This window comes from Amphiura filiformis, chromosome 5 (genome assembly GCF_039555335.1).
Source record: "Amphiura filiformis chromosome 5, Afil_fr2py, whole genome shotgun sequence".
NCBI classification, from domain to species: Eukaryota; Metazoa; Echinodermata; class Ophiuroidea; order Amphilepidida; family Amphiuridae; genus Amphiura; species Amphiura filiformis.
The window spans coordinates 41098337-41242515 of record NC_092632.1 but is presented as its reverse complement, the minus strand read 5'-3'; the positions used below and the strand labels follow the sequence as shown (position 1 = coordinate 41242515).

Here is a 144179-nt window from a genome sequence, read left to right as displayed (position 1 = left end):
TTATCTCATTTTGTCAAAAATGGCTGATACGCCACTATGTCTTGGGAGCGACGAACTATTTTGGTGCCAACCCATCAGCGCTATCATACTGATAGCAGCTGTTTAAGCCTTGCATAGTTCAGACATAAAAAATAAATAAATAAATAAATGTGTGAAAATTTATTAGCCTCCATATCGACAAAATGGTCCCCCTTTTTGACTCCAGCACATAGTCATCGCATAGTTCTTAAGTTTTGAGAGTACAGTCTTCTAGCCAGCTTTAATGAGAGCAAATGGAGAACATTCTGTTGTGTGAAATATTAAGATTACTTGTCGTTTTCAATATTTAGCATAATATTATTGTAAATAGCCTTTGCTCATGTCCACTGTTTTTTTCTAACCGGTCAATTTTGAAAAGTGCTTTGATAAGGAATATTTATTCTCGGATTTATCAGTTGGGCCCGTCCGACAGTCTCGTGTATCTGTCTCGAGTAAATCATTCATGACATATACTCTCATAGTAAGAGACAGACTACCCGAGAATGTATACTTTCCACCAGGTTTTACCAATGTAGCACTTTTCTGGAATTCCTTGACCTTTCTCTGAATCTCTGCAGCTTCAGCCTGCGTGACACCCAGAGCTGTAGACACAGTGGAGATGCTAGAGGTTGTGACTAAAGCAGCAGTAGTACCAACAGCACCAACAGCGAGGATACTCATTCCTCCAGAAACTAGGCCCCCTAGGCCCCCTAAGGCACCGAGCGTGGCCGTTAGAACCGTCCAGTTGACACCATGACAGATCCATGCATCATGACTTGTATCATTCTTGACCGAAAAGCTTGAACCCATGTTGAAAGATGGCGTTCGTGAGTGAAGTTGGATAACGGCATCTGGATAACGGCTTGTCAATATGTAACAACTGCGTAGGCTGTGAGTCTGCAGAGGTTTACCTGTTCAGAATATGAAAGAGTATGTAAAACAATTAATAAGCAATTCTACTTGTTCAATGTTGAAATAATAGGCCAATAATATTTTAAATATTGTTTTAGGTAAACATTAAACAAATTGCGACATACTTTTTCGACAACAGTGCATTTGTTTCAGGTCCGATCCCTAGAATGACATACTAAAATAAAAAAATAAAAAAGATTCCCAGTCGTGGAAATATCCCTCTCCATCTAAGGAATTTTATTATTATTATAATTTATTGTAAGAGATAATATTTTGGGTACTTGTAAATGCCTAAAATGCATACATGGCTAAACTTTGTTTTCTTCGTATGTTTGCCATTTATGGTTTGATTGATAATTTGCATAAATCCAAAATGGCCGGCAACTTGGCTTGGCCTATCACATTGATTTCATCATAACTCATTGCCCTATATAGATAACTTTAGGTTTACTTCCAATGCCAAAGATTATTCAGATTTTAAGAGACACTAGTAGAGTTGCACTTATATTATATGTTTCATAAATTCCAGATGGCTTGGTATGCGTGCTAATTTGCATAAAACACAACAATTTTGTTTAAATTAAGAATTTTTCTAAATGATTTGATAATACTCATAGTACTAGTTTCGTTTGAGTGGCGTTTGTAATATTTTTTGTAAAATAGTCTAGTGGGGGTACTTACTTTTTCGACTAATAATATTCTACCATCTTGCATGGCAGTCATCTATTAAATACACTAGTATTGTACGTGGCTGGTCCGAAATGTCCAGCAAAAGTGAATTAACTCACCTCTGGTTATATTCTGATCCAGTATTAAAAGTGGAAGTGATTGCAGGGACACATGTAGATATCTGCAAAATAAATGATATATGCAACTTTACATAATAGCCTATTTGGCAAAGTCCTTTAGCGGTGTCCGACTGCTCTTCCTGATTATCGCGTAAAAAGAACTATAAGTCACGCGTTGCTACACTTGATCGGCGAATGAGGAGCCGATTATAATCATCTGACATGGGCAAAAGCTAGACTACCCCACCCTTTACATTTTACATGACCCATCTGGGGTTAAACGTCACGCATGAGTCATTTTGGCTAGGGCCTTTGGGTTAAAAACAGATTTGGGATCAAAAGAACATAGGGTGTATTTCCGGCACATAACCAAATACCTTCAGAATCCTCTTTTTTCTCTACAGATTAAATGGTACAGAGATGCGACTATTAGCTGGTGTCTATGGGGTAAACACAGATTTTGAGTCATGCACTTTTCAAACATGGATGATTATTTCAATGGTAAGGTGAATTCTTTCAACAGTACTCTGGACTTCTAAAAGGGACACATGACTTATTTAGTTTGATCACCTTACCTTTGAAATAGAAAGTAAACAGGTAAACGTTTATGTAAAGGCAATCCCAAAATGAGAATATTTCCGGGAACAGGAGATGATAGCGCTTCATTTTATGTCGATAATATGGAGAATAATATAGCGATTAAAATCATAATTTCTAGTTGAAAGGGGGGTCAAGACCCGGGTAAATATGCCTATTTTAAGTTTCAAAATATCAAGAAGGTATGACACCCCACGTGCCCCAAGTGGTGTCAAATGAAAGAAAATAAGTAAGGAAATATAATAATATCCTCACAGGGGTGACACTCCTCATAAGACCTGGGTCAATATTCTACTGTGGTTCCTTTTCATATCTTGAAATGCTAAGAAGGTCTGACCCTCTCCACCATGCGGGTAACAGTGGTATACCACAATATACTGCCGAGTCCAACAATTGATGAACATGATGAATACTCCTCCAAGTTTAACTAAATACTGTACTTACCTCTGGGACCATGAGACTTAAACTTATGTTCTTCTGTATCGCTATGGGTTTAGGTATTAAAATCACTGGATACCTGTTTCAGTATTATGCCTAAATTTCAAACTGATATTCTGAACATCAACTGGTAGGTTACATTATACAAGCTGGTATATATACACGTTGGACCTATTTTACCTGTTCAAGCTGCTTTAGCCACGCCCTATAATAGAACACTACCAATCAAAAAGATTGACCATTGAGTATTGTGATGAAATGGTAATCTTGATATAAGATCAAGATTACCATTTCATCTCAATTGCTCTTAAGTTGATAAGCGCTATCATTTCCTGTTCCCGTAAATTTTATCATTTTCCAAATATGACTGGGATTGCCTTTACATAAACGTTTACCTGTTTACTTTCTATTTCAAAGGTAAGGTAATCAAACTAAATAAGTCATGTGTCCCTTTTTAACATTATTATTTATCATCGACAATATGCTGGAACCGGTTAGATCTCGGGCTATAACTAATGATTGTTAGGATGTGACAATTGCTCATATCGAATTATAACAGTTAGATTTGTACAAACCACGATTTATCAGTATTTATAATAATAATTGATCAAGATAAGCAATTGCGTATACGAATGACAATAAACTACATGTAAACCAGTACGAGTCTTAAAATGCTGTCGTACGTCACTTCCCGGGAATTCCGGATTCCCGGTCACGTCACTGTAACCTGTGACCTACTAAAGGTGTGTACTGATAGATACATCTTATATCATTTGTGAAATGTATTTAACATTTTAGTCTTATTCAATATAACAAGCAGGGGTAGCAACTTATTTGAAAGGAGTATTTCGTGATCCTACTATCCTCTTTTTATAACGTTTTTCAGTAGATATCCATGAAAAAAGCCTATTCCCAAATTTCAGTTGATTCCGATTTTGCGTGTGCGAGTTATGCATAATTTTGTGTATTACACTGCTCCATAGACAATTGTTGAATTCAAATTTCACGATATTTTTGCGAAACGAATGAATCTATAAGAAATATTTTGTACATAGGCTACACATTATGTAGCTAGAGGTTTTCATTCAGTGATATAAAAATCTATTAATATATTTATTAATTGGGGTGTGTGGAGAAATGGTGTAAAATATTTGATTGATAGAAATTGTTTGTGCTTTTCATGAGTTCACATTATGGTGCTAATATTAGTGAATTTGCATAAAATGCATTTAGGGAGTCTGAATTTGAGCTTTGCTGGGGACACAAATTTGGACTTTATGCAACATTATTCTGTTATTATCAAATTTATTGGGGTTTGAGGTCATTATTTCCTAAACTTTGTCAGCATTAGCATTCGTAATAGCTGAAATACACTTGCAATGTACCAATTTTGTTGAAAATGGGAGGAGTTTAAAAATATGGTTTTTAAGGGCGGTAAGTACTAAGAAAGTTTGAATGGTTTTTGGGCTTAAAGGAAGTGTCCGGCAATCACAACATTATGTCTTATATGTTAGAAAAATAATTATTAAGCATGAATCACATGGTTTTATTTAAGGGATCTGGAATTAGCGTTTTGAGCGTTTCGACAGTATTTTTGTAGGACATGAGAGCACATCAGACATATCGAATTGCATTCTGAATACGAAGAATGTCTTTCTGATATCAAATAATTTCCATTTTTTGAAATTCACGATATAATACAAATTTTATGACAAATTATTAAAATTTGATATTTTCACATTTTTGATATATAACAGTCCTCGAAGAAAATTTTATAAATCTAATGGCATATTCTTAAAGTGTATGTAGCTGGGAGGAAAAGCCGACGATCAATTGAAAATTTTGACCTTTCATATTGAAGATATGGATTTTTGTTTCCCCAAAAGACCTAATTTTTTTGGTGTTTTGGGGAAAAAATCCATATCTTCAATACGAAAGGTCTAAAATTTCAATTGATCGTCGGCTTTTCATCCCACCTACATACACTTTATTAAGTAAAAATCAGATTTATAAAGTTAAATTCGAGTACTGTTAAATATCAAAAATAACAATTTTAATGATTTGCCATAAAATGTGTATTACATTGCGAATTTCAAAAATCAAAATTATTTGATATCAGAAGGACATTCTTCGTATTCAGAATGCAATTCGATATGTCTGATGTGCTCTAATGTCCCACGATAAATACTGTCCAAACGTTCATACCCGACCCCTTAAGTAATTTGTGAATGTCATAAATGGTCAAAGTATTAAAATGCTTAAATAAAGGAGGAGTGTGAGTAAATCAGTGGGAGTTTGAACCAAGTTTGATAATTCTTTTCTGCTTGAGATGTATGGACTGGAGCTTGGTATTATTTGAATCAGCCCAGGCTAGATTCCAGTACATTAAATGAGGTAGGACTAAAGTATTGTACAAAGAAAATAATGTATTACCTGGAAGAATATCTTTGAGACGAAACAGAATACCGGAGTATTTGGAAATAATATTCAATGCAAGAAATTTGGTAAAGGTAACCTTGGAAATTTTGATACCATCAATGCATATATTCAAATCATTATAAACACGGTTACTATGACGATTTTTTAAAATCATGTAATTAGTCTTATCAATATTTAAAGACAGCTTATTGACTTTAAACCAGGTAGATATATTATACAATTCATTGTTAATATTGGTAATAAGATCATTCAAATTGGGATTGGAGAGAATGATATTTGTATCATCAGCATAAGTGAAATAGGTGAAGGTGTTGGAGGAAACGAGATATCATTTAAAAATAAAATAAAAAGTAACGGACCTAAAACCGATCCTTGCGGAACACCACCTCATGTATGTGAAGGAGGACATTCTTCGTAATCAGAATGCAATTCGATATGTCTGATGTGCTCTAATGTCCCAAAATAAATACTGTCCAAACGTTCATACCCCACCCCTTAAAACAAAATCATATTAACCGTAAAAACGAATAAAAACAGCCATCTCTCAACGCGCGATATTCAAAATTCCCGCGCCGAAATTGTCTAGAGCAATGACGTCCTAAAAATTCAATGAAGTCTGACGACAAATGAGCACAAATAACCATGACGTCATTGCTCTAGAAAATTTAGGCGCAGGAATTTTGATTATCGTGTGTTAAGAGATTGCTGTTTTTATTCCTTTTTATGATTAATATGAGTTTGTTTTAAATAAAACCACGTGATTCGTGCTTGATAATTATTTTTCCAACATATAAGACATAATCTTGTCATTGCCGGACGCTTCCTTTAACTTACGGTACAAAAACAACTGCGAGGATGCCTGATTGTCCAATGAACTCCCGCTGTTTCTTTGTGTATATTTGGCTCCAAGGGGCCATTCAAACTTTCTGAGTGCGTACCACTTTTACATGTTTTAAGAGACATACTTTTTTAAACTCCCCCACTTTCAAAACTGATACATTACAAGTACATTTCTGTTCTGACGAACACTTATTGGTAATACGGTTCAGTAAATATCACCTCAAACATCAATAGATTTGATAATATCAGAATAATGTTGCTCATATTCAGAAATTTTACCCCCACAAAAGTCAAATTTAGTCCCCTTAAATCCGACATTTTACACTGATTCACTACATTATGAGAGCCGTAAGGTAAACTCATGTTATGGCACTATTTTCATTATATTAATCAATTATTTACATATATCGCTCCGTGGCCTTTCTCTCATCGATTCTGAATGACGTCAAATCTTGGTATTCAAAGGCCAGCTATCGAAGGAACAACATCGCATCAGCGTCAATCCAGTATCTATGTTGTGATACTTTGTTGATATTTGATGATGCGGAATTAAATATTATAGTGAAGTTATGTCTTGTTGTCTGTCTATTTCATTTCGGGTATTCAGAGAGTTTTCCCCGCGAAAATTTGAGATCCATCGGCCATCTATTATGGTGTGAAATCTACCTTTCACCAGAATAACTGATTGATGGATCTCGTGTAAGTTTCGATTTATAACAGAAAGCACATTTTCTATCAAACAATCATTTTAAACCAATTTTCTCAATGCTACTTATTGTTTGACGGAATTTCCAGTATTTTGTCGATAATAAAAAGGGACACATGACTTTTTTAGTTTAATAACCTTACCTTTGAAATAGAAAGTAAACCGATAAATGTTTATGTAAAGACAATCCCAGTCATATTTGCAAAATGATAATATTTACGAGAACAGGAAATGATGGCGCTTATCAACTTGTGAGCAATTATCTATCTATCTATCTTGCGGACGCATCCGAGAATGAGTTTACAATTCTTTTCCAGGAATCTCTATCAGCCATCAGATTTGGGAGGTCATTAATTTCTTGATTGACGTCCCTTGCCACACAGTCGATGTAGTTGAATGGTCTTCTTCCTCTACATGTTCGTGGAAGCCTCATACAGATGACATCTGAAATTATTTGGTCTTTTGCACGGTAGCAGTGGCCTGCAAATCTGGCTCGCCGTTGAGCAACGATGGAGGACACCTCACACCGACATCGCCTGGCTAATAATTATTTGGTGCAGCAGGGACATTAAAATGAATACACGGGATCGATACACGTGAATTGCTATGCACGATTTTGATATCAGACGAAAATCTTCGGATAGTGGGTTAGAAAATGATGAATATCTCCCGTAAATGAATTTTTCTCAAGAAACCAGATGTGGTCTCATACACTTGAAAATACGTGCTGAACAGATATTATAGTCGTTAGCGTGCGCTTTGAAAATTGGCCGTGCGCTTTGAACACAAAATTTGACCAAAACTCTCAATTTTATATTGCGTTGGTCCTGTAGGCCTATGGACTACTAAATAAACAGCGCGCAGCAGGCTATAGCGGCACTCACTCAAGTGGAGACAGTATATTAACCATTGACCGCAATGTCGTATACAAGCTTGCTTACACAGCGAGAAATCAATTACCCCGTCTATTGTCATAGCCTTAGTCAGGTCACTTCGCTAATAATATGCATCTCATAAGGTCCGAATAAAATAGCCATGTGTGGCTGTGGATTCAACCTACCATGGCGCTTTCTACTATGAAGATATCGGGGCGATGTCACTGTGCACCTGTGGAACACCATCATAGATCTCTGCTTTGGTTTTATGTTCACGCCAGGATATATTTCGAACCCTCATCAACAGCCGGGTGTAGGTACCATCAAGACGGTCCTGAAGATCTTTCTTCATTGTCCAGGTCTCACTTCCATATAAGAGGATACTCTCTATGCAGGCTCTAAAGAAGGCAAGCTTGGTATTTCTTGATATGTTGGACTGCCAAATGGTGTGCAGCTTGTTGCAAGCTTTCCATGCTTGAGCTTTGCGAGTCAGAAAGTCTTTCTTGCTGTCGGCAACAAATGAACCAAGATATTTAAAGTCCGACACCTCCTTGAGTTGTGTGCCATCCCGAGAAAGGATTGGAGTTGGGTTCTTATCTCCATTAATACACATATATTCTGTCTTCTTGGAATTGAGAAAAAGGCCAACTTTGGCGGAAGCATCTTCTAAAGATGACAGAAGATCTTGGGCATCTTGTGATAATGTTAAAGCTATGTCGTCTGCGTAGTCAAGATCGGTTAGATACTTGTTCTTCTCTCTGCTCGTCTTATTGGGCATGATGTCAATCCCTTTGGACTTGTCAGTGTCTATCGACTGTCTGAGGAGATAGTCTACCACTAACACAAAAAGGTAAGGGGCCAAAGTGTCGCCCTGCAGGATTCCAGCAGTAGAGAGAAACTCTTCAGTTGGTCCATCACCTGTTTGTACAAAACTTGAAGGATTATCATACATTATTGCAATTATGATCAAATGGTAATCTTGATCAAATGGTAATCTTGATCTTAGATCATGATAACCATTTAATCACTTGTTTTAATTTAATTAATGTGTATTAATAGAAATATGAACAATCTTACTATAAATAGGGAAATATTGCGTGTGTGACGTGTGGGGTGGGGGTGGGTTGTTTGTGTGTTTGCCGTTAAACGTGGACGATATTTGAAATTTGACATTTCAACCGTGGACGTTACTGCAACCAGGGACCGTCCTCGAATATAAAAGATATGCAATTAACTGCAAACGGCCTAAATATTGTTGACATAAACATCGGTCCTTTTCCATTACAGCACAGGGTCCCCTTTTCCCGATTCACAATTAAGGTTTGCAACTATTTTGAACTGTTGCGATATGGTAGTTCACAGCATCTTGCGAATGGTAGTGAGCTTTGGTAAAATTGCATTGATCATTTGATAGCGAGTGTGTACGTAGAAGAATTAAAATATCAATGAAATTTACATTGATCATTATTTTGATAGCGAGTGTGCAGAAGAATTAAAATATCACAGATATACTTTATTAGGTCCTGTGGTTCTTGAGTTATGTTGTAAAGAGGGCTGAAACAACAACACTTTTGTAAAACGTACATACCTCATTAACAACAATAAAGTTTTCAAAGTATACGATTTTTTTCAATGAACTTTTGCAAAACATCAAAGTGTTGTTTTTCAATAATATATAATGAAAATAGATTTTTTGCTGCAATTGAGAATGTTCAGGAGTCACTGCAACACTTGTGTGATGTGGAGACATTGTGGATTATTACAAGCGTGAGACATGCTGCAGATGAATCAACTGAAGTATGATTTTGACTCACCAAATAGACTATGTTCTGCCGGTCCACTTCTATCAACCCATATGATCAGTGTTCTCAACAAAGCAAACGCGACAGTGTATACAAAAACCAATTAAATTAATGTAATGTAATGTAATGTAATGTAATGTAATGTAATGTAATGTAATGTAATGTAATGTAATGTAATTAATGTAATGTAATTGTAATGTAATGTAATGTAATGTAATGTAATGCAATGTAATGTGATGGGATGGGATGTGATGTGATGTGATGTGATGTGATGTGATGTGATGTGATGTGATGTGATTTAATGTAATGTAATTCAATACAATGTAATGTAATGTAATTTAATGCAATGCAATGCAATGCAATGCAATGCAATGCAAAATGCAATTTATAATGTAATGTAATGTAATATAATGTAATGTAATACTCATGCAAGAAATCTTGACATTGTACATGTCCAGTAAACACACAACGTTTTAAAAGGTTTGTTGGGTTATATATATAAAACGTTTTAATAACATACATAAAACATTTTTTGAAAACGTGATGCAAAACGGAATGATATTTAACAGTTGACGAAATAGTTTTGCCCAAAATATTTGACAGTAACGTTTTAAAAATGTATTCACGATCTTTATATAACCCGACATTTAAATGTTATTAAAACGTTAAAATCGTTTTAAGCACATTTTTGTATTTGCTGGGCTTATTGTTATTGAAAAAATGTAGAGAAATTTTGGCCTTTAGAGCAGTTTTTCAAAAAGACCTTTTTCAAAAGTCCTGAAAACCTGACATACAATCCTATTTAGGTATAAAGCATTTCAACAACCTCAATAAAATAAATTATTTGAATGCAAACTAAAGGTATCATAAGTTATTGGACTGGACATTGGACCATTCGCCTATATGATTTCCGTATCTAAGCATATTTGGTTTAGTAAAAGGTGGTAAACTGAAATATGTGTTTTATTGCTGGTTTTCTAAATTCGATCATGAAATTGATACGCTTTAGTCGATGCCGTCGATTTTTTTAGTTGATGTTTGTTTGTTTAAAGTAATTGAATGTATGAAGCCTGTCGGCTATGTACAGCTTTTGTTACCAATAGTACAGTAATATATCCCACAACTACCATGTCTAAAGGATCTAAGAAAACACATTACTCAAGAAGAAAGTGACAAATTTCGATTCTTTTTCCAAAATTGTAATACAACCAAGCAAAACAAGTCGGATATCGAGTATTCGATGTTCAACTTTGGTATACACAATATAAATACACTTTGCTCAAAATGTTTTCTAATTTGAATTAAAAGGTTCTGTAAATATGCATAGTTACATAATATATTCCCATAAAACAGAAATCAAGTTATCCTTTAGATCACATGCTAAATAGTTTCAGAAATGTACGTGCTAAGAGATAATATTACCCTCCTTCACATCCTTGATCCTCAGCTTCACCACTAAGAGATAATATTACCCTCCTTCACATCCTTGATCCTCAGCTTCACCACTAAGAGATAATATTAGCCTCCTTCACATCCTTGATCCTTAGCTTCACCACTAAGAGATAATATTACCCTCCTTCACATCCTTGATCCTCAGCTTCACCACTAAGAGATAATATTACCCTCCTTCACATCCTTGATCCTCAGCTTCACCACTAAGAGATAATATTACCCTCCTTCACATCCTTGATCCTCAGCTTCACCACTAAGAGATAATATTACCCGCCTTCACATCCTTGATCCTCAGCTTCACCACTAAGAGATAATATTACCCTCCTTCACATCCTTGATCCTTAGCTGCACCACTAAGAGATAATATTACCCGCCTTCACATCCTTGATCCTCAGCTCAAAACGATTTCTAATTTGAAAAAACAAATGGTTTCTGAAAATATGCATACTTACATAATATTTTCCCATAAAACAGAAATCAAGTTATCCTTTAGATCACATGCTAAATAGTTTCAGAAAAGTACGTGCTAATTACCCTCCTTCACATCCTTGATCCTCAGCTGCGCAAGACCTTCGCCTCCGCCGTTCAGTTAGATCTCACGACCTTGCAGTTCAAATTCCAAGATCTAACCTTGTTAGTCATGAGCGGTCTTTCATTCCATCTACAGCCCGCACATGGAATGCACTCCCGCCTCACATTCCTGGAATTGCGAAACGGAACAGCTTCAATAAAGGAGGTTAATAGCTATCTAGGCGCCAACCCGTCAGCTTTATCGCAACGATAACAGCTGTTAATGCCTTGATATGTCTTGAAACATTAAAAAAAAAAGAGATAATATTACCCGCCTTCACATCCTTGATCCTTAGCTTCACCACTAAGAGATAATATTTACATCCTTGATCCTTAGCTTCACCACTAAGAGATAATATTACCCTTCTTCACATCCTTGATCCTCAGCTTCACCACTAAGAGATAATATTACCCTTCTTCACATCCTTGATCCTCAGCTTCACCACTAAAGAGATAATATTACCCTCCTTCACATCCTTGATCATCAGCTTCACCACTAAGAGATAATATTACCCTCCTTCATATCCTTGATCCTTAGCTGCACCACTAAGAGATAATATTACCCGCCATCACATCCTTGATCCTCAGCTTCACCACTAAGAGATAATATTACCCTCCTTCACATCCTTGATCCTTAGCTACACCACTAAGATATAATATTACCCGCCTTCACATCCTTGATCCTTAGCTACACCACTAAGAGATAATATTACCCGCCTTCACATTCTTGATCCTCAGCTTCACCAATAAGAGAAAATATTACCCTCCTTCATATCCTTGATCCTTAGCTACACCACTAAGAGATAATATTACCCGCCTTCACATCCTTGATCCTCAGCTTCACCACTAAGAGATAATATTACCCTCCTTCAAATCCTTGATCCTTAGCTACACCACTAAGATATAATATTACCCTCCTTCACATCCTTGATCCTTAGCTACACCAATAAGAGATAATATTACCGTCTTTCACATCCTTGATCCTCAGCTTCACCATTAAAAGATAATATTACCCTCCTTCACATCCTTGATCCTTAGCTTCACCACTAAGAAATAATATTACCCTTCTTCACATCCTTGATCCTTACTTTTACTTTTTACTTTTTCAGCCATTATCAATCCACTGCAGGATGAAGGTCACACCATGATGTCTCCATGTGTCTCTGTTTTGTGCTTGTTGGTACCAGTTCACTTCTCCCCAGTAGTTTTGCAGCTCGTCCCTCCATCGCTTCCGTTGGCGTCCTCTATTTCGCTTCCTCCCATAAGGTGTCCAATGTGTGAGTGTTGAGCTCCAACGATTGTCTTGTCTGCGGCTGATATGGCCGGCCCAGGTCCATTTTCTGCTTTTGATGGTTTCCAAGATGTCTTGCACTTGCGTCTGCTCCCTGATCCATTTGTTGGTTTTCCTGTCCTTGTAGGTGATGTCTAATATACTTCTTTCCATGTTGTGCTGGGCTGCTGCTAGTTTCCTTTCCATTTTTGATGTTAAAGTCCATGATTCTGCCCCATATGAAATAGCTGGGAGGATGCATTGGTTGTAGACCTTTCGTTTAAGGCATATTGGAAGATTGCCTTTCATGATGGTGCTGTATCTTCCAAAAGCTTGCCACCCGGCTTTAATTCTCCTTCGAATTTCAGAGTCTTGGTTTTTGTCTCGAAGAGAGAAACGTTGAGAAAATATTAGCCTCCTTCACATCCTTGATCCTTAGCTACACCACTAAGAGATAATATTACCCGCCTTCACATCCTTGATCCTTAGCTACACCTCTTAGAGATAATATTACCGTCTTTCACATCCTTGACCCTCTTCTTCACCACTAAGAGATAATATTACCCTCCTTCACATCCTTGATCCTTAGCTACACCACTAAGAGATAATATTACCCGCCTTCACATCCTTGATCCTTAGCTTCACCACTAAGAGATAATATTACCCTCCTTCACATCCTTGATCCCCAGCTACACCACTTAGAGATAATATTACCCTCCTTCACATCCTTGATCCTCAGCTACACCACTAAGAGATAATATTACCCTCCTTCACATCCTTGATCCTCAGCTTCACCACTAAGAGAAAATATTAGCCTCCTTCACATCCTTGATCCTTAGCTACACCACTAAGAGATAATATTACCGTCTTTCACATTCTTGATCCTCAGCTTCACCACTAAAAGATAATATTACCCTCCTTCACATCCTTGATCCTTAGCTTCACCACTAAGAGATAATATTACCCTTCTTCACATCCTTGATCCTTAGCTTCACCACTGAGAGATAATATTACCCGCCTTCACATCCTTGATACTTAGCTTCACCACTAAGAGATAATATTACCCGCCGTCACATCCTTGAACCTCAGCTTCACCACTAAAAGATAATATTACCCTTCTTCACATCCTTGATCCTTAGCTTCACCACTAAGAGAAAATATTAGCCTCCTTCACATCCTTGATCCTTAGCTACACCACTAAGAGATAATATTACCGTCTTTCACATCCTTGATCCTCAGCTTCACCACTAAAAGATAATATTACCCTCCTTCACATCCTTGAACCTTAGCTTCACCACTAAGAGATAATATTACCCTTCTTCACATCCTTGATCCTTAGCTTCACCACTAAGAGATAATATTACCCGCCTTCACATCCTTGATCCTCAGCTTCACCGCTAAGAGATAATATTCACATCCTTGATCCTCAGCTACACCACTAAGAGATAATATTACCCTTCTTCACATCCTTGATCCTCAGATTCACCACTAAGAGATAATATTACCCTTCTTCACATCCTTGATCCTTAGCTTCACCACTAAGAGATAATATTACCCTCCTTCACATCCTTGATCCTTAGCTTCACCACTAAGAGATAATATTACCGTCTTTCACATCCTTGATCCTCAGCTTCACCACTAAAAGATAATATTACCCGCCTTCACATCCTTGATCCTCAGCTTCACCACTAAGAGATAATATTCACATCCTTGATCCTCAGCTACACCAGTGAGAGATAATATTACCCTTCTTCACATCCTTGATCCTCAGATTCACCACTAAGGGATAATATTACCCTTCTTCACATCCTTGATCCTTAGCTTCACCACTAAGAGATAATATTACCCTCCTTCACATCCTTGATCCTTAGCTTCACCACTAAGGGATAATATTACCCTTCTTCACATCCTTGATCCTCAGCTTCACCACTAAAAGATAATATTACCCTTCTTCACATCCTTGATCCTTAGCTTCACCACTAAGAGAAAATATTAGCCTCCTTCACATCCTTGATCCTTAGCTACACCACTAAGAGATAATATTACCGTCTTTCACATCCTTGATCCTCAGCTTCACCACTAAAAGATAATATTACCCTCCTTCACATCCTTGATCTTTAGCTTCACCACTAAGAGATAATATTACCCGCCTTCACATCCTTGATCCTCAGCTTCACCGCTAAGAGATAATATTCGCATCCTTGATCCTCAGCTACACCACTAAGAGATAATATTACCCTTCTTCACATCCTTGATCCTCAGATTCACCACTAAGAGATAATATTACCCTTCTTCACATCCTTGATCCTTAGCTTCACCACTAAGAGATAATATTACCCTCCTTCACATCCTTGATCCTTAGCTTCACCACTAAGAGATAATATTACCGTCTTTCACATCCTTGATCCTCAGCTTCACCACTAAAAGATAATATTACCCGCCTTCACATCCTTGATCCTCAGCTTCACCACTAAGAGATAATATTCACATCCTTGATCCTCAGCTACACCAGTGAGAGATAATATTACCCTTCTTCACATCCTTGATCCTCAGATTCACCACTAAGGGATAATATTACCCTTCTTCACATCCTTGATCCTTAGCTTCACCACTAAGAGATAATATTACCCTCCTTCACATCCTTGATCCTTAGCTTCACCACTAAGGGATAATATTACCCTTCTTCACATCCTTGATCCTTAGCTTCACCACTAAGAGAAAATATTAGCCTCCTTCACATCCTTGATCCTTAGCTACACCACTAAGAGATAATATTACCGTCTTTCACATCCTTGATCCTCAGCTTCACCACTAAAAGATAATATTACCCTCCTTCACATCCTTGATCCTTAGCTTCACCACTAAGAGATAATATTACCCTTCTTCACATCCTTGATCCTTAGCTTCACCACTAAGAGATAATATTACCCGCCTTCACATCCTTGATCATCAGCTTCACCGCTAAGAGATAATATTCACATCCTTGATCCTCAGCTACACCACTAAGAGATAATATTACCCTTCTTCACATCCTTGATCCTCAGATTCACCACTAAGAGATAATATTACCCTTCTTCACATCCTTGATCCTTAGCTTCACCACTAAGAGATAATATTACCCTCCTTCACATCCTTGATCCTTAGCTTCACCACTAAGAGATAATATTACCGTCTTTCACATCCTTGATCCTCAGCTTCACCACTAAAAGATAATATTACCCTCCTTCACATCCTTGATCCTTAGCTTCACCACTAAGAGATAATATTACCCGCATTCACATCCTTGATCCTCAGCTTCACCACTAAGAGATAATATTCACATCATTGATCCTCAGCTACACCAGTGAGAGATAATATTACCCTTCTTCACATCCTTGATCCTCAGATTCACCACTAAGAGATAATATTACCCTTCTTCACATCCTTGATCCTTAGCTTCACCACTAAGAGATGATGGTGCTGTATCTTCCAAAAGCTTGCCACCCGGCTTTAATTCTCCTTCGAATTTCAGAGTCTTGGTTTTTGTCTCGAAGAGAGAAGCGTTGATCCTTAGCTTCACAACTAAGAGATAATATTACCCTCCTTCACATCCTTGATCCTCAGCTACACCACTTAGAGATAATATTACCCTCCTTCACATCCTTGATCCTCAGCTACACCACTAAGAGATAATATTACCCTCCTTCACATCCTTGATCCTCAGCTTCACCACTAAGAGAAAATATTAGCCTCCTTCACATCCTTGATCCTTAGCTACACCACTAAGAGATAATATTACCGTCTTTCACATTCTTGATCCTCAGCTTCACCTCTAAAAGATAATATTACCCTCCTTCACATCCTTGATCCTTAACTTCACCACTAAGAGATAATATTACCCTTCTTCACATCCTTGATCCTTAGCTTCACCACTGAGAGATAATATTACCCGCCTTCACATCCTTGATCCTTAGCTTCACCACTAAGAGATAATATTACCCGCCGTCACATCCTTGATCCTTAGCTACACCACTAAGAGATAATATTACCCTTCTTCACATCCTTGATCCTCAGCTTCACCACTAAAAGATAATATTACCCTTCTTCACATCCTTGATCCTTAGCTTCACCACTAAGAGAAAATATTAGCCTCCTTCACATCCTTGATCCTTAGCTACACCACTAAGAGATAATATTACCGTCTTTCACATCCTTGATCCTCAGCTTCACCACTAAAAGATAATATTACCCTCCTTCACATCCTTGATCCTTAGCTTCACCACTAAGAGATAATATTACCCTTCTTCACATCCGTGATCCTTAGCTTCACCACTAAGAGATAATATTACCCGCCTTCACATCCTTGATCCTCAGCTTCACCGCTAAGAGATAATATTCACATCCTTGATCCTCAGCTACACCACTAAGAGATAATATTACCCTTCTTCACATCCTTGATCCTCAGATTCACCACTAAGAGATAATATTACCCTTCTTCACATCCTTGATCCTTAGCTTCACCACTAAGAGATAATATTACCCTCCTTCACATCCTTGATCCTTAGCTTCACCACTAAGAGATAATATTACCGTCTTTCACATCCTTGATCCTCAGCTTCACCACTAAAAGATAATATTACCCTCCTTCACATCCTTGATCCTTAGCTTCACCACTAAGAGATAATATTACCCGCCTTCACATCCTTGATCCTCAGCTTCACCACTAAGAGATAATATTCACATCATTGATCCTCAGCTACACCAGTGAGAGATAATATTACCCTTCTTCACATCCTTGATCCTCAGATTCACCACTAAGAGATAATATTACCCTTCTTCACATCCTTGATCCTTAGCTTCACCACTAAGAGATAATATTACCCTCCTTCACATCCTTGATCCTTAGCTTCACCACTAAGAGATAATATTAGCCTCCTTCAGATCCTTGATCCTTAGCTACACCACTAAGAGATAATATTACCGTCTTTCACATCCTTGATCCTCAGCTTCACCACTAAAAGATAACATTACCCTCCTTCACATCCTTGATCCTTAGCTTCACCACTAAGAGATAATATTACCCTTCTACACATCCTTGATCCTTAGCTTCACCACTAAGAGATAATATTACTCGCCTTCACATCCTTGATCCTTAACTTCACCACTAAGAGATAATATTACCCGCCTTCACATCCTTGATCCTCAGCTTCACCACTAAGAGATAATATTCACATCCTTGATCCTCAGCTACACCACTCAGAGATAATAATACCCTTCTTCACATCCTTGATCCTTAGCTTCACCACTAAGAGATAATATTACCCTCCTTCACATCCTTGATCCTTAGCTTCACCACTAATAGATAATATTACCCGCCTTCACATCCTTGATCCTTAGCTATACCACTAAGAGATAATATTACCCTCCTTCACATCCTTGATCCTTAGCTATACCACTAAGATATAATATTACCGTCTTTCACATCCTTGATCCTCAGCTTCACCACTAAGAGATAATATACTCGCCTTTACATCCTTGATCCTTAGATTCACCACTAAGAGATAATATTACCCGCCTTCACATCCTTGATCCTCAGATTCACCACTAAGAGATAATATTACCCTTCTTCACATCCTTGATCCTTAGCTCCACCACTAAGAGATAATATTACCCTCCTTCACATCCTTGATCCTTAGCTACACCACTAAGAGATAATATTACCGTCTTTCACATCCTTGATCCTCAGCTTCACCACTAAAAGATAATATTACCCTCCTTCACATCCTTGATCCTTAGCTTCACCACTAAGAGATAATATTACCCTTCTTCACATCCTTGATCCTTAGCTTCACCACTAAGAGATAATATTACCCGCCTTCACATCCTTGATCCTTAACTTCACCACTAAGAGATAATATTACCCGCCTTCACATCCTTGATCCTCAGCTTCACCACTAAGAGATAATATTCACATCCTTGATCCTCAGCTACACCACTAAGAGATAATATTACCCTTCTTCACATCCTTGATCCTTAGCTTCACCACTAAGAGATAATATTACCCTCCTTCACATCCTTGATCCTTAGCTTCACCACTAATAGATAATATTACCCGCCTTCACATCCTTGATCCTTAGCTATACCACTAAGAGATAATATTACCCTCCTTCACATCCTTGATCCTTAGCTATACCACTAAGAGATAATATTACCGTCTTTCACATCCTTGATCCTCAGCTTCACCACTAAGAGATAATATACTCGCCTTTACATCCTTGATCCTTAGCTTCACCACTAAGAGATAATATTACCCGCCTTCACATCCTTGATCCTTAGCTACACCACTAAGAGATAATATTACCCGCCTTCACATCCTTGATCCTCAGCTTCACCACTAAGAGATAATATTACCCTCCTTCACATCCTTGATCCTTAGCTTCACCACTAAGAGATAATATTACCCTTCTTCACATCCTTGATCCTTAGCTTCACCACTAAGAGATAATATTACCCTACTTCACATCCTTGATCCTTAGCTTTACCACTAAGAGATAATATTACCCGCCTTCACATCCTTGATCCTTAGCTACACCACTAAGAGATAATATTACCCGCCTTCACATCCTTGATCCTTAGCTATACCACTAAGAGATAATATTACCCGCCTTCACATCCTTGATCCTTAGCTACACCTCTAAGAGATAATATTACCGTCTTTCACATCCTTGACCCTCTTCTTCACCACTAAGAGATAATTTTACCCTCCCTCACATCCTTGATCCTTAGCTACACCACTAAGAGATAATATTCACATCCTTGATCCTTAGCTTCACCTCTAAGAGATAATATTACCTTTCTTCACATCCTTGATCCTCAGCTTCACCACTAAAAGATAATATTAGCTAATATTACCCTTCTTCACATCCTTGATCCTCAGCTTCACCACTAAGAGATAATATTACCCTCCTTCACATCCTTGATCCTCAGCTACACCACTAAGAGATAATATTACCCTCCTTTACATCCTTGATCCTCAGCTTCACCACTAAGAGATAATATTACCCTCCTTCAAATCCTTGATACTTAGCTACACCACTAAGAGATAATATTACCCTCCTTTACATCCTTGATCCTCAGCTTCACCACTAAGAGATAATATTACCCTCCTTCACATCCTTGATCCTTAGCTTCACCACTAATAGATAATATTACCCTCCTTCACATCCTTGATCCTCAGCTACATCACTAAGAGATAATATTACCCTCCTTCACATCCTTGATCCTCAGCTACATCACTAAGAGATAATATTACCCTCCTTCACATCCTTGATCCTTAGCTTCACCACTAATAGATAATATTACCCTCCTTCACATCCTTGATCCTTAGCTTCACCACTAAGAGATAATATTACCCTACTTCACATCCTTGATCCTTAGCTTCACCACTAATAGATAATATTAGCTTCACCATCCTTAGCTTCACCACTAATAGATAATATTACCCTCCTTCACATCCTTGATCCTTAGCTACACCACTAAGAGATAATATTACCCTCCTTCACATCCTTGATCCTTAGCTTCACCACTAAGAGATAATATTACCCTCCTTCACATCCTTGATCCTTAGCTACACCACTAATAGATAATATTACCCTCCTTCACATCCTTGATCCTCAGCTACATCACTAAGAGATAATATTAGCCTCCTTCACATCCTTGATCCTTAGCTACACCACTAAGAGATAATATTACCGTCTTTTACATCCTTGATCCTCAGCTTCACCACTAAAAGATAATATTACCCTTCTTCACATCCTTGATCCTTAGCTTCACCACTAAGAGATAATATTCACATCCTTGATCCTCAGCTACACCACTCAGAGATAATAATACCCTTCTTCACATCATTGATCCTTAGCTTCACCACTAAGAGATAATATTACCCTCCTTCACATCCTTGATCCTTAGCTTCACCACTAATAGATAATATTACCCGCCTTCACATCCTTGATCCTTAGCTATACCACTAAGAGATAATATTACCCTCCTTCACATCCTTGATCCTTAGCTATACCACTAAGATATAATATTACCGTCTTTCACATCCTTGATCCTCAGCTTCACCACTAAGAGATAATATACTCGCCTTTACATCCTTGATCCTTAGCTTCACCACTAAGAGATAATATTACCCGCCTTCACATCCTTGATCCTCAGATTCACCACTAAGAGATAATATTACCCTTCTTCACATCCTTGATCCTTAGCTCCACCACTAAGAGATAATATTACCCTCCTTCACATCCTTGATCCTTAGCTACACCACTAAGAGATAATATTACCGTCTTTCACATCCTTGATCCTCAGCTTCACCATTAAAAGATAATATTACCCTCCTTCACATCCTTGATCCTTAGCTTCACCACTAAGAGATAATATTACCCTTCTTCACATCCTTGATCCTTAGCTTCACCACTAAGAGATAATATTACCCGCCTTCACATCCTTGATCCTTAACTTCACCACTAAGAGATAATATTACCCGCCTTCACATCCTTGATCCTCAGCTTCACCACTAAGAGATAATATTCACATCCTTGATCCTCAGCTACACCAGTGAGAGATAATATTACCCTTCTTCACATCCTTGATCCTCAGATTCACCACTAAGAGATAATATTACCCTTCTTCACATCCTTGACCCTCTTCTTCACCACTAAGAGATAATTTTACCCTCCCTCACATCCTTGATCCTTAGCTACACCACTAAGAGATAATATTCACATCCTTGATCCTTAGCTTCACCACTAAGAGATAATATTACCTTTCTTCACATCCTTGATCCTCAGCTTCACCACTAAAAGATAATATTAGCTAATATTACCCTTCTTCACATCCTTGATCCTCAGCTTCACCACTAAGAGATAATATTACCCTCCTTCACATCCTTGATCCTCAGCTACACCACTAAGAGATAATATTACCCTCCTTCACATCCTTGATCCTCAGCTTCACCACTAAGAGATAATATTACCCTCCTTCAAATCCTTGATACTTAGCTACACCACTAAGAGATAATATTACCCTCCTTTACATCCTTGATCCTCAGCTTCACCACTAAGAGATAATATTACCCTCCTTCACATCCTTGATCCTTAGCTTCACCACTAATAGATAATATTACCCTCCTTCACATCCTTGATCCTCAGCTACATCACTAAGAGATAATATTAGCCTCCTTCACATCCTTGATCCTTAGCTACACCACTAAGAGATAATATTACCCTTCTTCACATCCTTGATCCTTAGCTTCACCACTAAGAGATAATATTCACATCCTTGATCCTCAGCTACACCACTCAGAGATAATAATACCCTTCTTCACATCCTTGATCCTTAGCTTCACCACTAAGAGATAATATTACCCTCCTTCACATCCTTGATCCTTAGCTTCACCACTAATAGATAATATTACCCGCCTTCACATCCTTGATCCTTAGCTATACCACTAAGAGATAATATTACCCTCCTTCACATCCTTGATCCTTAGCTATACCACTAAGATATAATATTACCGTCTTTCACATCCTTGATCCTCAGCTTCACCACTAAGAGATAATATACTCGCCTTTACATCCTTGATCCTTAGCTTCACCACTAAGAGATAATATTACCCGCCTTCACATCCTTGATCCTCAGATTCACCACTAAGAGATAATATTACCCTTCTTCACATCCTTGATCCTTAGCTCCACCACTAAGAGATAATATTACCCTCCTTCAGATCCTTGATCCTTAGCTACACCACTAAGAGATAATATTACCGTCTTTCACATCCTTGATCCTCAGCTTCACCACTAAAAGATAATATTACCCTCCTTCACGTCCTTGATCCTTAGCTTCACCACTAAGAGATAATATTACCCTTCTTCACATCCTTGATCCTTAGCTTCACCACTAAGAGATAATATTACCCGCCTTCACATCCTTGATCCTTAACTTCACCACTAAGAGATAATATTACCCGCCTTCACATCCTTGATCCTCAGCTTCACCACTAAGAGATAATATTCACATCCTTGATCCTCAGCTACACCAGTGAGAGATAATATTACCCTTCTTCACATCCTTGATCCTCAGATTCACCACTAAGAGATAATATTACCCTTCTTCACATCCTTGATCCTTAGCTTCACCACTAAGAGATAATATTACCCTCCTTCACATCCTTGATCCTTAGCTTCACCACTAAGAGAAAATATTAGCCTCCTTCACATCCTTGATCCTTAGCTACACCACTAAGAGATAATATTACCGTCTTTCACATCCTTGATCCTCAGCTTCACCACTAAAAGATAACATTACCCTCCTTCACATCCTTGATCCTTAGCTTCACCACTAAGAGATAATATTACCCTTCTACACATCCTTGATCCTTAGCTTCACCACTAAGAGATAATATTACCCGCCTTCACATCCTTGATCCTTAACTTCACCACTAAGAGATAATATTACCCGCCTTCACATCCTTGATCCTCAGCTTCACCACTAAGAGATAATATTCACATCCTTGATCCTCAGCTACACCACTAAGAGATAATATTACCCTTCTTCACATCCTTGATCCTTAGCTTCACCACTAAGAGATAATATTACCCTCCTTCACATCCTTGATCCTTAGCTTCACCACTAATAGATAATATTACCTTTCTTCACATCCTTGATCCTCAGCTTCACCACTAAAAGATAATATTAGCTAATATTACCCTTCTTCACATCCTTGATCCTCAGCTTCACCACCACTAAGAGATAATATTACCCTCCTTCACATCCTTGATCCTCAGCTACACCACTAAGAGATAATATTACCCTCCTTTACATCCTTGATCCTCAGCTTCACCACTAAGAGATAATATTACCCTCCTTCAAATCCTTGAAACTTAGCTACACCACTAAGAGATAATATTACCCTCCTTTACATCCTTGATCCTCAGCTTCACCACTAAGAGATAATATTACCCTCCTTCACATCCTTGATCCTTAACTTCACCACTAATAGATAATATTACCCTCCTTCACATCCTTGATGCTCAGCTACATCACTAAGAGATAATATTAGCCTCCTTCACATCCTTGATCCTTAGCTACACCACTAAGATATAATATTACCGTCTTTTACATCCTTGATCCTCAGCTTCACCACTAAAAGATAATATTACCCTTCTTCACATCCTTGATCCTTAGCTTCACCACTGAGAGATAATATTACCCGCCTTCACATCCTTGATACTTAGCTTCACCACTAAGAGATAATATTACCCGCCGTCACATCCTTGAACCTCAGCTTCACCACTAAAAGATAATATTACCCTTCTTCACATCCTTGATCCTTAGCTTCACCACTAAGAGAAAATATTAGCCTCCTTCACATCCTTGATCCTTAGCTACACCACTAAGAGATAATATTACCGTCTTTCACATCCTTGATCCTCAGCTTCACCACTAAAAGATAATATTACCCTCCTTCACATCCTTGAACCTTAGCTTCACCACTAAGAGATAATATTACCCTTCTTCACATCCTTGATCCTTAGCTTCACCACTAAGAGATAATATTACCCGCCTTCACATCCTTGATCCTCAGCTTCACCGCTAAGAGATAATATTCACATCCTTGATCCTCAGCTACACCACTAAGAGATAATATTACCCTTCTTCACATCCTTGATCCTCAGATTCACCACTAAGAGATAATATTACCCTTCTTCACATCCTTGATCCTTAGCTTCACCACTAAGAGATAATATTACCCTCCTTCACATCCTTGATCCTTAGCTTCACCACTAAGAGATAATATTACCGTCTTTCACATCCTTGATCCTCAGCTTCACCACTAAAAGATAATATTACCCGCCTTCACATCCTTGATCCTCAGCTTCACCACTAAGAGATAATATTCACATCCTTGATCCTCAGCTACACCAGTGAGAGATAATATTACCCTTCTTCACATCCTTGATCCTCAGATTCACCACTAAGGGATAATATTACCCTTCTTCACATCCTTGATCCTTAGCTTCACCACTAAGAGATAATATTACCCTCCTTCACATCCTTGATCCTTAGCTTCACCACTAAGGGATAATATTACCCTTCTTCACATCCTTGATCCTCAGCTTCACCACTAAAAGATAATATTACCCTTCTTCACATCCTTGATCCTTAGCTTCACCACTAAGAGAAAATATTAGCCTCCTTCACATCCTTGATCCTTAGCTACACCACTAAGAGATAATATTACCGTCTTTCACATCCTTGATCCTCAGCTTCACCACTAAAAGATAATATTACCCTCCTTCACATCCTTGATCTTTAGCTTCACCACTAAGAGATAATATTACCCGCCTTCACATCCTTGATCCTCAGCTTCACCGCTAAGAGATAATATTCGCATCCTTGATCCTCAGCTACACCACTAAGAGATAATATTACCCTTCTTCACATCCTTGATCCTCAGATTCACCACTAAGAGATAATATTACCCTTCTTCACATCCTTGATCCTTAGCTTCACCACTAAGAGATAATATTACCCTCCTTCACATCCTTGATCCTTAGCTTCACCACTAAGAGATAATATTACCGTCTTTCACATCCTTGATCCTCAGCTTCACCACTAAAAGATAATATTACCCGCCTTCACATCCTTGATCCTCAGCTTCACCACTAAGAGATAATATTCACATCCTTGATCCTCAGCTACACCAGTGAGAGATAATATTACCCTTCTTCACATCCTTGATCCTCAGATTCACCACTAAGGGATAATATTACCCTTCTTCACATCCTTGATCCTTAGCTTCACCACTAAGAGATAATATTACCCTCCTTCACATCCTTGATCCTTAGCTTCACCACTAAGGGATAATATTACCCTTCTTCACATCCTTGATCCTTAGCTTCACCACTAAGAGAAAATATTAGCCTCCTTCACATCCTTGATCCTTAGCTACACCACTAAGAGATAATATTACCGTCTTTCACATCCTTGATCCTCAGCTTCACCACTAAAAGATAATATTACCCTCCTTCACATCCTTGATCCTTAGCTTCACCACTAAGAGATAATATTACCCTTCTTCACATCCTTGATCCTTAGCTTCACCACTAAGAGATAATATTACCCGCCTTCACATCCTTGATCATCAGCTTCACCGCTAAGAGATAATATTCACATCCTTGATCCTCAGCTACACCACTAAGAGATAATATTACCCTTCTTCACATCCTTGATCCTCAGATTCACCACTAAGAGATAATATTACCCTTCTTCACATCCTTGATCCTTAGCTTCACCACTAAGAGATAATATTACCCTCCTTCACATCCTTGATCCTTAGCTTCACCACTAAGAGATAATATTACCGTCTTTCACATCCTTGATCCTCAGCTTCACCACTAAAAGATAATATTACCCTCCTTCACATCCTTGATCCTTAGCTTCACCACTAAGAGATAATATTACCCGCATTCACATCCTTGATCCTCAGCTTCACCACTAAGAGATAATATTCACATCATTGATCCTCAGCTACACCAGTGAGAGATAATATTACCCTTCTTCACATCCTTGATCCTCAGATTCACCACTAAGAGATAATATTACCCTTCTTCACATCCTTGATCCTTAGCTTCACCACTAAGAGATGATGGTGCTGTATCTTCCAAAAGCTTGCCACCCGGCTTTAATTCTCCTTCGAATTTCAGAGTCTTGGTTTTTGTCTCGAAGAGAGAAGCGTTGATCCTTAGCTTCACAACTAAGAGATAATATTACCCTCCTTCACATCCTTGATCCTCAGCTACACCACTTAGAGATAATATTACCCTCCTTCACATCCTTGATCCTCAGCTACACCACTAAGAGATAATATTACCCTCCTTCACATCCTTGATCCTCAGCTTCACCACTAAGAGATAGTATTACCCTCCTTCACATCCTTGATCCTTAGCTACACCACTAAGAGATAATATTACCGTCTCACATTCTTGATCCTCAGCTTCACCACTAAGAGATAATATTACCCTCCTTCACATCCTTGATCCTTAACTTCACCACTAAGAGATAATATTACCCTTCTTCACATCCTTGATCCTTAGCTTCACCACTGAGAGATAATATTACCCGCCTTCACATCCTTGATCCTTAGCTTCACCACTAAGAGATAATATTACCCGCCGTCACATCCTTGATCCTTAGCTACACCACTAAGAGATAATATTACCCTTCTTCACATCCTTGATCCTCAGCTTCACCATAAAGATAATATTACCCTTCTTCACATCCTTGATCCTTAGCTTCACCACTAAGAGAAAATATTAGCCTCCTTCACATCCTTGATCCTTAGCTACACCACTAAGAGATAATATTACCGTCTTTCACATCCTTGATCCTCAGCTTCACCACTAAAAGATAATATTACCCTCCTTCACATCCTTGATCCTTAGCTTCACCACTAAGAGATAATATTACCCTTCTTCACATCCGTGATCCTTAGCTTCACCACTAAGAGATAATATTACCCGCCTTCACATCCTTGATCCTCAGCTTCACCGCTAAGAGATAATATTCACATCCTTGATCCTCAGCTACACCACTAAGAGATAATATTACCCTTCTTCACATCCTTGATCCTCAGATTCACCACTAAGAGATAATATTACCCTTCTTCACATCCTTGATCCTTAGCTTCACCACTAAGAGATAATATTACCCTCCTTCACATCCTTGATCCTTAGCTTCACCACTAAGAGATAATATTACCGTCTTTCACATCCTTGATCCTCAGCTTCACCACTAAAAGATAATATTACCCTCCTTCACATCCTTGATCCTTAGCTTCACCACTAAGAGATAATATTACCCGCCTTCACATCCTTGATCCTCAGCTTCACCACTAAGAGATAATATTCACATCATTGATCCTCAGCTACACCAGTGAGAGATAATATTACCCTTCTTCACATCCTTGATCCTCAGATTCACCACTAAGAGATAATATTACCCTTCTTCACATCCTTGATCCTTAGCTTCACCACTAAGAGATAATATTACCCTCCTTCACATCCTTGATCCTTAGCTTCACCACTAAGAGAAAATATTAGCCTCCTTCACATCCTTGATCCTTAGCTACACCACTAAGAGATAATATTACCGTCTTTCACATCCTTGATCCTCAGCTTCACCACTAAAAGATAACATTACCCTCCTTCACATCCTTGATCCTTAGCTTCACCACTAAGAGATAATATTACCCTTCTACACATCCTTGATCCTTAGCTTCACCACTAAGAGATAATATTACTCGCCTTCACATCCTTGATCCTTAACTTCACCACTAAGAGATAATATTACCCGCCTTCACATCCTTGATCCTCAGCTTCACCACTAAGAGATAATATTCACATCCTTGATCCTCAGCTACACCACTCAGAGATAATAATACCCTTCTTCACATCCTTGATCCTTAGCTTCACCACTAAGAGATAATATTACCCTCCTTCACATCCTTGATCCTTAGCTTCACCACTAATAGATAATATTACCCGCCTTCACATCCTTGATCCTTAGCTATACCACTAAGAGATAATATTACCCTCCTTCACATCCTTGATCCTTAGCTATACCACTAAGATATAATATTACCGTCTTTCACATCCTTGATCCTCAGCTTCACCACTAAGAGATAATATACTCGCCTTTACATCCTTGATCCTTAGATTCACCACTAAGAGATAATATTACCCGCCTTCACATCCTTGATCCTCAGATTCACCACTAAGAGATAATATTACCCTTCTTCACATCCTTGATCCTTAGCTCCACCACTAAGAGATAATATTACCCTCCTTCACATCCTTGATCCTTAGCTACACCACTAAGAGATAATATTACCGTCTTTCACATCCTTGATCCTCAGCTTCACCACTAAAAGATAATATTACCCTCCTTCACATCCTTGATCCTTAGCTTCACCACTAAGAGATAATATTACCCTTCTTCACATCCTTGATCCTTAGCTTCACCACTAAGAGATAATATTACCCGCCTTCACATCCTTGATCCTTAACTTCACCACTAAGAGATAATATTACCCGCCTTCACATCCTTGATCCTCAGCTTCACCACTAAGAGATAATATTCACATCCTTGATCCTCAGCTACACCACTAAGAGATAATATTACCCTTCTTCACACCTTGATCCTTAGCTTCACCACTAAGAGATAATATTACCCTCCTTCACATCCTTGATCCTTAGCTTCACCACTAATAGATAATATTACCCGCCTTCACATCCTTGATCCTTAGCTATACCACTAAGAGATAATATTACCCTCCTTCACATCCTTGATCCTTAGCTATACCACTAAGAGATAATATTACCGTCTTTCACATCCTTGATCCTCAGCTTCACCACTAAGAGATAATATACTCGCCTTTACATCCTTGATCCTTAGCTTCACCACTAAGAGATAATATTACCCGCCTTCACATCCTTGATCCTTAGCTACACCACTAAGAGATAATATTACCCGCCTTCACATCCTTGATCCTCAGCTTCACCACTAAGAGATAATATTACCCTCCTTCACATCCTTGATCCTTAGCTTCACCACTAAGAGATAATATTACCCTTCTTCACATCCTTGATCCTTAGCTTCACCACTAAGAGATAATATTACCCTACTTCACATCCTTGATCCTTAGCTTTACCACTAAGAGATAATATTACCCGCCTTCACATCCTTGATCCTTAGCTACACCACTAAGAGATAATATTACCCGCCTTCACATCCTTGATCCTTAGCTATACCACTAAGAGATAATATTACCCGCCTTCACATCCTTGATCCTTAGCTACACCTCTAAGAGATAATATTACCGTCTTTCACATCCTTGACCCTCTTCTTCACCACTAAGAGATAATTTTACCCTCCCTCACATCCTTGATCCTTAGCTACACCACTAAGAGATAATATTCACATCCTTGATCCTTAGCTTCACCTCTAAGAGATAATATTACCTTTCTTCACATCCTTGATCCTCAGCTTCACCACTAAAAGATAATATTAGCTAATATTACCCTTCTTCACATCCTTGATCCTCAGCTTCACCACTAAGAGATAATATTACCCTCCTTCACATCCTTGATCCTCAGCTACACCACTAAGAGATAATATTACCCTCCTTTACATCCTTGATCCTCAGCTTCACCACTAAGAGATAATATTACCCTCCTTCAAATCCTTGATACTTAGCTACACCACTAAGAGATAATATTACCCTCCTTTACATCCTTGATCCTCAGCTTCACCACTAAGAGATAATATTACCCTCCTTCACATCCTTGATCCTTAGCTTCACCACTAATAGATAATATTACCCTCCTTCACATCCTTGATCCTCAGCTACATCACTAAGAGATAATATTAGCCTCCTTCACATCCTTGATCCTTAGCTACACCACTAAGAGATAATATTACCGTCTTTTACATCCTTGATCCTCAGCTTCACCACTAAAGACAATATTACCCTTCTTCACATCCTTGATCCTTAGCTTCACCACTAAGAGATAATATTCACATCCTTGATCCTCAGCTACACCACTCAGAATAATAATACCCTTCTTCACATCATTGATCCTTAGCTTCACCACTAAGAGATAATATTACCCTCCTTCACATCCTTGATCCTTAGCTTCACCACTAATAGATAATATTACCCGCCTTCACATCCTTGATCCTTAGCTATACCACTAAGAGATAATATTACCCTCCTTCACATCCTTGATCCTTAGCTATACCACTAAGATATAATATTACCGTCTTTCACATCCTTGATCCTCAGCTTCACCACTAAGAGATAATATACTCGCCTTTACATCCTTGATCCTTAGCTTCACCACTAAGAGATAATATTACCCGCCTTCACATCCTTGATCCTCAGATTCACCACTAAGAGATAATATTACCCTTCTTCACATCCTTGATCCTTAGCTCCACCACTAAGAGATAATATTACCCTCCTTCACATCCTTGATCCTTAGCTACACCACTAAGAGATAATATTACCGTCTTTCACATCCTTGATCCTCAGCTTCACCATTAAAAGATAATATTACCTCCTTCACATCCTTGATCCTTAGCTTCACCACTAAGAGATAATATTACCCTTCTTCACATCCTTGATCCTTAGCTTCACCACTAAGAGATAATATTACCCGCCTTCACATCCTTGATCCTTAACTTCACCACTAAGAGATAATATTACCCGCCTTCACATCCTTGATCCTCAGCTTCACCACTAAGAGATAATATTCACATCCTTGATCCTCAGCTACACCAGTGAGAGATAATATTACCCTTCTTCACATCCTTGATCCTCAGATTCACCACTAAGAGATAATATTACCCTTCTTCACATCCTTGACCCTCTTCTTCACCACTAAGAGATAATTTTACCCTCCCTCACATCCTTGATCCTTAGCTACACCACTAAGAGATAATATTCACATCCTTGATCCTTAGCTTCACCACTAAGAGATAATATTACCTTTCTTCACATCCTTGATCCTCAGCTTCACCACTAAAGATAATATTAGCTAATATTACCCTTCTTCACATCCTTGATCCTCAGCTTCACCACTAAGAGATAATATTACCCTCCTTCACATCCTTGATCCTCAGCTACACCACTAAGAGATAATATTACCCTCCTTTACATCCTTGATCCTCAGCTTCACCACTAAGAGATAATATTACCCTCCTTCAAATCCTTGATACTTAGCTACACCACTAAGAGATAATATTACCCTCCTTTACATCCTTGATCCTCAGCTTCACCACTAAGAGATAATATTACCCTCCTTCACATCCTTGATCCTTAGCTTCACCACTAATAGATAATATTACCCTCCTTCACATCCTTGATCCTCAGCTACATCACTAAGAGATAATATTAGCCTCCTTCACATCCTTGATCCTCAGCTTCACCACTAAGAGATAATATTACCCTTCTTCACATCCTTGATCCTTAGCTTCACCACTAAGAGATAATATTCACATCCTTGATCCTCAGCTTCACCACTAAGAGATAATAATACCCTTCTTCACATCCTTGATCCTTAGCTTCACCACTAAGAGATAATATTACCCTCCTTCACATCCTTGATCCTTAGCTTCACCACTAATAGATAATATTACCCGCCTTCACATCCTTGATCCTTAGCTGTACCACTAAGAGATAATATTACCCTCCTTCACATCCTTGATCCTTAGCTATACCACTAAGATATAATATTACCGTCTTTCACATCCTTGATCCTCAGCTTCACCACTAAGAGATAATATACTCGATAATATAAGAGATAATATTACCCGCCTTCACATCCTTGATCCTCAGATTCACCACTAAGAGATAATATTACCCTTCTTCACATCCTTGATCCTTAGCTCCACCACTAAGAGATAATATTACCCTCCTTCAGATCCTTGATCCTTAGCTACACCACTAAGAGATAATATTACCGTCTTTCACATCCTTGATCCTCAGCTTCACCACTAAAAGATAATATTACCCTCCTTCACGTCCTTGATCCTTAGCTTCACCACTAAGAGATAATATTACCCTTCTTCACATCCTTGATCCTTAGCTTCACCACTAAGAGATAATATTACCCGCCTTCACATCCTTGATCCTTAACTTCACCACTAAGAGATAATATTACCCGCCTTCACATCCTTGATCCTCAGCTTCACCACTAAGAGATAATATTCACATCCTTGATCCTCAGCTACACCAGTGAGAGATAATATTACCCTTCTTCACATCCTTGATCCTCAGATTCACCACTAAGAGATAATATTACCCTTCTTCACATCCTTGATCCTTAGCTTCACCACTAAGAGATAATATTACCCTCCTTCACATCCTTGATCCTTAGCTTCACCACTAAGAGAAAATATTAGCCTCCTTCACATCCTTGATCCTTAGCTACACCACTAAGAGATAATATTACCGTCTTTCACATCCTTGATCCTCAGCTTCACCACTAAAAGATAACATTACCCTCCTTCACATCCTTGATCCTTAGCTTCACCACTAAGAGATAATATTACCCTTCTACACATCCTTGATCCTTAGCTTCACCACTAATAGATAATATTACCTGCCTTCACATCCTTGATCCTTAACTTCACCACTAAGAGATAATATTACCCGCCTTCACATCCTTGATCCTCAGCTTCACCACTAAGAGATAATATTCACATCCTTGATCCTCAGCTACACCACTAAGAGATAATATTACCCTTCTTCACATCCTTGATCCTTAGCTTCACCACTAAGAGATAATATTACCCTCCTTCACATCCTTGATCCTTAGCTTCACCACTAATAGATAATATTACCTTTCTTCACATCCTTGATCCTCAGCTTCACCACTAAAAGATAATATTAGCTAATATTACCTTCTTCACATCCTTGATCCTCAGCTTCACCACCACTAAGAGATAATATTACCCTCCTTCACATCCTTGATCCTCAGCTACACCACTAAGAGATAATATTACCCTCCTTTACATCCTTGATCCTCAGCTTCACCACTAAGAGATAATATTACCCTCCTTCAAATCCTTGAAACTTAGCTACACCACTAAGAGATAATATTACCCTCCTTTACATCCTTGATCCTCAGCTTCACCACTAAGAGATAATATTACCCTTCTTCACATCCTTGATCCTTAACTTCACCACTAATAGATAATATTACCCTCCTTCACATCCTTGATGCTCAGCTACATCACTAAGAGATAATATTAGCCTCCTTCACATCCTTGATCCTTAGCTACACCACTAAGATATAATATTACAGTCTTTTACATCCTTGATCCTCAGCTTCACCACTAAAAGATAATATTATAATATTACCCTTCTTCACATCCTTGATCCTTAGCTTCACCACTGAGAGATAATATTACCCTCCTTCACATCCTTGATACTTAGCTTCACCACTAAGAGATAATATTACCGCCGTCACATCCTTGAACCTCAGCTTCACCACTAAAAGATAATATTACCCTTCTTCACATCCTTGATCCTTAGCTTCACCACTAAGAGAAAATATTAGCCTCCTTCACATCCTTGATCCTTAGCTACACCACTAAGAGATAATATTACCGTCTTTCACATCCTTGATCCTCAGCTTCACCACTAAAAGATAATATTACCCTCCTTCACATCCTTGAACCTTAGCTTCACCACTAAGAGATAATATTACCCTTCTTCACATCCTTGATCCTTAGCTTCACCACTAAGAGATAATATTACCCGCCTTCACATCCTTGATCCTCAGCTTCACCGCTAAGAGATAATATTCACATCCTTGATCCTCAGCTACACCACTAAGAGATAATATTACCCTTCTTCACATCCTTGATCCTCAGATTCACCACTAAGAGATAATATTACCCTTCTTCACATCCTTGATCCTTAGCTTCACCACTAAGAGATAATATTACCCTCCTTCACATCCTTGATCCTTAGCTTCACCACTAAGAGATAATATTACCGTCTTTCACATCCTTGATCCTCAGCTTCACCACTAAAAGATAATATTACCTTGATCCTCAGCTTCACCACTAAGAGATAATATTCACATCCTTGATCCTCAGCTACACCAGTGAGAGATAATATTACCCTTCTTCACATCCTTGATCCTCAGATTCACCACTAAGGGATAATATTACCCTTCTTCACATCCTTGATCCTTAGCTTCACCACTAAGAGATAATATTACCCTCCTTCACATCCTTGATCCTTAGCTTCACCACTAAGAGATAATATTACCCTTCTTCACATCCTTGATCCTCAGCTTCACCACTAAAAGATAATATTACCCTTCTTCACATCCTTGATCCTTAGCTTCACCACTAAGAGAAAATATTAGCCTCCTTCACATCCTTGATCCTTAGCTACACCACTAAGAGATAATATTACCGTCTTTCACATCCTTGATCCTCAGCTTCACCACTAAAAGATAATATTACCCTCCTTCACATCCTTGATCTTTAGCTTCACCACTAAGAGATAATATTACCCGCCTTCACATCCTTGATCCTCAGCTTCACCGCTAAGAGATAATATTCGCATCCTTGATCCTCAGCTACACCACTAAGAGATAATATTACCCTTCTTCACATCCTTGATCCTCAGATTCACCACTAAGAGATAATATTACCCTTCTTCACATCCTTGATCCTTAGCTTCACCACTAAGAGATAATATTACCCTCCTTCACATCCTTGATCCTTAGCTTCACCACTAAGAGATAATATTACCGTCTTTCACATCCTTGATCCTCAGCTTCACCACTAAGAGATAATATTACCCGCCTTCACATCCTTGATCCTCAGCTTCACCACTAAGAGATAATATTCACATCCTTGATCCTCAGCTACACCAGTGAGAGATAATATTACCCTTCTTCACATCCTTGATCCTCAGATTCACCACTAAGGGATAATATTACCCTTCTTCACATCCTTGATCCTTAGCTTCACCACTAAGAGATAATATTACCCTCCTTCACATCCTTGATCCTTAGCTTCACCACTAAGAGATAATATTACCCTTCTTCACATCCTTGATCCTTAGCTTCACCACTAAGAGAAAATATTAGCCTCCTTCACATCCTTGATCCTTAGCTACACCACTAAGAGATAATATTACCGTCTTTCACATCCTTGATCCTCAGCTTCACCACTAAAAGATAATATTACCCTCCTTCACATCCTTGATCCTTAGCTTCACCACTAAGAGATAATATTACCCTTCTTCACATCCTTGATCCTTAGCTTCACCACTAAGAGATAATATTACCCTCCTTCACATCCTTGATCATCAGCTTCACCGCTAAGAGATAATATTCACATCCTTGATCCTCAGCTACACCACTAAGAGATAATATTACCCTTCTTCACATCCTTGATCCTCAGATTCACCACTAAGAGATAATATTACCCTTCTTCACATCCTTGATCCTTAGCTTCACCACTAAGAGATAATATTACCCTCCTTCACATCCTTGATCCTTAGCTTCACCACTAAGAGATAATATTACCGTCTTTCACATCCTTGATCCTCAGCTTCACCACTAAGATCCTTAGCTTCACCACTAAGAGATAATATTACCCGCATTCACATCCTTGATCCTCAGCTTCACCACTAAGAGATAATATTCACATCATTGATCCTCAGCTACACCAGTGAGAGATAATATTACCCTTCTTCACATCCTTGATCCTCAGATTCACCACTAAGAGATAATATTACCCTTCTTCACATCCTTGATCCTTAGCTTCACCACTAAGAGATGATGGTGCTGTATCTTCCAAAAGCTTGCCACCCGGCTTTAATTCTCCTTCGAATTTCAGAGTCTTGGTTTTTTGTCTCGAAGAGAGAGCGTTGATCCTTAGCTTCACAACTAAGAGATAATATTACCCTCCTTCACATCCTTGATCCTCAGCTACACCACTTAGAGATAATATTACCCTCCTTCACATTCTTGATCCTCAGCTACACCACTAAGAGATAATATTACCCTCCTTCACATCCTTGATCCTCAGCTTCACCACTAAGAGAAAATATTAGCCTCCTTCACATCCTTGATCCTTAGCTACACCACTAAGAGATAATATTACCGTCTTTCACATTCTTGATCCTCAGCTTCACCTCTAAAAGATAATATTACCTCCTTCACATCCTTGATCCTTAACTTCACCACTAAGAGATAATATTACCCTTCTTCACATCCTTGATCCTTAGCTTCACCACTGAGAGATAATATTACCCGCCTTCACATCCTTGATCCTTAGCTTCACCACTAAGAGATAATATTACCCGCCGTCACATCCTTGATCCTTAGCTACACCACTAAGAGATAATATTACCCTTCTTCACATCCTTGATCCTCAGCTTCACCACTAAAAGATAATATTACCCTTCTTCACATCCTTGATCCTTAGCTTCACCACTAAGAGAAAATATTAGCCTCCTTCACATCCTTGATCCTTAGCTACACCACTAAGAGATAATATTACCGTCTTTCACATCCTTGATCCTCAGCTTCACCACTAAAGATAATATTACCCTCCTTCACATCCTTGATCCTTAGCTTCACCACTAAGAGATAATATTACCCTTCTTCACATCCGTGATCCTTAGCTTCACCACTAAGAGATAATATTACCCGCCTTCACATCCTTGATCCTCAGCTTCACCGCTAAGAGATAATATTCACATCCTTGATCCTCAGCTACACCACTAAGAGATAATATTACCCTTCTTCACATCCTTGATCCTCAGATTCACCACTAAGAGATAATATTACCCTTCTTCACATCCTTGATCCTTAGCTTCACCACTAAGAGATAATATTACCATCCTTCACATCCTTGATCCTTAGCTTCACCACTAAGAGATAATATTACCGTCTTTCACATCCTTGATCCTCAGCTTCACCACTAAAAGATAATATTACCCTCCTTCACATCCTTGATCCTTAGCTTCACCACTAAGAGATAATATTACCCGCCTTCACATCCTTGATCCTCAGCTTCACCACTAAGAGATAATATTCACATCATTGATCCTCAGCTACACCAGTGAGAGATAATATTACCCTTCTTCACATCCTTGATCCTCAGATTCACCACTAAGAGATAATATTACCCTTCTTCACATCCTTGATCCTTAGCTTCACCACTAAGAGATAATATTACCCTCCTTCACATCCTTGATCCTTAGCTTCACCACTAAGAGAAAATATTAGCCTCCTTCACATCCTTGATCCTTAGCTACACCACTAAGAGATAATATTACCCTCCTTCACATCCTTGATCCTCAGCTTCACCACTAAAAGATAACATTACCCTCCTTCACATCCTTGATCCTTAGCTTCACCACTAAGAGATAATATTACCCTTCTACACATCCTTGATCCTTAGCTTCACCACTAAGAGATAATATTACTCGCCTTCACATCCTTGATCCTTAACTTCACCACTAAGAGATAATATTACCCCGCCTTCACATCCTTGATCCTCAGCTTCACCACTAAGAGATAATATTCACATCCTTGATCCTCAGCTACACCACTCAGAGATAATAATACCCTTCTTCACATCCTTGATCCTTAGCTTCACCACTAAGAGATAATATTACCCTCCTTCACATCCTTGATCCTTAGCTTCACCACTAATAGATAATATTACCCGCCTTCACATCCTTGATCCTTAGCTATACCACTAAGAGATAATATTACCCTCCTTCACATCCTTGATCCTTAGCTATACCACTAAGATATAATATTACCGTCTTTCACATCCTTGATCCTCAGCTTCACCACTAAGAGATAATATACTCGCCTTTACATCCTTGATCCTTAGATTCACCACTAAGAGATAATATTACCCGCCTTCACATCCTTGATCCTCAGATTCACCACTAAGAGATAATATTACCCTCCTTCACATCCTTGATCCTTAGCTCCACCACTAAGAGATAATATTACCCTCCTTCACATCCTTGATCCTTAGCTACACCACTAAGAGATAATATTACCGTCTTTCACATCCTTGATCCTCAGCTTCACCACTAAAAGATAATATTACCCTCCTTCACATCCTTGATCCTTAGCTTCACCACTAAGAGATAATATTACCCTTCTTCACATCCTTGATCCTTAGCTTCACCACTAAGAGATAATATTACCCGCCTTCACATCCTTGATCCTTAACTTCACCACTAAGAGATAATATTACCCGCCTTCACATCCTTGATCCTCAGCTTCACCACTAAGAGATAATATTCACATCCTTGATCCTCAGCTACACCACTATAATATTACCCTTCTTCACATCCTTGATCCTTAGCTTCACCACTAAGAGATAATATTACCCTCCTTCACATCCTTGATCCTTAGCTTCACCACTAATAGATAATATTACCTGCCTTCACATCCTTGATCCTTAGCTATACCACTAAGAGATAATATTACCCTCCTTCACATCCTTGATCCTTAGCTATACCACTAAGAGATAATATTACCGTCTTTCACATCCTTGATCCTCAGCTTCACCACTAAGAGATAATATACTCGCCTTTACATCCTTGATCCTTAGCTTCACCACTAAGAGATAATATTACCCGCCTTCACATCCTTGATCCTTAGCTACACCACTAAGAGATAATATTACCCGCCTTCACATCCTTGATCCTCAGCTTCACCACTAAGAGATAATATTACCCTCCTTACACTTCCTTGATCCTTAGCTTCACCACTAAGAGATAATATTACCCTTCTTCACATCCTTGATCCTTAGCTTCACCACTAAGAGATAATATTACCCTACTTCACATCCTTGATCCTTAGCTTTACCACTAAGAGATAATATTACCCGCCTTCACATCCTTGATCCTTAGCTACACCACTAAGAGATAATATTACCCGCCTTCACATCCTTGATCCTTAGCTATACCACTAAGAGATAATATTACCCGCCTTCACATCCTTGATCCTTAGCTACACCTCTAAGAGATAATATTACCGTCTTTCACATCCTTGACCTCTTCTTCACCACTAAGAGATAATTTTACCCTCCCTCACATCCTTGATCCTTAGCTACACCACTAAGAGATAATATTCACATCCTTGATCCTTAGCTTCACCTCTAAGAGATAATATTACCTTTCTTCACATCCTTGATCCTCAGCTTCACCACTAAAAGATAATATTAGCTAATATTACCCTTCTTCACATCCTTGATCCTCAGCTTCACCACTAAGAATAATATTACCCTCCTTCACATCCTTGATCCTCAGCTACACCACTAAGAGATAATATTACCCTCCTTTACATCCTTGATCCTCAGCTTCACCACTAAGAGATAATATTACCCTCCTTCAAATCCTTGATACTTAGCTACACCACTAAGAGATAATATTACCCTCCTTTACATCCTTGATCCTCAGCTTCACCACTAAGAGATAATATTACCCTCCTTCACATCCTTGATCCTTAGCTTCACCACTAATAGATAATATTACCCTCCTTCACATCCTTGATCCTCAGCTACATCACTAAGAGATAATATTAGCCTCCTTCACATCCTTGATCCTTAGCTACACCACTAAGAGATAATATTACCGTCTTTTACATCCTTGATCCTCAGCTTCACCACTAAAAGATAATATTACCCTTCTTCACATCCTTGATCCTTAGCTTCACCACTAAGAGATAATATTCACATCCTTGATCCTCAGCTACACCACTCAGAGATAATAATACCCTTCTTCACATCATTGATCCTTAGCTTCACCACTAAGAGATAATATTACCCTCCTTCACATCCTTGATCCTTAGCTTCACCACTAATAGATAATATTACCCGCCTTCACATCCTTGATCCTTAGCTATACCACTAAGAGATAATATTACCCTCCTTCACATCCTTGATCCTTAGCTATACCACTAAGATATAATATTACCGTCTTTCACATCCTTGATCCTCAGCTTCACCACTAAGAGATAATATACTCGCCTTTACATCCTTGATCCTTAGCTTCACCACTAAGAGATAATATTACCCGCCTTCACATCCTTGATCCTCAGATTCACCACTAAGAGATAATATTACCCTTCTTCACATCCTTGATCCTTAGCTCCACCACTAAGAGATAATATTACCCTCCTTCACATCCTTGATCCTTAGCTACACCACTAAGAGATAATATTACCGTCTTTCACATCCTTGATCCTCAGCTTCACCATTAAAAGATAATATTACCCTCCTTCACATCCTTGATCCTTAGCTTCACCACTAAGAGATAATATTACCCTTCTTCACATCCTTGATCCTTAGCTTCACCACTAAGAGATAATATTACCCGCCTTCACATCCTTGATCCTTAACTTCACCACTAAGAGATAATATTACCCGCCTTCACATCCTTGATCCTCAGCTTCACCACTAAGAGATAATATTCACATCCTTGATCCTCAGCTACACCAGTGAGAGATAATATTACCCTTCTTCACATCCTTGATCCTCAGATTCACCACTAAGAGATAATATTACCCTTCTTCACATCCTTGACCCTCTTCTTCACCACTAAGAGATAATTTTACCCTCCCTCACATCCTTGATCCTTAGCTACACCACTAAGAGATAATATTCACATCCTTGATCCTTAGCTTCACCACTAAGAGATAATATTACCTTTCTTCACATCCTTGATCCTCAGCTTCACCACTAAAAGATAATATTAGCTAATATTACCCTTCTTCACATCCTTGATCCTCAGCTTCACCACTAAGAGATAATATTACCCTCCTTCACATCCTTGATCCTCAGCTACACCACTAAGAGATAATATTACCCTCCTTTACATCCTTGATCCTCAGCTTCACCACTAAGAGATAATATTACCCTCCTTCAAATCCTTGATACTTAGCTACACCACTAAGAGATAATATTACCCTCCTTTACATCCTTGATCCTCAGCTTCACCACTAAGAGATAATATTACCCTCCTTCACATCCTTGATCCTTAGCTTCACCACTAATAGATAATATTACCCTCCTTCACATCCTTGATGCTCAGCTACATCACTAAGAGATAATATTACCCTCCTTTACATCCTTGATCCTCAGCTTCACCACTAAGAGATAATATTACCCTCCTTTACATCCTTGATCCTCAGCTTCACCACTAAGAGATAATATTACCCGCCTTCACATCCTTGATCCTCAGCTACATCACTAAGAGATAATATTAGCCTCCTTCACATCCTTGATCCTTAGCTACACCACTAAGAGATAATATTACCCTTCTTCACATCCTTGATCCTTAGCTTCACCACTAAGAGATAATATTCACATCCTTGATCCTCAGCTACACCACTCAGAGATAATAATACCCTTCTTCACATCCTTGATCCTTAGCTTCACCACTAAGAGATAATATTACCCTCCTTCACATCCTTGATCCTTAGCTTCACCACTAATAGATAATATTACCCGCCTTCACATCCTTGATCCTTAGCTATACCACTAAGAGATAATATTACCCTCCTTCACATCCTTGATCCTTAGCTATACCACTAAGATATAATATTACCGTCTTTCACATCCTTGATCCTCAGCTTCACCACTAAGAGATAATATACTCGCCTTTACATCCTTGATCCTTAGCTTCACCACTAAGAGATAATATTACCCTCCTTCACATCCTTGATCCTCAGATTCACCACTAAGAGATAATATTACCCTTCTTCACATCCTTGATCCTTAGCTCCACCACTAAGAGATAATATTACCCTCCTTCAGATCCTTGATCCTTAGCTACACCACTAAGAGATAATATTACCGTCTTTCACATCCTTGATCCTCAGCTTCACCACTAAAAGATAATATTACCCTCCTTCACGTCCTTGATCCTTAGCTTCACCACTAAGAGATAATATTACCCTTCTTCACATCCTTGATCCTTAGCTTCACCACTAAGAGATAATATTACCCGCCTTCACATCCTTGATCCTTAACTTCACCACTAAGAGATAATATTACCCGCCTTCACATCCTTGATCCTCAGCTTCACCACTAAGAGATAATATTCACATCCTTGATCCTCAGCTACACCAGTGAGAGATAATATTACCCTTCTTCACATCCTTGATCCTCAGATTCACCACTAAGAGATAATATTACCCTTCTTCACATCCTTGATCCTTAGCTTCACCACTAAGAGATAATATTACCCTCCTTCACATCCTTGATCCTTAGCTTCACCACTAAGAGAAAATATTAGCCTCCTTCACATCCTTGATCCTTAGCTACACCACTAAGAGATAATATTACCGTCTTTCACATCCTTGATCCTCAGCTTCACCACTAAAAGATAACATTACCCTCCTTCACATCCTTGATCCTTAGCTTCACCACTAAGAGATAATATTACCCTTCTACACATCCTTGATCCTTAGCTTCACCACTAAGAGATAATATTACCCGCCTTCACATCCTTGATCCTTAACTTCACCACTAAGAGATAATATTACCCGCCTTCACATCCTTGATCCTCAGCTTCAGCACTAAGAGATAATATTCACATCCTTGATCCTCAGCTACACCACTAAGAGATAATATTACCCTTCTTCACATCCTTGATCCTTAGCTTCACCACTAAGAGATAATATTACCCTCCTTCACATCCTTGATCCTTAGCTTCACCACTAATAGATAATATTACCTTTCTTCACATCCTTGATCCTCAGCTTCACCACTAAAAGATAATATTAGCTAATATTACCCTTCTTCACATCCTTGATCCTCAGCTTCACCACCACTAAGAGATAATATTACCCTCCTTCACATCCTTGATCCTCAGCTACACCACTAAGAGATAATATTACCCTCCTTTACATCCTTGATCCTCAGCTTCACCACTAAGAGATAATATTACCCTCCTTCAAATCCTTGAAACTTAGCTACACCACTAAGAGATAATATTACCCTCCTTTACATCCTTGATCCTCAGCTTCACCACTAAGAGATAATATTACCCTCCTTCACATCCTTGATCCTTAACTTCACCACTAATAGATAATATTACCCTCCTTCACATCCTTGATGCTCAGCTACATCACTAAGAGATAATATTAGCCTCCTTCACATCCTTGATCCTTAGCTACACCACTAAGATATAATATTACCGTCTTTTACATCCTTGATCCTCAGCTTCACCACTAAAAGATAATATTACCCTTCTTCACATCCTTGATCCTTAGCTTCACCACTAAGAGATAATATTCACATCCTTGATCCTCAGCTACACCACTCAGAGATAATAATACCCTTCTTCACATCCTTGATCCTTAGCTTCACCACTAAGAGATAATATTACCGTCCTTCACATCCTTGATCCTTAGCTTCACCACTAATAGATAATATTACCCGCCTTCACATCCTTGATCCTTAGCTATACCACTAAGAGATAATATTACCCTCCTTCACATCCTTGATCCTTAGCTATACCACTAAGATATAATATTACCGTCTTTCACATCCTTGATCCTCAGCTTCACCACTAAGAGATAATATACTCGCCTTTACATCCTTGATCCTTAGCTTCACCACTAAGAGATAATATTACCCGCCTTCACATCCTTGATCCTCAGATTCACCACTAAGAGATAATATTACCCTTCTTCACATCCTTGATCCTTAGCTCCACCACTAAGAGATAATATTACCCTCCTTCACATCCTTGATCCTTAGCTACACCACTAAGAGATAATATTACCGTCTTTCACATCCTTGATCCTCAGCTTCACCACTAAAAGATAATATTACCCTCCTTCACATCCTTGATCCTTAGCTTCACCACTAAGAGATAATATTACCCTTCTTCACATCCTTGATCCTTAGCTTCACCACTAAGAGATAATATTACCCGCCTTCACATCCTTGATCCTTAACTTCACCACTAAGAGATAATATTACCCGCCTTCACATCCTTGATCCTCAGCTTCACCACTAAGAGATAATATTCACATCCTTGATCCTCAGCTACACCAGTGAGAGATAATATTACCCTTCTTCACATCCTTGATCCTCAGATTCACCACTAAGAGATAATATTACCCTTCTTCACATCCTTGATCCTTAGCTTCACCACTAAGAGATAATATTACCCTCCTTCACATCCTTGATCCTTAGCTTCACCACTAAGAGAAAATATTAGCCTCCTTCACATCCTTGATCCTTAGCTACACCACTAAGAGATAATATTACCGTCTTTCACATCCTTGATCCTCAGCTTCACCACTGATCCTCAGCTTCCTTAGCTTCACCACTAAGAGATAATATTACCCTTCTACACATCCTTGATCCTTAGCTTCACCACTAAGAGATAATATTACCCGCCTTCACATCCTTGATCCTTAACTTCACCACTAAGAGATAATATTACCCGCCTTCACATCCTTCATCCTCAGCTTCACCACTAAGAGATAATATTCACATCCTTGATCCTCAGCTACACCACTAAGAGATAATATTACCCTTCTTCACATCCTTGATCCTTAGCTTCACCACTAAGAGATAATATTACCCTCCTTCACATCCTTGATCCTTAGCTTCACCACTAATAGATAATATTACCCGCCTTCACATCCTTGATCCTTAGCTATACCACTAAGAGATAATATTACCCTCCTTCACATCCTTGATCCTTAGCTATACCACTAAGAGATAATATTACCGTCTTTCACATCCTTGATCCTCAGCTTCACCACTAAGAGATAATATACTCGCCTTTACATCCTTGATCCTTAGCTTCACCACTAAGAGATAATATTACCCGCCTTCACATCCTTGATCCTAGCTACACCACTAAGAGATAATATTACCCGCCTTCACATCCTTGATCCTCAGCTTCACCACTAAGAGATAATATTACCCTCCTTCACATTCCTTGATCCTTAGCTTCACCACTAAGAGATAATATTACCCTTCTTCACATCCTTGATCCTTAGCTTCACCACTAAGAGATAATATTACCCTACTTCACATCCTTGATCCTTAGCTTTACCACTAAGAGATAATATTACCCGCCTTCACATCCTTGATCCTTAGCTACACCACTAAGAGATAATATTACCCGCCTTCACATCCTTGATCCTTAGCTATACCACTAAGAGATAATATTACCCGCCTTCACATCCTTGATCCTCAGCTTCACCACTAAGAGATAATATTACCCTCCTTCACATCCTTGATCCTCAGCTACACCACTAAGAGATAATATTACCCTCCTTTACATCCTTGATCCTCAGCTTCACCACTAAGAGATAATATTACCCTCCTTCACATCCTTGATCCTTAGCTACACCACTAAGAGATAATATTACCCTCCTTTACATCCTTGATCCTCAGCTTCACCACTAAGAGATAATATCACCCTCCTTCACATCCTTGATCCTTAGCTACACCACTAAGAGATAATATTACCGTCTTTTACATCCTTGATCCTCAGCTTCACCACTAAAGATAATATTACCCTTCTTCACATCCTTGATCCTTAGCTTCACCACTAAGAGATAATATTATCCGCCTTCACATCCTTGATCTTCAGCTTCACCACTAAGAGATAATATTCACATCCTTGATCCTCAGCTACACCACTAAGAGATAATATTACCCTTCTTCACATCCTTGATCCTCAGCTTCACCACTAAGAGATAATATTCACATCCTTGATCCTCAGCTACACCACTAAGAGATAATATTACCCTTCTTCACATCCTTGATCCTTAGCTTCACCACTAAGAGATAATATTACCCTCCTTCACATCCTTGATCCTTAGCTTCACCACTAATAGATAATATTACCTTTCTTCACATCCTTGATCCTCAGCTTCACCACTAAAAGATAATATTAGCTAATATTACCCTTCTTCACATCCTTGATCCTCAGCTTCACCACTAAGAGATAATATTACCCGCCTTCACATCCTTGATCCTCAGCTACACCACTAAGAGATAATATTACCCTCCTTTACATCCTTGATCCTTAACTTCACCACTAAGAGATAATATTACCCGCCTTCACATCCTTCATCCTCAGCTTCACCACTAAGAGATAATATTCACATCCTTGATCCTCAGCTACACCACTAAGAGATAATATTACCCTTCTTCACATCCTTGATCCTTAGCTTCACCACTAAGAGATAATATTACCCGATCCTTAGCTTCACCACTAATAGATAATATTACCCGCCTTCACATCCTTGATCCTTAGCTATACCACTAAGAGATAATATTACCCTCCTTCACATCCTTGATCCTTAGCTATACCACTAAGAGATAATATTACCGTCTTTCACATCCTTGATCCTCAGCTTCACCACTAAGAGATAATATACTCGCCTTTACATCCTTGATCCTTAGCTTCACCACTAAGAGATAATATTACCCGCCTTCACATCCTTGATCCTTAGCTACACCACTAAGAGATAATATTACCCGCCTTCACATCCTTGATCCTCAGCTTCACCACTAAGAGATAATATTACCCTCCTTCACTTCCTTGATCCTTAGCTTCACCACTAAGAGATAATATTACCCTTCTTCACATCCTTGATCCTTAGCTTCACCACTAAGAGATAATATTACCCTACTTCACATCCTTGATCCTTAGCTTTACCACTAAGAGATAATATTACCCGCCTTCACATCCTTGATCCTTAGCTACACCACTAAGAGATAATATTACCCGCCTTCACATCCTTGATCCTTAGCTATACCACTAAGAGATAATATTACCCGCCTTCACATCCTTGATCCTTAGCTATACCACTAAGAGATAATATTACCCTCCTTCACATCCTTGATCCTCAGCTTCACCACTAAGAGATAATATTACCCTCCTTCACATCCTTTATCCTCAGCTTCACCACTAAGAGATAATATTACCCTCCTTTACATCCTTGATCCTCAGCTTCACCACTAAGAGATAATATTACCCTCCTTCATCCTTAGCTACACCACTAAGAGATAATATTACCCTCCTTCACATCCTTGATCCTCAGCTTCACCACTAAGAGATAATATCACCCTCCTTCACATCCTTGATCCTTAGCTACACCACTAAGAGATAATATTACCGTCTTTTACATCCTTGATCCTCAGCTTCACCACTAAAAGACAATATTACCCTTCTTCACATCCTTGATCCTTAGCTTCACCACTAAGAGATAATATTATCCGCCTTCACATCCTTGATCCTCAGCTTCACCACTAAGAGATAATATTCACATCCTTGATCCTCAGCTACACCACTAAGAGATAATATTACCCTTCTTCACATCCTTGATCCTCAGCTTCACCACTAAGAGATAATATTCACATCCTTGATCCTCAGCTACACCACTAAGAGATAATATTACCCTTCTTCACATCCTTGATCCTTAGCTTCACCACTAAGAGATAATATTACCCTCCTTCACATCCTTGATCCTTAGCTTCACCACTAATAGATAATATTACCTTTCTTCACATCCTTGATCCTCAGCTTCACCACTAAAAGATAATATTAGCTAATATTACCCTTCTTCACATCCTTGATCCTCAGCTTCACCACTAAGAGATAATATTACCCTCCTTCACATCCTTGATCCTCAGCTACACCACTAAGAGATAATATTACCCTCCTTTACATCCTTGATCCTCAGCTTCACCACTAAGAGATAATATTACCCTCCTTCACATCCTTGAAACTTAGCTACACCACTAAGAGATAATATTACCCTCCTTTACATCCTTGATCCTCAGCTTCACCACTAAGAGATAATATTACCCTCCTTCACATCCTTGATCCTTAGCTTCACCACTAATAGATAATATTACCCTCCTTCACATCCTTGATCCTCAGCTACATCACTAAGAGATAATATTAGCCTCCTTCACATCCTTGATCCTTAGCTACACCACTAAGAGATAATATTACCGTCTTTTACATCCTTGATCCTCAGCTTCACCACTAAAAGATAATATTACCCTTCTTCACATCCTTGATCCTTAGCTTCACCACTAAGAGATAATATTCACATCCTTGATCTTCAGCTACACCACTCAGAGATAATAATACCCTTCTTCACATCCTTGATCCTTAGCTTCACCACTAAGAGATAATATTACCCTCCTTCACATCCTTGATCCTTAGCTTCACCACTAATAGATAATATTACCCGCCTTCACATCCTTGATCCTTAGCTATACCACTAAGAGATAATATTACCCTCCTTCACATCCTTGATCCTTAGCTATACCACTAAGATATAATATTACCGTCTTTCACATCCTTGATCCTCAGCTTCACCACTAAGAGATAATATACTCGCCTTTACATCCTTGATCCTTAGCTTCACCACTAAGAGATAATATTACCCGCCTTCACATCCTTGATCCTCAGGTTCACCACTAAGAGATAATATTACCCTTCTTCACATCCTTGATCCTTAGCTCCACCACTAAGAGATAATATTACCCTCCTTCACATCCTTGATCCTTAGCTACACCACTAAGAGATAATATTACCGTCTTTCACATCCTTGATCCTCAGCTTCACCACTAAAAGATAATATTACCCTCCTTCACATCCTTGATCCTTAGCTTCACCACTAAGAGATAATATTACCCTTCTTCACATCCTTGATCCTTAGCTTCACCACTAAGAGATAATATTACCCGCCTTCACATCCTTGATCCTTAACTTCACCACTAAGAGATAATATTACCCGCCTTCACATCCTTGATCCTCAGCTTCACCACTAAGAGATAATATTCACATCCTTGATCCTCAGCTACACCAGTGAGAGATAATATTACCCTTCTTCACATCCTTGATCCTCAGATTCACCACTAAGAGATAATATTACCCTTCTTCACATCCTTGATCCTTAGCTTCACCACTAAGAGATAATATTACCCTCCTTCACATCCTTGATCCTTAGCTTCACCACTAAGAGAAAATATTAGCCTCCTTCACATCCTTGATCCTTAGCTACACCACTAAGAGATAATATTACCGTCTTTCACATCCTTGATCCTCAGCTTCACCACTAAAAGATAACATTACCCTCCTTCACATCCTTGATCCTTAGCTTCACCACTAAGAGATAATATTACCCTTCTACACATCCTTGATCCTTAGCTTCACCACTAAGAGATAATATTACCCGCCTTCACATCCTTGATCCTTAACTTCACCACTAAGAGATAATATTACCCGCCTTCACATCCTTCATCCTCAGCTTCACCACTAAGAGATAATATTCACATCCTTGATCCTCAGCTACACCACTAAGAGATAATATTACCCTTCTTCACATCCTTGATCCTTAGCTTCACCACTAAGAGATAATATTACCCTCCTTCACATCCTTGATCCTTAGCTTCACCACTAATAGATAATATTACCTTTCTTCACATCCTTGATCCTCAGCTTCACCACTAAAAGATAATATTAGCTAATATTACCCTTCTTCACATCCTTGATCCTCAGCTTCACCACCACTAAGAGATAATATTACCCTCCTTCACATCCTTGATCCTCAGCTACACCACTAAGAGATAATATTACCCTCCTTTACATCCTTGATCCTCAGCTTCACCACTAAGAGATAATATTACCCTCCTTCAAATCCTTGAAACTTAGCTACACCACTAAGAGATAATATTACCCTCCTTTACATCCTTGATCCTCAGCTTCACCACTAAGAGATAATATTACCCTCCTTCACATCCTTGATCCTTAACTTCACCACTAATAGATAATATACTCGCCTTTACATCCTTGATGCTCAGCTACATCACTAAGAGATAATATTAGCCTCCTTCACATCCTTGATCCTCAGCTACATCACTAAGAGATAATATTACCCTTCTTCACATCCTTGATGCTCAGCTACATCACTAAGAGATAATATTAGCCTCCTTCACATCCTTGATCCTCAGCTACATCACTAAGAGATAATATTACCCTTCTTCACATCCTTGATGCTCAGCTACATCACTAAGAGATAATATTAGCCTCCTTCACATCCTTGATGCTCAGCTACATCACTAAGAGATAATATTACCCTTCTTCACATCCTTGATGCTCAGCTACATCACTAAGAGATAATATTAGCCTCCTTCACATCCTTGATCCTCAGCTACATCACTAAGAGATAATATTACCCGCCTTCACATCCTTGATCCTTAGCTACACCACTAAGATATAATATTACCGTCTTTTACATCCTTGATCCTCAGCTTCACCACTAAAAGATAATATTACCCTTCTTCACATCCTTGATCCTTAGCTTCACCACTAAGAGATAATATTCACATCCTTGATCCTCAGCTACACCACTCAGAGATAATAATACCCTTCTTCACATCCTTGATCCTTAGCTTCACCACTAAGAGATAATATTACCCTCCTTCACATCCTTGATCCTTAGCTTCACCACTAATAGATAATATTACCCGCCTTCACATCCTTGATCCTTAGCTATACCACTAAGAGATAATATTACCCTCCTTCACATCCTTGATCCTTAGCTATACCACTAAGATATAATATTACCGTCTTTCACATCCTTGATCCTCAGCTTCACCACTAAGAGATAATATACTCGCCTTTACATCCTTGATCCTTAGCTTCACCACTAAGAGATAATATTACCCGCCTTCACATCCTTGATCCTCAGATTCACCACTAAGAGATAATATTACCCTTCTTCACATCCTTGATCCTTAGCTCCACCACTAAGAGATAATATTACCCTCCTTCACATCCTTGATCCTTAGCTACACCACTAAGAGATAATATTACCGTCTTTCACATCCTTGATCCTCAGCTTCACCACTAAAAGATAATATTACCCTCCTTCACATCCTTGATCCTTAGCTTCACCACTAAGAGATAATATTACCCTTCTTCACATCCTTGATCCTTAGCTTCACCACTAAGAGATAATATTACCCGCCTTCACATCCTTGATCCTTAACTTCACCACTAAGAGATAATATTACCCGCCTTCACATCCTTGATCCTCAGCTTCACCACTAAGAGATAATATTCACATCCTTGATCCTCAGCTACACCAGTGAGAGATAATATTACCCTTCTTCACATCCTTGATCCTCAGATTCACCACTAAGAGATAATATTACCCTTCTTCATCCTTGATCCTTAGCTTCACCACTAAGAGATAATATTACCCGCCTTCACATCCTTGATCCTTAGCTTCACCACTAAGAGAAAATATTAGCCTCCTTCACATCCTTGATCCTTAGCTACACCACTAAGAGATAATATTACCGTCTTTCACATCCTTGATCCTCAGCTTCACCACTAAAAGATAACATTACCCTCCTTCACATCCTTGATCCTTAGCTTCACCACTAAGAGATAATATTACCCTTCTACACATCCTTGATCCTTAGCTTCACCACTAAGAGATAATATTACCCGCCTTCACATCCTTGATCCTTAACTTCACCACTAAGAGATAATATTACCCGCCTTCACATCCTTCATCCTCAGCTTCACCACTAAGAGATAATATTCACATCCTTGATCCTCAGCTACACCACTAAGAGATAATATTACCCTTCTTCACATCCTTGATCCTTAGCTTCACCACTAAGAGATAATATTACCCTCCTTCACATCCTTGATCCTTAGCTTCACCACTAATAGATAATATTACCCGCCTTCACATCCTTGATCCTTAGCTATACCACTAAGAGATAATATTACCGTCCTTCACATCCTTGATCCTTAGCTATACCACTAAGAGATAATATTACCGTCTTTCACATCCTTGATCCTCAGCTTCACCACTAAGAGATAATATACTCGCCTTTACATCCTTGATCCTTAGCTTCACCACTAAGAGATAATATTACCCGCCTTCACATCCTTGATCCTTAGCTACACCACTAAGAGATAATATTACCCGCCTTCACATCCTTGATCCTCAGCTTCACCACTAAGAGATAATATTACCCTCCTTCACATCCTTGATCCTTAGCTTCACCACTAAGAGATAATATTACCCTTCTTCACATCCTTGATCCTTAGCTTCACCACTAAGAGATAATATTACCCTACTTCACATCCTTGATCCTTAGCTTTACCACTAAGAGATAATATTACCCGCCTTCACATCCTTGATCCTTAGCTACACCACTAAGAGATAATATTACCCGCCTTCACATCCTTGATCCTTAGCTATACCACTAAGAGATAATATTACCCGCCTTCACATCCTTGATCCTCAGCTTCACCACTAAGAGATAATATTACCCTCCTTCACATCCTTGATCCTCAGCTACACCACTAAGAGATAATATTACCCTCCTTTACATCCTTGATCCTCAGCTTCACCACTAAGAGATAATATTACCCTCCTTCACATCCTTGATCCTTAGCTACACCACTAAGAGATAATATTACCCTCCTTTACATCCTTGATCCTCAGCTTCACCACTAAGAGATAATATCACCCTCCTTCACATCCTTGATCCTTAGCTACACCACTAAGAGATAATATTACCGTCTTTTTACATCCTTGATCCTCAGCTTCACCACTAAAAGACAATATTACCCTTCTTCACATCCTTGATCCTTAGCTTCACCACTAAGAGATAATATTATCCGCCTTCACATCCTTGATCTTCAGCTTCACCACTAAGAGATAATATTCACATCCTTGATCCTCAGCTACACCACTAAGAGATAATATTACCCTTCTTCACATCCTTGATCCTCAGCTTCACCACTAAGAGATAATATTCACATCCTTGATCCTCAGCTACACCACTAAGAGATAATATTACCCTTCTTCACATCCTTGATCCTTAGCTTCACCACTAAGAGATAATATTACCCTCCTTCACATCCTTGATCCTTAGCTTCACCACTAATAGATAATATTACCTTTCTTCACATCCTTGATCCTCAGCTTCACCACTAAAAGATAATATTAGCTAATATTACCCTTCTTCACATCCTTGATCCTCAGCTTCACCACTAAGAGATAATATTACCCGCCTTCACATCCTTGATCCTCAGCTACACCACTAAGAGATAATATTACCCTCCTTTACATCCTTGATCCTTAACTTCACCACTAAGAGATAATATTACCCGCCTTCACATCCTTCATCCTCAGCTTCACCACTAAGAGATAATATTCACATCCTTGATCCTCAGCTACACCACTAAGAGATAATATTACCCTTCTTCACATCCTTGATCCTTAGCTTCACCACTAAGAGATAATATTACCCTCCTTCACATCCTTGATCCTTAGCTTCACCACTAATAGATAATATTACCCGCCTTCACATCCTTGATCCTTAGCTATACCACTAAGAGATAATATTACCGGCTTTCACATCCTTGATCCTTAGCTATACCACTAAGAGATAATATTACCGTCTTTCACATCCTTGATCCTCAGCTTCACCACTAAGAGATAATATACTCGCCTTTACATCCTTGATCCTTAGCTTCACCACTAAGAGATAATATTACCCGCCTTCACATCCTTGATCCTTAGCTACACCACTAAGAGATAATATTACCCGCCTTCACATCCTTGATCCTCAGCTTCACCACTAAGAGATAATATTACCCTCCTTACACTTCCTTGATCCTTAGCTTCACCACTAAGAGATAATATTACCCTTCTTCACATCCTTGATCCTTAGCTTCACCACTAAGAGATAATATTACCCTACTTCACATCCTTGATCCTTAGCTTTACCACTAAGAGATAATATTACCCGCCTTCACATCCTTGATCCTTAGCTACACCACTAAGAGATAATATTACCCGCCTTCACATCCTTGATCCTTAGCTATACCACTAAGAGATAATATTACCCGCCTTCACATCCTTGATCCTTAGCTATACCACTAAGAGATAATATTACCCGCCTTCACATCCTTGATCCTCAGCTTCACCACTAAGAGATAATATTACCCTCCTTCACATCCTTGATCCTCAGCTACACCACTAAGAGATAATATTACCCTCCTTTACATCCTTGATCCTCAGCTTCACCACTAAGAGATAATATTACCCTCCTTCACATCCTTGATCCTTAGCTACACCACTAAGAGATAATATTACCCTCCTTTACATCCTTGATCCTCAGCTTCACCACTAAGAGATAATATCACCCTCCTTCACATCCTTGATCCTTAGCTACACCACTAAGAGATAATATTACCGTCTTTTACATCCTTGATCCTCAGCTTCACCACTAAAAGACAATATTACCCTTCTTCACATCCTTGATCCTTAGCTTCACCACTAAGAGATAATATTATCCGCCTTCACATCCTTGATCCTCAGCTTCACCACTAAGAGATAATATTCACATCCTTGATCCTCAGCTACACCACTAAGAGATAATATTACCCTTCTTCACATCCTTGATCCTCAGCTTCACCACTAAGAGATAATATTCACATCCTTGATCCTCAGCTACACCACTAAGAGATAATATTACCCTTCTTCACATCCTTGATCCTTAGCTTCACCACTAAGAGATAATATTACCCTCCTTCACATCCTTGATCCTTAGCTTCACCACTAATAGATAATATTACCTTTCTTCATATCCTTGATCCTCAGCTTCACCACTAAAAGATAATATTAGCTAATATTACCCTTCTTCACATCCTTGATCCTCAGCTTCACCACTAAGAGATAATATTACCCTCCTTCACATCCTTGATCCTCAGCTACACCACTAAGAGATAATATTACCCTCCTTTACATCCTTGATCCTCAGCTTCACCACTAAGAGATAATATTACCCTCCTTCAAATCCTTGAAACTTAGCTACACCACTAAGAGATAATATTACCCTCCTTTACATCCTTGATCCTCAGCTTCACCACTAAGAGATAATATTACCCTCCTTCACATCCTTGATCCTTAGCTTCACCACTAATAGATAATATTACCCTCCTTCACATCCTTGATCCTCAGCTACATCACTAAGAGATAATATTAGCCTCCTTCACATCCTTGATCCTTAGCTACACCACTAAGAGATAATATTACCGTCTTTTACATCCTTGATCCTCAGCTTCACCACTAAAAGATAATATTACCCTTCTTCACATCCTTGATCCTTAGCTTCACCACTAAGAGATAATATTCACATCCTTGATCTTCAGCTACACCACTCAGAGATAATAATACCCTTCTTCACATCCTTGATCCTTAGCTTCACCACTAAGAGATAATATTACCCTCCTTCACATCCTTGATCCTTAGCTTCACCACTAATAGATAATATTACCCGCCTTCACATCCTTGATCCTTAGCTATACCACTAAGAGATAATATTACCCTCCTTCACATCCTTGATCCTTAGCTATACCACTAAGATATAATATTACCGTCTTTCACATCCTTGATCCTCAGCTTCACCACTAAGAGATAATATACTCGCCTTTACATCCTTGATCCTTAGCTTCACCACTAAGAGATAATATTACCCGCCTTCACATCCTTGATCCTCAGGTTCACCACTAAGAGATAATATTACCCTTCTTCACATCCTTGATCCTTAGCTCCACCACTAAGAGATAATATTACCCTCCTTCACATCCTTGATCCTTAGCTACACCACTAAGAGATAATATTACCGTCTTTCACATCCTTGATCCTCAGCTTCACCACTAAAAGATAATATTACCCTCCTTCACATCCTTGATCCTTAGCTTCACCACTAAGAGATAATATTACCCTTCTTCACATCCTTGATCCTTAGCTTCACCACTAAGAGATAATATTACCCGCCTTCACATCCTTGATCCTTAACTTCACCACTAAGAGATAATATTACCCGCCTTCACATCCTTGATCCTCAGCTTCACCACTAAGAGATAATATTCACATCCTTGATCCTCAGCTACACCAGTGAGAGATAATATTACCCTTCTTCACATCCTTGATCCTCAGATTCACCACTAAGAGATAATATTACCCTTCTTCACATCCTTGATCCTTAGCTTCACCACTAAGAGATAATATTACCCTCCTTCACATCCTTGATCCTTAGCTTCACCACTAAGAGAAAATATTAGCCTCCTTCACATCCTTGATCCTTAGCTACACCACTAAGAGATAATATTACCGTCTTTCACATCCTTGATCCTCAGCTTCACCACTAAAAGATAACATTACCCTCCTTCACATCCTTGATCCTTAGCTTCACCACTAAGAGATAATATTACCCTTCTACACATCCTTGATCCTTAGCTTCACCACTAAGAGATAATATTACCCGCCTTCACATCCTTGATCCTTAACTTCACCACTAAGAGATAATATTACCCGCCTTCACATCCTTCATCCTCAGCTTCACCACTAAGAGATAATATTCACATCCTTGATCCTCAGCTATACCACTAAGAGATAATATTACCCTTCTTCACATCCTTGATCCTTAGCTTCACCACTAAGAGATAATATTACCCTCCTTCACATCCTTGATCCTTAGCTTCACCACTAATAGATAATATTACCCGCCTTCACATCCTTGATCCTTAGCTATACCACTAAGAGATAATATTACCCTCCTTCACATCCTTGATCCTTAGCTATACCACTAAGAGATAATATTACCGTCTTTCACATCCTTGATCCTCAGCTTCACCACTAAGAGATAATATACTCGCCTTTACATCCTTGATCCTTAGCTTCACCACTAAGAGATAATATTACCCGCCTTCACATCCTTGATCCTTAGCTACACCACTAAGAGATAATATTACCCGCCTTCACATCCTTGATCCTCAGCTTCACCACTAAGAGATAATATTACCCTCCTTACACTTCCTTGATCCTTAGCATCACCACTAAGAGATAATATTACCCTTCTTCACATCCTTGATCCTTAGCTTCACCACTAAGAGATAATATTACCCTACTTCACATCCTTGATCCTTAGCTTTACCACTAAGAGATAATATTACCCGCCTTCACATCCTTGATCCTTAGCTACACCACTAAGAGATAATATTACCCGCCTTCACATCCTTGATCCTTAGCTATACCACTAAGAGATAATATTACCCGCCTTCACATCCTTGATCCTCAGCTTCACCACTAAGAGATAATATTACCCTCCTTCACATCCTTGATCCTCAGCTACACCACTAAGAGATAATATTACCCTCCTTTACATCCTTGATCCTCAGCTTCACCACTAAGAGATAATATTACCCTCCTTCACATCCTTGATCCTTAGCTACACCACTAAGAGATAATATTACCCTCCTTTACATCCTTGATCCTCAGCTTCACCACTAAGAGATAATATCACCCTCCTTCACATCCTTGATCCTTAGCTTCACCACTAATAGATAATATTACCCTCCTTCACATCCTTGATCCTCAGCTACATCACTAAGAGATAATATTAGCCTCCTTCACATCCTTGATCCTTAGCTACACCACTAAGAGATAATATTACCGTCTTTTACATCCTTGATCCTCAGCTTCACCACTAAAAGACAATATTACCCTTCTTCACATCCTTGATCCTTAGCTTCACCACTAAGAGATAATATTATCCGCCTTCACATCCTTGATCCTCAGCTTCACCACTAAGAGATAATATTCACATCCTTGATCCTCAGCTACACCACTAAGAGATAATATTACCCTTCTTCACATCCTTGATCCTCAGATTCACCACTAAGAGATAATATTACCCTTCTTCACATCCTTGATCCTTAGCTTCACCACTAAGAGATAATATTACCCTCCTTCACATCCTTGATCCTTAGCTTCACCACTAAGAGAACATATTAGCCTCCTTCACATCCTTGATCCTTAGCTATACCACTAAGAGATAATATTACCCGCCTTCACATCCTTGATCCTTAGCTACACCTCTAACAGATAATATTACCGTCTTTCACATCCTTGACCCTCTTCTTCACCACTAAGAGATAATATTACCCTCCTTCACATCCTTGATCCTTAGCTACACCACTAAGAGATAATATTCACATCCTTGATCCTTAGCTTCACCACTAAGAGATAATATTACCTTTCTTCACATCCTTGATCCTCAGCTTCACCACTAAAAGATAATATTACCCTTCTTCACATCCTTGATCCTCAGCTTCACCACTAAGAGATAATATTACCCTCCTTCACATCCTTGATCCTCAGCTACACCACTAAGAGATAATATTACCTTCCTTTACATCCTTGATCCTCAGCTTCACCACTAAGAGATAATATTACCCTCCTTCACATCCTTGATCCTTAGCTACACCACTAAGAGATAATATTACCCTCCTTCACATCCTTGATCCTCAGCTTCACCACTAAGAGATAATATTACCCTCCTTCACATCCTTGATCCTTAGCTTCACCACTAATAGATAATATTAGCCTCCTTCACATCCTTGATCCTCAGCTACATCACTAAGAGATAATATTAGCCTCCTTCACATCCTTGATCCTTAGCTACACCACTAAGAGATAATATTACCGTCTTTTACATCCTTGATCCTCCGCTTCACCACTAAAAGATAATATTACCCTTCTTCACATCCTTGATCCTTAGCTTCACCACTAAGAGATAATATTACCCGCCTTCACATCCTTGATCCTCAGCTTCACCACTAAGAGATAATATTCACATCCTTGATCCTCAGCTACACCACTAAGAGATAATATTACCCTTCTTCACATCCTTGATCCTCAGATTCACCACTAAGAGATAATATTACCCTTCTTCACATCCTTGATCCTTAGCTTCACCACTAAGAGATAATATTACCCTCCTTCACATCCTTGATCCTTAGCTTCACCACTAAGAGAAAATATTAGCCTCCTTCACATCCTTGATCCTTAGCTACACCACTAAGAGATAATATTACCCGCCTTCACATCCTTGATCCTCAGCTTCACCACTAAGAGATAATATTCACATCCTTGATCCTCAGCTACACCACTAAGAGATAATATTACCCTTCTTCACATCCTTGATCCTCAGATTCACCACTAAGAGATAATATTACCCTTCTTCACATCCTTGATCCTTAGCTCCACCACTAAGAGATAATATTACCCTCCTTCACATCCTTGATCCTTAGCTACACCACTAAGAGATAATATTACCGTCTTTCACATCCTTGATCCTCAGCTTCACCACTAAAAGATAATATTACCCTCCTTCACATCCTTGATCCTTAGCTTCACCACTAAGAGATAATATTACCCTTCTTCACATCCTTGATCCTTAGCTTCACCACTAAGAGATAATATTACCCGCCTTCACATCCTTGATCCTTAACTTCACCACTAAGAGATAATATTACCCGCCTTCACATCCTTGATCCTCAGCTTCACCACTAAGAGATAATATTCACATCCTTGATCCTCAGCTACACCACTAAGAGATAATATTACCCTTCTTCACATCCTTGATCCTCAGATTCACCACTAAGAGATAATATTACCCTTCTTCACATCCTTGATCCTTAGCTTCACCACTAAGAGATAATATTACCCTCCTTCACATCCTTGATCCTTAGCTTCACCACTAGTAGATAATATTACCCGCCTTGACATCCTTGATCCTTAGCTATACCACTAAGAGATAATATTACCCTCCTTCACATCCTTGATCCTCAGCTATACCACTAAGAGATAATATTACCGTCTTTCACATCCTTGATCCTCAGCTTCACCACTAAGAGATAATATACTCGCCTTTACATCCTTGATCCTTAGCTTCACCACTAAGAGATAATATTACCCGCCTTCACATCCTTGATCCTCAGCTTCACCACTAAGAGATAATATTATCCGCCTTCACATCCTTGATCCTTAGCTTCACCACTAAGAGATAATATTACCCGCCTTCACATCCTTGATCCTCAGCTTCAGCACTAAGAGATATTATTCATATCCTTGATCCTCAGCTACACCACTAAGAGATAATATTACCCTTCTTCACATCCTTGATCCTCAGCTTCACCACTAAGAGATAATATTACCCTTCTTCACATCCTTGATCCTTAGCTTCACCACTAAGAGATAATATTACCCTTCTTCACATCCTTGATCCTTAGCTTCACCACTAAGAGATAATATTACCCGCCTTCACATCCTTGATCCTTAGCTTCACCACTAAGAGATAATATTTCCCTCCTTCACATCCTTGATCCTTAGCTACACCATTAAGAGATAATATTACCGTCTTTCACATCCTTGATCCTCAGCTTCACCACTAAGAGATAATATTACCCGCCTTTACATACTTGATCCTTAGCTACACCTCTAAGAGATAATATTACCGTCTTTCACATCCCTGACCCTCTTCTTCACCACTAAGAGATAATATTACCCTCATTCACATCCTTGATCCTTAGCTACACCACTAAGAAATAATATTCACATCCTTGATCCTTAGCTTCACCACTAAGAGATAATATTACCTTTCTTCACATCCTTGATCCTCAGCTTCACCACTAAAAGATAATATTACCCTTCTTCACATCCTTGAACCTCAGCTACACCACTAAGAGATAATATTACCGTCTTTCACATCCTTGGTCCTCAGCTTCACCACTAAAAGATAATATTACCCTCCTTCACATCCTTGATCCTTAGCTTCACCACTAAGAGATAATATTACCCGCCTTCACATCCTTGATCCTTAGCTTCACCACTAAGAGATAATATTACCCGCCTTTACATCCTTGATCCTTAGCTACACCTCTAAGAGATAATATTACCGTCTTTCACATCCCTGACCCTCTTCTTCAGCACTAAGAGATAATATTACCCGCCTTCACATCCTTGATCCTTAGCTACACCACTAAGAGATAATATTACCCGCCTTCACATCCTTGATCCTCAGCTTCACCACTAAGAGATAATATTCACATCCTTGGTCCTCAGCTACGCCACTAAGAGATAATATTACCCTTCTTCACATCCTTGATCCTCAGCTTCAGCACTAAGCGATAATATTACCCTTCTTCACATCCTTGATCCTTAGCTTCACCACTAAGAGAAAATATTAGCCTCCTTCACATCATTGATCCTTAGCTTCACCACTAAGAGATAATATTACCGTCTTTCACATCCTTGATCCTCAGCTTCACCACTAAAAGATAATATTACCCTCCTCCACATCCTTGATCCTTAGCTTCACCACTAAGAGATAATATTACCCTTCTTCACATCCTTGATCCTTAGCTTCACCACTAAGAGATAATATTACCCGCCTTCACATCCTTGATCCTTAGCTTCACCACTAAGAGAAAATATTACCCGCCTTCACATCCTTGATCCTTAGCTATACCACTAAGAGATAATATTACCCGCCTTCACATCCTTGATCCTTAGCTACACCTCTAAGAGATAATATTGCCGTCTTTCACATCCTTGACCCTCTTCTTCACCACTAAGAGATAACATTACCCTCCTTCACATCCTTGATCCTTATAGCTACACCACTAAGAGATAATATTCACATCCTTGATCCTTAGCTTCACCACCAAGAGATAATATTACCTTTCTTCACATCCTTGATCCTCAGCTTCACCACTAAAAGATAATATTACCCTTCTTCACATCCTTGATCCTCAGCTTCACCACTAAGAGATAATATTACCCTCCTTCACTTCCTTGATCCTCAGCTACACCACTAAGAGATAATATTACCCGCCTTCACATCCTTGATCCTCAGCTACACCACTAAGAGATAATATTACCCTCCTTCACATCCTTGATCCTCAGCTACACCACTAATAGATAATATTACCCTCCTTCACATCCTTGATCCTCAGCTACACCACTAAGAGATAATATTACCCACCTTCACATCCTTGATCCTCAGCTACACCACTAAGAGATAATATTACCCGCCTTCACATCCTTGATCCTCAGCTACACCACTAAGAGATAATATTACCCTCCTTCACATCCTTGATCCTCAGCTACACCACTAAGAGATAATATTACCCTCCTTCACATCCTTGATCCTCAGCTACACCACTAAGAGATAATATTACCCACCTTCACATCCTTGATCCTTAGCTACCCCACTAATAGATAATATTACCCTCCTTCACATCCTTGATCCTCAGCTACACCACTAAGAGATAATATTACCCTCCTTCACATCCTTGATCCTCAGCTACACCACTAAGAGATAATATTACCCTCCTTCACATCCTTGATCCTCAGCTACACCACTAAGAGATAATATTACCCTCCTTCACATCCTTGATCCTTAGCTACACCACTAAGAGATAATATTACCCTCCTTCACATCCTTGATCCTCAGCTACACCACTAAGAGATAATATTACCCTCCTTCACATCCTTGATCCTCAGCTTCACCACTAAGAGATAATATTACCCTCCTTCACATCCTTGATCCTTAGCTTCACCACTAAGAGATAATATTACCCTCCTTTACATCCTTGATCCTTAGCTTCACCACTAAGAGATAATATTACCCTCCTTCACATCCTTGATCCTCAGCTTCACCACTAAGAGAAAATATTACCCTCCTCCACATCCTTGATCCTCAGCTACACCACTAAGAGATAATATTACCGTCTTTCACATCCTTGATCCTCAGCTTCACCACTAAAAGATAATATTACCCTCCTTCACATCCTTGATCCTTAGCTTCACCACTAAGAGATAATATTACCCTTTCATCCTTGATCCTTAGCTTCACCTCCAAGAGATAATATTACCCGCCTTCACATCCTTGATCCTCAGTTTCACCACTAAGAGATAATATTCACATCCTTGATCCACAGTTACACCACTAAGAGATAATATTACCCTTCTTCACATCCTTGATCCTCAGTTTCACCACTAAGAGATAATATTACCCTTCTTCACATCCTTGATCCTTAGCTATACCACTAAGAGATAATATTACCCGTCTTCACATCCTTGATCCTTAGCTACACCACTAAGAGATAATATTACCGTCTTTCACATCCTTGACCCTCTTCTTCACCACTAAGAGATAATATTACCCTCCTTCACATCCTTGATCCTTAGCTACACCACTAAGAGATAATATTACCCGCCTTCACATCCTTGATCCTCAGCTTCACCACTAAGAGATAATATTACCCTTCTTCACATCCTTGATCCTTAGCTTCACCACTAAGAGATAATATTACCCTCCTTCACATCCTGGATCCTTAGCTTCACCACTAAGAGATAATATTACCCTCCTTCACATCCTTGATCCTTAGCTACACCACTAAGAGATAATATTACCGTCTTTCACATCCTTCATCCTTAGCTATACCACTAAGAGATAATATTACCCTCCTTTACATCCTTGATCCTCAATTATACCACTAAGAGATAATATTACCCTTCTTCACATCCTTGATCTTCAGCTTCACCACTAAGAGATAATATTACCCTTCTTCACATCCTTGATCCTTAGCTTCACCACTAAGAGATAATATTACCCTCCTTCACATCCTTGATCCTTAGCTTCACCACTAAGAGATAATATTACCCTCCTTCACATCCTTGATCCTTAGCTACACCACTAAGAGATAATATTACCGTCTTTCACATCCTTCATCCTTAGCTATACCACTAAGAGATAATATTACCCGCCTTCACATCCTTGATCCTTAGCTACACCACTAAGAGATAATATTACCGTCTGTCACATCCTTGATCCTTAGCTATACCACTAAGAGATAATATTACCGTCTTTCACATCCTTGACCCTCTTCTTCCCCACTAAGAGATAATATTACCCTCCTTCACATCCTTGATCCTTAGCTACACCACTAAGAGATAATATTCACATCCTTGATCCTTAGCTTCACCACTAAGAGATAATTTTACCCTTCTTCACATCCTTGATCCTCAGCTTCACCACTAAAAGATAATATTACCCTTCTTCACATCCTTGATCCTCAGCTTCACCACAAAGAGATAATATTACCCTCCATCACATCCTTGATCCTTAGCTTCCCCACTAAGAGATAATATTACCCTCCTTCACATCCTTGATCCTATGCTACACCACTTATAGATAATATTACCCTCCTTCACATCCTTGATCCTATGCTACACCACTAAGGGGGTAATATTACCTCCTTCACATCCTTGATCCTTAGCTACACCACTAAGAAATATTATATACTTCATTAATATATTCTTGTTCATTGATTGGTTAAAAGTGGATCACATGACCAAAAATAGTTCTACCATCAGTACTCCAATCCGTAAATAGTACCTCTAAGCCGTAAATAGTATTTGCAATGTCCCGGATGAGCCGTAAATAGTACCTCCAAGCCGTAAATAGTACTTTTGACCATGCCTTCCGCGTGCGCGCATTTGATGCGACGGAACAGTTCGCGCACGCGAAACTGCCATGGCGTGATTTCTCGCTGCTGTAATTGGTTAGCCCGATTTTAACCTATTCGATTTTTTTGAAGGGCAAAATATAGGTTGTGCTTAAATTGGTCGTGCTGTTCACTCAGGATAGAAGCTGGCGAGTCAAAACGTCAAATAATTTTCTTTTAACCTATCAACATGATCAATGAACAAAGAACATATTAATGAAGTATATTGAAACGGAGAGCCAAAATGCGATTTCAGATTTTTGGCCTGTTTTTAAGCTTACCTCCCGTGTGTTGTCAACGGCCGAATTCAGCTCTTGTCAAATTCATATTTAGAGAAAAGTCACGATGCTCACGTGTTCGTGGTAGTTTTTGATTGTTATTATGAATATAAAAATGATTGCATGGCTCTGCACAAGGTATATTTTTGTAAATATTTGGATTTGTTTACCTGCCGATCGTCTGTTGTCGCCGTGGGTTGAATATACGGCAGAGAAAATTTGTCATAAAGTGCGTGCGAAATTGGCCTCAAATTTCACTATTTCCGCTAGTATTGTACTGAGATCTTATAATATTGTGTAAATAATTTTGTCAGGAAAACAATAAGGTATTACATACCGTCTATGAGTAAATATTCAGGACAAAATTCAGGTTTTTCATGTGTTGTTTCAAAGAATTTTAGATTTGTAATTTTGAAATTCCCCGGCCAGCAATCGTCTGAACGTAAACAAGTTTTTCCTAAAAATTGTAAATTTCCTTAAAACGACTTTTGTTGATCAAACTTTGGATTATTTAAGATGTAATTGTTTAAGGATGTAGAATTTTAAGATATTTTGGAGTATTTTTATGTTTTACATGGTCAAAAATGGGGTCATCAGTTTGATTCCTGATTTAGAAACACTTTAGCAATTGTTCTAGTTATTAAATTGTTGATTTCGTCATGTTCAAATCTTTTCGAAAGTGAGCGCCTGACGCGGAGTGACTGCGCGATATCCATAGTAACGGAGCTTACGCTTTGAACGCAGCCGCCAAAAGGTTCCATGAACGCGTTCAGGAGTCTATATAAAGGCCGTGCACGACGCAAATTAATCAGATTGCTTGGTGGACAATAGTCCACCCAAACCTTCACTCAGTTTGAAGGTAAGCACTGCCAACCAAAGCAAATACGCCCTACTCTGGAGCTCAGATTGAGCTAGGGGCAGCTTGGCTACCACAATAGTGGCACTGGCAACACCAGGGGGTTATGCACTCCGGTGATTTGGCCTAGCGCCTGTGCCTAATTTGGGGCAAGTGACTTGCCACACACATGCACAAGTCCAATGGAAATTATGCACTGTATTTTGTGTGCATTCATTGTTGCATAACAAGTTCGTATTTGGTGTACAGGCATGGATACTCTGCAGTATAGGCCTACTAGGCCTTGGCCTAGCCTACGACTATGTCATGTGATGAGAGATTCTGTTGATTAAATTGTATTTTTATGCTTCTCGATTATTCAAGCAGATAGTATATGTACTTTTCGGCAGCATTTATTGGTAATTTATTTGGATTTAAAAGAGAGAAATAAGGAAATATCGTCATGATCATCAACAGAGATTGTGTATTTACGTACCTGTATTAACTTGTATTTATGTTGTGATGTGATAAGACAAATATGAAAGCAAAATAACAATACATGATATAACAAAAGAAGCAATTATAAAACAGAATTGTCAAGTCTCATTTTTACCTGTTACTTCTCCTTTCATGCATCACTGATTCCACATATCTTTGGGAGAATTCTAGTCTTTGATACTACGCTACCACTTGTATGTTTATAAGGCTAGTCTTCTCCACCAGTCGCTTACAAAAGTATAGGGGCAAGCTCGGTCCCGTTACAATATAAAACAAATATATACTGCCTTTATTCGAAGTTCTGGTTAAAACTATAGTCCCTCGTTGAGATCAATAAATACTATAATAGTACTATTGATCTCACCTCGGGCCCATAGTTTTAACCAGAACCTCTCATGGCAGTATATATTTGTATAATATTACCCTCCTTTACATCCTTGATCCTCAGCTTCACCACTAAGGGACCGATCGTTATTTACGGCAGGGGGGGAATGGGTGTTTTGGCAAAAATATCGACAAAAAATTTCCCAATTTTCTCCATTTAAAATTTAACAATCCCCCCTCCTGGTTCAACTAAAAATCTCAGGTTCCCCCCTCAAGGCCACAAAAACATGTCGTGGTCCCCCCTAAATTTACCCATTCCCCCCCTGCCATAAATAACGATCGCTCCCTAAGAGATAATATTACCCTCCTTCACATCCTTGATCCTCAGCTTCACCACTAAGAGATAATATTACCCTCCTTCACATCCTTGATCCTTAGCTTCACCACTAAGATATAATATTACCCTCCTTCACATCCTTGATCCTCATCTACACCACTAAGATATAATATTACCCTCCTTCACATCCTTGATCCTCATCTACACCACTAAGACATAATATTATCCTCCTTCACATCCTTGATCCTATTATACACCACTAAGAGATAATATTCCCCTCTTTCACATCCTTGATCCTATGCCATGCTACACCACTTATAAATAATAATAATAATATTACCCTCCTGCACATCCTTGATCCTATGCTACACCCCGGGGCTACACCACTAAGGGATAATATTACCCTCATTGCCTTCCTATATCCTTCCCTTCACATCCTTGATCCTCATCTACTCTTTGATCACCAAAAGTAGCAGCAGAATTCAATTTCAAGCCAAGTAAGGGGCCATATCATGCAGAGTCAATTAGGCTATGATGTGGTTATTGTTAGCCATCTAATTTTTCTAGTACTTCAATGCGGGTATTGAGAAGAAGATCAATGCTGTGATGGGGCTATTGTATCATTTCATACTCATAGAGACCACTAGCTACATGCGATTTGGGCTATAAAGATGCTACAAACAAAAGTGACTTGTATCGTATCACAATAGCCCACAAACAGCGATATGTTTTCCATTTGCAAACCTTAAATGGTCTAGATATATGTTGCGAGCGTTTCCGTACTGTTTTTAGCTAATTTAGGTGTTATATATTGATATTCCACTTTGGTGTTTTGGGAAGGATATGTAAACGACAGATAACACCAAAAAATATGAAGAAAATATTTCCAAACCGTGTCACGGTCTACTACCATTATGTTTCTCATTTTCAAGAATGCTGGTTAACAATATGCAGACCATTGTCTTATTTCGTAAACAAAGGCGACACAGTAGGCCTATTGTTACCTTGCGTTTGCTTTATAATCCGTTACCCAACTAGCTCCAACTGAAACTGTGTAATACCAGCTCATTGCAATACCGCACACGTAAAACAGAAATATGTGTAGTGTGGAATTAACCCGGGGATTTAACCAGAGAAGATCTGATTTAACATACCGTAAAATGGGGTTAACTTCGGTCAGCAGGGTAACTTTGGTCGGTCAAATATATTTTTTAAATGGTCATATTTTCATACAGCAACATTGTTTTTAGTCATATTTGGTGTCAATTTGTTAAGAAATATATTTGAAAGAAATAATAGTCGCTCATGTCCAATTTCCTCGAAATTTATTTTTTTTCAGAAAAAATAAAAATTGATAATTATGAGCATGGATGTGTGCTTAATTAATTTTTCAAGGGGTCAAATGTCACAAAAAATAACAACTTGCCCATACAGCGAAGATCGAATTTTTTTTCCTTCATGGGATGTAATACTCTGACCAAGTTGCCCCAAATGCGGGGTAACTTTGGCCAGGCTATTTTTTAACTCCTAGGGCACCCTTGCAAAATTATTTAAAAATCTTTTTCAACTTCAAGGTGTAGAAGGGAATCCTAATGTCATAAGATAGGCCTATAATTAGGGGCCTAGAAATACGGCTGGTTTTGTTTGGAAGCAGTGGTTTAAAAACTCTGAAAAGTGCCCAAAGTTACCCCCATTTTACGGTAGTTGAGCTGTTTTCAATGAGTGTTATCTTGGTTTAATGTTTTTAATGGGGTTTAAGTCCTGCAAAGGTCGTGGTGAATTCTACTGTAGACATGACTGCATCATGCCTATCAGAGGAAGAATGGAAAACCTCATACAGATTGCCGCGCCGGCCACCTGCTGCGACATTATTTTCGAGTAAGTGCGCCCTCGGAAAAAAAAAAGCAAACCAACAATCAAAATAAAATCGATGAATCGATTAGAAATCGGAAGTGGGAATTTACTATTTTGGTGGACAGAGCTGCTGGTTGCTGTTAAAATTCTCAGTGGTTCTGTGTGGCATACTGTATCATGATTTCATTATATTGTATCATTGGCGTTTGATTTCATGATTTAGGACACTCTGCGATTCTGTGACTGACGGTATTCACTCACACAAAGGTAAGTGAACCAACAACATTTCTCGCTGCTGTTCATGTGTTACAATAATGTTGTACTAAGTTGTACACACACAATTGAATAAGCTTACCATGTTACCATTCGTCTCAGATCATATGTCATGAACATGTTTCCTCTTTATATTAAAGCATGTCCACTAAAAAGAAGTACTTTTAAATTGATTCAGACCTAACTTATTGGGGCGATCTTTTCCTTTAGACCACCGCTATATAGGCATGATAGGGACTAAATGATTACTTTTACATGTACATCAAGGACGGTTTATTTTTGCATCAAGCTTTTACAGTTGCCAAACACTTTGAAGTCAAGGTTTAATGTAGTGGAAGGAGGGCAGGGCTTCGATAAATGAGGGAAATTATGGGGTAAAAAACAAGGTTAAAACAACTTTTTGAAAACAAGTGAAAACGGCCATTTTGCTAACTAGGAAAGTTTTGCCTCAAAAAACAATTTAAAAATTATCGGAAAAGCAAGAAACATACCTTCATAGCCCTTGGCAATTTTGCCCCTATAAGATTAAGGCTAATGAAAGTCGATTCCCAGTTTCCCGTTACCCTACTCCGCTCAAAACAATTTGCTGGCCAAATATTTCATTATTTTGAATAAAATGTTGATTTCTAACAAACTTAAACATACTTAATTATGGTTTTAAATATATCATAAATATCTTTCTGTTGATTTTCAGGGATTTTCTTTGCAGTAGGAGCATGGTATATGGTTAATAATGAATTATTAATGAATACCTACTCAATTCTCTGTCCCGTACTTTTTGATCTGCTCTGATCTCATCCCGTAAAAAATATTGTGAAACTTTTGATATTTAGTTGTACAATCACCTTCATGTGGTTGAAAACTACATCTGTAAACTACAAACTGTGATTTATCATATGTATACATGGGTAGTTATTGGTTTACACCTGTAACAGATGCAATAATGAAATGGTGTAAAATAATGAATAATGAAATGGTCACCTACACAGTCATGAAAAATAATGTAACGGGAAACTGGGAATTGACTTTCATTAGCCTAATATATACCGGTGCAGGGTACATATCTTACTTGTCACCAATGTGCTATAATTTTTGAGAAAAATGCAAAAATAGGCACAAAATTGGGCAGGGGTGTAGTACCCCTTAAGACAAGTGACACACACTATCAACATACATAGGCCTACATGTATGTACCAGATTGTACCTATACCATTCACCAACAGTCAAAGTGCCTGTGCAGTGCTTTGTTGTTTATTGTTAATGACATTATTGGATACGGGCTGGCTGGTGACAAACGAGGCCGATGCGGAATTATAGGCAGGTCTGACTGCAGTAGTTGCAGACCTGTCTGACCAGTGGTGGGGTCCTGTTGCTGCCCTCTTTCCGCCTCTTTCTCTTTGTCTTCCAACTGGGTTCTTCTCGAAACTTCAAAGGCTGAGACAGCTTGCTGCACAACGTGTCTCCAAACAACTCGGTCAGCAGCCAAGGTAGATCAGTGTCTGGGGTCCATGTTGCAGGCCTTCAGAGATGATAAGTTAGTCTTTGTACCTTTTAGAGGTGCTCCTACATTTCGTCGCCCAGATGACAGCTCACCGTATAGGATGATCTTTGGCAGACGGTGGTCTTCCATTCTATACACATGTCCTGTCCATCATAAAGGTGTCTTCAGTAACATGGTCTCAGTGCTAGGGATGTCTTGCTTGAGGACTTTGTCGTCGGTAATGAAGTCGCTCCAGTGGATGCCAAGGATACGACGGAGGCATCTCTGATGAAAGCGTTCAAGGATTCGTAGATGCTTGCGGTATTATATTATGCTACCCATGACTCAGAGCCGTACAGGAGGATGGTCAGAACCACAGCTTTTTTGGTGGCTTTCTTCAGGTGTTTGTTGTTCCACACTCGTTTGTACAGTCTGCCAACGGCGCTGTTTGCTTTGGCCAATATGCTGTCAATCTCTTTATCCAGCTTGGCATCGGAGGAAATAGTAGATCCCAGGTAGGTGAATTGGTGCGCTGACTTCAGTTCTGTCTTGTCGATGAAGATGTGGGGAGGTTTGTACATATATATGTACACACATTGTGGGTGCTGGCTGGTGAAGCACTTCAGTCTTCTTCAGGCTGACTTCAAGTCCAAAGAGTTTTGTGGCCTCTGCAAAACAGGATGTGATGTGCTGCATGGAACTCTCTGTGTGGGCAACAAGAGCGGCATCATCAGCAAACACCAACTCCCTAACTAGCAGATCCATTGTCTTGGTACGGGCCTGTAGGCGCCTCAGATTAAACAGGCTACCGTTCGGTAACGAATGTAGATACGGCGTCATCATCATCAAGGTCGGCAGTGGCCTGATGGAGCATCATGCTGAAGAAGATGCTGAATAGAGTTGGCGCAAGAACACAGCCCTGCTTCACCCCATTGATAATGGGGAGGGCTCTGTGAGGTCGTTATTCAGTTTAAGGCAGCTGTGTACTACTCTAGACATTGTTTCTTTCGCAAAATGGAGTTTTTTTGATATGTTTGTACTTTGTTTTTATAAATACAAGGAATGAAAATCCAGATTTGTAAACTCCAACTGCAATATTTTAGAGATTTTATTTCACTATTCCACTCGTTTTTGAAATTGAAAAGGAAAGAAAATCTTTGTTGTACCAGCAGAGTACACGCGCGCAACAACGCATCGCGTTGCGTATCGCGCAATTTGTTAACGCACAAATATGCGACGCTTATCTGCATGCGCGGCGCATCTTATGGAAACACCACGGAAGCACAAAAACCTAGTGGTCAAATGGCTCCGTTTTAGCTGATGAAATGTGGGTTTTTGCACAGCCGCCATCGGCGCTGTGCATTCTTTTTACCGCGTTCTTTCTTCTTCTTCTTCTTCTGTCAACATTATGATCAGCCATCGTAGCCACATGCTTTCAGGCATGTTGACCATACTTGGTCAGTAGAACCGTTTGGTGGTGCCACAGATGTCACATGATCAACTTCCGGTCAAATGTCATCCACTTCCGGTCAATGGCCAAAACTTGGATTTTCACTAAAAATGCTACTCCTCCCACATATTACATAGCACCGTGACGTCACTTACACGTATGCATCATCTATAGCCAGTGTCTAAAAGTTCTTCATAGAAATTGGGATCAAAGGTCATTAAGGGGTCACTTCCGGTAAAAGTCTGAAAATTTTGTTTAAAATATTCAAAAAATCACTGTCTTTACAAATTACATAGCAGAGAGTCGCCATTAGCACACATGCATTGCTACTAGCTAGGGTCTTTAGGATGCCTACAGTTTTGGGGTCAAAGGTCATTAAGGGGTTACTTCCGGTCAAAAACCAAAATTACCAAAAAAGTTTAAAAAAATTTTATCTCAAAATGTAAACAGACCAGAGTAATATAATCATCAGGCATAAATCAGTGTTACCTGATGTATGCATGGTATTTTTATTTTGGGGGCCAAAGGTCATTAAGGGGTCACTTCCTGTTTTTAGCTAAATAACTTTAACTTTAAGAATTTTTTATCTCAACAACTAAACAAAGTAGAATTTTTTAATTAAAATTGGAACAATGCATTTTGTCGGTGTACATAAGGTTTTTTTTTTTTTTTTTTAAAAGGTAATTAAGGGTGTCAAAATGTCAATCATAAATTTAAAAAAAATCAAAATCCATGTTTAAGTTCGATTAAGCTGAAATTCACCAGGAATATTCCTTATGACATCCTAAGCACTATGTAATATTTTTGGGGTCAAAGGTAATTAAGGGATCACTTCCGGTTCTCACAGATTCATTTGTCACTGCTGGCTGTGCATGCTCGCGGTCGCAGGCGAACGCAATCAGATCTCGTTTCAAGTTCTTTCCCCGATTTAAATATCAAGTTATGAATGGATTTCGCTCAAACTTCTCAAGGGGCCGTGGATTTACCCGATGTTTATGTAATGTAAGTAGGGTAGGTTAAACAGCCTTTTAAAAAGGGTGATGTGTCATATTTCTTAGGGAACAGGCTTATTTGATGCAGTATGGTCTCCAGAGCATTTTGACACCATTTTCATCCAAATCGGCCAAAAAATGAGTTGGTGCGGGCTAAAACAAGTATTTGGACAGACTGTTGTTCATACCGGTACCGGCCATGGGAATGAACATTTTAAGATTTGCGTCCACCGTTCGCATGCTTTGAAACCTACTGCATGAAATTTTCATTGTTAAAAAAAATCATAATTTCCACAAAACAAGGCTCTAATTTAACAAAGATTTCAAAATCTGGATCGACAAGCTGCTTGTGACCCGGGGCACTCAACTTTGGAGGTGACGCGTATGTAGGGCTGTTAAGACCCCCTTTTTCAGCATCGCTGTCACCCAAAGACCCTATATTTTTTTCACGAACACATGCTTCGCTCCAGCTCTCTGTCACCCGAAGACCCCTATTTTTCCATTTGATCTGTCACCCAAAGACCCTTATAAGTTCAATTTGAACAGCAACTTTCATTTATCACTGATTTTGTTACTTATTTTGAAAAAATAAAGAAATTTGAAGCCATTTAGAACTAGAAATTGATTTTCGAGGTTTTTGTGGCGCTGTTTTGGTCTTACCCAAAGATTCCATTTAAAAAAAGGTCATGTTCTCACCCAATGACCCCATATTTGTTACATTTTGCTCTCACCGAATGCCACAAATCATGCTCTCACCCAATGACCCCATATTTTTTTTTACATGTTGCTCTCACCGAATGCCCCTTAGTGCGAAAGCGCCAGCCCTACACCTATATCCATTTCAAATTGAAGTGCCCCCCCGGGCTTGTGAATGCTTTATTTATGCAATAATCAGCACCTACACTGTAGGGCCTATATTGTAGATTGTATCCTTTACACTATACAGCTATAATGGCTTGATCTGTGCACTCATGAACGATAGGCCTACCTCCATTCAATCATGCATTCACATTAAAAAAGTAATAATGAATTATGAAAAACTGCCGCATGTGATTTGAATGACACAAATCTAAAACTTTCATTTCCATGGCCTAAACAAGAAACTGGCAATCAACTTTCTAGATTTCTAGATGGTCTAGATACATCTTGCGAGCGCAGCTTGCAGGAAAATTTGCATATAGCGTTTCCGCACTGTTTTCCTTTTTCGAGCGTTTTATCTAAAAGGCGACCCATGAATGTGTGCCAAAAATCGCTTGCCCCCCCCCCCCCCTCGGCTTGCCAAAAATTGCTTGCCCCCCCTTTGTATGGGTGTGTAAATTTAAGATTTGTGTACAAAGTATAGGCCATGTGGGCAAAAACTGGGTGTGTAGAATTACAAATTTGGGTGTGTAAAACACTCCCTACATGTACATGTACACAATGATTAGTTGGTGATTTTATAATGGGGAGGGGCAAGGTCTCAAATTCCCAATTGAACCCCCCCCCCCTCTGTGTAGAATAGACTTGAGTATAGATTCTCAGATTCCTCCAATTAGCTGTAATTACCTGATAAGTCCAAATTTGTATGCCGTGTGTAATTTTCATGTATAATTTTGCGTGAAGTAGGTCAATTGGACAGACCTGGCAACAAATGCAAAACAAACCGCAGGGAATTCTGTGTGATGAAAACTACAATACTAAATGCACAGAAAAGCAAAGCAAGGATACCATCTTTGTACAGATTGAACACTTGCTTGTGGGCATGAAAAAGTTTTCAATATTTTTTCAAGATATTTATATATGCACATACATGTAACATAATAAAAATAAATGCAAATAATTAATTAGATGAGAACTGTTCATGTAATTTCAGGTACAGTATTGTAACTTTGTAGCTTAAGATTTTGAGTATATGAAAATACAAGTTAATTTAAAGGGATCTGGAATGAGCGTTTTGAGCGTTTCGACAGTATTTTTTGTGGGACAGGAGAGCACATCAGACATCAAATTGCATTCTGAATACGAAGAATGTCTTTCTGATATCAAATAATTTTCATTTTTTGAAATTCACGATATAATACAAATTTTATGTCAAATTATTAAAATTTGATGTTTTTCACATTTTTGATATATAACAGTCCTCGAAGTAAATTTTATAAATCTATGATGATATATTCTTAAAGTGTATGTAGGTGGGAGGAAAAGCCGACGATCAATTGAAAATTTTGACCTTTCATATTGAAGATATGGATTTTTTCCCAAAAGACCTAATTTTTTTGGTGGTTTTGGAAAAAAATCCATATCTTCAATCTGAAAGGTCAAAATTTTCAATTGATCATCGGCTTTTCATCCCACCTACATACACTAAGTACATATTATCAGATTTATAAAGTTTACTTCGAGTACTGTTAAATATCAAAAATATAAATTTTTAATCATTTGCCATAAAATGTGTATTACATTGAGAATTTCAAAAAATCAAAATTATTTGATATCAGAAGGACATTCTTCGTATTCAGAATGCAATTCGATATGTCTGATGTGCTCTAATGTCCCACAATAAATACTGTCCAAAGGTTCATACCCCACCCCTTAACAAAATTAATTTTACTAATTATTTTTCAGCAGGTTTGTTACTTTTCTAAATGTACAATTTTTAAAGAGTCATTCCATGCCAACTCACCCAGTGGTTGGCAGGTGACCCCTTCAGAATTTGATATTGCTCCATCAAAGTGTTCCATTTTGGTCACAATGAATTCACTGAAAACGGCAACTTGATAGTCCATGTCGTTTTTGAGCTACAGCCTCTGGAAATTTTGCCAGGACCCCCCCTCTTTTTCTCTCGCGCGGCACACCGATGAAAAGTTGTGCTTTTATTTCCTCATAATTTTGTAACAAAAGGTGGTATGAAGTGACAAATTACTATTCTGGGTAATTTTCACCCAATATTTCAGATTCTGCCATCAGTAACATTGTATCTGCCTTACTTTTGACACACTCGCCACTCAAAATGCCCTTTCGACATGCGGAAGTGCTGAAAGTCCATGTTTGCGCCCTCATACAACCCATTATGCAGCACCTCACTATATTCCAATTGCAGGATTGTAATATCTAGGTGCATATGTGCTACTACAAGCCAGCATAAAATTTTTATACAGTTAGTTTGGAATTAGATGGGGTTAAAAGTTGGGTCCAGAGCAAAAATCTCAAAATAGCGCCCTCTCCCATGGGACGGTTGACCTTGTGGACAGTTAAGCCAAGGTCAAGAAACTTACAGGATAGAATTATGTTGATCCATCCTTACTGTGTGCCAAATGGCAACTTCCTGATGAAATTCCTTCATAGTTAGGGAACCCTTCAAACATTGCCCATTTTCACCATTTCTTTAGCCAAAAGTTGCTGAATTCAGCAACCTATCACTTAAAATTCGCAAAATATGACTAAGTATTTTGACTGAAAATTTTTTCACACTTACAGACTATCATAGATGGAATCAGCATCATCTAAAATGCATTCACACAAAATTCTATGAGACATGTCAGCTGACCCCCATTGAAAAAAATTTACAACTTAGTCAAATTTTGCCAATTTGGAGTGAAAGGCTGCTGAATTTGGCTACTTTGGGCTCAATTTTTGTGAAAAATGGTCAATGTTTGAGGGGTTCCTTAATTATGAAAGAGTTCCATCAGGAAGTTGCCAAGCAACATGATTCAATCCTGTTAGTTTCATGACCTTAGCGAACTGTCCACAAGGTCAACCGCCCCTTGGGAGAGGGCGCTATTTTCAGATTTTTGCCATGGACCCAACTTTTAACCCCACCTAATTCCAAACTAATTGTTTAAAAATGCTGTTCTGGCTTGTAGTAGCACATATGCACTTAAATATTACAATCCTGTAATTGGGGCATTCTGGGATGCTGTATATTGGTTCTAGGATGGCGCAAACATGCGACTTTCAGCACTTTAGCATGACAAAAGGGCATTTTGAGGGCTTAGTGTGTTAACAGTAAAGGCAGATACAGTGTTTTGATTGCAGAATCTGAACATTTGGGTAAAAGTTACCCAGAATAGTAATTTGGAGCTTCATACCCCCTTTTGTTACAAAATTATGAGGACATAAACATGCAACTTTTCAGCGGCGTGGCGCGAGAGAGCAAAAGAGGGGGGTCCTGGCAAAATTTCCAGAGGTCAGAAGCGCAAAAAAGCGATATGGACTATCGAGTTGCCGTTTTCAGTGAATTCATTGTGACCAAAATGGAACACTTTGATGGAGTAACATCAAATTCTGAAGGGGTCACCTGCCAACTTTTCAGAAATTTGGGTGAGTTGACATGGAATATAGTCTACATACATAATACTAGAACAATAGTCTTTCAGGACACCAATTCGAATTGCTATATTTAATAACCAAAACAGTAAAAGTCAAATTTATTTTTGTTTCATATGACCATGTCACTTTCTCATCTAGACACCCAAATAAATCATGAACCAGTTGTTTCAACTGAATTTTATTCTAAGAAAATTACATGTATATTTACCGTGTAAACAATGAACATGTATTAAAAGCTCATTTTGTGCATTTTCTCAAATTCTGAAAGAACTTAAAACTGATTTTTTGGCATAATTGTAATACTTACACATGTTCCAACTTAAATCTATGAGCAAACTGTCAAATTTGCCCTGTTTGTAGTAAAACGGGATGATTTTCTGTTGGTCCGTCATATTATTATAATTTTTCAGATTATGATAATATGTCGGAACGACTCGCAAATCGTAGTCTTCTACAAAACCAGTTTGGTTACGCTCCCTCCACACATGGAGGGAGCGTAACTAAACTTTAACTGCGTAAGAGACTAACTCTGAGGCCGTACTCGCCGTCCTAATCCAAAAAGTACGAGATATTTCTAGTGATAGAGGTGAAGTTTATGATGATGTTTCTTTGCAAATTTCAAATGTTTTTTGTGTACAAATGTATTGGGAACTTTCATAATGATTACATATTAACTATTTTATCATTTTGGAAGAAAAAAAATAAAAATCTAAAAATTTAAAAAGATCGTACATTAACCCTAACAGAACTAGGACTCACTAAAGCTCACTATTAAAACCGCTCTGCGTGCACGGATTCCACGGGACTTGATGACGCAATCAGACCAAGTCATATATACCCAGGGAATCGTTGGCGGGCCAACGTCACCTGTGTAGCTACATGCTGGGGATCTTCTGCGTGGCATGCGAGGGGTCCGAGGTTCGAATCCAAAAGGGGTGCCAAGTGACTTTCTTCTTCATCTTCTCTCCTTTTTCGTTCCTTCTTTCCCTTCCGATAGCCAAAAAACCTCGGGTAGGGTTAGGGTTAGTGACCATGCATATTTTCCCTATATGCCTTGTTAACCCTAACAGAACTAGGACTCACTAAAGCTCACTATTAAAACCGCTCTGCGTGCCGCGGATTCCACGGGACTTGATGGCGCAATCAGACCAAGTCATATATACCCAGGGAATGCGTTGGCGGAATAACGTCACCTGTGTAGCTACATGCTGGGGATCTTCTGCGTGGCATGCGAGGGGTCCGAGGTTCGAATCCCGGGGGTGCCAAGTGACTTTCTTCTTCATCTTCTCTCCTTTTTCGTTCCTTCTTTCCCTTCCGATAGCCAAAAAACCTCGGGTAGGGTTAGGGTTAGGGCTTTAATCAAATTGTATTGAAAATACATGAAAAAGGGATATATATCAAGATATGTTTTTGTGGAGGGGGGGTGGTAATCTTGAACACCAATCATGGATATTTTAGCCGCAACACAAATTTAATTTGCATTTGGTGACATTTGTCTCATCCAGCCTATTGCCTCACATTAAGGGTACACGATGAATTGTTTGTCGAAGCAGCCAAAAAAAATGGATTTTCATGATCTTTTAAAATCAATATATTATTGAAAAATAACACTTTGATGTTTTGCGAAAGTTCATTCTACAAATCATATACTTTGAAAACTTGCTTGATTTATTGTTGTTAATGAGTTATACATACATGTACGTTTTACAAAAGTGATGTTGTTTCAGCACTCTTTACAACATAACTCGAGAACCACATGACCTACAAAAAGTAAATTTGTGATATTTGAATTCTTCTACACATTAAGCTATGAAATGATCAATGCAATTTTTGCCAAAGCTTACTACCATTTGCAAGATGCTGTGAACGCGACCAAATCACAACAGTTTAAAATAGTTGATAACCTTAAGGGTACACGATGTATTGTTTGTCGAAGCAGCCAAAAAAATAGATTTTCATTATCTTAATCAATATATTATTGAAAAATAACACTTGATGTTTTGCAAAAGTTCATTCTACAAATCATATACTTTGAAAACTTGCTTGATTTATTGTTGTTTATGAGTTATACATTTTACAAAAGTGTTGTTGTTTCATACCTCTTTACAACATAACTCAAGAACCACAGGACCTACAAAAGTATATCTGTGATATTTGAATTCGTCTACACACTTGCTATGAAATGATCAATGCAATTTTTGCCAAAGCTAACTACCATTCGCAAGATGCTGTGAACTACCAAATCGCAACAGTTTTAAATAGTTGCTAACCTTAAGAAGAACCTGCATTCTCTGCAAGCTTACTGAACATCAAGTGTGTGTCATCATTTTACCGCAAATTCTCATGTGAATTCTAATGTAAATTATTAATGCTATAAAAAAACACTATTTGATATCCATTTCCGTATCTTTTTTTGTTTACTTTGATACATCATGAGCACTCATGATGATTAAAGCCCTGCGGAAGCATATGGATATTCAATTTATTCAACTGATTAAAATGCATTAACTTCTAAAGTCCCTTGTATCTCTTTGTGTCTCTGCTTACTGAATTTTGTGACTTTTTTAATCACTTGCTGTATTTTCTTTCACATTTTACTTTGTGCAGGTCTATATATACACACAGTGTTATCAAATTGACAAGTCTGCTGCTTCGTGATGTCAATCAACCATCAGGGTCCGACGCACATGCCTGGCTGTCTGTAAAGGTGGATGACTATAAGCACTGAAAGCTACGGACAGTTTACCAAATGGCTAATGTTGGCTATGCTCAAGGACAGCCTACAGCAGACTTCCCCCTCCCAAGGTAAACGTGATATGGTTCCCTGAAATACTTGATCTCTCAGTGGAACGTTTAAGAATATCCTCTGTAGGAAATGAGCTTCCTGTCTGCACTTTAGCTGTGAACTTTCACTTTCTGTATGCTAACTGGTATTAAAAATTAAGTATAGGAACTTACTACGGAAATCCTTCAAGTTGATGCCAACACCTTTGGAAAGGGTTAGAGGCTGTTTTTACCCCTTATCAATCTGTCCATAATGGCCTTAATCAACATCGGAGAACGGAATTGACGACATTGCTGGTGGTGGATGAAGTGTTGGTGAGAAGTTTCGTATGCAGGGTAACAACGGTGAAGCCAACATCGAAAGGTCAAGGACACGGACCGGGTATAAGTGCAGGTAGACGGATTGGCGTCATCGTCCTTGGAGAATAAGGGGATATAGAGCAGGATCGGTTTGGTACTAATGAGTACGCATAGTATAAGGGAATATCTATGGAATTTGTCTTCCAAATACAAACTGAAAACCACAATCATGGCAGAGGTGCGCTTGAATGTTTATGATATGGTGAGTAGCAACGTTGTTTATCTGAAAATAATCCAGACTGTCTGGAATTTGAAATATAAGAGGTTTGAACTACATGTACTAGTACTGTATGATAACAACATGCATGTAGTGGGGCTATCCAACTACCGTAAAAACTCGATAGTTAGCATGGGCTTACTATCGAGCGCTTTTGAAAGTTTACATGAAATTGCACCAAAGTCCGGCGCTTTACCAACTGACTAATGGGGTTGAGACACACATTTGCAGGTTTACCTGTTCGTATCTATAGATGTATCGATGAATTGCTCAAAACCCTTTACACTTTTGTGGATGGGGCTCTTCATGTTTGCATGTTTTAAAAACGCTCGATAGTAAGCACATATGCTAACTATCAAGTTTTTACGGTATATCCATACTTATTTGAAAAATAAAGTAACTGAGGCATCTTAAACCATAAAATTAACTTATTAAGTGATCCTGTAGCCTTGTAGTGGCTGTGAAGGGAACACTGAAGCACACTAACTAGTACAGGACTGAATGTCCTTGCTTTGTCTTGCTCAAGATTGTTTAGGAAATTGGATTGGGCAATTCAAATTTGGATTTAACCTCTAGAAATGTTTTCTGTGAGAGAGTCATCCAGCAGCCACTGTTAGTAAACATGATGGACACCAATCTGATCTGAGTGTTGTGGTCCCCTGTATATTACATACCATGAACTACTAAACATTAAGCCTAATGGCATACGTGGTCTCCTTTGCATTGGGGTATATTTCATGTACAAATAGAGAGCTCCCTCTAAAAATCCCAACAAGAATTAGTTTGTGTCTAAAATTCCAGTCATGTCAAAGGATCCTATAGCGCCATTAGGCGAACGTTTATGGTATTAGGCTATTACAGAAATTGGCGAGAATCCAAGAATCCATTCTCGTAAAAATTCTCATCAACAAAATTGCAAGAATCTAAATGAATTCGTAAATATTTCAGTTTATCATACTAGTTTTGTAGTTACAGTGTATACATGTGGCGAGAATCTATGGATTCTTGCAAAATTCCACTGGGAGAATACAAATTTTTTACCCTTTTACAGGCATAAGAATATTCAGGTCAACACTTAGAGAATAAAAGATACACGTGCGAGAATTAACAAACACGATTCGGCGGCTTAGATGTTCGTAATGGTTTCGTTCATTTAAAACAATGGGGATGTACTTACAAAAGTAACATGAATTTTTTCTGGAAAAAGCACTTTTCTTATAAAAAATAAAACTTAAAACTGAATTAGAATGAGAATAAAGATAGGATTTTGTCTCTTGCCTATCCAATATCGTGTCATAATGGATGGGCTGGCCAATATTTTGAGTTGTGGATGCCGGTGCAGCCAGTATCCACTATAAGATAAAAATTATTGGCCAGCCCATCCATTATGACATGATATTGGATAGGCAAAAGACAAAATCCTATCTTTATTCTCATTCTAATTCAGTTTTAAGTTATATATTTTATAAGAAAAGTGCTTTTTCCAGAAAAAAATCATGTTACTTTTGTAAGTACATCCCCATTGTTTTAAATGAACGAAACCATTACGAACATCTAAGCCGCTGAATCGTGTTTGTTAATTCTCGCATGTGTATTACGCGAATGCATTATCGCGCGATCATTGAGGATCTACAAGCGTGCCGCCATTGCGTGTGGGCGCGTTCTCACTGTCTTATATCACTATCCACATATCGTGTCATACATGTAATGGATGGGTGAAAACCAATCAAATTGTGTGTATTCTAGACAAGACGCACCAACTGAATTAGAATTGAATTTCTACTTCACCAGAATCAGCAAGTTTTGGTGTTTTTCTATCAATTTCGCACATTTATGACATCAATAGTCAATACTTTCAGGTGATTCTATAAAAGTTCATTCACATGCCTGATAGTAGCTAATTTGAACCCTAACATTGTGTGGTTTGTACCTCAACCTGTGACCGGCTACTTCTACTGTGATCAGCTCATTTGTAATTACAATGCCTCATTTTACGATTCCTCTTGGTTTGCTAACTAGATACAGTGTTAAGGAGAGGCCAATTCCTGAAGAGTGTATTTGATAGCGTTCTATCCCGGGGCGTTCTATGTAGCGTGATGATGCTATAAAAAGTGTCAACATTTAAAAATGAATGTCAATCAAGGCAAATTCATTGCACCAATAATATTATCAAAGAAAGACTTAATACCATGACCAAACCAGTACAGTGGCATTTCAGGAGCCAGTTTTTTGATTGGTTTAGTCTATAAAATACAAACTTTTACGTTACAAAACTACCCATTTTCATATTAAACACTGTAGTAAGCAATGCGGATGTCTTCAAAATCTAAAAGTTGCTGTAAATATTTAATTACTTATCCTATCATAGTCAAAGTATACATTTTCTGAGAGGAAATTTGATGAGGAATCTAATATGGACTTACTTTTTCTGTATAGGTTAGGGGTAAAATGTTTCAGTTCAAAATATGTTGAATTGTAAAAAAATTTAAACATATTTTGGGACACCCTGTATTCTGAGATTACCAAACAGCTGTGATTTTTTTCTTCCCCAGTCAGTAGGATCCCCTAACCTCTAACCAAATCAATGTTGTTTACTTTCAGTTTAGTAATAAGCAATGCATTAAGTGACCCATTTTTTATTTGGAATTTTTTATTCCACCCTGTATAACTTCAAGGTCACCCTGTACAATGAGTTGAAATGTGTATATTTGAATTGCTTATGCCCTCAGCTTTTCAAAAATGTATACTTTTGCTAGTTTAGGGTTGATAGTTGTGTAGATATTCTAATTTGAAACTTGATTGGTGTAAAAATTCATAATATGTGATGTAACGCTAAGGGTGGCGAGTTCAAAACACACGGCCTATTACTGTTTTTAATACACAGACCACCCTTTTCAGTGTATACGATACGTACTTTAAAAAAATTTACATTTTGAAAAGTTGGTCTCAGGATTATTTCCATTATAAAAGCTGCAAGCTGTTGTTGACTACTTTGTGTTATGTCGATGAGCTTGACTTAGTGTAGATTTTGCTGATTTCCTGTTATCATGATCATGGGTGTTGATTTGGAGCTGCCATGCTGCTGAGTACCAATGATGTCAGGGTGACATCAAGGGATTGTTAGGCAATTTGTGAAATGAATAAATCTAATTAACTGTTTGTGAATGTGATGCCTTTTGTCAGCATCTTTTGACGCTGATTGATTTAACCTCTTTGCAACATGTTTAATACAATTATGAAATCATTAAAATGCAAATTTATTGGTCAAACAAATGTCATATTTTCAAGGTTGTGTTTTGCCTTTTCAATTAAGGTGGTTATGGAGGCATTATAAAAGTGCTCTAAGCATGTTTTAAACAGATTAATTGAGTAGAGCAAAGTACACTGATCAATATGCCTTTTGTTTGGAGTCAATCGGACATACGGTTTTCAAAATATATCAATTTATATTTTCTTTGTATCTTATTGTTTTATCAATAATCAATAAAGTTAATGAGCTAAAATGACTGGAGAAGCTCATTAACATATAATTTTTGCCAATATTTTGCTAAAAATCCATGCATAAATGTTCAGGGTACTTTTATTTTGCATACTTTTGCCCTGAAACTTGGTCAAAGTGTTTCTAATATGTTCTAATGTATTATATAGTGAAGCCGCCCCCTAATTTGCATATTTGCATAATTAATTAGCATTTATGCAAATTAGCTCATTAATTATGCAAATATGCAAATTAGAGGCGGCTTCACTATATAATACATTAGAGATATTAGAAACACTTTGACCAAGTTTCAGGGCAAAATTATGTAAAATAAAAGTACCCTGAACATTTATGCATTGATTTTTAGCAGAATATTGGCTAAAATTACATATTCATGAGCCTTTGCAGTCATTTGAGCTCATTAACTACATTGATTATTGACAAAAACAATAGGATACAAAGAAAATATAATTTGATGTATTATGGAAACCGTATGTCCGATTTGTTCAAACAAAAGGCATATTGATCAGTGTACTTTTACCCTACTCAATTAATCTGTTTAAAATATGCTCAAAGCATTTTCTAATTTCTAGAAAATGCATCCAATACCACCTTAAAGAAAAAAAAAGCCTGCTATATAATGAATAAACTTAATATTTACATGAACGTAAAAAAATAGGTGCAAATTTGGTCAAAATTGAAGGTATATATACAAATCAGCCCCCCTCACCCTGAATTGAATATTCTTGGCACACCCATATATTTTGTATATTTTACAATATTTATCCAAAATTGTATGAAATATTGGATACAAGAGATTGTGGACCGTATTACTTCCGTGGTCTGGGTCAGTGGCGGCGCTAAGGAGGGGGGGGAGCATTTTCCCACCCCTCCAAATATTTTTCTTTCCCCCCTACTTTTGCGACAAAAGCAACATAATTACGTAAATTTCCACTTTTTATGGTAATTTGGCATAAAATTTGTCAATTTTGCCCTTGAAAAAAATTCCTGGTGCCGCTAGGGACTAGGTACCCGCTGGTGATCGGCGATCGCGTAGAAGTGAGGAAGTCTCCTCCTCTTCTATGCCGCGGCAGGGTTCAGTTTTTGCCGGCAAAACCTCACATATAGTCACTCAATATTAAAAAATAACACAGAAAGCTCATAAACAGCAGCACACAACTTTTTAATGAATCATTCAACATTATGTTTTGTCTCATCAAGTCCTTAAAATTTAACAAGTTTTGAATCTGAGATATGCCACATTTCGGTTAAATGCACTTGAGCAATGAAAACGAATGCCTTTACTTTCTATATATGTTACTTATAATTGGGTAATTCCACCAGGTTCCACTCAATATTAAAAAATAACACAGAAAGCTCATAAACAGCAGCACACAACTTTTTAATGAATCATTCAACATTATGTTTTGTCTCATCAAGTCCTTAAAATTTAACAAGTTTTGAATCTGAGATATGCCACATTTCGGTTAAATGCACTTGAGCAATGAAAACGCATGCCTTTACTTTCTATGTTACTTATAATTGGGTAATTCCACCAGGTTGTGACACAGTGTGTTAACAGTGTGTTAAATGGACTATATCATTAAAAGTGTCATTACATTTGAATCCATTGTTTAATATAGCATTCATCTAAGGGTGTGTAAGTGTTTTAGAACGTTTGAAATTATGTAAGTTATAATTTTACAAAAATATGATCAAAAATGTCTCATTTTGACATGAAATTGACACGGTGTCAATGTTACGTCTGCATTTCTCTTTTTTACATTTTTCCAACACTAAAAATATATAAATATGCAAATTAATAATGTGTACTAACATGCAATACACACAGTGCAACTAGAAATACCTTTATAATGGTAGTCAGTGCCTAAATTACAGCAGAAATGGCAAGAACTAGAAATTTTGAAATGCAGACGTAACATTGACACCACAACCCCACTCACATTTTTAATTTCGGTTGTTTCTGCTGTATTTTGAGACTGATTACCACAACTAAGGCCCTTCACAATTAATTCTTAGTTTCCTGTTTCATGGTTGAAAACCAGGGATGAGGCGACTTTTAATTATTAATTATTAATTATCTTTTATTTTCTTTATTTTAAAATAAGTGGTCGCAACCTACATCAAGCCATTTTGACAAGGAGCATGCATTTAATTATTTTACTACTATGTTTGATTTTATACATAAGTAATGGTACAATTAGGTTCTATGTTTATTCATCATTATAGATGATATGATCAAAGTCAGAAAGTAGCAAATTGTAGTCATTAAAAGTTATTTTTAAAGAGAAAATCCAAAATATAAATAAAATAATTAAATATTTTGCAATTCTCTACTTTGGATGCGGGCGGGAAACAGGAAACTAAGAATCAATTGTAATTGGCCTAAAGCATTTCTTGTTGCAGTGTGTATGTTGTGAATTGTACACAAAGTGATTTTGCATAACTATTTACTTAGGTCTTGAAATGCTAGGAAAGAAAATGAGGATTTTCCATGTAACACCTTGTCAATATTAAATGTTACGTCAAACTTCCTTACTTTGCAACATTTAAATAAGTAATTAATGTGAAATAACTATATGTACTATCTAAAAGACAAATGGCAACACACACAAAAATAATTGTTATGGTAGTCGGTATTCCAATACAGCAGAAACAGCAAGAATAGAAATATGTGAATGCAGACGTACCATTGACACAGTGTCAATGTTACGTCTGCACTCACACTTTTCTATTTCTTGCTGTGTCTGCTGTATTTAGGCAATGACTGCAATCATGATTGTGTTTCTAGTTGCATTGTGTGTATTGCAATTAAGTGCACATCATTAATTTGCATATATGTAAGTGTTGGAAAAATGTAAAAAAGTAAACTGCAGACGTAACATTGACACCGTGTCAATGTTACGGCAAAATGAGACATTTTTGATCATATTTTTGGTAAATTATGACTTATGATAATTTAAAACCTTCTAAAACACTTGTACACCCTCAAATTAATGTTACATTAAACATGTGATTCAATTGTAATGATACTTTTAATGATATGGTCCATGTAACACACTGTGTCTCAACCTGGTGGAATGACCCAATTACAAAATCGGGCCTTGTTACACTCAGGAAATTATTTTTGTAACTTAATAATTTGTTTTGAGATGAAAAAACTGAACTATAAAACACTTTTTTAGTTTTTGCCATTTTGTTTTTGCAAAATTGTTTTTGCCAAGCCTTGAAATAAGCAGACTATAACCAGGAGCAATTTGTTTTTGAACATTGCTCCTGGTTCACTGGGATTTTACAAGAACCAGGAGCAATTTCTGAAGAAACGGGAGCAATTTTCACATATTAACTCCTTTTACTGCATACAATACAGCATACCAGCCAGCACTATACTGCATCAAATTCAAAACTGGAACCAGGAGCAATTTGTTTCAGAATATTGCTCCTGGTTCATGTTAATTTTACAAGGACCAGGAGCAAAGTTACGAGAGCAAATTTGCTCCTGGTGCCTGCTTATTTCAAGGCTTGGTTTTTGCCAAGCGGTAAAACTGCGGTTAAAACTGCGTTTTTTTTCACCTGTGATTTATATCTTGATGCATTAACAGGTAATTAGTTTGGAAACTTTTGATTAAAAAGGGGCATTTCGTGATCCACAACCTCACGAGTCTAACGAAATTACAACACATTGTCTATGGAGCAGTGTAATACACATAATCATGCATAACTCGCAAACGCAAAATCGGAATCAACTGAAATTTTGGAAATAAGCTTTTTTCGTGGATATCTACTGAAAAATGTCATAAAAAGATGATGCTAGGATCACGAAATCCTCCTTTAAAAACCTGACCTAATTTCAGATTGAACCGGTGGTATTGGATTTTATGTTTTTAGAAATAAACTCGAAATTTGATAAAGAATCAATTTTAGCATGTAACAGCACAGAAGAATAACTGCAATTTAATGGATGAAGACTAAATGTCTTGGCAGTCATCAAGGATTTTGTGAATGAAAATACCAAAGTTCATGATATGATTTTGCATGGATAAATTCGTTGTGTTGAAACAGATGTTTTAAAGCATATATTTGTATACTGTGAAACAGAATGAGATGACATGTATTCACATTATCAGCAGATTAAACAATCAGAAAATAGTTGCTGATTAAGGGAGCGCACCACCATTAAACGCGCCCATTGAAATACACGGTAAAAAGCTTACATTTGGATCTCGTTTTGGCACTTGAATTACGTATTTCAACTATAAAGCTTGGTATCAAATTAAAGCTGATCATATGTAGAATATTATTCTGTTAACGGAATATATTGCTAACCACCGACTTTTTTGTTATTTTGCCGCAAAGAAAAATTGTGCAAATTCAACCCTAAAAATCACTCAATTTTGGAAACCGGACGTTGTTCAAATTACGCCAGAACTTCAACTCTGAAATAAAATTTTGGGAATTTTTCTCAAATTTGGTCATGTATACATTTGTCGGAAGCAAATGAGCTGAAAATGGGCAAGATTTGACTATACGTTTAGAAAATAAAGCATAACAAGCTCAAATAAGCGGTGGACTATTTTAACCGAATTTCACTGGTACATAAATCGTGGAGTGATTTGGTGGTGCGCCTCTTATAAACGTCACTTGTTATCAAAATCCAATTTTTTACTTTTTAAAATAAACTAGAGAAGGTTTCTGGTCATTTCGCAAAATTTCACCTCTCTGCGGCATTCCGTTTGGAAGAAATGACGATCTAAATCTCAGCTCGGAATCACCAAAAGACCCAAATTTCAACACGTTCATCAACATGCTGAGTTCTGCAGAGGTTGGACAGAAAATTGAATGTTTTATGCAAAAAGATACTTTCTAATTTTAATTTTTTAGCTGTGAAAAGTACAAAATGTGTGTATTCATGTTTTGAATATCTTCAATATAGGCCTATTTACATAATTATGTCAAAAGACCCCCCCCCCCCCCCTTCTCTTTTTTTCTGTCTTCAAAACAAGGCCTACTGATATTGGCAATTTAGGCAAAAATACAAGTTTTATACGTTATTCTGATCTGGTATAAATTTATACCAAAAACGCTCACGGAAGTTGATTTTTCATGCCTTTCTTACCGTCAGAGACTTGTATTTTTGGATAAATTTTTAAACAAATGTTCCTAAAATTAATCACAAAAGTTATTTAAAGCATTTGCGAATGAAATAAAATGATTTATTAAGACTTTCGCCCTTATTTTATGTCTTTTTTGTACTGAAGCGCGTAAATAGTAACACACCTTGAAAGCCTCTTATAAGGGAGCGCACCACCATTAAACGCGCCCATTGAAATACACGGTAAAAAGCTTACATTTGGATCTCGTTTTGGCACTTGAATTACGTATTTCAACTATAAAGCTTGGTATCAAATTAAAGCTGATCATATGTAGAATATTATTCTGTTAACGGAATATAATTGCTAACCACCGACTTTTTTTTGTTATTTTGCAAAAGAAAAATTGTGCAAATTCAACCCTAAAAAAGCACTCAATTTTGGAAACCGGACGTTGTTCAAATTCGCGCCAGAACTTCAACTCTGAAATAAAATTTTGGGAATTTTTCTCAAATTTGGTCATGTATACATTTGTCGGAAGCAAATGAGCTGAAAATGGGCAAGATTTGACTATACGTTTAGAAAATAAAGCCGCAACAAGCTCAAATAAGCGGTGGACTATTTTAACCGAATTTCACTGGTACATAAATCGTGGAGTGATTTGGTGGTGCGCCCTCTTAAATTGGTATGTCACAAGTGTTTCATAGCATAGGTCCTACAGCGATAATCTTTCTGGGTTTGGAATGTCTCCCTCTATATATATAGCACTATTCTATTAAAATCAATTATTAATAATATCAGCAAGGTCCTCTGTCATATCTTTAACTCTTCAATCAAAAAAGGCATTGATCCTGACAAACTATAAATTGCGAAAGTAACTCCAATTTTCAAGTCAGGGGACTCCCATGACTTTTCAAATTACAGACCCATCTCAATTCTTCCAGCTATTTCTAAACTACTTGAAAAGGTTACATATAACCTAATTTATGACTTCATTTCATTTCACAATATCCTTAGTCCCAAACAATTTGGTTTCGGACAAATACGTTCCACCGACATGGCTATCAACGAACTCTACACCAAAATTACCAATTATCTTGATAATAGGCTCCATACAGTTGGTATTTTCCTAGACCTTAGCAAAGCCTTCGATACACTTAACCATGAAATTCTCTTAAATAAACTTTGACACTTATGGTATTAGAGGCACTGCTAATAATTGGATACGCAGCTATCTTAATAACAGAAAACAATATGTAGTTTTCAATCAGAGTTCCTCTGATATGACATCTGTCACATGTGGTGTACCACAGGGATCGATATTGGGCCCACTTTTGTTTTTAATTTATATTAATGACCTTCCTCTTTGTTCCAACAATGCGGACTTCGTCATATTTGCCGATGACACCAATATTCTTTTTCACATAAAGATCAAAACTCCCTTGAAACTCTAGTTAACAATGAACTAGTAACCATTTCGAACTGGTTTAAACTAAATAAACTTTCCTTAAATATCAAAAAAACTAATTTCATGATTTTCAAAAATAAATACAGTAATATTCATAACAAAGATATTAAAATTATCATAGATAATCATATTTTAGACAAAGTTCACACAACTAAATTTCTAGGCATATTAATTGATGACGATGTTTCATGGAAATCTCACACTTCCAATGTATCCAAAATGGTCTCTAAATATAATGGTATTATCCGTAAGGTTCGCCCCTATCTACCTCAGGAATCATTACATACACTTTATAACACCTTTGCTCTCCCCTACTTATCCTACTGCAACATTATCTGGGCTGACAAAAATAATTCCCATATAAATTCATTATTCCTTATACAAAAAAAATTATTCGGACATGCACCAACTCTCTTTGGCTTGCCCATACAGACCCGCTTTTTAAACAACTCAATACTCTTAAGGTGCAAGATATTTATTTCCATCAACTCGGAACATTTATGTTCCAATACCACCACAATCTCCTCCCAAAAGATTTGTCCATTAAGGAGTTTTTTAGAACTAACAAAAGTATTCACCATCACCATACTAGGCAAGCCAATGATTTCCACGTTAAAATGTCAAATACCAAATTGGCTGATAATATAATTAGTATTCAAGGAGCCCTTTATTGGAACTCACTTCCCCAGTCTATCAAATCTTGTAGTTCAGTGCCATCTTTCAAATCCAACTCTAAACAAATCCTCATCAGCACATATGTACAACACTGATTAGCCTACACCTGCAGTTGTTGTTTTTGTTTGGTTTTTTCCTTCTCATTTTTCAGGATCTACTTGCATAAAATTAATTCAGTATATATGTTCCACAACAAATCGGACCCGTTTGTCTGTCTGTTTGTATTGTTCCAGTCTTTATTTATTATTATTATTACTTTGTTATATTAATTTTGTTAGCTCGCTTTGCCTTGTATGCAGATTATCACTTTTGCATTTCATTGTTCTTGCTCTGCAGAACTATACACCATTTACCATGTTAATTTATCGTTCCATTAAATATGTAGATTTAATTTACAAAATATTGCATTAAATATATAGTTATACCTGCTATGTTAGTTATAACTTAGCTCATTATATAGACTCGTTGCAAGTGCACGTGCAATCATGTGCTTATGCTTTCACCCGGGCTAATTTTTACATTTTTGTTATTATTGTACCGTAATACTTATGCCATGCCTGAACTGTTTTATATTATAATGGGATTTTACAACCTTTTACACCTACTGTGTAGGTTTGGTTGTTATTTTCACCATCACTACTCATTGATTTATAATTGAAAGCACAGCTCTTGTGATAATTAGTTTATACCTAACCCACAAGGCATATATCTTGCTATTGTATTTATTATTATTCTAAAAATTTAAAGTCTAAAGTTTATCATAATTATTTAATACTAACTTCTGTAAAGGGTGCCACAACAACACGCTCTGCGTTCAGTGGCATCCTCATCATTCACCATATTATACGATGTTTGTAAAAGCTTTTTTTATATTGTATTTATTTAATGGATGAATTTGATGAAATAAAACTGAACTGAACTGAACTGAACTGAACTATAATATCCCAGGAACAACCCATGGCGCTGAGTTTATACTTACTGGTCGCTTAAGATTATTGCGATTTCAACTGCGAGACAGGACTAGAAGCTTTTGTTATTGTAGGAAAGTGCTTTTACTTGATTGATTGCTAATCAATAACTCACAGCTTGGCGACTGATTGTAGATCACTATAAATCGGATGTACTGTTGACCCAGATTACGGTTAAGAATAATAGACATACACGGTTAGTCCATGCTAAGCCAAATAAAAAAAATTATTTGTTGTACGCCCACCTCCTTCCTCACTTTCTGGGATCAGTCTATATTTTTTCATTTTTCAATTTCCATATTACATTAAAAGGTTTCAATACATGAGTGAAATGTTAATGCGTATAAACAAGATTATTAGTCAGCATGAATCACTTGCTAGTGTTTTTGTGGAACTCTAAGGGATCTTACCCCTCATTAATGATGGTTTCGTCGTTTCATGGCATATGCTGAAATGCCCGAAAACTGCTAGCAATGTCAATTTTACATGAAAACTGCTTTATTTTGACAATTCAGCAAAAAAAAAAAAAAAATCAACAGCCCCTCCTCCTCACTTTTCCAACTGGGATGCGAAACAATTAAAAATTTATGTGGCCATATAGCCGGGTGCTATGTTGGTATGTTATCAGACCAAAAGGATGTATGCTACGTGTCGGATGTATGTACTGTACTTCTTTTGCCGTGTTACAATAATCGTGATAAAAAGTCCCGAACATTTCTTTTAAAATTAGAGATAACACGCATTCTGCTGTTTTGCTTTTTTGAACAAGAACTATTGTGTGAGCAAAATAACACGGACAGTTTTTTTTTTTTTTTGGTAGAATTGGTTGTAAATTGACAGATTTACCGAGGTTTTTTGTAATTTTTGTTTCCATAAAAATGTTACTAGAAAAATGCCAAAAATATCACATTTTTGGCCAGTAAATTTTAATTTTTTTCTGCCTATAAATTAGTTTCGACTTTAAAGTAAACATATATATGGGACATATCATATTTCATTGAGGTGTTCTATGAATGTAACATTCGCTTAGATCATGGTGCGTCACAACAAATTCCCAAAAATATGGCCACTTGCATGATTTATTTAGATATTTACGTTTAAAACGATCCCTGCAGCATAGTCTTTACCCAAGGCGAAAATTTAAAGTGTGCGCTGAATTTATGCGTGACCCTATCATAATTATAGGGTGCTTGCGGAAGGTCATTCGTTCAAATCATCCTCCAGACACGCTCCAGAAGACATGCAAATGCATGGAGTACAATACCAATTGCCTGTTTAACTGGTATTGATCAAAGTAATTCTTTTGTACTCCATGCATTTGCATATCTTCTGGAGCGTGTCTGATGATGATTTGAACTAATGACTTTTCGTGCAAGCACTCTATATTCGAATCACAGCGGCCTTCGCCGTCCAGCGAAGTGTTTTTAAAATGCATAAAAACAACTTGGTTTTAATGCTAATTATTGCACGTTCCAAGGAAGTCTGATTGTCATTATAAAATAGCCGAGTGGGCGGGTTTTCGCTGAAATATTTTTTGTGTAAAAACTGCAGCATTCTATGTATAAAGGAATATATGAATATTAACTGCACAACATGTAGAACGATTCGTGATACCCAATAGTGGTACAGTTGGTGTTGTTTAGCAGGGGAGAATTTTATTTCAATTTTATATACGTCAAAGTATTTTTTGAAATTACTGAAAATAAACGCTCAAAAAAATTATGAAAAATCTAATGTAATTTTTACATAGAACCCCGATAAAGATTACTGTGTCGTTTTTATGGTAATCTAATCTTCTATTTTCTAAAAAAAAACATCTTGGGGTTCTATGTGAAAATCTTGAATAAACTGGGGGAAACCCAACGTCTATATACTCCGGGGACTATAGGCCTACAAGAAAATGGCTGATTCCCTATAGGCCTACATTGTACGGACCGATATATCAATACCATGATGCACGATGCAGTCAAAGTTGATAATATCTATTGTGCTCAGCACAATACACGTATTGTTGTATTTCTATTCTATACCCAGAAATGTTGGAGTTGCCTATAAGCTATATGTTTAAAATTCAATATGGCTACCAGCAACTCATGTGGTCCAATGGATTAGCGCTGGACTTGGAGATACTGTATGCAGCTGCGGCGTATGTTCGAGTCCTACCTCTGCCAAACTGAAATTCACTTTTTTTTTTTTTTCACTTTCATATTTGGGAAATGGGACTGGGCGAATTTATGTGTGATTCGGGATCATTCGGGAGGGGATGGTTGGAAAAGTTGGAACCTCGGACGTCAAATTTTTTGATCCCCCTAAAAAGGGTGGCTTTATCCCCCCCTTCATGTCCTAAAAAAGAAACCAAAAATATACATCACTAACAGTAGCATAGATTTCTTTTTGGGGTTGGAGAAAATTTCTTAAAGTCTAGTGAATGCAGCACCTTTTGCCGACAAAATAAGTTTATGGTACAAATGCTTGGCATGACCTTTAAAAAATTGCTATATTGAAGCTAAACTGGTGAAATATAGTACAAAACCGAATTAATTTGCATAAGCGCGCAAAAAATTAGCACTTTTAGTTTAAAATTACGAAATATGGGGTTAATTTTGGTTAGAAACCCATATACAGGCCACAACATTGGGGGGATGATTAAAATATTAGGAGGATTTATCCCCCATATCCCCGGGATCTACCCCTATGGTCATTAACTCATTAGCTAAAGAAAATAACACTAATAATAATAACAATAATAATAATATTAAATAAATATTAAAACTTTAAAACTTAATGTTATAAAGTTAAAATATTCCCACTTTTATGTTAAATCATTGGCCATTTATTTATATAGCCTATAGTATAAAGATACCACATAATCTACATTTTAATGTGAAAGTCTGAAAGACCATAGTTGAACCAGAGAAGGTGAGATTTTGAACATATATAGTTCAAAATTTAATAAAACAATATAAAATAATAACAATACTATTCAATGTTGCTACACTAAATATATGAAAATAAATAAAACGTATTACTAAAATGAAGCAACCTTCTCAGCAAACACAAAACATTTTCGAGATCATTCAAAACGGTTAGAAAAGGTTGTCAGAAAATGTTTAAATGTCGGGTTACAGGCGATATATAAAAGCGTTTTTCATAACATTCAAAAATATTCTAACATTATGTTATTTAAGTGTTGACAAAATATTTCACAAAAGAAATGTTTGGAATTTTTATTGAAAATAACATTTTGAAAACATTTTAAAAATATTGTTGTTGTGTGTTTTCATAACAAAACATTTTAAAACGTTTTAATGACTTTTATATAATCCGACATTTAAAGGGGCATTTCGTGATCCACAGCATCATCTCCCCACTATTTTCAAAAAAAGTTGAGACTTTTACATAATGTTTATGTACAAAAAATTCTTGCAGATTAATTAGTTTAGCAAAGATATGAATTTCATTCTGGTATACCAGAACGAAATTACAACACAGTCTATGGAGCAGTATAATCATGCATAACTTCAAAGCGCAAAATTGGAATCAACTGAAATTTTGGGAATAAGCTTTTTTCGTGGATATCTATACTGAAAATTGTCATAAAAAGAGGATCATCAGTGCTATGATCACGAAATACTCCTTTAATGTTATTAAAAGGTTTTTACCAAAACCAAAACCCAAAATACAACCTGCTTCCAACGTTTTAAAAATTAATGTTTTGTGTTCGCTGGGTTAGGGCCTACTACAAAAATGTATTTGTATAAATTGGAAAACACTTCAGATTTATTGTCCTGCTTTTTTAACCAAAAAATAATAATAATAATAATAATAATTTCATTGTAGTCTGAAAAAGCTTCTCTCTCAGCCTATACCAACCGCGTGCAGTTAGGCCTATATGGCGTTTTAATTGAATTTAGGGCCTACAAATATCGCAAAGAGAATTTTAATATAACATTTTTCTGCTAAATTGGATTGGTAGGCTATTGTTTTGTTAAAATAATTACACAAAAACAAATGATACGAGAAGCAATATTGTATAAATAAAGACAAAATGACAAACGTTTTCAACTGAGTGTTTTTAAGTTATTTGACAAGTTTATAATATTCATCATGTTCATGCTGTTTGTGTGGCCTATAAGATGTTGCGAAATGATATATACAAAATCCTATACATTATAGTATATAATATTATCATCGTTTAATTATAATTATTATTTCGTTGTTATTTTTTAAATCGTAATCATAAAGAATAAATTAAGACATGACATCCTGCTGCTGCATCATACTATCAGATATCTGACTTTTGCAGTTCTGAGTTTGATCATGCTAATTATCGATTATCATGTCATCATTTTTGAGAGCTATTCAGCTATGATAGGCCTACATGTATGTTTCCAGTGCGTAAATTCTTATCCATGACAATCGTCGCACGATTTACTTTGTATGAACTTTGAACTTTATTAAATCCTATGGTACCGGTATCTGATTTGTTGAGCCAGTCCCATAATCGTTGCTATGCATTGTTATAATGCAGGCAGGCGCAAAACTGCTGATAGCCTATAATGTTGGCAACGTCGAATTTGCGACGGCGTTTTACAATATACTTTAATACAATCACCACCATGCGTACACATTATCAGAATCACGTATTGACTTTATCCTTTTTTTACATCAAGCGCCGTCCTTTTTCAGGTTGGATAGTAGCTGGATTTTGATTGGTTCACATGCCATGAGGTCATCGCGAGATGGCGTGTTTCTCACAAGAAGCCTAAAAAGTTTATTACGGGACGCTAAAGACGTGATGTGTACTACATGTACATGTATGTGTAGGGACTTAAGGGCTCATATTGAAATACCCTACCACGTTTTCACACAGAAAGAAGGCAGGATTCCCCTCGCTAAGCGCGCGCCTCAGGAAAGCTCGGTCATAAAACGGATGGATTATATGCATCAGTGTTACACCCTGCCCAGGATTTTAGCAAAAGAAGGCTAGCACAGGAAAGCTGCAGGATGGCGCACACCTTCCTGTGTAAGGGAATTTCAATATGAGCCCTAATATATTACAGGTCATTTGGCATTTGAAAATTTGCTGTTCAAAACAAATTTTGACAAATGATATGTCCCCCTTCTCAGTTTGACAAATATTGTTCTCCCTGTTGCCTGCCAAAATAATTTGCTTCCCCGCAGATGCATTTTATAGCATATTATTTTAAATGAGCCCCATAAAGGTGTGCTGCAAATTGTGCCCCCCCCCCCCCCCTTCATCCTGCCCAAATTGATTTTCCCCTTCCCTTTAGCTTGCCATAAACACCCTCTAATTGTTTTCTGACTGTAACTGTTTTAAAAACTTTTTAGGATGTCAAAAAGAAACCCTTTTTTCCAGATTTTCCAGATTAGGATGGATCGGAATATTCGGATGAGGACAATCAAGAATCAAATTTTTTGCCTTATAAATGCATCTAGTATGATTTTAGATGATTCGTCAGACCTGACACAGACTTGTGGTTTCATGACACAGACCTGATATGTTGGGAGGTACGATGACACTAAACCATAAATCTTATCAGACAAACTATGTGTCATAGACACAACACAACATATTTGAAATTGTGCATTGAATATTTTTGTTTATCGGATCAGATATGATCAGCTAGTAATCATATTTGCCAAGGGATATTTATATTTGTTACACATGTAATGTCAAATCATGCCTGGATAGTTTGGGTAAAAAACAAGGGAAGGTGTACCGTCACCAATTTGATGCGCATGTCCCTTTGAGGGAGGTATTTCAGATTGATAATTTAATAGTTGAAGTGCAATATTACAATTAAATTGAAATATTTGAGATATTGACCATTGAACTATCTCTTCCCCAGCTGTTTAGAGTGGGCATACTTTTGTAATTTTAAGCATGATAAAGATGTGTGATGAGAATTGTTGGTAACAACAAGTAATTTGAAATTTTAATTATGATAAAATGACAACCATACAGCATAAAAAAATTAATCATTTTTAGTTGCCCAAAATGGCCCTTTTGCGCATACCATGGAATCATTAAAGTTGCTGCAGCAACAATAAATAAAAATTCCCTTTAAAAGGGAAGGCCAGCGTCAATGCAGAAGAGGTCTTGTAAATAGTTTGGGTCACCGTGAAAGGCATTTTTTAGGATCACGCTTACATCCATGTTACATGACAGTTCACCAAACCATCAATGGTGAGAACATGCACACTGAAACAGCAAAACACATTAACTCCTATAACTCCTGTCAACTCTTTAATTCATTACTCCAAATTGTTCTGTATTTTTGTCTTTACTGCTTTTTACCCATGCTTATTATAAAAATCAAGAAATACACTGCAGTTGTTAGTTAATTCGCTATGTTAACTCAACTTACATGCACATTTTATTTTAAAATAATTTTATATTATTTACATAATGTATAGTTTACTATAAAGTAGATAGTGGCAAGCACATGATAAAGGACTGATCATTCACTACAATCTTCACTTTTAAACTGTATTTTTTGAATGTGTTGATTGTTAGTCCGAAACTCCTGCAAAGCTATGGACATGGCATCTTACCTACTCCATTCTGTAGTCTGCATTGTGTGTTTTCTCAGTCTTCAATCATTTTGTTGAATGTAATTTTATGAATCAAATAAAAAGATAGAAATTGGCCTCACTTTAGTTGTGTGTCATTTTACAGTATTTATCATTTATAAAGTAAGACAATAATTTATTTATTTTCTATAAGTGCATGTCAAAATATGGGATATATTGTTCAATATTATAGCTAGCCCTAAAAACTTTATTTTCAATCGGATTTTCCCGTTGAAAAGACAAAACTGATGTTAAAGATAGCAATAATATCATCAATAACATTTTGAGTCAATTTTATCCATAAAACGATACAGGATAGGATAGATAATTACTTTGACTTCAATGTGGTCCATATAATGAAGATTTTGATTCCACAACATTATTAGATCTGTTATCAACATATCAATTATGCACTCACAGGCAACCAAACATCATGCTATGCGAGTCAGTAGTCCACTGATATGACCTCGTGATCATTCCCCGCTTTGACCATGTCATTTTTTTTTTGATATGCTGATTGCTGAACAAGTTTATGTTTATATGTGTAGGCCTAACCTATGATAACTTTTTAAGTCATAATTAATTCAAACATAACTTTGGCAATACTCAATCGTTTTAGTTAGTTGAAACGGCAAAACATACTTTCTTTTCCTTGCAAATCAATTAGCAGACATCAAAAACATTTCCACCACGAGAAGTAAAAAAATAATTCATACCAATAGAAGAAGGCTATAATCTTAGCTAATCTTTAGTGTACACAAACCCCATCTCAGAATTAGGTACCAGCGCCCTATGCGCTGGCGAAAAGACTCGCTTGATTTGAGTACATTCTCCCTGGATATTCTCAGAAATCATATCTTGGTGGTCTCTAAACCAGATACATCTGTACACCTCAGCTTTCTAGTATGCTGGTGAAGGTAGACCCCGATCCTCAGGGTCCAGCCCCGATCTAAAACTGGACTGCCTGCTTTCTGTTTTAGATTTTCTTTTCCAAATTTGTGACTATCATAAAGTAGTTTGTAATTTGCAGTCAGTTTGACATAACATGTCAGGGGCAAATGTTTCTAAGGGATTTTATTCCTTGCACCAAATTTCATACCCTAAATTTCATTTCCGTGTTTTAGCAATTGCAATTTTGCTACCCTTTTTTCCAATATTTCATGTTTTTGACACCCTAAACGCGTTACGCGCGTATTGTGCCTACCCACGGAAAACTACCCTTTTTACACATTTTTGACCCCCCCCCCTTTCCGGGATTAGTCATTATGTTCAGTAAGAGGTTATGAAAATACAAAACCCATTTTGGTTGTATTATGTTCTCTGATTATTATCATTTTTAGTAAAAGTACATGACATTTTATAAAGGTAACAGTCATTTGGTGAAGCATATTCAGCTATTTGCACATTTGCACCTATAGTAGCATCTAGATGTACTATAGCCTGCTAGTGGTTAAGCCAAGAGTCATGTATTAGATACAAAATATATAACATCATCTTCTTCTTCTTCTTTCTGGTTACTCTCCAACATTCCACAAGATCACACGAAGAGGGTGTGAGTGCGCAATGCTGTGCTGCTAATTAGTCTCTGATATTATTATTTGTGTCTTGGTTCTTGTAGTATTCTGAAGTGCTTGATTTGAATTGGTTGGCTTACTTGAAACTGTAATTTCTCTAAAATTAGAGATATTGTAAAAAATTGTAAAAAACTTTGTCAATGTGCTGCTGTTTTCCTTGTTTTGCCAAATTTGTCATTTCAGAAATACCTTGACAATTTTTAACATTATCCTTCACTTTTAAGCTAATTTTATACACAATGTAAATTTTCTACACTTTGGTTAGGATCACTGAATGGGCCTTTAATATATAAATTAAGTCCTGTTTTTTGTTTAATCTCTTTTTACTCAGTTCCAGAGTCTTTTTATTTAATTTTGAAGATCCACCTTTGTCCTTATTTGTACATTAAACACATGACTTTGCAGTTGCAGACTGTTGAAATTCAATTAATTGTACATGTAATATGTTACTCATTTCAACTGCAGATATGCATTGAATATCCATGATTATCTCATTTAATTTCATTATTGCTGGGTAATTTATGTTACCGTGTACTCATGGGAGGGCATGGGAACCCTTCAATTTGCAAATACTGACTGCTTATGATGTGGTACGATCAAGTAAAATATGTTTGAGCCATGAATGCATTCGCATGAAAAGTTTTGGCGTTAAACACATCATAATTGAATCAAAGTTTCTGAAAGGATATATGCTATACAATATTATTTTTTTAGAATATGGTCATTTTCACAGTAAAGGGTGTAACTTTTGATTTTTAGGGTCAAAATTTCAAACCACTTAAATATGTTTCTGTTTACTGAAATCATGCATAGAAGCAACTTAAATTCCAGTAAAATAATGTTTCAAGGCTTAAACCTTTTGATTTCTAATAAAAATTTGACATTTCCATAACTTTTTGGTTAAATCTAAGAAAAAATGTATTTTACATAACCTTAGAAAATTATGACATGAAAGCTGGAATACATGTGAAATCCCATTCCAAAGTAAGTCAACAGATATAAGTTAAATTTTATACCATGTTTTGCTATGTTTATAATTGCAGTTTTGAAAATTTTTAACATCAAGTGTCATTTACAATGGAAGTTTCCAAACCTTAAACATATTTTTTAAGTTTTATTTGGGTTCCTAAAATAATTTGAATGTCTAACTTCATGTACAAATACTACTTGATGAAAGGAACCTCCCAGCCAAGTTTCACAGAAATTGGAGTTATTTTTTAGAATTGGCAATTCAAGCGATTTGTGTTTCGGAGGCTTCAGTTAACAACACAGGTGATCATAAAAGTAAAAATTTGGCTAACTACTACAAGTTGACATAAAAAATAGGTAAAAAATATCACAATTACCAATTTTCATGCTTTGCTTCAAAGTATTAAATTTCAATTATAAAAAAAATTAAATTATCACAGCAAGTCATTTTTTTTTTGTTTCGGAGGCTTCATGTTAACAATTGTTAAACATTGCAGAAGTAGTTTTTTTGAAAACAACAGTGTTGGGATCATCTAAGCTGTTATTTTCTTGTGTGTATTGAATCAATGATTCTATGCGGCAGATATTGTAGATTTATCACATGTTAATTTTTTCACCCATTTGTTAAGTATGGTGTTTTTTGCATGTGAAGCCTCCGAAACAGGCTTTTTGGGATATCAGTATATTTTTTCAAACATTAACCATAATGTCAAAAAAATTTTTAATTTATGACATTCTGCACATACATGTATCAAGTAGTAATTACAATGCAGATATCGGTATGAAACACACCAATTTAGATATGCATAGATGATAATTAATCTTATTGTTGTTTGGAGGCTTCATTTGTTTCGGAGGCTTCAATTGTTAACGGAAAGTTTGTATTGGGTCCCATTTTCAAGCGGTGATATATATCTCCACGATTTAAAAACATGTGACTTGAGGATCTACTTTGCTGCATTTTGATAAATAGATTGGATGAGCTCTTTTATTTATATTTGCACAAGCTTGCTGAACAGTTTGTTTCGAGGCTTCAAAAAGTTAACGGAAAAACGGCTCTTTGAAGTCAAGATTTTATAAAAATTTTAAAAGCTTGCAAATCGACTAATTTTTGTTACCCATTTCAAGTTAAGATAACAACTGTTATGAATCAAGAAGAAGTGAAGAAATAACCAAGAATTATGAACCAAAGCTACACCCACAAAGTTTGTTAACAATTGTTAATGGAAAATGAAGCCTCCGAAACGACAAATATCGAAGTCCGGTTCTCAAAAATACAGGGCTGTTCACAATTAAATCTAATGTGGCAGTGTTTACTGAACATATGACTGTACTTTCAGGATAAGAAAAATTATCCATGAACTAACTGAAGAAAACACAGGGTTTTACAAAAATGTTACTGTTTTTTATAGTTTTTCAAAATGGCAATATTAAGTACATTTAAGCCTGCTAAAACTGAGCGCAGTAACTCCCAAAGCTGATTATGCTACCCAAGGTAGCTGCTAACTAGATGACTTATGTGGCCAAAAATCATGGAATTCTGTGGCTTTATTAGAACACTACGGTTAAAATGTTAAAAATCCAAAGTTACACCCTTTACCGTGAAAATGACCATATTTATAAGGGTATACGATGTATTGTTTGTTGGTCGAAGCAGCAAACACAATGTAGTTCACAGCATCTTGCGAATGGTAGTGAGCTTTAGCAAAAATTGCATTGCTCAATTCATAGCGGCGTGTAGAAGAATTCAAATATCACAGATATACTTTTGTAGGTCCTGTGGTTCTTGAGTTATGTTGTAAAGAGGGCTGAAACAACACTTTTGTAAAATGTACATAACTCATTAAGGTTAAACAAAGTGTTGAAGGGCTTTACCTCCAGAAAAAATATATTATTACCTTATACGTAAGAAAATATGTCTACTTATCATGTGAAATAAAAAATCCGGAAAAAATGTGTGAAAATGTGTTTTTAGCCTATTTTTTAGCTCTTGTCAAGCACTATTATTCGATTTGTTTACAAGCGCCAAGCAACTGTCGTCTAGGAGAGTGATTGACATCTTTATTATTAGAGAAGAATGGAATCTGTATAGTTCATGAATATTCATGTAGTATTTATACAACCTGTATCCCAGCCATTTTGCTTAGCTATCATAATCGTTCATATAAGACGCCCATATGATCCATGGTGTTAAACTGATATTCAACAACTTTATATCTCTCGATCTTTGCGATCCGAAATATTGAATTTCAACTTTAGGCACTCCTCTAGCAAGATAATTAAATACCTGTCACAAATATAGGTCTTGAAATGTTACTTGCAACGTTAAAAATGTGAATAGAGAACAAATCGGGTTCAAACATGCTTCAAAAATATGAAAGTAATTGTCAACGCCTACTACCAGAATAGCCGGAAGAGGGCAGACTTCATAAGGGAGTGTTCATAATATATTTTAGTGGGGGACAAAGAATTTGAAACTTATTTCGGGAAATTTCCTGTGTTTTTGGTTTTGTTTTTTTATTTTATCTTCCTGTTCGGTGTTTCGGTTGGCACATTTTCGGGCATTTTCATGCACTTCACAGGAGTTTTTTCGTGGCTTCTCTGTAGCTGTCGTGTGTCTTTTTCCCCCACGTACAGGGTATAAATAATAAATGAATAATAATATATGAAAAAAGAATCTGGAACTTCAACGTCAAAAACAAAACAAAAACAAGACAAACTGTACCCTGCTAAAAATATCAACCCCTATCCTCTCTGAGAATAAAAATAATAAGACTCCAACCTCACCTGCAAAAAAAATTTTTTCGGGGGATAATTTGGGATAAGTTCGGGCCTATTTTGTTGCGACAATTTTCAAAATCTATAAGGTGAAATGTGTCGTGTTTTTGTGCGGCAGATTTGGGGTGCATTTTCAGCCATTTAGTTTAGACTCTGTTGCATTTTTAGCCATGATTTTATTGACCCTCAGTGTCTTGAAAATTAGGTTTAAGAATGGTATTTTTCAATGATTTTCTCGAAAAAGTAAAAATTTGCGAAAACTTTCAGTCCAAAAGTTGATACAATTTTGGGTCTGTTTTATTCAAATTTGGTTTAAAATCGTACCGTAGTTTTTGGTCACAGCCTCACATCCTTACCCAAACCAACTTGAGAAGGTTCCCCCGGGGTGTGTGCAAATTTGCAATTTATAGGCCTACACTCATCATTTAAGCCTAAAATCAAAGTGTTAATACCATTAACACTACCATGGCCCGTTTTGTCGCGATGACTGGCTTCCAAAATGTAGGCCTATTTTAAATTATAAATCTGGTCCCGCTAGAGGTGTGTTGTTACCCGCGGAGGTCTCTCCCTCGGGTTCGTGGATGTGCCACAGTTTTGGAGTAGGCCTACCTTTTCAACGACTATGATGGGTGGGTTTACAGCGAAGACCAACTTTTGGGCGCATTTTGGCAAAAGTGCCCTTAAAAAAAGCGTCAAATTAGGCCAAATGTGGGTGACTGCAGTCCCCGCGGTACAAATGTTTTGAAGAGACCCGCCCGAGGTGTTATAAAAAAAATGGTCGGGCCTGCAAAAAAACCTCCCGGAATCAAGCATGGGTAGGCATACCAAAATGCCTTGAGACCCCCCCCCCCCCCCCAACCCAGCGCCGGGACCTCCATGACATGATATTCTCCATGAGTCCACCAGAAAATATAAAAATATAACATTTTGATAGGCCTACTAGACCTAGGCCTATATTTGTCTGTAAACCTTTCTTGTAGTTGTAGGCTACAGCGTGTGTCTACCGTGATGACAGTAGCGTAGCTGCCGGGGGGGGGGCAATTGCAAAAATTGCCTATTTGGGCCCCCGCCCCCTAGCGCAAGGAAAAAAAGAGGGAAAGAGGGGGGGGAGGGAATAAAGAGAGGGTGAGAGGAGGGCAGCAGAGATGGGGAATCCAAACGATATGCAATAGGCCTACAGCTCAATAGGCCTACCATATCGATTATTATCAATAAGCCTGGCAAAATTGTCTATTTGGGCCCCCGCCCCAGTGGGAAATTTGGTGGATTTGGGCCCTCAAAAATCCCAGCTACGCCGCTGCGTGATGATGTTGCAAAGTTGCGGAAGTTCATTCATAAATTTCCCATTTCCACTCGACAACAACCGGGACAACAACAGGCCAGCACGCAGCCTAGTAGCTAATCCCGAGCTAATCAGAGACATGTGCGTTTCTCTTTCAATGTACGCTTCAAATAATTATGCTCTCGGCGTCGAAAGTATGATAATGGAAAATATTTATAATGAACACTCCCTTATTTAGCCACACCTCAGTTCCTTTCTCGGGTTGCCTGGTATATCAGCAAAATCCTACACCTATCGCCTTCCCTTGGTAAAATCCCTGATAAAAACTCGTGATATTGAAATTGAATTTCCATAGCGCCAGAACTTCCGTCATTCTAGCATCATGGATGGATATGCAGTGGCGCCCGCTAGAGGGGGGCAGGCGTAAATCGGTGGGGACAGGGGACACGTCCCCTCACTTTTTAAAGTGGGGGACACAATATCAAATGTCCCCCCACTTTTTGGTCCCCACCCCTAAAAAAAAAGGAAGAAGAGAAAGGGAGAAAAAGAGAAGAGAAAAGGGAGAAAAAAAGAAGAGAAAGGTTAAATTGCATGTAATTGAGTATGCCCATCACTGCCCATGCCTACAAAAACCGCACAGTCAGTTATAAATAGGCCTGTGGTTATTTTAGGCATTGTGTGAAGGCGGGTCCACGGCCCATAAGCGTGTGAAAATTCCTGCGGGCCCGTCTATGTGGAGGGCCTGTCACATTTTATCACCCAAAAAAAGTCAGTATTAAGATGGACTCATGGCATGCTGATTTCAACATCAATCCATGCATGCTTTAGTAACTTGTGAATTTCAAATCTCAAATAGGGAAAACTTTTCCACGAATGGCTTCATGGACCGTCATTTCACAAATGTTTGGCTTTTTTAAACTAAAATTTTACACACTAATTAGACACCCTGCATAGTGGGTAAACAAGTAGCCCTTTTCACTTCTGCTTTCCACATTTGCCAATTTATGTAATTTATAGGCCTACAATAATAGGGGAAACTTTTCCACGAAAGGCTTCATGGACCATCATTTCAAAAAATTTTGGCTTTTTTAAACTAAAATTTTACACGCTAATAGTGCCAAAATGGGCCATCAAATCGCTTCAATTAGGTATTCATTTTGCAAAAGTTTCTTACTTCTGAGGGGGCACATCCCCCTCAGACACCCCTGCATCGCATATAAGCTGCTGCGCGATGAATAACCATGCCATTTTTACTGTATTTATTGATTTCCCCACTGTCAGTGTGTCCCCCACTTTCACAAACGGATTTACGCCCCTGGGGGGGGGGCAGTATTTCCACCAATATTTTTCTTTCCCACCCAGTTTTTAGGCAAAATCCCCACAATTATGTAATTTTCCACTTTTTGCGGCAATTTAGTGCAAAATGATGATTTCCAAGTGCCCCGTCTCAAATTCACTTCCCCCCCCATGCCCCGCGAAAAAAATTCTGGTTCCGCCACTCACGGGTATGGCCATAGCTAGGGGGCTTTCCCACCCACCCCCAGTTGCCCTTGGTTATGCTGGACGTATGAGAAATTTAGAGCTTGTTCAATTCCACCAATTTTAGAAATTTTAAAGGTATATACAGTGTATATAGGATCACAGTCAAATAAAATATCGTAGGCCTAATAATTTTACCAATGGCATTTATTGAGCTGCTCCTATGGTTTAATATTGATATTATATAATTGAGCTCCTTGTCAAGCTCCTAAGTACAGTGACTAACTGAGCTCCCGCTATTTTCAGAAATGAAGGCCTGGCCTTAAATGAATAGGCCCTAATTAGGATTGAGGCAGCCTTTTGTTTCATTTTACAGAACTTTTTTTTAATCCCCCAAAATTAGTGGGTTTTTTTTAATGGGGAGTAGGCTTTTAAAACGAAATTCAAATTTGGCAATATTTTCCATTGCTTAACGAATTGATCAGCGTGAAAATGCCTAAACATGTGGCCAGAGCGGGATGAGTGGTATAAAAATCTTAACTTGTGAGAAAGGACGTAGGCCTATGGGGTTGTATGAGGTTGTGGATCACGAAATGCCCCTTTAATGTGTGCTAGGTAAAGTCATTCTTCCTCCCTTTCGACATGCCAAAATTTATTCCCTCCCCCCGGCCCAAACTTAAAAAAAATTGCTTTCTCGAAAGGCTGTGCAATCAGTAGGCCTACCGGTATTAGCCTACTAATTATAAGCCAAAATTTCCAAGCGACTCGCTAAAAATCGCTTGCCTCCCGTCTCGGCGAGCCAAAAATCACGCTTGTCCGCACCCCCTGGACTGCCAAATTTTGTGGCCCCTCCCCCTTGGCCTGCCAAAACTGTGCCCCACCCCCTTTGCATAGGCCTAGGCCTATATGCCAATTTTTTGGGATCCCCAATTTCCATACCCATACCTTAAACCTGTTGCAAGCGCAGCAAGACATGAAAATGTGCACATTTTTTTTCGCCCTAACTACCCCCCACACATTTTCCCTCCCATGCACCAGGTTCATTGGCTAGATTTTAAGCTAGAAAATACCTAAATATTTTAAAATCCAAACTCGGCAACACCACTTTATCGGGCAAATAGAGCCCGTCAGATACGTAAACAGCGTGTTTAAAAAAAAAATGAGAGTGTCACTTTTGTCCAAAAATTTCGAATTTTGGCCTTGAGCAGCGACAATCAGAGGTAAGAAAAACACAGTATGACGCAGCTTGAAATATAGAATCACTATATCAATTTTGAAGTTTGTACTTCAAAGCACGAGCAAACGAGGTGAAATGGTTCTAAAAAAAATTGATTTCGCTGTATCTTTTTATCGCGAAACTAGACAATTTGACAGCAGCGAGTCGGAAAAATAGCAAATATCTCAATTTTCTGCTATCGAAATAAAAATTTAAATAGCACCTGCATATAGAAGAGGGTTTATAGAAATAATGTAGGTCAGAATTTTGTCTATGAAATCGTGCACGGAATTGTTATTACTGGTTACAAAACGACATACAAGTGGAGGCCATTTTACTTCAAATTCGCAAACATGTAAGCTTACTAAAACAAATCGAGACAAGCAATATCAAGAATGAATATGCACATTCTTTTATTGACTTGTTTGTAATGTCGTCGTAGTTCCCAACAAAATCGCCACTTCCACTGAGAAATTATGGCCGTGTTCCCAAAAATCTTGATGCTCGGATATTGAAAAAAAATTGAAATGTTTGAAAAGTACATTTCTTTTTGAGCCAAGTGGAAAATTCAAGCATAATAATAACCAGTACACTTTCAGCTTTTAGACGTAGTTTATGCTTTTCTCTCTCGATATTTATTTCCAGAAATAGATAATTTTAAAGGGGGCTACATGCAGTCTCATTCTGGATCGATCATTACAAAGTTTAGTATAACCTTAACAACAATAAATTAAGCAAGTTTTCAAAGTATATGATTTGAAGAATGAACTTTTGCAAAGTGTTATTTTTCAGTTTTTATTGTCTTTATTGATACAGATAATGAAAATCAATTTATTTTTTGGCTGCTTCGACCAACAATACCTTGTATACCCTTAAATAACGGCTTTCTAAATTTGATTTGCGCTCGTACTAAAATCTTTGTGCTTAATGTTTGTGCACAGATCCTGTAATCTTTTGTCTGTAAGATAGCAGTTACTTGTGTAATCAGATGACTTCCATATGTAGAAGAAATTTGTGCTAGAGAAAGAAAAAAAATTGACAAATTATGCACATTTTGGTTTGATGATGATTTGGTATAAATTGTAAATTGCTTTGAAACAACAGGTTTTAATAAAATCATAAAGGGTATTAATTAATGCTGACTTGATGTGGTGGAACCACACCTGTCATCTTTAAATAGTGTACAGTAGATAGCACTATCATCATACACACTTAAAGTGTACATGTACTAGAACTTACTTGTATTTATGAATTCTGTAGAATTGACAACATGATTATTTTTCATTCTTGTTTCAGTATTGGACCAATGAGTACACAACAACATTAGGTCTAGGTGTCTTCCATGCAGGGGTAGTAGCCTATGGCCGAGGTAAGTCAGAACGTTTACAAGCGCATAATACGAAAGCAAAAATTTGGCCTTAATTCCAATTTTTATCACTGACTTTGAGGCCTACAGAAATGTAGGATCCATCATCCGTTTTCATTTTCATGAGCAAATTTTCGTATGGGAAAGGGGTTTAATTACAAAGGCAGGGCAGAACTTTACTTTGGACACCCCACTGAATCATCATTGGGGATGACAAAGTGTTAGGCTCAAATTGATCAAGTATTAAAGCGCGTCAGATGTCAGAATATTGATTTTGAAATATAGTGAAACAAAGGAAGTGATATCCCTTGTTTTATATTGTTTTAAAGGAATAGTGTACTAAAATGGCTCATGAGTCATATCTGTGGAATCAAATGTTCAATATTAATGGGGTTTTCTGCAAACTGTAACATTATAAATTCAAAATACTTCGGTATTGAGATCATATGCCTGACATATGTTAATGTATTCACAACAAAGGACTTTATGTTTAAAAAGGTCTACCAATCACTTGAGCTTCAACCAAAACCCAGTTCACACCTGTAGCAAAACACTCTGGCTTAAAACAAAAGTGAACAATCCTTTTTGATTACCCCCTTTCTCGAAATTGTATGGACATTTGTCAAGAAATGGGAAAGTTTTCAATAAGACAATTAAAACCTTGTGTGTAACAGTGTAAGTTAATTGAATGCTCAATAAGTTTAAGCCTTGTATGCTTTTAACACTGACATTTATTATTTGTTAATGGCAAATTGTATTTTCTTTTCTCTTTGACAGAGTATGGCTATGGTGGTCATCCCTTTCCATTTACTGGTATTTTTGAAATAGATCCACAAGATGTAAATGACTTGGGAGAACAATTCAGATTTAAGTAAGTGTGTGTCACTGTTAGTATTACACCGTTTAGGAATCATACCCAAATGGTGTTGCCACAGACTACTGCAGACCATTTGCAACCAGTCAAAATCTCAGCATCAGCCGATAACGATGGCCAATTGTTCCATGAAATGTGACAGGCGAAACTGCTGCGCACGTACCGCATATTTTTACGATCTTTTGCGTAAACAAGAAAACACACGAAACATTATCACGTATACACGAAGGCACGCAATGCTGGCTTGATTGTTAGACATGGTGCAATGAAACAATCGGCCCTCATGAATATGCGAGAATTCCCAGCATATAAAACACAGGGACTTTGACTGGTTGCAATTGGTCTGTGGGAGTTACTCCAAGGTATCGCCCATTTTGTTCAACGGAATAAACCTCAAGTCATCCATGCATGATCCAGGTCTAGTCCGTCAAACAGTATGGGTGATACCAAAATGGTCTACAACTTGTGCATACAATGAAATGTTTTGTTCTGTTCTGTTCTGTTCTGTTCTGTTCTGTTCTGTTCTGTTCTGTTCTGTACTGTACTGTTCTGGGATTGCATTCTTGCAATCTTGGGGCTATGTTAGAGGGTATCAGATAGCACAGAGCCTGTGCTAATTCAATATGGTGTTGCCATGTTATTACATAAACGGTTTGAAGGATAATAACACACGTACTCACCCCATTACATGTATGCACCAGCAAACATGGACAGCGATCGATGTACCACTTGGCATTTTCACTAACATCTAGCTAAGGACACACAAGTTTTATTCACCTTATCGGGGACTATTTAAGATTTTACTATTCAATTGCAGGCTGACTCTACAGCACCAACCGAAGTTGTTGTTGTTTATTTTGCATTTTGAAGATGGATAAAATAATTGAATGAATGATTTTAGAAAAAAAAATGACCAGCCTTAAAATTCCAGTGGAGCGCAACACAACAATGAATTTTCTCATTGCATGTATGGTAGGCTTAAACTGTGAAAGCTTTTCAAGATGTCTGGAACTGAGATGGAGTTAGAGACCATGAGTGGCCTGTTAATCATTACAGACCAGCCACTTAAAGACAAACACTATAATTGAATTCATTCAAGTACCGTTTTCATTACGCTAATGGAACCCATCATGCAATTATGAAGTATTTTGTTGTTTTAGCTGATACTCATGTGTGTTGATTTATAAAGTGATGAGCCACTCACTGTTGTTGACTTTGCTTTTAACACAATTTTTAATATCTGATCAATAACCATTAAATATAATTAAGTGTTAGGATTTAAATTGGAATCAAGTCAATATCGCTAACGGAAAATGTCAAGCAAACTAAAGATTAACAGAAATGAATAAAATATTAACAGAAGTGACTGAAATAGATGGATGGAATTAGATTCCCTAATTTACATAATATAATGAAAATATTTCTTTGAAAAGCATCCCTATTGTCCTTATCCATGCCCTAGCTAGCTTGAAGAAGGTTTATGGATGCATCAGTGATGGCACACCGCTGATCTCCCAAGTGTTTTTTTTTACTCTTAGAAGATTAGTATGAAATATTTATATTTGCTCAGGTGATTTGCAAGATTACTGTGTAGATCAGTCATCAGTCAAGAATAACAATATTTTAGGGGTTCAATGCAAGAATTATTTCTAGAAATCTGATGATAAGAACATAATGTTTATGCTTTTGCTCAACATTGCAATCCATCAGGCTAAGTCAGTGCAGGTGTTAGAGCTACTGTGTGTTCTTTATAATTTTCAAGATTTTAGACCATATTTTCTTGTATGTTCATACAGAGATGGATCAAAATGCCATATTATGATATAATTCTAACCTGCAAACACTTATAAATAACCATATTAGGATGGGTTATACATACAAGTCTACAATGTATGTAGTTTGGTTTTAATCTAAATTCTAATCTAATTCTAAATTATATAACCCAATGCTTGTGGGCCACAAAGGGGGACAAACTGATCAAATTTTCACTAGATCCAGGTGTGGACTGACCCTATCACCTCCAACTATGCTCCTTGATGTTATTTTCTCAGGTATCTTAGACATCCACGGTTCCTGTTTATCCACTGCTACACAGATATCTCATCTGTGTCCTCATTTGCTGGTGACACACAGTCATCCACACCCCTACACACACTCCCACATACACTCTATACGTTTAACCTTACATTAACAGCTACCAAAAACAAATTGATATTCCAAGAATTCTTCATTTATGCAAAATGATCAAATTTAGATTTTAGAAAATGGGAGCATATATGCGCGCAATCGATATGAGTATCAAATCATGATTGTGATACTTTTGTGAAGATTATCATTCATCCAGGTAGTAAACAATAATAATTATTCGAACTTTTCATGATTGTGATAAGTAAGGCTAGTGGGATGTGGGATGGCAGGAGTGGTAATTTTCTAGTTTTAGCAATTGAAAAAAAAAAAACTGCTGTGTACTTTATTAATATTAATATCTTATAGGAAATGAGTCCAGGAAGGCAATAGTTGCATCTATATTTTCCATCTATAGGTCTTGCGTTTCTATGGTCAGTAATATATCAAAATGGAAATTTTGGACATTTTCCCTCCAAAGAAAATCATGCATACAGGATGGAAAGTACACCCCTTATCTCAAGCCATGAGATCTGCTATATAGAGCCTATACCATTAATCTTGTGTGTCAGCTTTATTTGTCTCAATATTTGAGTACAAACACTGTCGGGTCATGCTCCCCGTCAACCTGCCTTACTTATGATGATTATAAGTTGTTTTTGACTGCTAGTAATTAGAGACTTTCTCAGAATCTATGCATTTGTAAAAATATTGTTTACAAGGTGTCTCGCATTGCATTGTGGGGGTAAAGCATCGGAAATAATCTAGAAACGTTATCGTAAGCAATATATTCCCCAAAATGACAAAAAAAATGGTGAAAAAAGCTTTAAAATTTTTACTTATTTTTGACTTTGTGAGCCATTTTTAAGCTTAACCCCCTGATGATCTTTGATGATTGTGATTTTTAGACATATTGGAAGGTCCTCTTTGCAATGATATCAAACACATGGGGCTAGGGCATTACGCATTTTGCAAGTAGGGATAATGTGGGCAGGTTGAGAGCATTTTGAAGGCTTTTTACAGATTTTACACAGTGCTCTATGGGAAAAGTATAGTGTAGACATAGCCTATGAACTTAAACACACCTTGTATGCTAATTATAAGATAAAGATAGCATTAATTAAATATTTCAATTTTAAATCATTTATTAATTTTATAATTACATTAAATAAATAGTTTTCTTCTTCTAGAAGACTAGATAATTATTTTAAAATCATAAAATAACAAATAAAGGAATTAAAAAAAACAAAAATTGCATATATAGTGAATTCGCAATTAGCAATTAATTAGCATATTTAATCAAGATTAATACCTTAAACATCTTTATTTAGGGTTATTTCATGTAAACATTAAACAAACTTAGCTAAAAAATACAATTTGACTTCAATTTTTAAAAAATTAGTAAAATACTTCATTCGACAGAAAAAATTCGTTAACTTTGAATATTTTAATTTTAAAATCCTGTTACTTCATTATGTCCGCAACATCATAAGCTTCAAAATGAGGGGTAACTTGATATGTCTAGCACTAATATTTAATTTCATGTCAAACTCAAATAGACAATAATTGAAGCCGAGACGAAAATACCTTATTTGAATTTTATTAGGAAATAAATCATTCATTGCAGTATACTAAATTTATCCTAAAATAAATGACATTTCCTGATACTACAGGGTGTCCCAGAATGATCTATACCGGGAAAGATGGAATTTTTTAGGTATGAAGGGCATGTTGAATGGTCATATTGTTTTGCATTTTAAGTTCTACATATATTTAGCTTTCTCAGATTTTTTAGATTTTAAAAATTGGACGTTTCTAGTAGAAGTTATAGAAGATTGCGTAAAAATGGTGAATTCTAAGTTTTGACAACGCAACCTATTTTGAATATCTGTAACATTACTAACCGTTCAGCACAAAGTTATTTGGAAAAAGTTATGCAGGTATTTTAGTTGTGCCCTGTTCATATTTCCACTAAATAGCCGATATCTTTCTATTATTTATGACGTTACGAAGCAATCATTATATGGAATTAAGGATTTGTGGCCTAATCCCATTCTCTCTTTGGCGGTAGTTTTAAATATAGTTATTGTGGTGTGAGGTCCATGTCATTTGAAATGCTTGCAGAGATCGAACTGGTTGTGGTACAGTAAAGACGGCTCCTCAATTTACTGTACAGCAGCGTGGATTTATTTCAAAAACTTGCTGACAAACCGGCAGCTAAGACGCAAAGAAGATTCATTAGACGATAGTGTATAACGTAAAGAAGTTTGACGAGCATGGAACTGTCAGGAATCGGCAGAGTGAAGCTTCAGGTGCTCGTAAGACTGTAAGAACTAGAGCGAACCTTGCAGCTGTCCGGCAAGCTTTAAGGTGCAACCCCAACAGTAGTTGTCGTCGAAATGCTGTGCCAAACATCCCACGTTCTTCATTTAATCGTATTGTGCCATTTTTCAAAGGTATGCGAGTCGTTTTTCATCGATTTTACATTATTGCATGCCACGCCAAAACAAATAACGGTAGCGTGCTGAAATTAACAGAATAAGTAGGAGACATGTCCAACATTATAATGCTGGTATCAAAAATAGATACACTGCCCGTCTTCTATTTTTAGTTATTTTTGCAAACACGGTACAAATCATTCTGGGACACCCTGTAGTAGTTTGTTTGCTTGATTTGATTATCGCATTGAAAAAAGAAATGACCTTAGCCAATGAAAAACAAGCGAACAAACAAAATACAAGTAAACAAAGGGAAGAGGAAGAAAGAGGGAAGTATAATTGACAGTCAAAGGATTAAAAAGATGACGTCAACATATGTGATGCGATCAAGCAAAATCAGTTGGAACTCGGAAATATTGATTTTGAGATATAGCCAAACAAAGGAAATATTTCCTTTTGATTCCTCTTGTTTTGGAAACTTTTAATTGTTCATATCTTTGGAACTGGTTGTTCAATTTCAATGGGGTTTTCTGCAAAATACAGCTTTGTAAATGTTTTTTACTATCCTATAAGAATCTCAAAAAATAATATTTCCGAGTTCCTACTGATTTTGCTTGATCGCATCACATATAGACAGTATGAAAGAAGGATGGATGAGAAGGAATAGATTGAGGAAAGGAAAACATTAAAGGGAATATCAGAAATGAGAAATGCAGAAAGACAGAAAAAAAGGAAAAAGGTTTTACAAATATATACAAAATATCCATTTTAAGTAGCAGTGTTTTTTTTAATTCTTCATAAAATGCCCCTTCCCCCTCCCTCTTGAACAATGTTAAATCTTGATTCTCTTGCTGCCATCAAAAATAGCCTATACTACGAACTTCAATTGAATGAACACAGCTTTCAACAACTGTATTCGATCCAAACGCGATCGCACAACCTTGATGCAGTACTAACCAATCACGAGTGCGTTGGCATGGCTAGATTCACTTCCATGTCATGTACGCACAGTCACAAACGCTAGCGTACATCATGCAGTTTTCTGCAAAATACAGCTTTGTAAATGTTTTTTACTATCCTATAAGAATCTCAAAAAATAATATTTCCGAGTTCCTACTGATTTTGCTTGATCGCATCACATATAGACAGTATGAAAGAAGGATGGATGAGAAGGAATAGATTGAGGAAAGGAAAACATTAAAGGAATATCAGAAATGAGAAATGCAGAAAGACAGAAAAAAAAAAAAGGAAAAAGGTTTTACAAATATATACAAAATATCCATTTTAAGTAGCAGTGTTTTTTTTTTAATTCTTCATAAAATGCCCCTTCCCCCTCCCTCTTGAACAATGTTAAATCTTGATTCTCTTGCTGCCATCAAAAATAGCCTATACTACGAACTTCAATTGAATGAACACAGCTTTCAACAACTGTATTCGATCCAAACGCGATCGCACAACCTTGATGTAGTACTAACCAATCACGAGTGCGTTGGCATGGTTAGATTCACTTCCATGTCATGTACGCACAGTCACAAACGCTGGCGTACATCATGCAGTGTACGCAAAAAATCGTCATGCTATGACAAGCTGTGTTCATTCAATTGAAATTTCCACTATAGTTAAGGCCAAGTAAAAAATAAAACATGTTTCACGTCCGGGTTTTCGAAAAAAAGGAGGAAGAGGGGGCTTTTTATTTTCTATTTTTTATCACAAAATTGGTGTAAATACCCATACTTAGAGCTGTTTTAGCGTACAATAATGCCTAGAAAAAGGAGGAGGCCCTTTTTTATTTGTTGTTCTGGGAGTTACACCCCCTCTAATGATCACAAAACCTTCCTAAAATGTTTCTTGTATCTTAACAAGGCTATAGAAAGCATCCCAACTTCCTAGACATATTTTTTGAAAAGTTATAGCTAAATTTCAAAAAATAAAAATATATTTGAGGAAACCTCAAAAAAGGAAGCGGGAGGGGACGTGAAACATGTTTATTTTTTTATTTGGCCTAATATGTAGTTGGGTCATGTGAAGGAACATTTAACCTTTGAATAAGGGGTTATTATTGTTTAATTCATTTGTTACTTCATTGTGCAATTAACACCCAGCCCAACTTACCATTCAATGGGAGCAAGATGCTGTTGATCCTCGCTGAGAGTGTAAGTGCTGGCAAACTCTCCTCTCCTGGGTTATCACGCTTTTCATGGTAATGTGCCGGTCACATCACCAAATGTGTTTTTTATGATATCTTATTTTGTATTTTACTTTGTACATTGTATTAATTATATACTTGCTACTTGTACTGATTTTAAAATTTGCCTATATTTAATTGCTTTCTATATTATCATGTAATAGTAATATTATTATATTTTGTGTGTATTATATTATGTTGAATCATGTGTAAGTTTAAGTTATATTTTGCATTGTTTTCTCTGTAAAGCCCTTGAGGCTTTACTGCATAGGGCGCTATATTAAATCTTTGTTTATTATTATTATTATTATTAACATAATCATGATAATACTGTAGAACAATTGGGTAATAACATAAGATAGCAGAAAATGGCACACAGACACAAGAGGCACATAAAGCTCTCCACGTTCAAGCATGACACAGATGAAGTGTTTCCCTGGCGAATCTATATTGTATTCCTGTTCAATATTATATATCCTTTTATTTGACAGAACATATGACAACTCAAATGAAGTAATCACATTTGTGAATTTTCTATCATCTCAGATAAATTAGTTTTGATCGAGTCAACTTGTTTGTATTGTTTTTTCAGCAACCTATATTTCCAAGCTTAGCAAGATATTTGTTATGTAATAATAACCTATTTAGTTTTTCTGTAACCTATATTTTCAAGTTGAGACAAAAATAATAACCTATTTAGTCATAATTTAGGTCAAGTATTTCCAAGTTTGAGCTCCTTGATCCCCTTAATGCAGACAAGCTCGTTCTTTCGTAAGATGAATCAAAAATCTATGAATAAATTGTGTAATTCTTGGCACAGGGAAGCGGGAAATTAAAGCACGACTTTGGAGTTTGCTTTCATAATAGCTGGGATGAAATTGCGTATTCAGCTGGTGTCAATTTAGTGCCTAGTACAAGAGGTATTGAGGAGAAACTGGGGGCTGCTGCTTGTCACGTTGGGTCTACTTGGGTTTCTGTTTGCAAACACCCAAATGAGTATGATCCAAAGAGACAACATGACCAGAATGTATACACATTGAATGTAGTACAGTGTCCGAAATAAGGAAAACATGGAGGTTGTCTTGAGGACAACTAAAGCATAAATTCTGCTTGTTCTCAAAACATTTTGGTTGTCCCAAAAATGTGTCATATTTTTGAGTGCAAAAATCAAAATTTGTTTGATGTCTTTTGCTCTGGAAAATCTGTAGCCACAAATTGGTAAACCTGTGCAAGCTTCAAAATTTGCCATTCTGATCATGCAGATCTCAAGCACTGTACTATTGGGTAACTCAAGGAAATGGACATTTAATTAAAAATATTCAGAACTGGACATGCTGAACTGGACATCAAAGCATAAGCCCTAATAAGACAATCCATATCCTAAACCAATAGGGTTACCCCCTTTAATAGTTTGTGCATTTTATTCTGAAAGCCACAATTTGCTAACAAGAGTCACTTTTCATGCCCATCTACATACTTTCATCCTGCAGACATTTGTTCAAAGGTGGAAGCTGCCCCTACCTTTGACATTTTCTAATTATTATCAAGGAACATCCATCTTTATAATTGATGTGCTATTTTGTACCACCAGACTTACATAGAGCTTACATTAGTCTGTTTCAAGCTAACTGGTACAGGTGAAGGAAGCTTTCTTTGCCGGTGGCATCTTGTGTCACCTCTTATGTAATTCAGAAGGATCAATGTAAGACTACATACGCATATTAGAGTACTCTCAACTACGTCAGAGGTATGGTCTGATTACCGGCACACTTTGATAGATGAGTATTTATGTCTGGCTTTGTTGCATCTCTTATAGCTGTCTCTGCTGCTTAAATTGTTTTTGTCTGTTTTAATAAGATGGCCAAGGCCTTACGAAGCACCCCATGAAATGTTTGGCAGTTGATAGTCACAAGATCCATCTCAAGCATCTGTGACCTATTTAAGTCACATTTAGTTATTTTGTTTAAATCGTGTAAAATCTTAAAAAAGTTACTCAGAGCAGCTCTACATGTACCAGCTAACCTTGCATCCTTGTATGTCATAGCGATTTGTGTTATTAGGCGACACGCTCATATGTCACTTTACAGGTGGGGCTTGTTGTCTTTACGTGGTTTGTGTGAAATTTTAATTCTGATGTAAATTAGAGGCTGTTGATGTTTACTGCAAGTTGTAGATTCTTTAAGTAGCATCTTCAGATTAACGTGTGTAATAGAGGGTATGCAATACGACATCACTCATGACAGAGTCATCCTCATTTAAATAAAATTCTGGCCTACGTAAGGTATCACAGGGCAATTTGCATGATAATACAATAAAACAGGTGATAGGTATGAATGGTTGTGGAATCAGACTAGAGACCTGTCCTTCTGTCATCTTAGAACTGTCCCCCACCATGGCTGCCATTTCAATTGTAGCATTCCAGTTGGTTTATTACAAAAAAAGTATTAGAAATGAAGTAAAACAGTCAATTCAAGAAAGAAATCAACTTGTAACCTGTATCAAAAATGTTTTTAAAGTGATTTAAATCGTGATTTAAATTTTAATTTAAGTCAATTGATGTAAATCGTGCCAACCTTGCCACTGTGTCAGCATCTACATTAGTACTACTATTAGGCCAAATAACATTGACATTTGCTATATTACAAATTGTGTGCTTCATGTTTATCATCGGTTCAATGTGGGGCTATTATATTATATTAAAGACCTTATGGTAATGATCTTGGTGACATTTTCAACAATTCCTAAAATGTGTTGTAACATAAAACGTAAATATTACCACCACCAGGTGTGTGATATTGATTTTTGTATTAAATTTTATAGGTTTCTAACCAATTCAATTCATGTGTGAAAGCATAAACACATAAAACAAGTTTTGTTGACTGTATACAAAAAAAGGTATTATATTATTAATATATTGTCTGCATCACTATACTGAGAGATATATGGTATAGCCTTACAATATCGGAAAGATTTGTGTCAAAAATGTAATTGTCCATTTTCACATACTGACGTATCTGCAACGTATGTGTGTCGAAGATTCTGGTAAATATACAGTAACTGGACAGTTTCACATAAGCATTCATGTACTGCACAGTAACTTATAAAATATAAAAAGGGGAAGACTGAATGCCTCTCCGTTTTGGGAGAAATCTGAATTCATACTAACAGCATAATAGTTGTGATTGATCTGATCGCATCACATATTCCTGTAAAGTGTGGGTCACTCTGCTATCCAGTACGCTCTATTGCATTCAGATATACACAGGGATGCAAGTTTTCAGGCTTATGCTGGAATTCAGGCTTTTCTGTAGTCCAGATTTATGCATTTTCTTTTATTTTCATCCTGTTTTAGGACCATTCTGGTCATTTTCACACTGTTTTTTTAGGCTTTTTGTAAGAAGTGGACTTTCATCCCTGTATACAAAATAATAGGGTGTTTCTGTTGCTGAAAGACCAGTCCAATAGATATTTTTATGTCCATTGCCATTGTTTGTCAAACAAGGTAAATTAGAAAAGATATTTTTGACAAATCCAAGAATTCCCCCATATAATCTAATTATTATCAGCAAAAATCTCATACTGAAAAACACATCTTAAGATGAAAAGAGAATAATAAAGAAATATTTGCAAATTCTTTACAGAATTGCAATATGCTGGTATTGTAGTGAGTCTGTTATATTTTGTGAATATATGAGAAAATCTTGTATTTTTATCTTGCAACAATTTAATTTTATTAGTATTAACCTTATTGGTTATCACAAGCAATATATAATAGTACACATGGGTGAACAACAGTCACGGTTTGCCACCTCATCCTTACTATCACATCTCAGTAAATGTGGTGCCATGGGGCATTGATTTTACTATTTTACTATTCCTGACCAGGTTACTCATGCAGTCAGGAGAAAAATCACTGGCTGCAGGTAGTAACTGTAATGCATTGGGCTTTTCCATTTAAAATCCACCCCTGTGGAAGATTTAACTAAAGTCTTCCACAGAGGGAGTATGAGTTTTGAATAGAATAGACGATTGGTTATCTTCTATTTGAAATGCTCAGTTGTGGAAAACATAGGTAAAGGCATAATATAGGGGGAGTTTGGGGTTTCAAAATGATTAACTCTGACCAATTACATTTGAAAAACATACTCCCCATATGGACAATATTTCCCAAATCTACCACAAGGGTAATGTGGATTTTAAATGGAACAGCCCACAGAATAGCCCGATGTAACACATTTTGACACCAGCAAGTCTGGAAGATGCTGCACTAGATATGGAGATATGAACGTAAAGGAGGATGATTAAATGTTTACTCAGAGCCCGACTCAGAGAGGATGCTTGTCTCTGTGTCTACATTGAGAAATGATTGAGTCACACCATAGAACGTAAAATGATCACACAGATCGGCTCTGTAACACAAATTCCAATCTATGAGAACTACTACTAATATTTATGTTATATATTTAAATAGATAGGTTTGATAGTTATCTTTTGAACTTGAAACAGTGCCCTAATTGTGTGTGTGTTGAGGTATCGACATTGTGAGTCAAAGAGAAATTGTGAAGCGGTGCATTGTACATGTATACTGTACTGGGGTGGGTAGGGTGTGTGTGTTGCAGCCCTCGAATTAACCCACGGCACCCATGGCATTTTGCCGTGGGTGCCCACCCCCACTGCCGTAATGCCCTCAAAATAATGTCCTTTACCCAAGGCAGTCACTTGCCGTGCCCTCAAATGAAGTTGCCGTCGGTGCCCCAGCCCTGCCCCTTCATTATAAAATCATCTATCTATGTTTGTGTGTGTTTTCTTCACTTTTGAGAAATTGCCTTGGTGCCCTTCTCAAATTTTCAACAGTTGCCATGATGCCCTCTTGAAATATTACAAACTGCCGTGCTGCCTTGTCTTTTCAGTGAAAATCCAAGGCAATTTTCAACTTGCCCTAAAAAAGTTGCCGTGCCCCTTCAGATCCTTAATTCGAGGGCTGGTGTGTTGACTTGAGGGGCTGGTGAGTGAAAGACTTGGCTACATAATCTTTATGTAGAAATAATTTCTTGCCAATTTATTTGTTCAGCAAAAATATTGTCAAATTTGAATTGTGGCCTATGGAGCAGTGTAATACACATAATCATGCATAACTCAAAAGTGCACAATCGGAAACTGATATTTTGGGAATAAGCTTTTTGCGTGGATATCTGCTAAAAAAGGTCATAAAAAGAAGATACAATGAGGACAAGGATTTTTTTGGGGGGGGGAGGGGTGGGGGAAGATATTGAATCTGATGAATCTTTCTTCCAAAATAGTGTAACATTTTCAATAATGGATGAGGATAATAATCAATTGACAAATTGCATTTAGCTAATAATGCATTGTACTGGTCACTTTGGTTGTTTCATGTGAATCCAATACTGTGATGGTCTGGTGATGTAACAGCGTTCCCTTCTTTCAAGTCAAGACTCGCTTCGGTCAAGCAAGTCACTTTTAAGCCATCCATGTTTATTTAATGTGCGGTAAGAGCTGTATCCATGGTATTCCAAGTGGGAATTATGTGTGTATACGTGTATATAGGACAGTCCATCTATAAAAGGGACTCAATTTCTATATAATATCCAGGTATCATATAACAGCTTAACAGTACAATGTCTGGATTTCATTTTACTTGAGCGGAAATTTTGCCCATTAATCTTGCTTATATTACATGGCGAAGTGAGTACAATTTGTATGTCTAGTGAGTGGCTTTGGTAGTTGATTCTGGATAGACTTAATAATCATGCAGGTTTGAAAGATAAAATTGGAAATTAAACCAAGATGATTTGTGGTCCATACACAAGAAATTTGCAAAATTAATATTTTTTGTATTATCCATTCCAACTCCAGTGACACCTCGTGCATATTTTCCTGGGTTAGGATTAGACCTATTCACTGGAGGGGCACCAGCACCCAAGCCCTGTTATTTTCAAAAGTAAAACGCTATACCTATTTCAATACACCCAAAGGTCCATAGAAATTAATGCCATTTAAAATCCTCACTCCCCCTGAGAAGATTTTGGAAATATCTTCCACAAGTGGAGTATGAATTTCAAATAGGATGAACACATTACCAGCTCCATTTGAAACTCATCCTCCCTCAGTGGGATATTCAAGTTCAACCTTTGTCAGAGGGTGTATGAAATTCAAATGGAGCTGCTTAAAATGTGGTTATTCCATTTGAAGTTCATATTCCTCCTGTGGAATATATTTCTAAAATCTTCCACAGAGGTAGTGTGGATTTGAAATGGAATAGCTCAAATTTGTGAATCTAGTCCTGCAATTACTTTTTTCACAGTTGAATACAAAACAAATCACAAATCAAATTTGTAGGCATCTCACATAAATTATCGTATCATTTGAGCCCGGGCATTTGATATACCGGTAGCTGATATATTTGGTATTACATTTACTATCTTCAGTGAAGCTCCAACCGTCTTCTCATCACTGAACCTTGACAAGATATGGTCATCAACCTAATTGGAAAAACAGTCATTAAGTCAATCAAGAAATGTTATTGATTAGCAAACTGCAATCTAGAAAAACTGATTTGAATTCAAGACAGTGTGATATATTCCCACAAACTGGGACCAGATTAGCAGACTTTCTTGTGAGATAAAGACCGGTTAAAATGCTTTTGTAATAAAAAAATTGTCACAATTCTGGAATTAAGTTTTTTATGTTTTTGGATTTGATACTTATTACTTATCACTATAACTAATTGCCTGATGAATTGTTAATCACTAATAAGTATAAGGGTCAAATAAAAATTCCTTTAAAAAAGGAATGGGGCACCCAAATGTGAGCTTGGACGTGATATGGTGAATTCCACGGTGTGTAGATTTGGTATTATAATGATTTTTCTAGGGAAGAGTAGAAGATGATCAAATGCAAGAGAAATGTGTTTGATTGGGGAAGGTGTATGGCAGGACCGTTTTGGATGAAATAAATGGGAATGAAGCTGATAATTTGTGCATTGTGGGTAATATTTGGAAAGGTGAAGTGATAGAAAAAGATTGCATCTCACACAGTGTTTCAATGGAAGTTAACTTGCCACATTGGTAACAAATGTTTTGTACTTGCATCTTGCACATTCATTGATCTTGATGAACTTCATAGTACTTGTATAACTTAATGCAAAGTATTGGATGACCATGGTGCAAATGGCAAATAGTATCACAGGAATTCCCAGCAAAGTCACAGTTCATCACACAGACCATTAATGGAGCATATTGTGTTATTTCTCCCACTTTATGGCATTATGTGATTTTTTAGAATATAACCCAAATTGACACTGCACTGTTTTCTGAATTGTCAATATATCGCCCTTGAAAGTATACCATATATCCAAAAGTGCACATGGTACCAAAAAAAGTTTATTTTCTAATCATTAATTTATCAAAATCTCATAATGTAAATTTTGGACATGTTCTGCTGGTTTTGTGGGAATAGGTTGCATAATTATGTGCATTTTATAGATAAAAACGTGGTTAAAAATTATATTTTTCATGGATAAAGTGACAGATGACTGATTACAATCTGCACACAGAAAGAGACACAAAGTGAAAGCTTAATAGTAAGGATTGGAATTTATTCAGAACATGAAGGTACTCCATGTTTAGGATGAAGGAACTTCTACCTGTTCAGAATATCATCTTTGTAATTTGTAATCCGATAGAAACAGTACAGTGATAATATAAATGTTGTTGATGTGATATGGTGTATCTTGAGCACTTTGTACAAGTAGTTGTAGGCGGACTATGATTAGCTTGTGATGAAAGAATATCAGAACAGTGCTGCACATGCTATGTTGTCAATTATGTACCATAGTCTACTACCTAATTAGTGCCCCCTCCCCTAAGAAGTGCATTTTATTGAAGTATGCAAGTGGCAACTGTCGAAGTGATAATAACCGACTCCACCCCCTCCCTCAACCGAATCAGTAAAGGTGTGTGTGTGTGTTGTGTACATGTTGTGGGTGGGGGTGTGCAGTGCACACATGAGCAGCATTGTAGCTTAATTAGAAGGGGTGTTGGGTGTTCAAACATGTTGGATGTTCAAACACCCCTGGAAAAAGGGAGAGGGTGGAGTGGAGTTAGAGGAGAAGAAATGAGAACAGTTACCACTTGTCGACCAAGTACCCTTGTGCTAGAATTTGTGCATCACAAAAGTTATATTCGCTACCAACCAACATGAACATCCCTATGCGACAGGTCTGCTATTATGCCGCTGTGTATATGTATGCATGCAAGAACATGTGTGAACTATATACAATTTATCTAAGGTTGGCATTATGATATTTCTCATGGAGGGTAGTTTAATTTGAATCATCATGAAATATCTGTCAGCTCTTCCCACATAGTCCCTGGTATTAGAGGAAGGGGGGGAGGCTTCACCAGCAGCAAGGCCAAAGGTCTTGGCCTTTGGCCTTGCTACATAGATTTTTACCTCAACCAAGTTACATGTAGTTTTTAACCTCATCTGAGAGTCTACTTGAAGGACTATTTACACATTACGATGGTATTGTGTCTACCATCAATTGTCTTCATGATTATAATGCTAAAATGTAAGTTTCATAATCTACCTTTAAAACGGTTTCACTTCCACTCCCCGCTTCCACTTAATAAAATTTAGAGCACTTTCTCATTCTTTTCTAATCTTTATGCATGCATGTTTACACTGGGGTAATAGCAAGAATGTAGCCGCCCTCCTGAGAATCATGGAAAGGGTACCAATTGCGTAAATTGCTTGCGCATCAGCGATTCGGCACAGTGAGCAGTGTTTTCTAATTAACTGTAAATAATTGTGTTGAGACCCATGAGACATGTTAGCAGAGTTAACAGACTTTCGATGGTCTATGCTGCAAGTCACAATTGAGCTAGGTTCTGTGTGCTGCAAAGTATACATAAGGTACGGAATTAGAAATTTGTAACAACATAATATATTAAAGTTGCACCAAATTTTCAACCTTATCAAAAATACCGAAAGCAAAGTACAGTAAATACTTAGTGCAGCTACAGCAAAAATAATTATGCGCAAATATATTCCTTTTATGTATCTATAGATGAATGTAAGAAAACTAATGTAATAATCATGGCTTTAAAAACAAGTGAAACATTCAAATTGATATTAAATGACTGAAAAAATAACCAGGAAAGTTTCCACTTTTGCAGTCACCAGTGTAATAAAGAAGCCATCATAATTATAGGCGCATTCAAACACTTAGTACTAGTAGTGACTTAGGTAGGGGAATCTATGGGTTACCAACAAGCCCATCAGTTTTTCTCGGCACAGAGGCTCAAACCCCAAATTTTTTTAATTGATTCAATTAAAGAATTTGGCCTTATTGCTTTATTAGTCTGGTCTTCTTTTGAGTTCAAGCATCACTTTAAGAACTTAGCATATTGTCACATATGCATTAATTTAAGCACCAGGAATTTTAGGTTCGGCCGCGAATTTTAAGATTTTGCCAAGATCTGCATTTTTAAAGTATTCATTTTCCAAAAAAACGTAAGTTTTCACTCAAATTGAAAGAATCCATGGTGATCTGCAATACAAATCCATGCAGAAAAAAGTATAGAAAATAGACTGTAGGACTTAAATTGTTAATGAATTCATCTCTGCGACGCATGATTTTAAAAAAAAGAAAAACTATATAAAATTTGTAAAAACTGCAAATTTGAACTTGTTGGGGAAAATGTGCGCAAATTTTCTAAAACTGGTGCACAAAATTTTAGTTTCAAAAATCGCACATTTTCCCAGTGCTTACATTAATTTTGCCTGTCCTCTGAGCCAAACTGCCGGTCTAAAATGATGCATGGCTAGCTAACACCCTGGTCTAAAGAACCTATACTTTGATCAGCTCGTAATCGGCGGGCCTTATAACATCGCGGATTAATATCAAAATAGTTTATTTTGAGAATATTCTTGTTACATCTTGCCAAAAGCATCACAAATTAGTAATTCAAGTCCTACACTTGGTCAGTGGCATAGCGTGGGTCATCCGATCGGGGGCACCGGGTCTGATTGGGGGCACAAGCCATTTTTCGCCATTTTCCTATGGGATTTTTAAAATTTCAGATCGGGGGGGGGCATGTGCAGTTGGTCTACTTTCTTTAACACACAAAATATAGAGCAGACATGTCTCACTAATAGCACTTTTAACTGGGGTCTACTTTTCAGTGTAGTGGTAAAAGCCTAACATTTCCTGCCTATTACGAGCTGATCAAACTATACCTGGACTCCCTTCAAAGCTGCATTCATTATTGTGTTTGAAAATGAAAGTTTTACATTCTAGATATACAATGCAAATAGGTTTTGGTGATGTTTTTTTTTCCAAAAGCTAGTGCATGTACCATTGCTAACATTCTGTACCATTTGATTTATGCACACTCATTCAGCATCACATATAACCGGCACAGTATAAAGAACTTCAAGATGGTAATGCCGGGTGGTAATGATGTGAAAAAGGCGCTTGGGAACTAAATGAGGCAATAAAATTCCTCTATGTAGAAGCAATTTGCAATGATAGAAGAAGGCAGATGAATTGTACTATATGGATAACTAAGTAGTAGGTTTATACCAGTAACACAGTGGCGTAGCATCATGGGGGCATGTGCCCCCCCCCCTCGATCTGAAATTTTTAAAAATTCCATAGGAAAATTGCCAACAGCGTGTGCCCCCCCCCCCCATGTGATAACCCACGCTACGCCACTGCAGTAACAGAAAGCAGCGTGACCATTTTGAGAGTCCACCTTATTGCGTACAAATTTGCGAAATGTTCATACAGGGTGTCCCAAAAAAAAGAGGCCCCACATTGCGCCCTCCTTTTCTCCTATTTCTGAAACGTTGATCAAATATATTTTGGTATGTAAAGAAACCCTAAATCGTTAGCTTAAATAAACCAAAACAATTCTTTCAATCGGCTCACAATTTTTGAAGATATGCCCTCTTTAAGAAATGTACCCATTTTTCACTCTGTCCACGGATGAGGTTTGGCTACATCAAAGATTTAAACGAAACACACGGTTAATGACATGGATAGATAATAGCATAGTCTTGGGAAAGCATTCACTATAAGCGAGGATCACCAGCTAGCTTCAAACATCTTCGCAACCCAGTATTACTGCTGCATTCGCAAGTATCCGGCACACAAGGCCGTAAGGAGGGTACGCAACGCAAGTAATGCAATGAGAACAAGGGCTGATACCGGTATTCGTCACGGCGGCCCCAGGTAGAGGGCAGAGCAGCACAGTAAACTCACTTCAAAAGAACCAAAGACAAACTAAACAGGCCTTTTCAGGGCTACCAAAAATAAAAAAAAGAGAAATGACTTATGTTGTCAATAAAAAGAAAGCAAGAAATGAGAAAAACATAAGTAATTGCAAGTATAGCAAAAGAAGTCCCATCCCACATCAATTTCGCCCAAATTAATGACACTTAACAAAATCCATAACCCATAAGCCCACCGGTAAGCCCATTCCCTTAAATAAAGTTGTTATTTTATAAAGTTATCATCGAGGAATGTTTTATATTCATGCATGGTATATGCACTTTTCAATCTTTGAAGTAGCCAAACCTCCTCCGCGGACAGCGTGAAAACGGATACATTTCTTTAAAAGGGCACATCTTCAAAAGTTATGAGCCGATTGAAATAATTGTTTTGGTTTATTAAAGCTAACGATTGAAGGTTTCTTTACATTCCAAAATATATTTGATCAACTTTTCAGAAATAGGAGAAAAAGAGGGCGCAATGTGGGGCCTCTTTTTTGGGGGGACACCCTGTACATTAAGGTGTGCACCTATTTTGCATAGCTTTCTATTACTTTAGAGATTGCAATGAGCCTTTGGCCAATTTCTGCAATACCAATACTGATTCTACTATATTTACTGTGGTTTTTTTCAGCCCCACCCTATTTTAAATTGCTTTTAGCATCTGATCGTCAAGCATCACACATGCACTAGCATACCTTTTTCAAGCAAGTATTCAACAAATAAGTCAGTTGTTCCAATAGGACTGTGGTTCTTGTGTTTTGGTCAAAAGTATGATACATGTACAACAAATTATGGCACTGGTACGTCACTTTCATATTTGAGTGCTCTCCCCGGATCTCTCTACCGTATTTCCAGAACTTTTGGCTGTGGGACAGATTTTTTCCCCTGCATCTCTCTACTCTTTCCTGGGATGAGAGACAATTCTGTAGTTCATCGTGACTAAATCTTGGGTCACTGTATAATGTACAAACACTTATTAGATGTGCATGAATGCTTTCCTAGCCTGTGCAATGATTGATGCAGAGAGCCAATAAAGACCACTATAAATGCAAGTAAGGTGACAATTCTACATAATTATTAGAGAGCCAGAGCCAGGGGGTGCAGGGTAGAATGCTTCCCAACAAATGCCAATCTGTGAATAAAATGTTGAAAATCAGAGATGTTTTGAAGGAAATATTCACAAAAGATCCACTTTCTTTAGCCAGTGAGCATCAGTGGTGTAGCGTTATAGGGGCACGGGTAGGCTTGGGGAGGATGGGCCCCCCTCCAATCGATTTGAAAATAGAAAATCCCATAGGAAAATTGCTCAAGCCCCCCCCCACCAATCAGGTCTAGTGCCCCCCCAATCATAGTCAGTGCAAAATATCAGTGTTGATATCTTGTCCCCTTTGATCTGAAACATGTCAAAATCATCAGAAGGATGTGATAGGTATTTTGAATTGATAACATTTGGGATTCCATTTTCAACAAAAGATTAAAAAAAATGATGTGCATGGTGGAACCATTTAATCATGCAACTTTCATTAGCCTAAACAGGAAAATATAGATTTAGTATTTGAATACAATATGAGCATATTTCAAAGAAACAGTAATTTTATTAACTGACAAGTAACTTTTATTACCTAGCTGTTACTAAAAATCACTTTGATTGTGTATTCTTTATGATGTTTCCAATGATTGCTTTATATAATATTAAATACAAAATGCCAGGTGTGTTGCAATGATGCGCATAAACAGATAGCATCAACACCAAAATGTGATTATTGTGAGCAGAAATTGCACATGCCAATAACTTGTAACTCAAGCATATGAATATATGAATACAAAAGCCACCTAAGTCCATACTTTGGCCAAATTGAGTTAAGCATGGGAAATTGTTGCTATACATAGGCCTGTTATATGCATGAAAGAACAACTCAAATTCATCCTCTGTGTCTATTGGGCATGTGAAAAATAGCATGTATGAAAGAATCACCCAATTCCATGATTTGAGTCTTGTAACACATTGATTGAAATCCAGTATGTATAAAAGTCCACTTGTAACACATTCATTGCTGGAGAATGACTTTTGAACAAAAAATGGGTTTAATAAAGGAAAGTGTGTGGTTTATATTACATGGCAGAATGCTTATCAACATTATACATACCTGTGTGCTTTATTTTGTATTATCTTACTAGTGGTAATCTCATTCTAACATTGTTGTCTTTGTATATGATTCAAAAAACCACCTAAGTCCAAAATTTAAAATGAACCCCACGAAGTCCCTGAAATGCTAATCGTCATACCTAATACAGGTTAATCCACTCATTTGCACGTAAAACTTACCATATTGACCAGGTAAATCTAACTGAAGGAATTAAAATGATACACAGGTTTTTCTTTCAAAATAACTTCGCATGGACTTAGGTGGCTTTTGTATTCATGTATTCATATTGAGAGATAACTTGCCAACCCCCCGGGGCCAACCCAACTACTTTTGTTGTTGGCTTATTTGGATGAGTAACAAAATATCCACCCATCTGATCTGCCAGTTACCAATTTCAAATTAGTGTGATTAATTCACTTTTCTGGCCAGTCATATTGTGCAATTTTAACTTATGTGCAATATCGCTCTTGTGTTTATTTATGGTTTCGATTGTATTGCCAGCTCATTGGTCATATGTTTTTGTCCGGGGACTAAAAAACTTGGTTGCTAAAAAGTAATAAACCGATTGGAGTCAATAGATAACTACCAAGGAGTGTTATTTTTTAACACTTTTGGGTGTTATTTTATACATTTTGTCATTTCTGACACCTGGATTCCTGGAAGGTATAACAATAACACCAAAAGTGTTAAAAAACTAAACTCCAGAGTGTGGTCCTCTATTGACTCCAACACTCAAATTTTTTCAGTGTAGAAATGTTATTACAAATTCTCTTACTTACCTAAGACAAGAAAACACAAACTAATACAAAAAATGCCCTTTCAAATGCTTGCTAAATTACTAATTTTGTATACTGTAATGCTTTGACATTTCAACTCAAGGTAAACATGTACATTATACATGTAAATCTCCAGTGATTTAAGTTTAAATCTCTGGCTATTTTTAAAAGATATACAAAAATTGTATATCTTTTTAATCATCAGATTGCCTCTAGATTAATGCATTCTTTTTCAGCTTCTCAATTTAGAAATTCATTCTGAGCCTTTTCATATTACCATTCATTTGCTTAATAATATACAAGGAAAATATCATGACATAAATTTACAATATTTATATAGAGGGTGGTCACTGGACAATACTCAGGCATTAGGCTAGAGTCATCTCCAACATGCTTTCCATTAACCCTAATGCCCAAAGTACTTTTTGGCAAATGGGAGGGAAAGAAGGAAGAATAAAGAGAGAAGATGAACAAATAAGTTGTTTGTTTTCTGTGGGATTCGAACTAGAGACCCCTCGCGTGCATTAGCACTAGGTCAGCAACCGGTAGCCACAGGTGTTTTACTGGCCCAGCCAATGAAAACGTGGGTATCACTTTAGGGTGATTGCATCATCGCATCAACATGGGATTAAGGCATGCGCAGTGGATGGATATACAGGATATATCACATAGTATTTTGTAGTATGGATGAGTGTTAGGGTTAAGATATATCAAAATCACATGCTCTTTACCAAAATCTATTTCATATGAAACTAAGATGTCACAAATTATACCCTGTAGGTGGAGATTTGTGACATATCCTGATAGAATTTGATCTCCTACTTTGCTTGCCTTATTGTAGTCAGAACCAGGGAAAAATTACTACCAGTCAAGTTGCAATATCCAGTAGTAATCAGATTGAGCCTTTGCTGACGCAGAGGTTTCGCACTGACGTGCTCAACTCTAATGCTACATGCTCGCAATTTATGAGACATTATGATCGGAAGGACCTGAGTTAACTCTATGTATATGGTCAATTCCAGCGAAAGCGGGACAAAATTCTCTCTATGTTAACTTTCCACTTTAAAATGTCATCAATAAAGGAAATCACGTTATTGATGGAGCATATCATGTCACGTCCAATGTGCTCTCTTTGTGCATATAGGCCTTTACTAGCAAGTCATACCAGGGGACAAGTTATGATAGCTTAAATGAATTGGCGTTACCCACGAATTCAAAGATAAAGCACCATATATGTCATTGAACGTCCTTCAATCAAAATGAAATTATTACCGTTATAAAGACGTTTGCATGATCTCTCATCATATGTAAAACGATTGAATTACACCAATGTTTGTGGACTCTAGAGGCCATTAAGTCAATTTGGCTAATAATTTTGTTACCCGTATCAAAAATAAAATGATCGTTCTGAAAAATGTTAAGTGAATATGCCATAAATGACTATATCATGAAACAAAGTTTCGTTCTATAATTCTGAGGTCCAAGTGATTATTTTATGCAAATACGTTTTACCCATAAAATTCCATAAAATCAAATTTAACGTTACCCACGTATCAACTGTTACCCACGAGTCCAGCAAATATAATTGCCATAACTTAAATTAACATTTAATGACTTTGGACACTGAATTTAGTTTGACAAGCGCTTAAAATTGTAAATCGTAAAAATCGTTCACCGCTTTAAAAAAGAATCTCGACGGTTTAAACTTTTGTTACCCACGAATCCCGAATAGATGCTAACCTTGAAAAATAAGGAGATTGTTTATTTTAAGTTTAAATCAGCACATATTCAAGCCATGGGTATGCTATAATTTTGACAGTACTTACAGTTTATACACCTAAGAAACGCAAACCCCAAACGGTACTATAGCTCGAAGAATTGACACAATCTTAACTGTACACCTGGTTCTTTCTTAAAATTTGTAATAACCAAAATATTTCTTTGTAGATATATGTAATAAAATTCTATTTTACGTTCAAAGTCTTCACCGATTTCTAGTGTATATGAGTCACACATAAAATATTGAAAGATATTAAAGAAAGTGAAATTTTATGGCGTACAACATTTATTCTAATCTTTCGAAATAATACAGTAATGTTAAATGAGAGCCACTTTGGAAAGAGTTCAAGAATTGACACAATCTTAACTGTACACCTGGTTCTTTCTTAAAATTTGTAATAACCAAAATATTTCTTTGTAGATATATGTAATAAAATTCTATTTTACGTTCAAAGTCTTCACCGATTTCTAGTGTATATGAGTCACACATAAAATATTGAAAGATATTAAAGAAAGTGAAATTTTATGGCGTAAACATTTATTCTAATCTTTCAAATAATACAGTAATGTTAAATGAGAGCCACTTTGGAAAGAGTTCAAGAATTGACACAATCTTAACTGTACACCTGGTTCTTTCTTAAAATTTGTAATAACCAAAATATTTCTTTGTAGATATATGTAATAAAATTCTATTTTACGTTCAAAGTCTTCACCGATTTCTAGTGTATATGAGTCACACATAAAATATTGAAAGATATTAAAGAAAGTGAAATTTTATGGCGTACAACAGGTGAAAAATGCTTGAATTGTGGGTAACATGCATATGCGCATTGAACACTTTATTTGGTCTAGCAAGAAAAGTTATTTTTCAATCCGATGGCACTTCCACCTGATGATTCACTAGACATGATCGTCTCATTTGATAAGTCTAGAATTGAAAAGGAAAACATTTTCAAAATGGCCACCAGAGAGAATTTTGGCCCGCTTTGGCTGGAATTGACCATATGCTTACATCAAAGGATGACTATGGGTTACAATGCGAGTCATTCAAACCAAGCTTTTGCTATTATAGGAGGCACTAGCCATTTCTAAGCAATACTTTGTTGAAAGTTTTTTTTGAAAAAAAGACTTCAGCCAATTAGTACGAAGTGTGTTCAATGTGTTGTTACAGACTGAGACTAAAATGGTAGTGTTATTTTCAATGCATTGGAATTGAATTGAATCATTTTGATGAATTGGAATTGAATTAAAATAACTTTGAGCAGTAAAATGGAATTGAAACTGAATTTGAATCAAATTATTTGAAATTTACAATTTAATGGAAAAATTGACTTGGAATTCAAAAGTTTGAGAAGGTTCATTCAGCATTTGGGTTCAAAGATTTATGAAATTTTGAGTTTGAATCATACAGCCACTGTATATTACTGTGTGAATTGGAATTTGAATTGATTAAAAATTATTCTATGAATTGAATGAAAATTGGCTATCAGCTTTTGATGCATTGAATTGGAATCAAAATCTAAATTATTGTAGTTCAACATGAATTGAATTGGAATCAAATCAAAACAGCTGTGAGTAACAGATAATTTAATTGGGTTTAAATCAATGGGAATTGAATCTACTTAAAATTATTTTGGGAGACGTAAAACACTATTCAGAATGTACAAATTCTAACTGATCTATTCAATGATTTTCTGATACTCGCATACTTTTATAACTTGATTACGCTTCATCAAACTCTTCACTGTATCACTTTATTGTTCATTTTATACATTACCGGTGTGATATTAGAATTATTCATGCAAGTTAATGTATAATTGAATGAATTTGTCGTGTAGGAAATATTATGAGGTGATTGACTCCATGACTTGGGGAAAAGATTAAATTAGATAGCGCATTTGTGAAAAGATACACATTGGCATACACGCTCTGAATGATGAGTAGTTGGCTCAGCATGCTAGGACTAGTGATGCAGGTTGACACACTTTCCTCTGCTGCTGTGATCTCAAGCATAGATCATTTCTTCTCAGGATCTATTTGTCTTCTCAATTTAAATTGTGTTTGGTGTCAGAAATAGTGAGTTTGGATGCCAGTCATCTTTTCTAATAGGATATCAAGCGCTTTGGGTATCTCAAACATGCAAATTAAGCCTATTTGAGGGCAATTTTTGTTGCTGCACAACCCAGGGTCTAAGGTTTCTGGATATATGTCTCAGGGATATCCAAAAACCAGTTGGAGACTGCTTGCTATTTGGTGATGTTCTGGAGGGTCTAAACAAACTACCCAAATTGTTTAATATTGGCTATGATGTCATCTCAGTGCCTACTTTTCCCAGGTTGTTTCTACTGATTTCTCTATATAGAGTTAAACAGTAAGAAATAGCAGATAAGTAGGGATTTTGTGAGAATCTACTGCTTGGGCGAAACATGCTCCGATCTTACTGATATTTTAGCACAATAGTAGTATGTACCCTAGTAAAATTCTCTGAGAGTTCCAAGTCGATCCGAGAAAAAAAGTGTTTTTCGCCCCACCCTATTGTCCATGGTTTCTGTACTGTACAACAGGACTGAGCTTGATTTTTAGCTTTCTAATAATAATAGGCAGGCTGCTCTTCCAGATCTTGCTCATGCTGTTGCAGGCTTTCCATGCTTGGGTTTTCCTGATTAGAGTCTTTTACAGGTGAACTTCATCATTTTAGCTTAAACTGCTCAAAAATGTTTTGTTTTACTTGTTTTATAACCATTTGATATCACACATAAAGAAAAATGTTTCATATCGTTGTTTTTGTTTTGTTTTTTTGCAGAGAATCCATTTTGTTGGGAGTAACAGATCTGACAGCTGAAGCCGTATCCAAAGTAGTAGACTGTCTAGGAAAGAAATACCAGGGAGATGCCTACCATCTAATACATAAAAATTGTAATCATTTTGCTCAGGAACTTACACAGGTGAGTGTGGGATCAGGTGTGTGATTCAGTCCTGATAATTAAAATGTTTGTGAAATTAGGACCGAGGCTGTTTTTGCAGTATAATGCTGTTATTGTGTCGGTATGCCAAAGAAAATCATTTTGGTATTACATTATTCAACCTATGAAGTGCCCTTGGTGCTTAAGTCAGTCATATGAAAGATGTGTATCAGAACAACCATTTTGGATGTACGCAAACATCTAATTAGCACAGTTATTGCTTTGTAATGCGTTTTTTATGTTCTGTGGATTATTCATTGAGTGGACTATCAGGTAGATGGGACCGGTGACTAAAAGATCCAGTTTGTTGATTGACTTGACATTTGACCTGTGACATCAGTTTGTTGAATGAGTGCCCACCCAGCAAACACATACATTTTCTTAAAATGTTTATTCAAAACGTTATGATAACATTTAAATGTCGGGATATATAAAGATCATGAATACATTTTTAAAACGTTTTTGTAAAATAATTTGGGCAAATATTTTTACAATGTATTTTGTCAACAATTATATAACATCTTAGAATGTTTTGCTTCACATTTTCAAAAATGTTTTATGAATATTATTAAAAACGTTTTTATACCCTTTATATAGCCCGACATTTAAATATACCTTTTCTGTACAAAGTTGTATGTTTTGGTGGGCAGGGCACTAATTACAATGACACCTGCAATTTTGAAAGAGTATATCCACATCAATATCATTGGTATAGAGTAGTAAACCAATTGAATGACTTTAAATGTTTTATTGTTTCTTTCATCTCCCTTTAATTTTAGATCCTCTGTGGTAAGGACATCCCACCTTGGATCAACAGACTAGCTACCGTCGGTGCTCGACTTCCTTTTATGGAAAAAATGCTACCCAAGGAATGGCTTACACCTCTAGCACTGGAAATGTCATTTAAAGAACCGGAACCAACACGGAACCACCAGACATACGAAAATGCAGCTAGCGGAAACAGTTGATGATAACTTCATATATGAACATAGGATGTTTTATAAAAATGACTATTTTGTACTTTTTAACGAGAACAAATTTGAAAAAGCGTAGTTTTTATGAGACTGTCCATTTGTAACTTGAGCTAGTTTTTCTGCATACTGTATGTGCTGGACACAACTTGTGGCCATTTGAGTGCCTCCACTTTCTATTCCGCCATACTTCATAATAAGACTTTTTCATCAATCATGCATCTGTGGTAGTGAGCATTTTAATAGATTCAAATCGGTTTCATACTTTTTCCTGGTTTTATACATAAAATGTACAGGAATAGAATAGAAATACTGCTGTCTTACTACTGAGAAGTGCATTGGCATATGTGTCAACATGGCAATGCCTATTTGTGACTTAGCCTAAACTTTCACTGTCAAAGAGTACACTGTGAAGTGGATATATGTGACGTGTCATATCAAAAGGAGACACTTTTGGGCAGGATCGTAAATGGAGAAATTGCCAAAAATGTACCCGGGATGATTTTTCACAATTTGGGTTTGTTGCGAATTTGTGATGTTATTAATGTTAAAAATATTGTCTGATAGTTTCAGACCGGAATATAACTGGCATCTTGTATTTTTTGAGACATTTTCCAAGGTAATTCCTAGTCTCAACATTGTTAATAATATTTTTAAAGGCTGATATCTCAATTTCCAATTTTATAATACCATAACTTACGAACTCAATATCTTCGCTTAGGAATGTCCGATTTCATTGGAGAAAACGGCGTTGTGGAGTAAAATATCTCTATATTTAAGATATGTAAAAACCTCAAAATTGATAACCTGTCCAAAAGTGTCTCCTTTTGGCATGACACGTCACATATATATAATTTCAATACAGAGATTGAATGGACAACTGCCATGTACAAGGTGTATGCTTATTTGTATTCAAACTAGGTATAATTGAATGATGAAATATCATATATACTGAGCTCTTCCAATTTTGACAGAAAAAAATTGTACGGCAGAGTCAAACACAACCAGGAAAACTTTTTGTGAAACTCTGCTTCTTATCAATGACAGCCATTGAATTTCTAGATGGAGAGTTTTAACTAACATAATTGAACTTTAAACTGTATTTATTATTAACAGTCTTTCCCTAAAACTACCCATTTGTTACATAATGTTTTGTTTTCTATTTATTAAACATATGATCTGCAACAACAAAGTGCAGAGGTGTGAGTCACCACATATAAAAAGAGCTGAAAACAGCTTGCAAAAAAGCTGCAACTTTGAAAGATCCTGTGCTTTTGCACGGAACAAGTTTATGAAAAGAAGCTGAAAATCAAAACAAAAAAGCTGAACTCTCACACCCCTGAAAGTGAAGTGTATTTATTTTCTCTTTCATTTAACCAGGAAATAGGAAATATAATTTTTTGGTCAGTGACATTATAACCAGAAGGGGAGTGCAATGGACACACTGCCATATTTTGAGGTTAAATTGGGACAGAAAAAAATGAAAATTTCTGTAAAATCAGCCCTTTCTGGATGCCTTTCCTCCCAATGGGGACCACATTCTCAGTAATTGGGGCTTTTGCCCTTGAAATACCGAGGGCTGGTTACATGTCTGTTTTTGGTAGGTGGTATTCATGTTAGCCATCACTGTTGGTAAATGAGTAAATATAATGTATTTATATTTGTATAACACGGAAAAACATTGGCATGATCGACGGGAATTATATAAATAAACATTAATTTTCACCAGGTTCGCCGTCGCAAATAATAAAGGAGACAAGGAGAAAAAGTGATCCCGCCTGGGAATCGAACCCAGGACCTCAGGTTTACGAGACCTATGCCTTAACCACTTGGCCACGGGAGCTTCATGATTAGGCTGGTTGAAATTCAAACCGATAAGCGGTCACTTAAACTTATCTCCTCCCCGCAAATAGCCCATAGTAGCTAGAGCCGTAAATGCGAGAAATAAATTGCCATCCTCCCTGTGAGGAAATATAACACGGAAAAACATTGGCATGATCGACGGGAATTATATAAATAAACATTAATTTTCACCAGGTTAAGCGTCGCAAATAATAAAGGAGACAAGGAGAAAAAGTGATTCCGCCTGGGAATCGAACCCAGGACCTCAGGTTTACTGAGACCTATGCCTTAACCACTTGGCCACGGGAGCTTCATGATTAGGCTGGTTGAAATTCGAATCCATAAGCGGTCACTTAAACTTATCATGAAGCTCCCGTGGCCAAGTGGTTAAGGCATAGGTCTCGTAAACCTGAGGTCCTGGGTTCGATTCCCAGGCGGGATCACTTTTTCTCCTTGTCTCCTTTATTATTTGCGACGGCGAACCTGGTGAAAATTAATGTTTATTTATATTTGTATATCACCTTTCATGGATACAGAATCAAATCATACACTGTTCTTTACTGTGGACACTTTCATGTTAGGACAATACCCTGGTGCATAATTTGTCTGTACTTGGATTGGCACCACCCTGGTGCATAGGCCTAATAGTTCTGTCCTGGGATTGGCACCAATTAGGATTAAGAGCTACTGTCCAACTTTTTTGTATGTGTATTATGTTTGTATCATTGAAGCACCATCAACATTATAAGGTCAATTTCAAGGGTGTTCAATAGATTGGTGACTTCTAGGTTTGAGGCCAGTATAGAGTTTCACATTTATTGTGTTATGACAAATGTAATTTTGTGGCAATGTTTGCCCAGCGGCAAAAACTTACTGCATTGTTTTCCACTAAAAAATGTTAAGAAGAAGACTCTGTCGACTCTGAATAAAGGTTCTTGAACAAAGCTTATCTTTTGAGGGGAAAATGTCGGCCAAGAACTGAAAACGACAATGAAGAACTAAAAATTGCTATGAATTACCAAAAACACAGTGTCTGTCGCAACGAAAACACACACAAAATGTGTAACTATATACTGTGCCTTATACTAGATCCCTTACTATTAGAATATTCAAATTTACCATTCAACTGCCGTGACAGCACTTGTACAAAAGTAACAAACTGTACAGACAAAGACATTCTCAGGCCAGATTTGTATCATAATGATATTTGAAAACAATTTAGAGGTTTTATATTTTCTTAAAGGTTCTAATTATATAGGGCATAAAGATACTGTATATGAAAGTTTTAGAACAAAATTCCTAGTAATGTTTTTCGTAACTGCTCCTGATTCCCCGAAAAATTCAACACATCCTGTTTTGCTAAATGAAACATGTGTCAATCCTTTATGAATCAAGCTTGCCTGAATCCTTCGAGGCCTTGTTGTATTACAGCGCCTTTTTACCCCACAAACCTCTACGTCGCCAACAACACAGCAATATCGTGCATAGTTGTTGTTGAACGACTGAAGGATCCAGTCTATCAAAGTTTGACCACACTGGGAATAACATTATATATTCAAATAGGTTTTAGGAAGTGGGTTCCAAAACATGTATTTTTTAAGGGTTTTTTTCTTCCCCCATCCTTGGACAATGAAGCATAAAGACTTGTACAAAGACCTATATCAGTCTGTATGCATTCTGATTTTTGGCAAAACATTTCTGTTTCTCTTTTATTACCAATAATTGAAATAAAGTTAAAATAGTATAATTGTAAGAAAACAATCAAGGTGAGGACCTGTTTCACCCCTGTTTCTCAAACATTGGCCAAATCATGTTCCCTTTCATTCACAGTTGGGTCAAAGTGATCAAGGATTAGCCATTTTGTCTGCCAGTGCAGGATAATATATATAATGTATTTTGAATTGAACAAATGTATTGCTATATTTATCGGACATAGGAGTAGTTAGTAGGAACCCCAGAGTAGGATCATAGCATTCAATGCAGGTTTTCTTTTTTGTAACTATGAATAATGTTGGCCATTATGCAGATATGTATTAAAATGTATTGCCCTTTTTTCACTTGCTGTATAAGCCAACACTGCACTTCTGGTGTATGTATTCCATACATATGCATAAAATGTTATGTCATCTCAGTTAAGGACTCGGATAGCAACGTTTGCGTAGTATTTTGTCTGGGACATGAGAGCACATCGGACATATCAAATTGCATTCTGAATACGAGGAATGTCCTCCTGATATCAAATAATTTGGATTTTTTTTAAATTCGCGATAGAATACAAAATGCGATAGAATACAAATTTTATAGCAAATTATTAAAAATTGATATTTTTGATGTTTAACAGTCCTTTAAGTAAACTTTATAAATCTAATGATATGTACTTAAAGTGTATGTTGCTGGGAGGAAAAGCCTACGATCATTTAAGAAATTTGACCTTTCGTATTATATTGGAGATACACATTTTCCCCAAAAAGTCCTAAAATTTTTAGGTCTTTTTGCTCTCATGTCCCAGAAAAAATACTGTACAAATGTTGCTATCTGAGCCCCTAAGCTGTTTTACAGCTACACTTGTAAAATATTATGGACGTAAAATCTGAAATTGCAGGGTTGATTTTTTTGTACATACTATTAGTTTATTTTCCAATGATAATTTATTTTGAAGTTAAGGGTACTTATTAAACTACATGTTCTGAGAGAAAACATTTATTTTGCTCACAATAGTATTACCTTTTGACCTGTTTGATAGGTTACAAGAATACCAAGTCACGTCCAATCATTTTAATCGGGATTTGCTAGACCAGAATGTCCTAATATTTCTCAAAAAAGCAATTCCAGTAAAATACACATTTTTTTTTGATTAAAAAAATATTATCCTGTTTTGCCAAGTGAAACATAGCTAAATCATAATCCTTTAGTTAGTCCTAACTGGCAATAAAAGTCAAATTTTAATATTTGTGCAATTTGAGGAGAAACAGTCTAAAAATATCCAATTTTGCATGTTTTCTTACAATTGTAGTCAAAAAATTGTAAAACTTGGCAAAAGTCTAAGCATTCAAAATCTTGAGTATATGGTACGAGTTATGAAAAAGATTGGAAAATGTGTTTTCCAAAAATTAGAATGCATAACTTAGTCTTTGTTCAAGTCTTTGGGTTGTTACAGAATATGAAAAAGGTCAAAAAACGCCCTAAAAACGCATGTTTTTGGCCCTTATTTAAAAAAATTCACCAAATATTAAAATTTTATTTTCATTGCCAGTTAGAACTAAAGGATTAGGATTTAGCTATGTTTCATTTGGCAAAACCGAATAAAAAAATTTTAATCCAAAAAAATTAGTTCTGTATTTTTTTGGAATGGGGGAGTAATATGCTGCAACTTACAAATTAAGTGAAGTCAATCAAATTAAGACAGCATCTGACACATGCCTGCAAGTTATGAGAGAGGCTGTTAAATTTCCAAACCAAAAACCGTAATATTCTTCATATTTTGCAGTATATTTTTAATCCACTAATGTGGAACTTGCACTATTCAGCGACAAGAAATATTCATGAAATTATATGCGGTATAATCCAGCATATCAAAAACAAATGTAATTTTGCAAAAGACACCTCAAGAGATATTCAGTGTTGAAGAAAAAAAGCTGTTTTACAATAATTTTTGCTTTGAATGATACAATGCTTTGGATGCTAAAACCTGTCTGGCCTTGCAGGGGAAGCAAAGGGGCTATTCCAGTTGAAATCCATACACCCCCTATTGGAAGACATATTGGGAATGCATATTTCAAATAGGGTCACCTGATTGGGTGACTACATTTGAAATCTACACCCACCCTGTGTGGGAGATTAAGTTCATGTCCTCCATAGGGGGTATGGATTTCAACTGGAAGAGTCCAATTTATATTTTACTTTGTTAGATTGCCTGTTTCTTTATAAAGTAATGTAATCAGAATTTACACTAAGGTACAGATGGAGAAGGTAATTTGAAAATTGCTGCCAAATAGGGCATTGAACTATTAGATTGGGCCATTCCTGTTGAAATCCATCCCTAAATCCATACACCCTCTATGGAAGACATTACCTTAATCTCCCACACAGGGGATGTACATTTCAACTGGAATAGTCCATTTCCGTGATGCTGGTGAGGTAGCAAGCCAAGCCATGTATGTATTGATACAAGGACAAAATTTCATACATAATTCTGATCATATAATACTGTAGTGTAATAATATGCCAGTATCTTGAGTTATATATGCAATGTGATGGTGGAGGTTTCCAGTCATGCATAGTGTCAAAATCATCTGTTCCCTGGCTTGAGTAATTTTCAGTGCCATCATATCCTGGAAATGAACCTGTTCAATGAGGGACTGTCTTTTGACATTGGCAGGAGAGCATTAAATAGCTCTTCTGGAGCCTTCAAGGAGAGCTGTTTAGAAGCATTTACGAAAGAATGTAACAAGAGAATGGTCAACTAAGGAGAGCTAAAAATCACTCTCCTATATCATATTTAAGGACAGCAGTAGAGAGCTATTGCTCTCGCTCTCCTCAAACGGCAGTTAATCCGGCAACACTCACAGGGGTGCAAATACACTCCTTGCTCTTGTTCCTGAAATGTCTTTTAGGAGGATGGGTTTGTGTAGTGTTCTTCTCATTCGCTTCTTACCACTGTGGCCAGGGTTCAATTCCCTGTATTGCCACATGTGAGTTTGGTTTCCGATCCATGCTTGTCCTCACAGGTTTTTCTCCAGGTGCTCTGGTTTTCCTCCAACTTCTAAAATCGGACCTCTTCCAATATTCCTGTCCCGGTTGGCATCCCTTTAATTTAGCAGCCTCTGAGCACTTTGGGGATTTGCTTGGCTTCGGCTGAATGTTATAAATATAAATTAAAAAAACACAGGTGGTGTAGATTTCAAATTAAGTGCCCCATTCTGGTAACCCCATTTGAAATTCACACTCCCTGTGTGGGAGATTAAGGTCATGTCTTCCATAGGGGGTGTATGGCTTTCAACAGGAATAGCCTAATTTGATTGGATTGCCATAAATGAATCCAAGTTACAGTGGGTGTTTGCGCTA

At 37.2% G+C, this 144179-nt stretch overlaps 1 protein-coding gene across 1 annotated transcript; it reads left to right on the top strand.

Moving 5' to 3' along the window:
- Nucleotides 1–68992: 68992 nt before the first annotated feature.
- On the top strand, nt 68993–137691 carry LOC140153129 (deubiquitinase DESI2-like). The gene is made up of 6 exons (XM_072175771.1): nt 68993–69160; nt 80004–80742; nt 109649–109721; nt 110496–110589; nt 136143–136284; nt 137082–137691. The coding sequence occupies exons 2-6, from the start codon at nt 80641–80643 to the stop codon at nt 137268–137270; spliced, it is 600 nt and encodes a 199-aa protein (XP_072031872.1). The 5' UTR covers nt 68993–69160; nt 80004–80640; the 3' UTR covers nt 137271–137691.
- The last annotated feature ends 6488 nt before the right edge of the window (nt 137692–144179 follow it).

Excerpts from the sequence above, each read along its gene's own strand:
- LOC140153129 (XM_072175771.1), top strand. The coding sequence starts at position 80,641 with ATGAGTACGCATAGTATAAGGGAATATCTATGGAATTTGTCTTCCAAA. Across the intron at positions 109,722-110,495 it reads GGTAGTAGCCTATGGCCGAG|AGTATGGCTATGGTGGTCAT; the intron begins GTAAGTCAGAAC and ends TCTCTTTGACAG. Across the intron at positions 136,285-137,081 it reads TTGCTCAGGAACTTACACAG|ATCCTCTGTGGTAAGGACAT; the intron begins GTGAGTGTGGGA and ends CTTTAATTTTAG.